Source organism: Akebia trifoliata, chromosome 8 (genome assembly GCF_017979445.1).
Source record: "Akebia trifoliata isolate Shusen 1 chromosome 8, ASM1797944v1, whole genome shotgun sequence".
Lineage (NCBI taxonomy): Eukaryota > Viridiplantae > Streptophyta > Magnoliopsida > Ranunculales > Lardizabalaceae > Akebia > Akebia trifoliata.
In genome coordinates this window covers 20131681-20273185 of record NC_141382.1, presented here as the reverse complement: position 1 = coordinate 20273185, position 141505 = coordinate 20131681, and the positions used below count along the sequence as shown (strand labels likewise).

Below are 141505 nucleotides of genomic sequence, written 5' to 3'. Positions count from 1 at the left end.
AATAGGGTATATGGCCATTTTTGAAAATCTTAAGAAAAAAAACGGCTAGTTCAGTAATTTTGGTAAAGTAATTAGCTGTTTTAGTACTCTTCATTACGTTTGATGTGTGCACAATTCAAGAACTTACATGGAATTATAGAACTACAGAGAGTTAAGACTCCTTTGTTTTGTACTTGTAGATGTCAACATGGTTTATCTACTCGAATCATTTTGAATTGGTCTATAGACACGACATAATCAAGTCCAAGTTGGGATGGATGTTTATTCTTACAGTTTTACCCAATTTGGGTAGAATCAGAGGCAGTAGGTTGTATTGGATGAACTTATGCATGGGTTTTCCCCAAGAATGGAATGGAACAAAATAAAGGCTAAATAAAACACATTGAGGCAGAAGCACTCACTCTCACGAGTAGTGACAAACAAAGATGACGCTTAATGTCCCTCCTGAGGTCCTTGGGAAGGTTACAAAGCAGATTCTCTTCATCAACCCCTCTTGTCTCTTGCCATTTGTATTGTTCATACTGCCTAATACGCTTCTTCAGATTGTCAGGGAGCAAACGATGAGACATCCACTGTTCTGCATCTCGTCGTTTTACCCTCATCTCTTCTAATCTAACAGTATTGGACTGGAGATACGTCTGTAACAGCACAAAAAACAACATTTAGATCATCAAATCTAGAATATAGAATAAAGAAGGCCTCACACTTGAATACCTATCAAAATAAATAAATAACTAGAATACAGACGGGAAAAGGCAGTATCATATTAATGGTGCTTCTGGGGCCAGTTTAGGGTAGAATCAGTCAGACGATCCTCACTTAGAAGCTCTTTTGGGATAAAATGTCAATCTGATTAGATGATCATGAACAACTGATAGACTTTTCTAGACCATTGTTTCTTGACCATCCAAAAGAAAGCAGATGACATGTATTTAGAATGATAAGGCTCATTTTTGGTTTAGAAAATCTCCATCTACATGGATGATAAGCATAGTGACAACGTTCGGATTTGATAATTATTCGGTGGAGTACAATTTGGATCAATCCGAAAAAGTTTCATAAAAAAATGGGATTTTATTTTTGGAATATACAAATGATGTTTTTGGGTTTCTCATCAAAGCCTATCATCTTCAACCTCCCTAGAACCACTATCTTGTTCTTGACATTTGATTATTGAAGAAAAAAAAATTAAAGGTGAAGGGTAAAAAAGTTACCATATTTCAATAAATTACAAAGTTATTCGTTGATTCCCAGAATTAATCTGCTAGTTCATCATTCAGAGAATTTTACTAGTTTTTGGAGGAAAAAAAACTGGAGAATTTTGTGACTGATAATAAGCATATAACTGTTATGGTGTAGGCCAATCAAACATTCTCACACATAAAAATAAGAAGTGAAGAGAATGAGAAATATGTTTTAGAAGTAACCTGCATGTTTCCAATGAGAAGGGCAAATAAGACCAAGCTAGAGATGGAAATTACGACCGCAAAGATAACCTCCCAAACATAAGTACTTGTCTCCAGGTTTTGACCAAGAGAACTGTAAACAGTACACACAAAAAAAAAAAAAAAAAATCACACATTAGCTCCAATTATGATATAATTGTTACAAGTATGTGAATCTGCAAATTGTATATCACCATTAACAAGAGACGAAATATAAGGTGCACATACATTTCATATACTTCCGAACCATTAGCCACTCTTATTCTAATCATCGTCATCATCATCATCTTTTACACCTTATTTTTCCCAAGTATTAGTGTCGGAAATATGAATCACATTTCGGCATTCAACTCCATCATTAGCAATATCTATAGTAAAGGAACATCTCTTTATAGCTCTTTTAACCATTCAAAAGAATGGATGCTTACCATCATCCAACAGGTCCCATCTCCTAGGTGGGATCCTCACGTAAGAGATCTCCCAGCGAGAAATTGACAGGAGAGGATGATCGTATCAATATTAACCAAGTTTGGCTTCGGCAATTATTCGGTGGGGGGTCAGTTCGGTTTATTTCGGATAAGATCAAAGAAAGTTTTGAAAAAAAAAATTGAGAAAAATTTGGGGATTATAAAATTTTACAATAGAGGTTGAAGATGAGTTTTTAGGAAAAAAATCAATCTTCTTATCTTAGAAATAAAAAATAAAAGAATGTTTAGTAAGATCTTGGAAGATGAACAATCAAAGTTGAAGACTAGTTTTTAGCAAAAAACAAGGTCCCAAAAACAAAGACCAATAAACCTTGACAAAGAATAAGAAGAAATGACAATTTGCCTGTTAATCGACGATTAATTAATAAGCAATTATCCTAATCGATTGGCTGAAATTTGTGACAATGATTGAAACCATCCATTATGTAGAGACCTTTGCTTGAATCAAAACCCATATTATGTCTAACCTATGTAACAAGGACACAGTACATGACTAGACATTGTCTCTAGTCATCCAATTTAATCTATCATTTGGCTTCTGAAATCTCTTAGATTGAACCCATCAAAAGGCAATTACCACCCTGCTTCTGTGCAAAGTACTCCATATAAGGTGTAGTACTACACAAAGAATGTCTCGTGTATCACATCAGGATTTCCTACTGTCACATTTTTTGCATGCTTCTAATAAATTTAGAGAGCTGTTATCGGCACCCCAACTTGTACTTATTACACCACAATTAAAAATAAAGAAACAAAGGCCCCATTTGATTCAGCTGCCTGAATTTGCTGTCAGAAGCTGAAACACTGAAAAGCTTGTTTGTTACAACTTTGCAAAAGTGTTGTGTTGTTTACTAAAATCTGGTAATTATTGTTTGATACAACTTCTGGAATCTGCTGTATTATGGTAAAATGACCAGAATACCCTTAAGGTTGATAGTGCACCCAGAATGCATAAAAAATTATCAGAATACCCTTTTAAATATATATAAATATAATAAATTTATATTAAAAATTTGTAAAAACAATTATTTTAATTTTAAAAAGTTTATAATTTTTTAAAAAATTATAAAAAATTTATAATTCTATAGAAATTTCAACGTCTCTTCTAAAAAATGGACATATGAAATTTTCCTGATAAACAAAATACCTGCATAATACGCAATCCAACATAATGCACCCAGAATGCATCAAAAATTACACCACATCACACACATTAATGAATTTACACCATGTGATACACCCATGCAACACCTTGGCAAACCTCACAGTGGAATAGGTAAGCCTATTATAGGAAGAAGAAAAAATTTGAAAAGAAGTGGAAAAGAGATACAACGAATAAACATATTAGGATTTCCTAATTTATATATTTCTAGAGTTTTACTTCGATTTTCTTTTATGTACATAACATGCATTATATCATCAAAAGAAACAGGAGGTCAAGAAGACCTACCATACTCCCTTAAACTCTTCAAATTTTTTGCACCAAAAACACATGAACCCAAGGATATAGATAATGAACTCATGAAGATCATACTCCTTACCCTAAAAAAGTCACCACTTCATTCATTCCAAATCACCTAACAGATAGAAAAATGAAGAGTGTATTCGGTAACTTGGGTCCACGTGATTCGAAGATTTACAATGCACATAAGAATGACGTTGAATTTGATGATTTTGATAGGATGATCAATTCATAGAAAAGATTCAAGAATGGTGGCAAGATATTTAGGTTGAGGGAAAGTGAGAGTCCAATTTAGGGAAAAATTGAAAGGGCTCAAGGAGAATCAAGATATGGAACAAAAATGCTTTTGGAAGAATTGATCATAAAAGAGAGTTATTGAAGACAATAAATACATTGGATTAAAAGAAGATACAATTGGTTTATCAGGGGAGGAAAAGATTCAAATAATCAATATTAAGGAACAATATCATCAAAACATTATCCTAGAATTTGGGATCCCCACAAAATTAAGGTGAAAAATGTTCCTCGGAGTCTTGAAAGCAATAAGTGAAAAACTAAATCCTACAACTTGAGAACTACAACATAAAGGTAAGACTAGATACCTAAAAAATATACCATATATCTCTAGAACATGGGTGATAGAGATCTATTCTCTACAACTTAATCCAACAAACTACTTTGCATTGACCATAAATCAGAATATTATGAATACTAATTAGGTTGTCCTACATGACACCAAATATCGTATGTGAGACAATATGGTGATAGTTCATAGAAAAAAAACACATAAGAACTTAGCAATGTTGGTTAGAGACCACAATCATGAACATACCACTTGCAACAATGACGCCATAGGCCCCTTACAAAGAAGTGATGGTAGAAATAAGGCCATGGCATCTTGTGAACGAGTACCAGCAATAGAAGGTCTAGAGCATTTGCATGAGTGGGTGAAAAAGGAACAAGGGCCAGACACCCTCATGAGCGAGTGATGGGGGAGCTAATGTGCCTTACGTATGAGGGTGGGAGCAACACTGAGTCTAAAGCAACCTCATTTCTTTTAACAAACTAATAGATCCTGAATACGAACTAGACCTTAGAAAATCGAAACTCCACTAGGAAAATATACCTTATAAAACAATCTTCAAATTACAACTTCAACCTAAGAAAACATTAATTGAAATTTAAAACAAAAGAAATTACAAAATCTGATTATAGGAAACCAAATTCCAATAACACCGAAGAGTTGTTGGTTCGAATGAGTGAGTGATTGAAAAGGTAAAGAGTCATGTCTGCGAAACTGACTTGTAAACCGATGTTAGCCGAGTCAAATATACCCATATTTGAATCCAAATCCAAAAGAAAAAAAAAACAACCTCTTATCCGAATTCAAAATCTATATTATATCTCAACATCTGAATTCAAATCAAATTAACTTATCAGATATCTGATTCCTTTGGAAGGTAAATTGGACTTGAAAAATCCTATTAATTGTGTACAATTCTTTGGTAATTTACAAAGGAATTGGTGTGGCATTAGTAAAAGTTGGTGTGGCAATATCAATTCTCTAAAAAAAATCCTAATCAGCGCATACAAGTCTCTATGAAATCTGTACCAAAAACTCTTCTACAAATACCCAACGTTTAATTATTTTTCCACATTTCCTAATTTTAACTCTTCGAAACATAACAAAAAAACAAAATTTATAAATCAGAAACTATTATAGAATCTCAATCAATTATTTGCTTCTCATTTTCTTGGATTGATAGGATTAGTTCAATTTTTTTTCGAAACAAAACGAAAACAGGTTGAAAATCACTAAATTTGAAGAATTTCTAAGTGCATTTCGACATCAATTTACAGAGAAACAAGATTAAGGAATCCAAATTGAGTTATAGATGAAGAAAAACAAACCTTATAAGTAAGAGTTTTAGTATTTTATTATCAGCAGAGTTGCTTGATCGACATTAAAGCTCGAAAATCAGTAGATCGAAAGCTCGAACTTCAGATCTAAGAATCTGAAAATAACAACAGTGGAGAGAGACTGCAGAGAAAAAGAGAGAGATTTATTATTTCCTCAATGTAAAAATAATTTTTCTCTAAATCTAGGGTTTAGTAATGGCAATTGGAAGATGGAGATCAATTGGTAGTTGGAGATCTGGAGCGTAAAGCAAAATCACAATTTTAAAACTCGTTCGTTGAGTTGATTCCACTCGATTGACGATTGGATTCCGAGAAGAAAATAAGAGAAGCAGAGAGAGGGAGAGATGTGCGAGAGAGAGAGAGAAGTGTGCGAGAGAGATAGAGAGGTGTGCGAGAGAGCTTCTGTGAGATGAGGTGTGAGAGATTTATGTCGAACGAGTGTGAGAGATTAGCTTCTGTCGAACGAGAGAATAGAGACAAGGGACAGGGGCAAAACCGTCAATTCATATGAACCGTTTATTCGGTGTTAAATTCTCCCGCAAACGCAAATAAAAAAGCACCTCATATGCGCTTCTCAAATTTACGTTTCAAAACGCAGTTCCAAAACGCAATTTCATAGCATAGTTATTTAGGGGGCGATTGATTGCGCTTCAAAACGCAATTTTACCGGTGTTTGCGTCAAAACGCGGCATTTTGAAGCTGAATCAAACGGACCGCAATTATTTGCGTTGTGCGTTTCCGAGTTTGCGTTACCAAATTGCGTTTATAAACACAAATGTGAAAAGCGGGTTTTCAGAGCTTCTTCAATTTGCGTTTGCGGGAGACGCGAATTACAGAAAAACGTCTCATGTGAAAAGACGATATTGCCCTTCGTTTTTTTTTAACTCATTTCTCTTCGTCTCTTCTTCGACAGAACCCTCTTCTTCGACAGAACTCTCACACAGCAACATCGTTCTCGACCGAACCCTCGGACACCGACGTCGTCGTCTTCTCCTAAAGTCTCTCCCTCTCTTTCTCTCTCTCTCTGTGCCATAGAAACCCTCGATTTGGTATGGGTGCTTCTCAATCATTCCACCCTTCGATTTCTACAGCCGACTGATCTCATTGAAGACAACGACCAGTCAACTGATTCATGGTGCCAATAGATTTCTCCGTTTCAATTGCGCTTCGATAATAGATATTCGAAATTGGGATTTTTTCTTCTACGAAGATGGGTCACTCAAACTTCTGGAATTCTCTTCCACAAAATTACGGTCCTGAATCTCGTGCCTGGTGAGACGATTTTGTTTCAGTTTCCGTCTCGGTTTGTTTAATTTATTTCGCTTTTTTATTTTTCTTGAATCCATGGATTATCGTCTCGTCTGGTTCTATTCTTGTTAAACCCTAGCACAAAATAGAATTTTTGTTCGATGATCTAACGCTCTGTTATTCTAACACTGAATTTGGGTTTTATTTTTATTTTTATTTTTTTTGTACTTCGCAAATTCTTATTTATGAATCAGTGCAACTCCCCAGTGAGACGATTTTGTTTCAGTTTTATTCTCCATCTGTATTTATTTAATATCTTTCACTTTTTTTAGTTCTCGAATCGATGAATTATCATCTCTTCTGGTTCTGTTCTTGTTATAAATCGATTCGAAAGATAAGGGAGTTATAAATTATAATTTTTTTTAAAATAAATTGTCTCGAATGTTTTCGGATATTCAATAATTTTATATATATATATATATATATATATATATATATTTGTTATAAATTGAATATAATGTTATTGGGTATTCGATAATCAAATTTATAAGGGGAGTTATCGATCTCCAACTCAACTCACCAAGATCCGAAATCCCAAATGAACAATAGACTCATATATTATCAGGTTTTAGTCCCCTCAATTTCAAGAGATAAATAGATTCATATATTTTTTAGGATTTTATAATGGATAAAAAAATCTTTTTTGATGCCCCAAAGAAAATGCTCCTCAAATATCTAAAGAAATAATGCATGTATTATTTTTTGTAGTTGGCCATTATGCGGGATGGTTCTATCTTCTCATTTAATTTACTTATGGTGTTACCTTGTACAGCATGCTAGGAATGAGAACTATGAAACTATGAACTTTTATTATATTTTTCTTTTGATGCGTATAAGAAATTTTTTTTATAAGACTTTCATTTATATTTGTTCCGCTAAAATATTGGAGCTGATAATGTTGTCTTATAGGGAAAGTAAGTATGACAACTATTGTATAGAGGACGATGATTTACATGTTGTAGTTTTGTATCTTTTTTTGGGGGTGAAACGTGTGATAAGTGCAATTCTTGGGGATAGTAAAGAGAGGGAGAGATGTGCGAGAGAGAGAGAAAAAAGTGTGCGAGAGAGCTTCTGTGAGATGAGGTGTGAGAGATTTATGTCGAACGAGTGTGAGAGATTAGCTTCTGTCGAACGAGAGAATAGAGACAAGGGACAGGGGCAAAACCGTCAATTCATATGAACCGTTTATTCGGTGATAAATTCTCCCGCAAACTCAAATAAAAAAGTGCCTCATATACGCTTCTCAAATTAACGTTTCAAAACGCAGTTCCAAAACGCAATTTCATAGCATAGTTATTTACCAAACGGTGATTTCCGACTGAAATGCAGATTTTCAACGCAAACGCACTGAGATCCGCGTTTTGAAGCAGAAACAAACACCACCTAAGTGAATGATTGAGACTAAGTAAAAGTTGGGGTGCCAATAGACTCTCTCTCTCTCTCTCTTTGCTTTCTATTTTCTTTTTTGGATTTAGGATTTTATATGATCCTAATCATAATTGTAAACAACTACTGAAATTGTTTGAAAGAGTGTTATAATGTTTTGTAATGTTGAGATTATAATTTGAGCCAAACCTTTGTAAATTGTAATGTTTGAAGAGTGTGTTTTAATCTTTAATTGGTGTGTAATAAATAATTTAAGAAATTGGGTTGTAATAAGTAAAAGTTGGGGTGCCAATAGGTGCTCTCTAAATTTAGAAGGAAAACAAAATTGACAGAATAATTTGCAGATTGCATCATGTATAAACTTGATGGGAATAACATACGGAAACTAATCGAAAATAGATCACGAAGAAAAACTTTGAGCATCTTATATGCACAAACCTCAAACTTCGGAGGCCCACCCACAAGCAATAGAAAAGCTTCCGTGGAAAATCTAGCATCAAGGTATATTCCAAAATCGAAGGGAGGGGAATCCGATTTGGTAATAGGACAGGGCTCATTTATAAATGCGAATATATTCTTCTTGCCGCCTACCACAGTATAAATCAGAAACTTTACATCTCCGTTCATATTCGTATAGGCATCTCGCCAACACATGTCTTCTCACTCGATCGAAAGCAAGTAAGTACCAGGAGGCTCCAAATATCTAGTAGGCCAAAACAGCTCACATAAGATGGATATATAGAAATAAAAGTTTTGTACCCTTCATGCTAACCTAGAATAACTGGAAAAGCAAGGATTGTAAAACAAATAATTCCCCAAAATTAATTTTCATAAAATGGTGTAATTATTTCCCTTAAGAAATGAATAGTACAAAGCATTTATGGGTCAAATTAATATGAAAGAACTACATTAATCTTCTTACTGTCAAAGAATCATATTATCCAATTCATCTGTTTTTCTTGTTTCAGCTGTGATTTAACTAATGTATTCCACATGCATGGCGTGTATGCATGATTATAATCTAAGTGTTATTTAAAGTATACCACAAAATAATTAAGAAAACAAACTTCAATAGATAGTAAGCAATTAATTTTATTAAAAAAGAAGTTTTAAATGAAATAAGAGAAGTAGTGGTAAAAGAGGTATGGGGGAGCTAGAGGTGAGAAAGGATTTCACCCCCTGCAACAAGAATTACAATACAAATGTTTTCCCATCTAATACAAAAATCATGAAATGTAAGGTCCTTGAACTCTGGAAGGATAGAAAACTAATAAAAGATCAGCCTTTTATAGCAAGCACGACTGCATCATTATTGTTCTAGATAGCCCAACACATGGCAAAAGGAATAAGAATCCATAGAACACCTACTAAATGATTGAAAGCACTAGTATTCCACCTGAGGAGAAGCTCAGTTGAACTCATTTGGATAATCCATGATTATCTAAGGATGCAAAGAATTCGCTCCAAATACTACTCAAAACAGTAATGAAGGAACAAATGATCAGCCTTCTCTACTTTTTCTACAAATGAGGCAAATGTTTGGAATTATCATCTTCCTACTAATCAAGTGATCCACCATTAGAATTTAATAAAGAACCGCTTGTCCACATAAAGGAAGGTACCTTGGATTGGACTCAAACACCACAACAAGATAGGTCGAGACTAAATTAATCGATGGATCCTGATTTTGAGAAGAGAAATGTCACTGAGAATTTTCCTTTTGACTCCCACTTCTGAATTCTCCTATCCCTTCATCATCAACTACTTGGCACCTCAAAAAATAAACAAATGTATGCCTAATAAAAATCACCAAAATATTTCTTGTCCATTTTGAAAAAAAAAATTAAAAATTGGTGATTTCTAAATTGTATAATTGTCCAAATTCTAAATTATTGGTACTTTTATATTTGAATGTTACCAATACGACATTTATCGCACTTGAATATACATCTATCACAGATGGCCATCCAACCTCAATGTCTAAGTAGTAGACTAAGAGTATGCACCTATGATATGTGTCACACACCAAACACAGAAGAAAAAAAGGTAAAATTAACTCATGAAAAGTGGCATTTCATTACAGAATAGTGCTATAAAGTAGTAATCAACTCTGTCGTTAGACAGAAGTAACAATCGAATAATTCAACTTACATGACTTGCAAGCATGTAAAGAAACAGATTGAAAGCAGCTCCAGTCCATGCTGTTTCAGTGATTATGCCAGTAGTTTTTGTGACTTCTTTGTACAGCGGATACATACGGAAAAGCCTTGGAAAAATACGACAACCTGCAACACGTTTTTTGTATTCTGTGCTTCGGAGCCTCTCAAAGCAGGGATGACAATCAAAATTACCACCTGTACAAATTAAATAATTATGGTTATATTTCCATTGACAGTCACCTCATAAAGCCATGTTTGAAGACTACAAAGAACAAAGTAAATTAATGATCAAAGAAAAAAAAAAAAAACAAAATAAATTTACTAGCAGTATTTAAAGGAATTCATCCAATTTTATCATTCTTAGGTATGCACCGGAAAGGGAGTTTTTTTCAAGCTTCAATGAATCAAATACATCAATATTGCTTTTAAATATAAGAAATACGTTTGGTTGGAATGGTGGAAGCAATCTCCAAGCCTATGCCACATAAACGGCGCATGTGAGAGGAGACGGGGAACAACATTTTGATGACATCTCTTCTTTCTGGGCGAAACAGAGGATATCTCGATTGGGAGAGAGAACGGGGAAATCCCATATGAAATAACATGTCTGACAAGTCGAACTATATGTCAATCCAAACTGCATCGTCATCTCTAGGAAGCCGAAAAGGTACTTTTGGAACACCAATAGGCATTAAAGGAAAGAAAAAAGGAGTGTAAGTATTATCATAGTCTAAATTCCTAGATATCCATCCTACTAGACAATCAGAAAAATATAAAATGGTCCCAAAACATGAGGCAGAAGAGAGGATATGAACAATCATCCAATCTGGCCAACTTCTTTTACTAGAAGATCCCAATGAATGAGGCCAATGTAACGAACATGCTGGGACCACAGATTGCTTCCAATCCACCAAACCCAATAGGGATGGAAACGGGGTGGGTTTGGGCCAGGTTTAGCTTAACCCGGTCCCATCCCCAATTAATTATGTTCACCCCGAACCTGCTCTGACCCTGAGTCGGGTTTAAATTTTTTAACCCATCCCTGCCCCTAATAGTATTTCTAAACCCCGACCCTGCTTTTTAACACAATTTTTTTTTCCTTTTTCTCAAGTAAATTGGGAAATCTCCAATTTTTTAATCAAAGCAAATCTTAATAAGATTTTAGAAGATGCACCCCAATTTTTACTTGTTACACCGTAGTTATAATGAAAAATGACTAAGATAAGTAAAAGATGGGGTGCCAACATAAACTCTCTTGCGTGGTAGGGTATATATATAAATTGGGGAGGGGTATATCAAAACCGTCCCCATCTTGAATCCAATTCGGTTTTTCATTTTCAATACCAAAAACACCCTGAAACAATTTAAAGGTGTGAAAACCCGACCTTATAGGGGTGGGCCGAGGCAAAATTGCCATCCCTACAACCTAACATGAGTGTTTCTCTTAAGTAAGGGAACCGGATTGAACATAAGGCTTCTGCGTATATCCATTCAATGCTAGTAGTTCTTCAGGTAAATAAAGAAGAGCTGCTATTGGCAGCCCAACTTTTATAAGTTACACCCCAATAAAAGTATAAAATACTAAATAGATGATTGAGAATAAGTAAGAGTTGGTGTGCCAATAGAAACTCTCTCTTTTTTTATTTCTTAAGATTTCTATTTGTTAGATTTAGGATCTTATATGGACCTAATCCTAATTGTAAGCAACTACTAAAGTAGTTTTCATTGTGATATTGCTTTTGTAATGTTGAAGTAATAACTTGAACCAAACTTTTCTAAAGTTTCAACTTTCAATGGTGTGTTTTAATCTTTTAAGTTTAAGTAGGGTATGATAAAAATAAATATTTTTTTTTTTAAGAAATTGGGCTGTAATACGTAAAAATTGGGGTGCCAATAGCAGCTCTCTAAATAAATTATATTGACTGCTGAAAGGGCTCCTTTAGCAGCTGTGGAAGCGGAAGAAGTACAAGAATGTGAACCAGAAAGTATCGTTTAGCTATTGCCCAAAGATCTTCATCCAAATACACGAGAAGAAGGGGCGATAAAACTGAAGGATGATATGAAGTATATAAAAGATATCACTGAAGGAACGCAGAACACAAGCTATGATATCCAACTTTCTATCCAGTCCAAGATATTTCTTCTCATCGTTGATCACTGGTGTATAAAAGAATAAAGGATCCAGGTTACATCGCAATGGAACTTTTGAGTGAGTCACCGATGCATCATTCGGAGAATGGAACCTTAATGATTTTCTAACACTTTTAATTCCTTCAGAGCCCCATTCAAAGCTTCTTTGAATCCTTTCCGAAAATGAGCTTATTGAATTCATTAGTTTTCCCGATTATAGTCCATCTCTTGTGGAATATTGCCTCTCAGAACTCGATGATCCCTCTGAGTTCCTGGTCTCAAACCTGAACAAAAAACATAGTCAATGTAATCAACTTAGTCTAATGTATTGCAACAATCAATTGAATTGATACCAACAAATCACAGATGAAAGTATAGCCAATCAAGGGGGACAACTTAAATATAGTTGGAGAAAATATTGTAAAATTGTTGAAAATGATCTATTGATGGATGGTTGCAGCAATCACCCAATTAGATCAATTTTGTCCAAAGTGATCTCCCAAGCCAAATTCATAGTATAATAACCCCATTTGCTGTCAATCTAATAGCATTCATAGCATCTATAGAAAACAAATGGGTGCTCATTGCAAAATACATTGGCTGCCTTGAATGAGCGTGTGAGAATTTTGATGACATTAAAAAATTATATTTTTTTTCTTTGTTTTTTAATTGGGTAATCTGGGATCAAAATTCAAAACTGTGACCTGAAAGGTTGCAGTACCCAATCAAGTTATGGGTTCAAGCCCTTTAATTTTATATAGATGAGATGATTTTTCTAGTCATTTGATGTAAAGATATGTTAACTCTTAAAGAAATGCTACATAGAAAGACTATCTCTTAGAATCTTGTATGGACATGAAATTGTCCTAGATGCTATAGTTTACATGCAGCCCAAGTGCCCAGTTATGCTTCAATCCAAATTGTAAATGGTGGGGCATAACCTAAAACCCATATTAATTGGGGTATCTGAACCTTCATTCAAAATGCGGAATATGAGCACGGCCTATAGAACTAAAAATGATGTCCTTGTGACATGAAAAAAGAAAGAAATAACAAAGATAACTAAACAATATGTTGGACAACTAGGATTCTGATGAAATTGAGATTGACCAAATCGTATGACTTCAAATATTGTCATCCAAGAGTCGACCTACCAAAAAAAAAATGATCTACATTAGTTCATATCTGACCATGCATATCTTATAATATTATGGAGAGAAGATTTGTGTCATGGATCGAGACAAATTTTTATTGAGAGGGTAGAACAGTCTTTTCAACCTTCATTATATTATATTGAATTTTTCTATTTTTCTAGGGGTATATTTTCAACCCTAATATAAATTATTATTAAAAAAAAATCCTAGGAATTATGTTAAATAACACACAATCTATGTTTTTCCTCCATTTTTTCTCCTTAATTTCTCTCATTTTTCTCTTCTTTTCTTTTGTAGTGTTACTTTCTACTAGGTATCAAAAACCTAGAAGATCCATAAAACAAAGAAAAACACAAGAGAGAAGCTTTTAAGATGTTGACATGAGTGGTCATTCAGATAGGCAATAATCCTAGGTTAAAAATACTAGGGTTAGCGGTCTTAATAGCATGGGAATTGTTGTCATTTTTCTGAAAATTTTCAACTTCATCTTGATGAGTTATTTTTCATTGATTGAGACAAATATGCACATTTTATCAAAGATGATTTGTAAAACACTCGAAGAAAAAAAAAAATCTTCTACGAAACAAAGTTAATATGCCAAATGGTTTTTTTTTATAAAAAGTTTTATAGTGGCTAGGCATCCCTCCCAGGAAGTTTTCTTCATTAAGAAAAGGGATAATAATAACACAAAAAAATTGAAGGAAAAAATGTGATCTTGGTTTATATTTCAACACTTACCGACAATTTTATCTTTTGCTATATGAAAAAATCAAGTTTTTATTGGAGTCAATACATGTTCTCAAATCTCAAGCAGTTCTAGAAGAGGCTTCATAGCATTTGTAGATTTTTTATGACAATGTTATCATGATCTAAAATGTTGTTTCAATTTTTTAGAAAATTGAAACAATACCGAAACAATACGAAACATCAAATTGACTTTTTAAAAAATTCTTTCATAGAAGACTGTGGTCAAGGGGCATATCATTAGTTTGAAAGCAGAGGGCTTTTCAAATATTTATAGAAATATGGGTCTTTTATCGATGAAAACCCAGCAACCTTCGTTAATTTCAGAAAAAAAAAAAAAAAAAAGAGGGGTGGGCATGAAGAAGAAGATGGCTGGGTTTTTACCATGAATCCTACGCAGTAAAATTAACTCCGGCAAATTGGCGATCTCACCCAGGTTCGCCTCTCTCTCTCTCTCTCTATCTCCTTCCTTCCTTCTTCTCTTCCACTTTCCTCCTTCTCTGTTTTTCAGAAAAAACTACCAAAACTTTGAATATTTTCAGTTTCAATCAACTTTCATGTCGGGATTTCGAAAAATCGAAAAGTTTCGTACGGAACATTACTGTACAAACCGAGATTTTAAACTATGAATGTTATGATGATGTGAACGGATCCACGTAGTTTGAATGTTTTCGAAGAAATTATGAGTTAGTATTAAGTGAGCTCATTAATATTCAAGTCACCATCTTGCAAATTTATTTGATTGATTTTGAATTTTTCTATAATTCTCAAACTGCAAGCTTTTTCGGTGCTTCGTAAGTAAGCAGATGACATATAGAATGCAATTAACATCATAGAGCAAACAATAAAAAAAAAAAAAACAATACTAGTAATAAATAAATAAATGAGCTCCTAATTAATTAGTACTTCTAAAGTTTACTGATAATTTTACCTTGTCGTGCAAGCAAACTTGTCACCGAAACCACATATAAGGGAACTCAAAATGGACAAAACAAATCAAACAAGAATCATTTAAGATTGAAATATCAGAAAAGCACCTGACAAACTTCCCTTCTCGGTAATTCATGACTTAAGTTTATTATTATTATTATTATTATTGATACAACGTCTGATATGGGAATAACCTTGGGGACCTCGAGAAGACAAAAAATTGTCCCTCGTTGTTTTAGATGAAGTAATTAGAAAGTGTTACTGCCATCCCTGAGAAAGACCAACTTTGGGTTAGAGCTCATTCCTTGTTTAAATGAAAAGTGGCTAGAAAAGATACTGCCCATAAAAAGGGCGCACAAGCACTAAATCTAAAATCAATATCGAAGATTTCAATTCTAGGCATGCTCAATTCTATAGCATGTAAATGTATTAAATTTTTAAAAACTATTCGACTTTAACACAAAGGATGATAAGATCATAACAACAAATAACTCTTTCAACAATGAGATATAATAATCATAATCGTACCATTTGTTAAGATGAGCAAAGGCACGGTGTTTCAACCATGTATATAACAAACCTTTTCACCATGTCTAAATAATTATCAACTTTTAAATTCAAGTTTACATGACCTGTGAAAAAAGTCCCAACATCTAAAAGAATTATGGGGTAGCACAAATCCATAAACAAAAAGGGAAATTGACCCTTTTTGAAAGAGATGTCTGGTTACCCCCATTGAATTTTTCGGGTTGAAAGATGAATTTGGGTGTTTTTTTCCAGAGAGTCTCAGATTGTTCAATACTAAAATCCATGACTTGTATTCCTGATTTAGGATTTCAAGTTAAGAATCCTACTGGTCTTTAGTGTTGAAACCAACAGCCTTATCATATTCACAAATCTTGAAACGATTTCAAACTCCAAAAAGCTAAAATTCCCAACAAACCTGAATTTCTAAATATAAACAAAAGAATATAAACTCAAAAAATCCTGATTTTTCATCTAAAATTATGGGAAATTTACAAAATTAAAATTTTTTTTTTTTCATGATCACTTAGCAATTCATCAAGTATTACAAAATTCAACACATCAAAAGATAAGCAGAACCAAATCAAATCAAGCAACAACAACAAAAAATACAAAATTTTATGACGAGGTCAAGCAAATTACTTAAAAGAGTTTCTGTAAATGTGCAGAAATCAAACATATATGAGAGAAACCACAACAAATCAAACAAACCAAAAAACTCAGAAATCAATCTCAAAGATGGAAACCTAACACCTCACCTACCCATCCATGGAGGTTCGAGGAAACTTCCAAAGGAACGACTGACTAGTCGTTCGTTTTGAACGAATGGAAGTACAGTCAAAGTCAAAGTGAAAGATATTATTTAAGACTTGTTCCAAATTCTGCTTCTTAGGATTTGGGAGGAAGAGATGATACGTGGCATAGTTTCAAAACTCGGTCAAGACCGAGATGTATTGTTTCAGTTGTCTCGATATCAGGGATGGATGAGACGGACAAACAAGTCAATTTTTTGGACGAGATTTATACCCCACGTTCATGTTGAACGAAACGTCTCGAACGTATCGAAAAAATTTGTTCAAGACAACTTGATATCTGGCCTGGACGAGACAAGATGCGAAACTGAGTTTTAAAATCATGGTACGTGGGCAGGATTTTTAGTGATTTGACTCCTAGTAGTTTGGCCTGGATCTCTTTAAAATTGGCACTTTACCTTTCCGCTATAGTAGAAGATCGAAATATCTCTTTATGTTGTCAAATTAATCTTGGGAGTTGACATCTAGACTTGAAATCTCCTCTGTAGTAGATTGTAGGGACAACCTTACACAAAACTTCTCATTAAAGCTTGCTTTGTCATTTTTATATGCATTTTCCTCCATGAAACTTCATTATTTTTCTCGTTCCTCCATTTTTACACCTTTAAGCTATTGATACATTGGTGGTCCTTCCATTTTTACACGATTAACATTAACGAAACTTCATTTTACGTAATGAATTTTTAGGAGTTGATATCTAGACTTGAAACTTCATTAATTTTCTTTCTCCTTCATTTTTACACCTTTAAGCTATTGGTATATTGGTCATCCCTCCATTTTTACGTAATAAAGCTGTTGGGAGTTGATATCTAGACCTGAAACCTCAATATTTTTCTCCCTCCATTTTTACACCTTTAAGCTACTAGTATATTGGTCGCCTCTCAATTTTTACACGATTAACATCAACGAAGCTCCATTTTTAAGTAATGAAGTTCCAGATAATACTTCTTATTTCTATTTTTAACGTAATGAACCTAGGTCCCTCATATACATAATGAAGCATTACAATTTTATTGGTTATGGTATTAGTTTTTACTTCCATTTTTAGTCCCTTTGTCTCATCTTCCTTATAGTAAAAAATATTTAAAAAAATAAACAAAGTTTACAATTTTATTATCTAAAACAAACGGCACTACCATGAAGAAGCTCCGCACGTTCATGAAACGATTTTACGCTTATCTTATTTTATTACTTAGTGTGTCAATTTAAATTTCTATACACGTTAGAACCCACTAATCTAACAAGCTTACTTTTCAGAAAATTTCTCTTATTTTATTACTTAGATGTGTCAACTTAAATTTCTGTACACGTCAGAACCTACAAGTTTGACAAGCTTACTATTAAGAAATTTTCTCTTATTTTATCTATGACTTAGAAGATGTGTCAACTTAAATTTTTGTACGTGTCAGAACACACCTGCTTGACAAGCTTACTATTAACCATCAAGGCGTCACGCCTTGATAGAGTGAATAATATCTATCAAGGCGTCACGCCTTGTTATGAGTGTGACTAGAATTTAATGTCTTTGACTAGAGTTTAATGCCTATTCTCTCGATATCTTATCAATTACCTATTCGCTAGATATCTTATCAAATAAAGTACTCTTTTCATAATTTTCTAGTAGAACTTAAATCTTTTGTTTACCCATATTTTCCTTTAGTAAAACTTCAAAGAGTAAAAAAAAAAAAAAAAAAAACAGAGTTCTGAGAGAGATCAAAAAATGTCACAAACAATGTTTAGAAATAAAAAATCCATCTTTCTATAAGTGAGTTCTTGGTAAGAATAGTTTCAGTATTGTGAGTCTGAATTTCATTTCACACCTTCTTCTTCTCTCTCTCTCTCTCTCTGAAGTTTGAACTTATGTTATAGATAGATGTGATAGTAAAATATTTTCTAAAACTTTTGTTTATCATTTATATCTGATTTTCCATTTTTTTTATCAAATAATTCCAAATAATTTTAAAAGGTTTCTGCCAGAAGCTAATGGCAATGCTATGTTGAAGTCAAATAGTGGTCTCACGTAGAGAATGGAGATAAACAATTATAAATTTGAGGATGGATGAAATTTTTTTTTTTTTAGACTATAATGTTTCTATTAAAAATATTTTAGCATTTACATAGAAAGGTGGCATAACATTTCATGTTAATTTTACGATAACAATGCATGAGTGTGGACTATGAGCCCATAAATGTGTCGGTGAAGTAGGACCTAGCTGCTGAAGATTGTATGAACTGTCTTTGGACATTTTACGTGTTTGAACTTTTTTATAAAAATTGTACGAACTTTTTTTATATGATGAATTCTTATTTAGTGTGAAAATTTTGTGAATATACTAAAGTTTATAAAGTTGTCATAAACTTTTTATGAATATTATTTTTGTCCTTTCTCATAGATTATACTTGGTAGTCTGTGGTTTTATCGTCATGTGATGTCTATTGGAGCGCCACGACATAATACCAATGTAGATGCGTGATTTTCAATTTCTGAAGATCACCTCTACGAGTATTTGGAGTCGCCACTATTTCTTTTTAGAAAATGGTATAATGATCACCCAGGGTGTATTTTTAGAAAAAGTGTCGTTTTGGTGTTTAGTGGCCTTCGTACGGATAAAACACCGCTCCACCTAAGATCTAGGCAAGCGATTCAATTAGAAATATGGGAAGGTGTTAAGCGCCTTTTTCTTTCCACCAATTGGTGGTGACCTCAAAAGTAACTTAGTCATTTCCGCATAAAACGAAATAGATGAAATAAAAGAGTCGACTGGTTGACAAGTTGTTCCCTAAGAAGAAATTTACTATCGACTTGGATTATAGGGATCATTTCATTGAAGAAGATGATCCTTATTGAAATCTAGCCTTAGGAACAACATATATATATATTGAAAAGTATTGACTAATGGTTGCGGACCCATTCTCATGGGTTGAGAATGACTCAAATACCGATTGCCTCAAAACGAGTTGAGTGAGGTGTGTGTAAAAAATGTTTTAAGGGTTTAAAACGATTTTCTTTTGAAGGTGGTTACAACTCCTATACTTTCAATTGAGTTGAAGTTCGATCTACCGGAGATAGGGAAAGGGAAACACTACATCTTAAAGACTTGCTAAAATAAATAAAAAGGAGAGGAGAGAAAGAAAATGATGATAGAGAAGGGAGAGAGGAGGGGAGTACAACGTTATTCTCAACCCTACCTTGAGACTTGGATCTTCATTTTCTTTCCTCGTTCCTTCTTTTCTTCTTATTGGGTCCTTAGTAGATTTATGAAAATATATTTTATAAGGTAAGGAAATAATGAGAGAAGATAAGAGTTGAGTAAAAGAGAATTGAGGGATTTTCTTTTTTTTTCTTTCTTAGACTTTGTGTTTTTGTTAAAAGGTGAGAGGGTATTTTTATGAGTAGGTGTAGACACCCCATTTTTGTACTCACCTGATTAATCAACTCGTCAACCCGATTGTGACGGTTCCCAATGATGGATGAATATTCCAATGTTTTTTATTTGTTACTAAATATGTTTTAGAAATTCAGATGAGGTATCTCAAGCAAACAGAATTTTAGAAACCATGCTACGTTAGGAAAATATGACCCAAAAATATAGAAATCATCATTTTCAGACAAAAAAGAAGTTTTACGAGAAAAATCACTAAAAAATTATCAAATTACCAAAATACCCCTAACATCAAAATATCTTTAGAGCCTATATTACGCTTAAGAAAATCCTTTCGAACACATAAAACAATAAATTAAAATCAAATAAACCATTTCGCCAATTTTCACAAAATTCAACAAAATTACGGAAATGCGCCTCATAGGGTCTATCATCATTTCATGCCAAAAATCTATAAGTGACACAAACCGATACTCTCATTGAATTCCTTACGAAAAACTGATTCCAAAATATTGAAAAACGACATCGAAACGCAAAAGCCCTTTGAGGGTAAAATGGTCATTTTCCAATCCTAAAAATTTAAAATTTTGAAATCAATAGTTAAAACATTAATTAACGTAAAGTGAAATCTTAATAAATTAAATTAAAATTTTTAAACAAATAAAATCAATCAATCAAGCCCACGGGCCAAATTTTAAGTGGTGGCCCACTTATTCATGTGGGGCCCACCTGATATTTATAAAAGACCCCTCCATCTGGGGTTCCAAAGAATTAAAGATATAATTAAGGGAGTTCTCCAAAAAACTTAAAAATATTCATTGTACGTAAGAATTAAAATCCTAATTCAAAACCCTAATTAATGTTATCTTAAAGAAACCTAGTCAAAATAAAAAACTCCCAAAAAAACTTTATAAATAGGAGCCTCCACAGTCCAATCTCGCACGTCATGAAAAATCCTAGGAAAGAAAGGCCAAAAACTCTCCCCAGTATTCCCAAAACTCTAAATCTGAAGCCCCAACTCCCTACCTAACACTCGAACCCCGTTTTTTACTCAAAAAACACTTAGAAACCTTCAAAATACCCAGAACATCTAGAAAATACTCAAATCTAGGGGGAAAGTATCTCATCTTAGAGATTGAAAGCGGATTTAAGGATGAAGAAAAAGTAGGAAAACTCACACGAGGATGTTCTCCGCCAGCTCTAAGGGAGCCAATTGTTGCAATTAGCCGGGTAAGTTAGGTTTTTATTTTATTTTTATTTTTTAAGGTCATTTTTAGCAATGTAATAATTTTTGGGAAAAGTAGAGACCGGCGTTTACCGGGCGGAATCGGTGCCTAACACCTTCCAATCCCGTAACGTGATCTCCGGACCCTTTCTTTCGTAGATTAGTACATTTTTCCGGTTTTGAATCATGTTTCGATTCCTAGACCATAAAACTAGGTGGCGACTCCCTAAAATAAAAAAATAAAAAAATAAACGGATTCACAACCCGCGGATCGAGGGCTCTTTCAGTGGTGATTCCACTGGGAATATTCTGAGGATCAAATTTGAAAAAATCCCAAATTTTGGTGCATTGCCAAATCGACCTAGTATTTTTTTATATTTTAATTTGTTTATTTGTTTAGTTTTATTTTTATTCTTTTGCCTTGATTGTGGATCATTTGTTTGGATTTTGGGTATGGTATTTTTTATTTCTTTTATGGTCCAATTGAGGGTCACTTTTAATAATCCTAAATAATTCAAGATTTCAAAAGGGTTAATAAATTGGGGATGGAATAATGATTGTTGAAGACGATGAGCTATGAATTGTTTTTTTTTTATAAATAAAATATTTTAATGTTACTGTGCGTGGTGTGCAGCTAGTAAAAAGTTTTTTTTTTTATTTTCAATCTGTGCGTGATAAAGGTATCAAAGAAAATGATTTTTTTTCTTTTTAAAAACAGGAACTTACAATTTGATCCGAAGTTTAAAATTCATCGCAACACACATAACACATTGCACAAGAAAAAAGAAACCATGAAGAATCAAGAAATTTCCAACACAAACAAATATCTCATAAAAAAATTAAAAAATACTCAAATCTTGCCAAATGTAGATCTCTCATTAGAAGAAAGAATCTCCTTCTTCCTTTAGTGCATTAATTGAGAGAAAATTTAAGATTTTCAGATTTACATCTTAGATTTATTTAGCTAAAAATGTAAAATCAAGAAGAAATCGAAACAAAAACAATTAATTGTTGAATAAACCTGTAATTAGGATTACGCTATAGAGGAATCGAAATAGACCGAGTGCACAATCTGCAGGGCGGATCGGAGGGCTTAATCAAGCACATTGCATTTGGAACTGCGCTTGAACGACCTGTTCCCAAAAATATCAATGAAGAACGATTATCATCTCTTGATTCGGATACCAAACACTCTCTGTTTTCGGTAAGAATGAGATAGAGAGAGTGATGATACCTCGGGTAGTCTCCTATTCAAGGTCGTCTCCTTCGTTTCATATCTCTAGGGTTTCTGAAATCAATCTAAATTTGACCTTTTAGTTGGTGTGTTACTTATCTTTGGAAATTTTGAGAATAAGGAGGACAAAATTGAAATGTAAAAATTCAGTCTCTTCTCTTCTCTTCCCTCCTCGACTCTCCACTTTGGGAGAGAACAAAATTCAGCACTTTTTCCTCTCTCTTCCCTCCATTTTTCTTCTCTTCTCTCCCTACTTAACAATCCAAACAAGAGAAAGGAAGAGAAAATAACATTTTTTCACTTCCCTTCCCTTCTCTTCTCTCAATCCAAAGTTAAAGTGGTTAGAAATTGTAAATCTTTGATTCAATAGTTCATGGAAGAAATCAACGTCACCACCACCACCAGAAACAAGAGGCGAATCCGAGATTTCTGGGATGAATCTGAATTAGGCTTGCCCGGAGCAAAACGAATGAGAGACGATCTCCTTGATATCCTTGTTGATTCCGAACTCAAACCCTTCTCAAATCTGAGGTCTTTTTGAACGCATCTCCATTCCCTCAGATTTTCTTGTATGTAACGGATTCAATGCCTTATGTTTCTTCTAGCACCAGACGTTGCTGTCATCTGATTAGCTTTTTCTTCAAGCCCAGATGTTTCTTTGAAGTCAGTCAGTAAATGTTTCTTCTTATACTTGAAATTTTGCCTCCGATTTGATTCCTCTTCAAGTTGTTACTTTCCGCTGGCAACTATTTGCCGTAGTGGTTCTCAGACTTGTGATTCGGCTCGATCAACAAATTACTCTTTTCCCAATCTTTCTCTGATTCAACCCGTTCAATCACATCCATCATCTCAATCGCCTTGCCTTTATCGAAATGATTCTCTAATGTAATTCAAAGGGTTTCCTTCAAGATGAAGGAAATCTGCTTAAACCCCAATCAGGAAGAACTATTGCAGATTCAAATTTTGCAAGAAACCTTTGTTTGCACAATGGGTCCTCTGTTTTTGCAGCTATTCATGACCAACCAAACACGTATTTGGACATACCTCTTACAGTTTTAACTTCTAGAATAGCGAAATGGCTTAATATCTACAGTGGAGTTTTGATGGTTAGGGTCTTACTGAGTTGGTTCCCCAACATTCCATAGGATCGTCAACCTTTGTGATCCGTATTCAAATCTTTTTTCGGAACATATTTCCTCCAATCTTTGATACCTTGGATGTTAGTCTTCTTCTTGCGTTTGTTGTTTTGGGAACTCTTGCTACAATTCTGAACAATGGGAGGAATTATTTGAACTCTGAAGCTTGAAAAGAAATGAAGAGATGAGATGGGATTTCTGTTGGGTTTTTGGTTGCCAGATGAGAGGTATAATCTGAGTGAGGGATTAGAAATTTCCCAATTCACGATTTTATTTTGTTTAATGTTTTTTGGAACAAATGTATTGGACGTGATTGATGAGAGAAGTACCAAAATTTCCTGATTTTGTTGGTTTACTTTCGTTAGTTACAATATATATATATATATATAATATATATATATATATTGAATAAATGTATGAGATTGAATTTCATATTGTTGTCATTATGATTCAAGTAAAAAAAAAAGTGTTATGAGTGTGTGTTGCTCGCAGCAACATATTAAAAAAAAAAGAATAATTTACCAAAATGATACACTATAACAATTAATTTCAAAAATGATAAATTTATCGTTTTTGGAATTAATTTATTTTATCAAAACAGTAGAAATAGTAAAAAGATAAATTTGTGTATCGAAAATACCCTTTTTTGTTTTAAGTATGCATTTACAATTATAATCTTCACAATAACTCAAAATCCAACAAAATTTTAACATTTACTCTCTTGGTCGACGGTAAAAATAAGGGAAAAATCTGAACTTCATCTTCTCCATCTCTCAAATCCATAAAATCTGAATTTGGATTTACTCGTCTTCTTCGTTGACATAAGGATCTTGTTTGACAGTACTTTATCTTCTCCATCTCTCAAATCCAAGTAAATCTTTGGATTGACTCTCTTGCTCCGCAATAAAAAGAGAAGGAAACTCTTCATCGATTGCACTTCATCTTCTCCAATCCTTAGTGTGAAACATTTTCATCTCCTTTCATCATTTGAGAGAGGGAAACTCTTGCTCTATTGACTATTGATCTCCTCTCTTAGGTAATTTGACTTTTTTACATATTTAAACCTAAATTTGTTTGGCTACTAGTTCAACTTCATTATTTTTTATTTTAGGATTATTTTTATATACATTTTGATTGATTAATAGTTGAACTAAATTCCATTTTGTTTAGGGTTAATTTTGCTCTTCTTACATATTAATTTTTTTTTTTTATTGATTAATAGCTCAATTAAATTTCTTATTGTATTTTTTTTAAGGCAGAATCAGAAACAAGAGTCATATTCTTTTTTATTTTATTTTTTCTGCAACCCATCGTCACTATTAATAACACCAAAGACATCATCGTTATTTTTTCTCACCGTCAGATTGATGTTTCAACCGACGAACAAGTTCGATTACAACCACAGAAACAATATTCAAAGTCGCAGCAAGCTTTGACTGCAATGTCTAATTCCGAAAGGAACTTAACTCTTGGCAAAATAAAAAATAAAAAAAATTGCATTTGATATGGCGACAAAAATCGCTCTATCTGTGTTAGAGGACTTCTTTTTTTTGTTTAGCTATTCTGAATTTGCAGGTTACTTCGAGGGTAACCAACCTCCTTAAACAAGATGTTCTGGAATCAAGATAATCCCTTCATAATCACATAATGTTTTTAAATACATTACTTCTTCTCCCCTTCTATAACTACCCACCTTCCCTACCACTAAGCACAAGGCTCTATCATACATTGACACCTGGACTAACTAAATGAACATGGACAACACCTTAACTACATTGACAGAACTAACAATAACTAAAATAAAATGGAATACTAACTACATGGACATCACATTAACTACATGGACAGAACATAGCTGAATAACTGAATTATAATGGATCAAACATGGGTTGACTGAATCGACTTATGTTGTTCCTGTATCCGACCCATTCTTATGCACCTAACATTCCCTCCCCCTTAGCACCAAGCTCGTCCTCGAGGTTGAGTTCAAGAAATTGAGTTTGTAACTTGTTGTAAGACTCCCAAGTGGCATCGTCAGCATCTAAACCATCCCATTGGATTAGCACTTCTATTATAGCATGGTGACCTCTTCTAACAATCCGACGATCCAGGATTCGCTGTGGTTTGGGCGTGAGGATACCTTCATTATCTGTTGCTGGTAGAGTTGTATGTACCTGGATGTTGTTCCCCACCTTTTTCTTTAGGCACGAAACATGGAATACTAGGTGGATTTTAACATCTTCAGGTAACTGCAAACGATATGCCACTAGTCCAATTTTTTCAAGAATCTGAAAGGGGCCAAAGTACTTTTGAGATAATTTGAGAATCTTCCTTATGGCCATTGTTTGTTGACAATACGGTTGGAGACGCAAAAAGACCCAATCGCCCACTTCAAAAGAGCGTTCAATGCGATGTTGGTCAGCCATTTGTTTCATCCGTTGTTGAGCCTCATATAGATTTTCCTTAAGGATCTGATTAATACAATTTCTGCTTTTTAACACTTGTTCTACAACTTCCACCTTAGTGGTTCCCTTGACATAGGATAATAAACGAGGGGGAGGAACTCCATATACCGCTTCATAAGGGGTGAGGCCTGTTACTAAATGGGTATTGGTATTGTACCAAAATTCAACTAAAGCTACCCAATTAAACCAGTCCTTAGGTTGACTGCTACAAAAACATCTTAAGTATTGCTCAAGACATTTATTAACAATTTCTGTTTGGCCGTTTTTTTGGGGATGGTATGCTGAACTTAAGCTGAGAGTAGTACCTTGTAATTTGAAAAATTCGATCCAAAAATTGCTAGTAAATGTGGGGTCTTGATCACTGACTATTGAAGTAGGCATTCCGTGAAGTTTAAAAACGTGGTCCATAAAAATCCTCACCACCATTGCTGATGTATAAGGATGTGATAATGGAATGAAGTGGGCATATTTGGAGAGACGATCCACCACTATCATGAGGGTATCTCTCCCGTGAGAACGAGGCAACCCTTCTACGAAATCCATTGAGATCTCAATCCAAATACGCGAAGGAATAGGAAGTGGCTGAAGTAGACCTACTAGAGAGACATTCTCGGTCTTGTGACGTTGACAACTTTCACACTCTCTTATGTGGTTGCGCACATCCCCATTCATGCCATCCCAATAAAAATCAGTTTTCACTCGATGATAGGTTTTGTGAAATCTGGAATGGCTTTGTAGACACCCTAATTTGAACGGGCCCATACTCGAAAGGGCCCAAAAATACAGATTTTCCAAATAAATGGGCCAACGGGACTCAAGGGCCCAAGTCATTGAAAAGTGACATTTTGATCAAATCAAGGCCCCTAAGACCTCCTAATGATTTGGGAGGCCCGCTAAGAGGATTCGGCCAACCCTCCACTTTCCCAATGTTCACCGCTCCGCTTCCAAAATCAAAAATGCCAAATTTTCGATAAAGTTCACCAACGGGCCGAAAAGCCCGATTTGCCAACACGTGGCATTTTGATTAATTCAATAATTTCAAAATCTCAAAAAAAAATGGATAAAACTAAAAATGTGAGACTTGGGACATCTATCACTTCCTCTACCCTCACCGCTCCATCGTCGAAACCAAAAAATACTTTAAGCCCATTCACGGCCCACTAATCTTCATCTCTCTAAATCAATCCTCTCACCTTACTTCCCTTAATCTAAACAGAACAACTCCACATAACCTAAACTCCAAAATATCTCCAACATACCCAATCCATCCAAAACAAACTCTAAACTCAACCCAATCCAGAAACTAAAACCATTCCATAACCCAAGCCCAATACACCAAAAGCCCACAAACCTTTATCCATAATCCAATTCACATCCAACCCATAATCCTAACCCACAAACCACTACCCACATCAACCAATCACCATATTGATAATCAAATATGACACATGTCATCTGATGAGTGTCTCCAAACACTCAATTATACGCACATTTTCTGGATATTTATCTTGATTTTTGTACCTATTTCTCTATATTAAGATAATAATCATGATAAGCCTCAAACCACCACGTTGCATGTTAATTAGGCTTAATTATATATAAATAAATTCATTTACTAGATAAATCTAATTACGTGTGTTTCTTGTGCAGAAAATCAACAATTTGGAATCAAAATTTCAAGGCAAAAGCATTTGGGCCCACTTTGGAATGCCCTCACACTTTGGAATGCCCTAATCCTTAACTCATATTCTCTTCTTTTGTCTTTTTGTGCAAAGAAAAGTGGAGGCTACTTTTAGACTCTTCTACACACATTTTTCTCTATAAATAGAGCCTTCATTTCTAGAGAAAGGATCCCATCTTGGTTCTCTTATCCAAGACTCCTTTAATCTAAGGTTCTTTGCCTATTCTCTTATTTTTTGTATTTTCATTTTCTAGTTATTTTCTTTTGGTTAACTAGTCTTGTAAGAAGTAGAAGAAGAAGAAGTTGTAATTTTCTCCATGAAATGAAGAAAAGTTCTTTCATCTCTTGTCTTCCCTCTCTTGCAATGACATTAGGCTAAGTTCCCCTCCATTGGAGAGTGGAAAAGCCTAGAGCAAGTTCTTGTGTTATTTCTAATTTTATGCCTTTCTTTTATTTAAAATGCTTATGAATTCTCTTTAAGTTTCTTGCACATTTTATTCTTAATATAGATACTTTATGCTTAGATTAGATCAAGATAAAGTATGCTTAAATTAGATAATTTGTAGTAAGAAGTTCTCAAGAAATTCTACTTTGTTTTTGTTCCTTTATTTCATTTTAATTGCAAAACTTTCCGATCTAAGGAGCTAACACCAAGCCCTTATGATTGAGTTATAAAAAGGCTAGAGACTAGAAATTGCTCATTAACATGTTTTAGGTAGATCCACCTCCAATGGTGTTTTAATTCATAAGTTTACTTGCTTTTAATTTCATTTACTTTAGTTTATTTTCTAGCAATTTTACATCTTCTTATAAGTTCAAAAATACAAAGAAAAACAGTTTTAATTCCTTTTAGTTAATTTGAATTTTATCTTCTTAGCTTAGCTCTATTCCTCCTTTCTCTTGGGTTCGATCCCCTACTTGCCCCACAAGTAAGGTAAAACTAAGATTATTATTAACTCCGGTGAGAAGAACAACGATAGTCTCATCAGAATTTTGGCGCCGCTGCCGGGGAAAGGTAAAGGTAGTAGTGTAAGTTTTGATTTAAAATTTTTTTTTTTTTTTCATTTTTATTTTATTTTCTTTTTTTCTTTTGGTTTCTTTCTATAAGTTCAAGTGTTCTTGAGATTTTAAGAGAGAAGAAAGAAGAAAAAAACATTGAAAAAAAAAAAAAGTCATTCTCGTTTTCTTTTTCACCCTTGACAGCAGAACTTAAACTGACTGTAACTTTCTACTCCGATCTCCGATTATCTATTAGTGTATATCGATTTGGGGTAGAACAAAATTTTCTATAAAATGTGACAAAGTCAGCAAGATAGCGGTAAGTCAGATTCTATTTTTGAGTCCATTTACTATCATTTCTGCTAACATTTCTGTTTTGCTTCTTGTAGGTGAACATTTTTTTTTTCTTCTTTTCTTTCAATTTCCTTTAATCTTTAGTTAGGTTTATTTTTCTGTTTTAGAAACTCTTGTATAGGATTTCTTGTAATTTTTATTAATTATCCAAGAAGGCTTGGATTGTAATAGACTAAGGAAGGACGACGGGTGGACAATACCGTCACGGCTCCTTAGGTTCGCACACCAAAATTGGAGTTGGTGGCCTAAGTCGACTCAAACCGTCTTCACCCCGTCTAGCACGGGAGGTAATCCCGAAACACCCACGCCTCTCTTTGCTAGTGGGTTACTCCTTGCCTTTGTATGTTATTTTTTCAATTTGCACACACTTGGAATAGTTAATTAGGTAGTAAAGAGCACCCCTCTCCTAGGGATGGCATGATAAGATAAGGATTGGAAGTCATTACCAATTCCTTGCTCTAATTAGGATAATCAATTCACTAGTCATCCAATCAAATTAATTAAAATCAATTAGACTTGACTATAGGGCCCACGAGCTCAATAGGAGAAATTCCGCTTCAAGTTGTGCCAATTGCGCTTCTTGGTCATTTTTGTATCTAGTAAGATCTTGCCCTTTGAGGGGATAGACTCAGTCTATTCAAGAAAGAAAGGTATTTAAGCGTGCTCTTGCTTATGCATTATGCGCCTCCTCCGATCTGGAGATCCGAATGATTCAAACTTGATTTCATAGAACCGAGTTGGAAGGCTAGTTGCGCTATTTCTACCCAGTTAGGAGCTGTCTAGCTTTAGGCAACCTATCTAGGTCCAGTCTTTTCTTTTCGTGATTGTTTGATCGACTGTGTGATTTGTATGCTTGGTAGACGTTCACAAAATAACGTGTTAGAACCATTTGATCCTGAGATCGAACGTACCATCAGTAGGATACGCAAGACACCATCAGTAGTTATGATGGGTGATCGAGAGCGAACTCTCAATGAGCTCTTCGCTCCAGCTTCCGCATCTCCTCCCACATGCATTGTTTTACCATTGAACAATGCACCTCAGTTTGAAATTAGGGCTGCCACCATCAATATGCTCCCTAAGTTCCACGGTTTAGAGCGTGAACAACCTTACACCCATCTTAATCGATTCTTGACTATATGTCAAACTTTTAGAAATCAGAATCTAGATGAGGAGAGTATCAAGCTTATTCTGTTCCCGTTATCCTTGGAAGACCACGCAGCTGCGTGGTTGAACTCCCTAACACCCAATTCCATATCTACCTGGGATGTTCTATCCAAGAAATTTATGGCCAAATTCTACCCCGTGGCCAAAACTGAGAAAATGAAGGACTCTATTAGAAATTTTAGAGCCCGTCCTGATGATGAATTTTCCCAAACTTGGGAAAGATTCAATGATTTATTGGTCAAATGCCCACACCATGGCATTGACAAAGCACAGTTGGTGCAAAGTTTTTATAGAGGATTAACAATGAATCAACGTACCTTAGTTGAGTCAATGCATAAGGGTCAGTTCATGAACCAGACTCCCAACCAAGCGTATGATTTCCTCGTAGAGTTAGCTGAGAGTGCTCAAAATTGGAGCACTAACCAAGAAGAATTTGATAGAGACGATCCGGTTAGGAAGACAGGCATGTATGAGATGAAGGCAGACCCTGATCTCAAAAATGTCATGTGTAGTCTAGTAGTGGGATGAATAATCTCACGAAGAAGTTAGATGCCTTTGCCATCTCAGCATCCAAACCTCACCTAGACCCTCGTACAATTTCGCAAGTGACTGTCGAACCGAGTTCTTTGTGTGTCATATGCGACGGCAACGACCATTTGGTCGAGTGTTGTCCCACCTTGCCTCAAATCAAAGCTGAACAAGCAAATGCGATTAATGGCTATAGTACTTTTAGGAAGCCAACTCCAAACTCTTTTAGCCAAACATATCACCCAGATAATAGGTTCCATCCTAATTTCTCATACAGACAGAATGAACCTATTCAATCTAGTGGTCCGTCAGGTTACAATAGGCGTTTTCCTAGGCAATCTGGTTCTTCCACAAACCAAGCCATTGTTCCTCAAGTCCCTTATCAACCCCAACAATCTACCGATTGCCATCATACCAGATCCCATGACCAATTACCAGCAGCCTGCCCAACAACAGTCGTCTTTAGAATCTATGATTGCCGAGTTGATGAGGCAGCAACAGCAGTTCATCCAAACTCAACAGCAAACCCATCAAAATCAAACTCAGATTAACCAGGTCACTGCGCAATCCATAGCTAAGATGGAAGTTCAGTTGGGGCAGTTAGCTCTTTCCTTGAGTGGGAGAGAGAAAGGTCAATTTCCTAGTCAAACTATCCCTAACCCTAGAGGTCAACCTTTGATTCCAAACGGATCAAAAGGTCAATACGAAGTAGGAAGCCATTCTGGAGCTCCACAAGACTCAGTCCAGGCTATCCACACCTTGCGTTCGGGAAAGAAGGTGGACAACAAGGTCCAACCTATTGACACGGGAGAAAAGGTCTTAGAAAAGGACAAAGTTCAAAAAGAAGCCATAGAGTCTCCAACAGAGAAGAAGAAAGATTTGGAAAATCCTCCTATCATTTTGCCAATTCCAAAAGCTCCATTTCCCCATCGCCTTAGAGATTCTAAAAAGGGTAAGCAGTTTGAGGGTGTCTTAGAAGTCTTCCAAAATGTGCATATCAATATCCCATTCCTAGATGCCATTAAGCAGATACCTTCTTATGCGAAATTCTTAAAGGATTTGACCACAGCTAAAAGGAAAACACCATTCCCTCGGGAAGCTATTATGGCAGCCCAAGCTTCGTCACTCATCCAACAAACGATTGCACCAAAATTTAAGGATCCTGGATGTCCGACAATTTCTATTCATATTGGAAATCAAGTGGTCGAAAAATGTCTCTTAGACTTAGGGGCCAGTGTGAACCTTTTACCATATTCGGTTTATAAACAATTAGGTTTGGGGGTTTTGAAACCCACAGATATCACGTTGAGTCTAGCTGATAGGTCCATAAAAATTCCAAAGGGTATAGTTGAGGACGTGATAGTTAAAGTCAAAGATTTCTATTTTCCTGTTGACTTTGTTGTCTTAGACACAGAGCCAGTCATCAATTCGAACAGTCATATTCCTATCATCTTAGGACGTCCATTCTTAGCCACGTCTGACGCAGTCATTCGTTGTAGAAACGGAATTATGACTTTAGCATTTGGGGATATGAAAGTGAAACTGAACGTCTTCCACAATTTCCAAGGAATTGATGTAGATGATGGTATGGAGGAAGTGAACATGATAGATACGCTAGTCAATCAAACGTATCAAGAATTAGGGTACTCTGATCCCCTAACGAAATGTTTGGCTCACTTTGGCCTTGACTTGGACGTAGAAGAGTCTATAAGCGAAGTCAATGCTTTGCTTGAATCCGTTCCACTCTTAGATTCTGTGCGGTGGCACGCAAAAGCTGAAAGTCTTCCTGTGCGCACATCCAATCTTGTTCCTTCTCATGTCGAGCCTCCAAAATTGGAACTCAAGTCTCTTCCAGAGACCTTGAGATATGCATTTCTTGGCAAGAATCAAACCTTGCCTGTGATCATTTCCTCTCACCTCAATGAAGTCCAAGAGGGAAAGTTGTTAGGAGTATTAAGGGAACATCAAGAAGCTATTGGTTGGAGCATAGCTGACATCAAGGGAATTAGTCCATCTGTGGTGATGCACCACATTCGTTTAGAGGATTTTGCTAAACCTTCCTTAGAACCTCAGAGACGACTAAATCCTGTCATGAAAGACGTGGTTCGGATGGAAGTGATGAAATTGCTAGATGCGGGTATTATCTATCCTATCTCTGACAGTCGTTGGGTGAGTCCTATACAAGTAGTTCCTAAGAAATCTGGTATCACTGTGGTAGTGAACCAAGACAATGAATTAATCCCCACTCGAGTCCAAAATGGATGGAGAGTGTGTATTGACTATAGGAAACTCAACTCGATGACTCCTAAGGATCATTTTCCCTTACCTTTCATTGATCAAATGTTAGAGCGTCTGGCAGGACATTCTTATTATTGCTTCTTAGATGGTTATTCCGGGTACAACCAGATACCTGTTGCTCCAATCGATCAAGAGAAAACAACGTTCACCTGTCCCTTTGGAACTTTCGCGTATCGTCGCATGCCTTTTGGATTATGCAATGCACCCGCTACTTTTCAACGGTGCATGATGAGTATATTTTCTGACATGCTAGAAAGATATCTCGAAGTGTTCATGGACGATTTTTCAATTTTCGGACCAAGTTTTGAGGAATGTCTCCATCACTTGACTTTGGTCCTTCAACGTTGCAAAGAGGTCAATCTAGTCCTCAATTGGGAAAAATGCCATTTCATGGTAACATCGGGGATTGTACTAGGGCACATTGTTTCTTCTAAAGGGATTGAGGTAGATAAGGCAAAGGTAGGTCTAATTGAAAAATTACCACCTCCTAGAACGGTCAAAGAAATTAGGTCATTCCTAGGCCATGCGGGTTTTTATCGTAGATTCATTAAAGATTTCGGGAAAATCTCGAAGCCTTTATGTGAGCTATTGGGAAAGGATGTTCCTTTCGACTTTTCAGAGTCATGTCTCTCTGCGTTCAACAAGCTCAAGTCCGAGTTAACCTCGGCACCCATTATTCAACCTCCAAACTGGAGCATTCCATTCGAAGTTATGTGCGACGCTTCAGATTATGCAATAGGCGCTGTTTTGGGTCAGCGAATTGAAAAACAACCTCATGTTATCCAATATGCTAGTAAAACCCTAAACGATGCTCAGCTTAATTACTCTACAACAGAGAAGGAAATGCTAGCAGTGGTCTATGCCATTGAAAAATTCCGCCCCTACCTCATAGGATCTAAAGTCGTGATCTACACAGACCACGCAGCATTGAAGTACCTTCTATCAAAGAAAGATGCTAAAGCAAGGTTAATCCGTTGGATTCTACTTCTACAAGAGTTTGATCTCGAGATCCGAGATAAAAAAGGGGCAGAAAATGTCGTAGCTGATCACTTGTCTAGGATAGTTAACAAGCCATCCGAGGAATCCTTACCCATCTCTGAATCCTTTCCCGATGAGCAACTTATGCAAATCTCTCAAGCCAATGTTCCATGGTATGCGGACATTGTCAACTACCTAGTTACAGGTCAATTCCCAATCGAAATGACTAGTCAAGAGAAACTTCGTCTTCTGTCAAAAACAAAATGGTATTTCTGGGATGAGCCATACTTATTTAAGTATTGTCCTGATCAAATCATTAGACGTTGTATTCCAACCTGTGAGCAAGTCAGTATCCTAGAGTTTTGCCATAATCATGCCTGCGGAGGGCACTTCAGTGGTAAGAAAACCGCCATGAAAATCCTACAATGCGGTTTTTTCTGGCCTAGTATTTTTCGTGATGCCCACGAGTTTAGCAAATCTTGTGATAGATGTCAGAGATTAGGAAAAATCTCTAAGAGAAATGAAATGCCTCAAAATCCTATACTGATCATCGAAATTTTTGACGTGTGGGGTATAGACTTCATGGGACCTTTTCCTATCTCCCAGGGTTATCAATACATCCTAGTTGCCGTTGACTATGTGTCAAAATGGGTCGAAGCTGTGGCATGTAGAACTAACGATCACAAGGTTGTGATAAAATTCATCAAGGAGACGATTTTTTCAAGATTTGGTACTCCGCGAGCTATCATAAGTGATGGTGGCTCGCATTTTTGCAACAAGATCTTTGCTGCGTTGATGAAGAAATACCTCATAACGCATAAGGTTGCCACACCTTACCACCCACAAACAAGTGGACAAGTGGAGATTTCTAACAGGGAAATAAAGACTATCTTAGAAAAAACAGTCAATCCTTCAAGGAAAGATTGGTCTTTGAGATTGAGTGATTCACTCTGGGCCTATAGGACTGCATTCAAGACACCCATAGGGATGTCTCCCTACCGGTTAGTTTTTGGCAAGGCCTGCCATCTCCCTGTAGAACTAGAACATCGTGCATATTGGGCGATCAAACGCCTCAACTTTGATTTTGATAAAGCCGGTGAGAAGCGAAAGTTACAACTAGACGAGTTAGAAGAGATTAGAAATGACTCGTATGATTGTGCCAAAAGGTACAAAGAGCGTACCAAATTCTTTCACGATAGGCACATTCTTAGGAGGAATTTCATTCCTAATCAAAAAGTTTTGTTGTATGATAATAGACTCCACCTTTTTCCTGGAAAACTTAAGTCTCGATGGACTGGCCCATATATTATCCAAACAGTTTACCCCCATGGTGCTGTTGAAGTCCTTAATCCTAAGGATGGATCCACTTTCAAAGTGAATGGCCAACGTCTCAAACCGTTTCTCGAGTATGTTCCGCAGGAGGAAGTTCTTTTTCTCGATGATCCCGTCTATCAAAATTAACTATGTTTTCGTCTAGCTAAAGACGTTAAATTTAGCGCTTTTGGGAGACAATCCATGCACTTCAAGGGACATTGTGTTAAATATCAACAGGACTATAAGGTCTTTCTCAGGTGCTATCTAACCCACTTCATTTCATTTTATCAATTTCAATTTTACCTTTGCATGTATATGTTGAAATATTGAGGACAATATAATATTTAAGTTTGGGGGTGTATGGGTTGGATTTCCACATATTATTTTCTTCTTTTTTTTTCTTTTTTTTTTTTTTTTTAAAAAAAAAAAAAAAATTTGAAAAATATTTGGTTGGCAACTTTGTTGTATTTTTCTCAAAGTCTTAGCTTGTATCTTTTAAGCACTTGGTGAAAATATTTAATCAGTCTTTCATTGGAAGCTATGATCTGGAGTCCCCATTTATGTTTCTCTTAGGCAAAAATTAGAGCAAAGTTATCTTTTGGTTTATAGTCACTTCTAATAAGGTTACCAAGAGTCTAGATTGTATTAAAAGAGCTTGTTACCTTCTTTCTACCTAGAGTTTAAGGAAAAACTAGGTTTGATGAACTTTGACTTCCTTGTTCAATTGGTTGGTTGATTAGAAGAAAAACAGAACTGGATTGTATACACCTTGTACAGCAACCATTGAATTAGACTGGGTACCTTGAAAAGGGCTGCCTACTTTTCTTAGAAAAATAGTGAAGAAGTAATATAAATATAAAAAAAAAAAAAAAAAAAAAAGTTAAAGATCCAAAAGTTTATGTAAAGTTTTAGTAGGGTGAAAGCCATCAAGTGTAAAAATGTGAGTATACTGGAATATCACAGATAAAGCCCCTTAGAGGTATTAAAGTGAATATCCACACTTCTCACTACCCCAGACAGGATGCTAAGTTTAGAATTAAACCCTAAGTTACTCCAGTTATTCTTGAGTAGTTAGAAGGTTGAAACTCATTTTGAGAAATCGAATCTCTTAAATTTCTAAGTTAGAATCACTATCGCTCAAAGGTCAATTTAAGTCTAAGTTTTGTCGTAGAGAAATAAGGGTTGGGACTCTATACCAAGCAGTACTTCTAATTGATTGACAAAATAAAAAAAAAAAAGACTTGTGCTTTTCAATATAAGTTTTGATTTTGACTATTTTTACTTCAAAGTTGTTTTCAAATTTTGTGGGTATATTTTCTGCAAACCCTCACGAGTCAAACTCGTCCACTAGGGGTAACCTAGCGGTTCAAGGGCTTGCTGCATTCGCTAAATGCAGTCGAGGTGCCTGCGAAAGTGGCAGTTTTATTTTCTAGGGACTAGAAAAAGGTAAGTTTGGGGGTGTGATGAGTGTCTCCAAACACTCAATTATACGCACATTTTCTGGATATTTATCTTGATTTTTGTACCTATTTCTCTATATTAAGATAATAATCATGATAAGCCTCAAACCACCACGTTGCATGTTAATTAGGCTTAATTATATATAAATAAATTCATTTACTAGATAAATCTAATTACGTGTGTTTCTTGTGCAGAAAATCAACAATTTGGAATCAAAATCTCAAGGCAAAAGCATTTGGGCCCACTTTGGAATGCCCTAACACTTTGGAATGCCCTAATCCTTAACTCATATTCTCCTCTTTTGTCTTTTTGTGCAAAGAAAAGTGGAGGCTACTTTTAGACTCTTCTACACACATTTTTCTCTATAAATAGAGCCTTCATTTCTAGAGAAAGGGTCCCATCTTGGTTCTCTTATCCAAGACTCCTTTAATCTAAGGCTCTTTGCCTATTCTCTTATTTTTTGTATTTTCATTTTCTAGTTATTTTCTTTTGGTTAACTAGTCTTGTAAGAAGTAGAAGAAGAAGAAGTTGTAATTTTCTCCATGAAATGAAGAAAAGTTCTTTCATCTCTTGTCTTCCCTCTCTTGCAATGACATTAGGCTAAGTTCCCCTCCATTGGAGAGTGGAAAAGCCTAGAGCAAGTTCTTGTGTTATTTCTAATTTTATGCCTTTCTTTTATTTAAAATGCTTATGAATTCTCTTTAAGTTTCTTGCACATTTTATTCTTAATATAGATACTTTATGCTTAGATTAGATCAAGATAAAGTATGCTTAAATTAGATAATTTGTAGTAAGAAGTTCTCAAGAAATTCTACTTTGTTTTTGTTCCTTTATTTCATTTTAATTGCAAAACTTTCCGATCTAAGGAGCTAACACCAAGCCCTTATGATTGAGTTATAAAAAGGCTAGAGACTAGAAATTGCTCATTAACATGTTTTAGGTAGATCCACCTCCAATGGTGTTTTAATTCATAAGTTTACTTGCTTTTAATTTCATTTACTTTAGTTTATTTTCTAGCAATTTTACATCTTCTTATAAGTTCAAAAATACAAAGAAAAACAGTTTTAATTCCTTTTAGTTAATTTGAATTTTATCTTCTTAGCTTAGCTCTATTCCTCCTTTCTCTTGGGTTCGATCCCCCTACTTGCCCCACAAGTAAGGTAAAACTAAGATTATTATTAACTCCGGTGAGAAGAACAACGATAGTCTCATCATCATCACCCCATCTCACCTCCCTCATCCAACTACATACCCCATTAATTTTCTTTAAACTTCATCTACCCACACATCAACCCATCACCTTTTCTCTCAAATCAAATACATCTACCCACACCCCTAACCTATACCTCCCCTAATCTACCCACATCAACCCATCACCTTTTCTCTAAAAAAATCTAATCTATCCACACTCCTAACCTATACTTCCCCCTAATCTACTATCATCATTCCTACAAAACCCACATCTACAACTAAACCTACACCCATCCTCTCAAGTCAAATACTCAACCTCTCCCATCAACCCATCTCAACCCTTAATTTCCACCCATTTTAACACATGGCATCATCTCCCACACCCTCCCAAAATATCATCAACCACCATCTTACACAACCCTTCTTTTAATTAAAATATCATCCCCTCAATTCACTTCACCAATTAATTACTCTCTTACACAATCCCATCCTCTCAACCACTCTCATTTATTTTATTCCATCTACTCCTCAACCCAAATAAGTTGAAAGATCCAACCCATTTGGGTTGTAAAACAACCCATTTACCCTTCTTACACAAATGCTCTTCAATCATCTTTAATGTACCCTCACCTTTCTCTTAAACCCCACACCATTCTACCACTTCTCTTCATTTTACCCCATTATATCCCTAAAACAACTCCTCAACATCTATAAATACCCTCATCTTCTTCCAAAAAAAACCCCCAACTTTCACTACAAAAATTCTCCCCCCAACTCTCACTACCAACCACTATTCCCAATTCTCACTACAAAAAAAAATACTACCAATTATCTCCCCCAAGTCTTACAAAAAAATATTATTATACTCCACTCATCTCTCTCATCATCTCTTCTCTACTCCTTCAATTACACAAAAAATAATATTTTCCTAAACTACTAAGGACCTTAGAAGACATTGAAGAAGAAGAAGAAAAGAAAGATTGAAGCTTCAAGGTAGGTGCAACAAAATATCCCCCTCTCTCTCTCTACCCTCTCCTCCTCCCTCTTCTATTATCCCCTCCTCTCTTTGTTTTATTTCAAATGGATTTAGGATGAATGGACCTCAAGGCAAATGATTCATTAGGATTATCTCATTCAATGAGATGATCCTATGATCGAGCCGAAAGTAAATCCCTTCTTAGGGTACAAATACACACACGTGGCACTTTGTTTTTATTCTTGTATTTTCAATCGAAACGATCGAGTTGAGTTGAGGTTACCATTATTTAGTGGGGAGAAAATGGTGCCTAACACCTTCCATTTTCTCCAACTAAACCGCTTACCCCGAATCTCAAAGATTTGATCCATACATTATCCATCGAGAGTCACTAAACGTCACAATATCACTTTTTCTAAAAATGCACATCGGGTGACCATTCACACCCACTTACAATATGAATGGTGGCGACTCCTAACCTTAGTAGATGTGGTCATCGTAATGACGAAGTCACGTATTTACAGCTTGGTCACTCCACTGGGATTCAAAGGCTCTACCCTCGTGTCAACTCGGTCATTTTGAAAAAAAAAATTTCAAAATGTTCTTATTTGCAAGCTAACATTATTTGTTGTATTTATTGTATTTATTTTTTAGGTAGGTTTCTTTTTATTTATTTACTCCCTTGAGTGAAAAAAAAATCGATTTTTACTTTATTTATCCGATTATATGTCTTTTTAAGCATGCATATCATCAAAAAACTGAAAAAAAAAAAAAAAAACATTTTGGCCCAAGCCAAAACCAGAGGCAATGTGCCTCAAAATGAATATAAAAAAAATTTAAAAAAAAATTCGTTTTCCTTTTTTTTGCCGAATGGACAGTCGAACTTAAACTGATTGTAACTTTCTCGTCCGATCTCCGATTAACTATTAGTTCATATCAATTTAGGGTAGAACAAAATTTTCTTTCAAATGTGACAAAATTAGCAACATTTTGTCAAGTCAGAATCGATTTTTGAGCTCTTTTACTATCGTTTTCGCTAGCATTTCTGTTTGACGTCTTGTCGGGATACAAAATGAGTAGAAAAAAATAGCATAAAATTTTTTTTTGGCCCAAGCCAAAAACCAGAGGCAATGTGCCTCAAAATGAGCACAAATTTTTTTTTTGCTAATCATGCTCCTTACGTCAGTCTTGAAAACTTTCCTCTTGGAATTTATTTTTGTTTCAAGTTTTAAAGCTTCAAAGATCAAACGGATCATTTTTTTAAAAAACTCAGGGCGTACCGCTCGCCACTTTTTGATTGATCAAAATGAAAATTCAAAGCGATCATCGATTGGACCATAAAAAAATAAAAAATAAAAAGAGAAGTCCTTTTGTTATTAGTTCATTCGTTAATAAAAATTGAAAAAAAAATGATGATGAAAAAAAAAATCGATTGGTTGATGCGTAACCATGAATGTGCTATCCTTGTGGACTGATTATTTAAAAGGCCATGGTCTCTATAAGTATATTTTAATGTGCCTACATGTGGATGTAATAGATTTTGTAGTCTTTGAGCTATGTGGCATCCATGTAGAAATGGTTTGATCTGGCCAACGGGCCACTCATCTGGAAAATGCCCCAGGCACACCCTATCCCATTTGCACACACTACTAGCACGTTTACGTTACTGCATTGCACGCTTGCATGTCCCTAATAGCCAACGTGGCACTAGTGCGTGGCCCGGTCTCCTCGGAGATACGATGTCATTCATGAAAACTACAACTCCAATCACGTACCGTAAGGTATATAAAATTGGGGCATCAATACCGTTTGATCGGGTGATTCTGAAAGGTATATTGATACACCCATGTTGGAGCAACCTGAGCCTTTGTCCTATTGTAAGCCGCACGGTCACATGTCCCGATTGTCAATGTAGTACTAGTACGTGGTCGGTCCCCTCGCGGGATGCGAAAATCATTTATGGAAGCTACAACTCTTGACTCGTACCCGTAGGTATATAAAAGATAATCCAAGTACATCAATTGCACTTCTTGGTCAAAACTAGTGCCTAAGCGAGATCCTGCCCCGCTGTACCCTACTGTACGAGGGGGATAGACTACGTCTATTCTAGACGAGAGGTATTTAAGTGGGCCCTTGCTCAGCATTATGCGTCACCTCTCAATTGGGGATCAAACTAGCTGTTTTTGGCTTCAGAGAAGTGAATTGAAGTTTTAGATTATCACCTATATGGTATATCAAATCAAGTCACCACGTACCGTCTGATTGAGTACGCTTGAGAGGTATATAGGTGTGCTTGGGAAAGGGTGGCCAGATAAAAATGCATTGCACGTAGTAAGCTTAGAGTCTAGAAACCTTCCCTGTAGGTCACGACTCGAACTTATCGTAGGTGTTCCCGGGTTGTTCATTGAGTGGAACCTGATGATTGATGTATGTGAATGATGAGATCAGAGTGTATGATTGTCCTCAAGGATCAAAATTTTAGTTTTTAGAAATTAAAATGGATGCACTAACCCAATAAAGAATCCATTTCTTGCAAAAATTCAATAATGACCCAGTCCATCTCGATCCAACGATCATGATAGGCCGGGCCATTTAAATCAAAATGGAAATCAAATTTTCAAAGAAGAAAAGTGGTTTACAAAAGAAAAATATTTTCCAGAAAGTATGTTTTCCAAAAGAAGTGTTTTCTAGGAAAAAATGTTTTCAAAAAAAAGAAAAGTGGTTTCAAGAAAGTGTTTTCCATAGGAACAAAAATTTTCAAAAAAAAAGTAATTTCACATGGACCTTGGAAATGTACTGAACTATTCTTTTGTGTCAACTCAAGATGCTAGCTACAGGCAATAACCCAATCGATCAGTTGGTCAAAACAACCATCACGGGGATGCACACCGTAGAGAAATTCAACTTTGCAAAATTCATATTGAGATGCGCCATGTACTTTCACGAGTTTGAGATAAATTGTAATCTTTTGCGCACTATAGCTAAGCGTTGGAACCCTTATATTCACATCTTCCACATTGGGCATATGCACTTGTGTCCTACTCATGAAGACTATTGTGACATCATGGGAATATCTACTTCAGGTCCTCTAGTCAGGCCTTCATTGAAGACAGGATATTCTGGTGACCTCGCCACAGGCCTAAACATTTTAAAAGAAGAAGTCAAGGCCTTAGTCCGCAGCGGGAGATTGGATTTAGTACCCTTATTGAGTCCATACCACTCCCGCAATCATCCCATCAATGTAAAACCAGAAGCCTGGCGAGCCACTAGAGACTATTGGTTATGTTTAGGGATCTTAGCCTAATACATACTTACCTCCAAAAGTGAGGGTCGAATTGTTCCTGAGTCTTTCATAGACATAGCTTCCCAGCTCTCCGGAAAAGCCAATCTTGTACCTCTCATTCTAGTTGAAACATTCTCAGGTTTGGATGCCATAAAAAATGGTGAGGGAAGGTATTTCAAAGGAAGTCCTCACTTACTTTATATGTGGCTTTGCGATCATCTTATGTGGACATTCCTTCAACCCTCGAGTATAGGCCAGAGTACTTTTCCAAGAAAAACATGTTAGTGCGTCACAACTCAGTCAAGGCTTGGAGCAAATGGTTAGATTCTCGCCTTGCCCATCATATTGGTTTGAGATGCCCTTGGTGGATGACGAACTACCATGTTTTAGGTACCCAAGGATCCTATTATGTCCGTTTGATTGGATTGGAGGAAACGTCTTTTTATCAACCTGCCTTAATCCTAGAATAGTACGGAGTACCTATAGAGTTTTCGCTATCTCAACACAAAGAATTCTTTCCTCTCGAACCATTGACTGAAAAGTTAGTACATCTCATTGAGAAGGCTTGGAACAAGCGCACCTTAGGATATCCAGATGGACCAGCAGAGTTCAAAGAGCTAGTCGTTAGAACAAGAGAAGCAAGCCTAATTGTCCTAGCAATCCTGATGACGATCAAAACAAATTCAAGCGTCCATGTAAAAGAATGTAAGACAGAGTTATTGAAAATTGTTATTCAAGGAAAATCTTATCTGTCAAGCAATTTTCAATAGTTCAATAAAATTTCTTTCAGTTTCTTTGTGGATAATCATTGCATAAACGAATTGTTTAATGGGTTGGTGTACAAAATTCAAAATGTAATCTTCTTTTTCAAAATGTCTTACCGACTCCGTGTCGATGCCAGCCCCGTGCTGATGAAATTTCTTTTTCAAAATACTTTACCGACTCCATGTCGTTGCCAGCCCCGTGCTGATGAAATTTTTTTTTCAAAATATTTTACCGACTCTTTTTCGATGCCAGATTCATGCTGATGTAATCGTTTTAAAATTTTACCGACTCCGTGTCGATGCCAGCTCCGTGCTGCTGAAATCCTTTTTAAATTTTATCTACTCCATGTCGATGCCAGCTTCGTGCTGATGAAATCCTTTTTAAATTTTATCGACTCCGTGTCGATGCCAGCTCCGTGCTGATGAAATCCTTTTTAAATTTTATCGACTCCGTGTCGATGCCAGCTCCGTGCTGATGAAATCCTTTTTAAATTTTACCGACTCCGTGTCGATGCCAGCTCTGTACTGATGAAATCGTCTTTAAATTTTACCGACTCCGTGTCGATGCCAGTTCCGGCTGATGTAATTCTTTTTCAAAATATTTTACCGACTCCGTGTCGATGATAGTTCTATGCTGATGTAATCATTTTTAAATTATACCGACTCCGTGTCGATGCCAGTTCCGTGCTGATGAAATCCTTTTTAAATTTTACCGACTCCGTGTCGATGCCAGCTCCGTACTGATGAAATCCTTTTTAAATTTTACCGACTCCATGTCGATGCCAGCTCTGTACTGATGAAATCGTCTTTAAATTTTACCGACTCCGTGTCGATGCCATCTCCGACTGATGTAATTCTTTTTCAAAATATTTTACCGACTCCGTGTCGATGACAGTTCTATGCTGATGTAATCATTTTTAAATTATACTGACTCTGTGTCGATGCCAACTCCGTGCTGATGTAATCATTTTTAATTTTACCGACTCCGTGTCGATGCCAGCCCCGTGCTGATGAAATTTCTTTTTCAAAATGTTTTACCAACTCCGTGTCGATGCCAGCTCCGGCTGATGTAATTCTTTTTCAAAATATTTTGCCAGTCCCGTGTTGATGTCAACTTCACGTTAATGTCGGCTCTGAGCCGAATAACTCTTTTCTTTAAAACTCGTTTACTTTAAAATAAATAACTTTACCCGACTTAATAAAACGTCATGCATTTTTCTTTTTGTAAACAAGATATTAATGTTTGGTCTTCTGTACCCAAAGGTGACCAAACGAAAGAAATATAAGCAACTAGAGGAACCTCCGTATTTTCTCAGATCTTCCACCATCATCATGAGTTCTTCCGAACCAGCACAACCCCCAGTAGTTGAAACGTTAGCTATCGATCCACAAATAGCAGCACTATTGAAAATAATTAAGAGGCAAGAAAAAATGGTAAGTGCCGTGTTAGCCAACGCCAGCATCATACAAGCCCAAACAATACAGCAACATGCATCCGGATCAAATCAGGACTTACCCGAACAACCTCCACAGGGACCACAGACCACCATGCCTCCTGTAGTGCCTAAATACCAAGGGCCCCCACTTTATATTCCATAGAATCGACCACCCCCTGTGGTCATTCATGATGACGAATGCGAATACAGGGCCACAGAGGCCAAAAGTGCAACAGATGAAAAATTAGCTCAGCAAATCGAGCATTTGCAAGAAGAAATGAGGAAAATGAAAGGCCTCAACACTATGAGCGGGACACGATTTAAGGACCTCTGCTTTTACCCAAATGCACAGTTGTCGGCCAAGTTCAAATGTCCGGAGTTTGAGAAGTACAATGGGGTGGGGTGTCTTCTGTCACATCTAAAACTATACTACGGATCCATGTGCCAATACGGCGAAGATAACAGGCTACTGGTGCAGTTGTTTCAAAGAAGCTTGACAGGGCCAGCACTCAAATGGTTTTTCGGATTGGACCATACGCTTATCAAAAGTTGGCAAGATTTGGCTGAAATGTTCTGGCATAATTATCGGTTTAACACAGATGTGGGTCTGGATCGAAATGATATGGCAAGATGACTAGAAAGCAAAAGGAGACGGTGAAAGAGTACACCCAGAGGTGGCGGGAGTCTGCCTCGCAAGTAAAGCTTGCAATGAATGAACAAGAGATAAACACCGCGTTCATCTCAACACTAGGGCATGTTTTTTATACTCATTTAGTTGGACACACTACAGGCACCTTCTCAAATTTAGTTCAAGTGGCAAACCGAGTCGAGGATGGGATCCGAACTGGTTTAATATTTGACTTCACAGCCTTAAGTACAGCAGCAGGGACCTCGGCACAGAAAAAGTTAGTGCCTTTTGTCAAAAAGAAAGAGAAAACTCTAGTCAACAATGTACAACCCAGCCAACCTCTTTTCATTCAGGTACCAGTTCAGAGGCCGCAGGCACCACAAGTCCCTTGGGCGCCAGTACCTCGAGCTGCTTGGGTTCCAGTACCGCAGAATCCCTTTCAGACAGTTCCTCTGCAACCATAACCAGCACCACAGTATGAGCAAAATCAACAAGCACGGCCCAACAGGGTAAACAGAGTATTCATCAGATTGCCTATCACGCTGACAGAATTACTTTCGCTCTTGCTTAGGGGAGAGTACCTCACAAAATGACCACCAAATCCAAAGGCTGCGAAAGGACCAGGGTATAACCCCAGCTTATTTTGTGAATTTCATATGGGTGCACCGGGATACTCTACAGATCAATGCTGGCAGCTCAAACATCAAGTACAAAATTTGATCGATAGGAAAGCCCTCATCCTGGATGGACCTGCCAACCCCCCCAACAACAGAATATCAATCAAAACCCCCTACCCACTCACAATGGAGAGGGGAGTGGACACAGGGTAAATGTTGTCTGTGGAGAACTCGACTTCAATCCCTCAGATTTAATAGCGCCTATCGGAGTAAAAATCAAGGTCCACTTAACAAAGGAATCAAAAGCACTTGCGGTTAAGACAGTCAACCACCACACAACAAACTCATCCCAAAATTCACTACCACCTCTCAGATTGTCTGACCTCACCATCTATCCCACTCATCAAAATACTACTACCCGACCACCTTTAGTTATATCTTACGAATCACCAAGCCATCAAAATTCGACTCGACCTCCTCTTGTTATACCCTACACACTATCAACTTCTCCGGGATCAACCCGACCCCCTTTCATATACCATACATTTCACCCTCACGTCCACCGCTCGTCCATCAACTCCTCTTATCATCACCACATCCAAATCATCACCACCACCCCTCATTCTCAGTGTAAAACCTGACCCACCTCCAATGACCATCCGCTCACCTAAACCATTCCCCTATAGCTCCAACCAAGCAATTCCTTGGAGCTACCAGATCACCATCACCACAACCACAGCTGTTGAAACCATGAAAAAAGTAATGGTGGCTGACATTGGCCATATGACAATGGCAGGGAGGTGCCAAAAGTTACTAGAAAAAGGGGTAAGCATCATGGAAGAAACAAAAGAAACAGTGAATGAGGAAAAAAGAAAGGAAAAGGGCAAGGGCAAGATAAACGAAGAGGGCAAAGAAGAGAAAACAGGGAAGGTGACTGACAAGGAAGCAGCAGACTTCATTAAACTCATTTGCAAGAGTGAGCACAATGTCTTAGATCAACTGAACAAACAGCCGGCTCAGATCAGCATCCTGGGTCTGTTACAAAAGTCAGAAGAACATCAAGAAGCATTGCTGAGAATTCTGGGAAAATTGCATGTACCTACAACTACTTCGCCAGCACAGTTAGAACAAACAGTGGGTCAAATCATGGCTCCCAACCCCATCGTCTTCACAGAAAGTGAGTTCGTGCCAGAGGGACGGGGGCACGTCGAGCCATTAAATATCATGGTCATGTGCAAGGGCATGATGGTTGCTAGGGTGTTAATCGATAATGGTTCAGCCCTCTATGTCTGTCCTCTCGAAATCTTTCGAAAACTTAATGCGGACTGGTCGCATGTTAAACCCAACAATAAGGTTGTCCGAGGTTTCGACAGCTCGAGAAGATACTCTCTAGGAGAGATAGATTTACCAATCATTATAGGACCCTGCACCTTCGAGGTAACATTCGAGGTCATGGAGATACCTACAACTTTCAACTTGCTGCTGGGCAGGCCATGGATTCATATTGCTGAGGCAGTACCTTCCTCTTTGCATCAAAGAGTCAAATTTATTATGGGGCAGAGGATGATATCTGTACTAGTAGAAAACTTGATTCCAGCTGGGAGAGCTCCGGACGTCCCCTTTATTGACATAGAGATGACGAAAGACAATGCGTTATATAATTCTTATCAGTTTGTTGTTGTTAACCACGTCGAAAAAAGGAAAGAGAAGGTGAAGGCAGAACTATCAAGGGCAAATCTGATGATTGGTCGGGTCCTAAAAAAGGCAGATTATCGACCCAGGCAAGGGTTAGAACCGGGAGGAAAAGGGAAAGCTACGCTAGTTGAAGCAAAGAAACATACTCCTTATTTTGATTTGGGATTCAGGCCCACGAAAAAAGATATTATGGAAATGAACGACAAAAAAAAAGGAACTCCGGTTAGCCAGAAAACAAAATCGTGAGCCTAATGTCTGGAATTTGGGCAGGATTCCTCATATCAGCGTCAGTTTCCCAAAATCACAAGTCAGACCCGATAGTCTTTCAGAACCACTGTCAACAAAGCTAGTCAGAAGGAAGAAAATAGTGAGTTTCAAACCCCAACATAGTCAAGAAGACTTAGTCCTTGAGTCCCAATCATCCTTCATAGAAGGCATTGATGTCTTATTCAATGGGGATTCCGATGAAAGTCTCTTAGAGACCGTTCTAGAATCCACAGAAAAAAATCACCCTTCCCCACTGGCATCGACTGGGCATCAGTCGTCATCCCACCAAGCTTGGGAGGGACTATGCCCCAATCTGACAACAATCAATCGAAGATCATGGTTATCTCCGAACTACCAACCAAATCATCCAACCAATCACTTACTCATCTCATTCGCCCCCTCAGAGAAGGGAAAGCTCTAAACAATTAGGAAGAATTCCCGTTATCCCTTGAGGCTGTTGAGGCCTAAAAAAAAAACGTCGTTAAATGAATCTAGTTTGCCCGAGGATCATAACGAGCCCTCGTCCTCGAGTAAAGATTGTTTTGAGGGCTCCCTATCTTTACTAATGAATTTGCATGATTGTTCGTCTTATTTCAGGTATTCAAAAAATAACAAAAAAGCAAATACACCTCAAAAAGCAAAAAAATCAAAAAAAATTCAAAAAATAAAAAAACTTTCAAAATTACAAAAAAATAGATATTTTTCAAAAATCAAAAAAAGAGTTTTCAAGGGATCTATCTCCATCAAATGAATACCCAGATAAAACAGAATTTTAAAGGGACGAGTATGATTTCGATCTTGAACTCGACTTTGACCTCATGGGAATCAAAGAAGAGTCTGAGAACGAAGTGGAGTTCCCACCCAAAGAAATCAAAGACTTGGTAGAACGTCACGAGAGAGGTGTTCAACCAAACATTGAGGATACAGATTCAATCAATCTTGGCACCGAAGAGGACCCACGAATCGTCAAGATCGGAGTCTTGTTAACGTCGCAACAAAAGGAAGAAATGGTCGAACTCTTACGAAACTATCAGGACGTTTTCGCATGGTCGTACAGGGATATGTCGGGATTGGACACAGATCTTGTTGTGCTCAAGCTACCAATTGCCTCCGGAAGCAAGCCGATCAAGCAGAAATTGAGAAGATTAAAGCCAGAACGGACCCTCAAGGTCAAGGACGAGGTCATGAAATAGTTCGAAGCCGGATTTCTTGCAGTCTTTACGTACCTTGAGTGGTTGGCTAATGTCGTGCCAGTACCCAAGAAAGATGGGAAGGTACGCATGTGTGTTGACTATCGGGACCTGAACAAGGCCAGTCCTAAGGATGATTTTCCACTTCCACACATCGACACTCTAGTCGATTGTACAGCAGGACACGACATGTTTTCGTTCATGGACGACTTTTCAAGCTATAACCAGATAAAAATGGCAGAAGAAGACTAGGAAAAGACTGTATTTATAACACCATGGGGTACTTTCCACTACAAAGTCATGCCATTCGGACTGAAGAACGTAGGGGTGACTTACCAACGGGCAATGACTGCACTATTCCACGATATGATCCACAAGGAAATAAAGGTCTATGTAGACGACATGATTGCTAAATCCGGCATTGAAGAAGATCATCTGGTGAATCTAAAGAAGTTCGACAGGCTGAGGAAGTACAGTTTAAGGCTAAATCCTGCAAAATGTGTATTCGGGGCAATATCAGGCAAACTACTGGGTTTCATCGTCAGCAGAAGAGGCATCGAGATAGATCCAGCAAAAATCAAGTATATCCTCGAGATGAAAGCACCCGTTTCAGAGAGAGATATTCGGGCATTCTTGGAGAGAATACAATATATTAGCCGTTTCATTGCTCAGCTTACGCCTATCTGTGAGCCAGTCTTCAAGCTACTCAGGAAAGACACACCGAAAAAGTGGAACGAAGACTGTCAGGAAGCATTCGATAAGATCAAGCAATATCTGCTCAATCCACCAGTCTTAGTCCCTCCTACTCCAGGGCGACCCCTACTTATCTCTCCCGTGAGAACGAGGCAACCCTTCTACGAAATCCATTGAGATCTCAATCCAAATACGCGAAGGAATAGGAAGTGGCTGAAGTAGACCTACTAGAGAGACATTCTCGGTCTTGTGACGTTGACAACTTTCACACTCTCTTATGTGGTTGCACACATCCCCATTTATGCCATCCCAATAAAAATCAGTTTTTACTCGATGATAGGTTTTGTGAAATTCGGAATGGCCTCTTATGGGGCTGTTGTGAAAGTGTTGTAAAACCTTGTCCTTCAATGATGAATTTGAGCTGAGATAAAACCTTCCATTGTAAAACAAGAGTCATTCGTGTTCGATGAACCTCGTAGGATCCAAAGTTCCTTACCGCAACTGACGAAACTTATCTTGAATGGCATGATTATTTTTGTGTTCCATTCTCAGCTCATCTAGCCATGTGACAACTGGTTTTGAGATAGCCATCAGTTCACCTTCTTCCTTTCTTCGAGATAGAGCATCAGCTACAGTGTTGAGTTTACCACTTCGGTATTCCACTAGAAAGTCATACCCAAGTAGTTTTGACACCCAGTGTTGCTGCGTAGGAGTTCCCACTCGCTGTTCCAAGAGGAATTTCATAATTTGATGGTTAGTTTTGACAATAAATCTGTGACCAAATAAGTAAGTTCTCCATTTTCGAACTGCTAACACTAGTGCCAACAATTCCTTCTCATAAGTAGAGAGGAAAAGGGATTTTCCTCTTAATGCTTGACTTTAAAAAGCAATGGGTCTTCCTCCTTGTGTAAGTACAACGCCAATTCCTGATCCGGAAGCATCACATTCAATATTAAATTGTTGATTGAAGTCCGGCAAAGAAAGGACCGGTGGATTGCTCATGGCTTGTTTTAACTTTTCAAAAGCTTCTATCGACTCAGGCGTCCAAGTAAATGAGTTCTTCTTCAGCATATTAGTAAGTGGTTGTGCAATTTTACCATAATACTTCACAAATTTACGATAATATCCGGTAAGCCCCAAGAATCTTCGCAGAGATTTAAGTGATTTAGGAAGTGGCCAATCGAGCATGCAAGAGATTTTGCTTGGATCAGCTGCTACTCCTTGCTCGGAGATCACATGGCCAAGATATTCGATTGAATCACAACCAAACCTGCACTTACTTTCTTTGGCAAACAACTTGTTTGTACGAACAATAGTTAAGACTGTGTAGAGGTGGTTCAAGTGATCATGCTAGGATTTACTATAAACCAGAATGTCATCAAAGAAAACTAGGACCAACATTCACAAATAGTTACGAAATACTTCAACCATGAGGCTTTGAAAAGTAGACGGCACGTTGGTCAATCCGAAAGGCATTACGAGAAATTTGTAGTGTCCTTCATGAGTTCGGAAGGTTGTCTTGTGTATGTCCTTTGGCTGCACCGTTATTTGATGATAACCCAAATGAAGGTCAAGCTTGGAGAAGACTTTCGCACCTTGCAACTCGTCCAAAATCTCATCAATGACAGGATTTGGAAATTTGTCCTTTCTTGATTCAAAGCTCTATAATCCACACAAAGTCTCCACATACCATCTTTCTTTCGAACTAACAAGATCGGTGATGAGAAAGGGCTTTGACTTGGACGCACCACTCCATTTGTCAACAATTCTTGGACTAGGCTTTCAATTTCATTTTTTTGATAGTGTGGATACCTATAAGGTCTCACACTAATCGGTTGTGTTCCTGACCGCAAGGGAATTTGATGATCGTGAGGACGTGAGGGTGGTAGGCTTTTTGGTTCAGCAAAAACATCTTGAAATTCTGCCAAGATGGTTTGGATTTGGGGATGTGCTGGTTCGGTGGTGAAAATTCTGGTAGCACTGTATATTTGTAACAAGTTGCAATTCCCTGTTGTACTGACTTTCTCAACATCTTTGCTACTCATAAATTCTAATTCCTTTGAGGTTTTACCCTTGAATTTGCACGTGTTCTCCCCCCATTTAAACTCCATCGTGAGTTGGGTGAAATCCCAAGTGATTGGGCCTAGCTTTTGTAGCCATTGTGCTTCTGAAACTACATCACATCCTCCTAATCCCAACAGATAGAAGTCTGTTGAAATTTGGACTTCTTGTAGGACCAACTTCACATTAAAACAACGACCTTGATAGGGTACCCGATCATCGTTTGCTACCAACACCTCAAACTGACCAGTTTTAATTACCGTTAGATTCGCCTTACGAGCAACGATGGGATCTAAGAAGTTATGAGTACTTCCTGAATCTACCAGCACCATGATGGGAACCTTCCCTACTCGACCTTTGACCCTCATAGTCTGTAGAGTTGATGTTCCTACGATGGCATGAAAGGAGATCTCAGGTGGAACAACTCGATCTTCGCGTCCTGCATCATTTTTATCATCAAAGCTTCTACTTTTTCAGAATTTTCTTCGGGCCAATTACCTTCCATGAGAAAAAGCTTTCGCACCTTGCATTTATGACCGAAAAAGAATTTTTCATCACAATTGTAGCATAGTCCCTTTTCTCGCCTCTCCTTGATTTCAATCAGTGTCAACCTTTTGATAGGTGGTGACTGGAAATTATTATTTCCATAGTTGCTGGTTGGAATGGTTCTAGCATTGTCTGGTTGAACATGTTGTCTACGAATCACGACTTTTTCTTCCTGCATGCGAGCTAGTCCGATGGCATCAGTGAGTGTTGTAGGTTTTAACATCTGAACACTCAGACGGATTTCTTCCTTCAGCCCTCCCACAAAACAACTCACCATGAAGGATTCATTAAGACCTTCAATTTTGTTTGCTAACTCCTCGAACTGAGTTTGATAGTGCTCAACTAAAGCGGTTTGACGCAGCTTTGATAATAATGTTGTGGGATTCTCATAATGGGATGGACCGAACCTTGTAAATAGAGCGTTTGCAAAATCTTCCCAACTAGGAACTGCTCCTGACCTTTCCATCCATCTGAACCATTGAAGAGCCTTGCCTTCCATATGGAAGGAAGCCATAAGTAACATTTGAGAAGCAGGGGTCTATTGATGAACAAAGAACTGTTCTGCTCTATACAACCAACCTGTAGGGTCGGTTCCATTGAACCGTGGAAAATCTAATCGTGTTGTTCGAGTTTGAATGGTGCGATCAAATTCCCCGAATGACACCCCATGATAGCGATCGATATATCTTCCATTCGAGCATCCTCCCGCCTCCTTACCGTGGCCATTAAAAGGATTCTCCATCTTCGAGTTCATGGCTGTCATCTGTTGTACTAATTCTTGCAATATTTTCCCATGGACTTCAGTAGTTTCCTTCAACAACGTAATTACCTCATCAAGCTTAGAATTCCTCGTTCCTTCAGCAATAGGGTAACCAACCTCCTTAAACAAGATGTTCTGGAATCAAGATAATCCCATCATAATCACAGAATATTTTTAAATACATTACTTCTTCTCCCCTTCTAAAACTACTCACCTTCCCTACGACTAAGCACAAGGCTCTATCATACATTGACACCTGGACTAACTAAAAGAACATGGACAGCACCTTAACTACATGGACAGAACTAACAATAACTGAAATAAAATGGAACACTAACTACATGGACAGCACATTAACTACATGGACAGAACATGGCTGAATAACTGAATTATAATGGATCAAACATGGGTTGACTGAATCGACTTATGTGGTTCCTGTATCCAACCCATTCTTATGCACGTAACAATCTGTAAATTGTGCCAGGTCTTCGAAAGAAATTACCATGGAGAGCGTTAATCGGACAAAAGAGAGAAAGAAGAAATAGATTTTTTTTATGAACTTTTCCAAGATTTGATCGATTTTAACAAAGCAATGAAAATCTTAACTAAGAATCGAACTGATCTTTCTAGATTTCATAATTAATTTCCTCTTCCAAGAACACAACACATTTTCTTTAAAAAAAACTAACAGATCTGAAGAGTTGAAGGAGATGAGTTCACCTATCGCTGTAAATCGTGCCAAATCTGGGTTGTAAAAACTTGATTACTCCTTGAAGACAACAACACCAAAAATTGGTTTAAACACTTTCAAATTTGATTTAAGGATGTGATCTTCAATGAGATCTGAGAGAAATCATTTTTTGAGTTAAAGAAAACCAAGGAGTTATCTATAGAACTCCCAACCGAATCGAAGCCCTTTCATTCCACAATACTAGCTTCAATGGATCCATCGATACTGCGATCGACCGACCGAGAGAGGTTAAAAGAGAGAGAGAGAGATGTGTTTGCCCCTTTCTTTGAACATATGGAGAAGAAGATAACATTAAAAGAAATCACTTTTTACTAGCACCACACCAAGCATATTAGTGTTGTTTTTTTTCGATTTTTCTTTTTTTTTTGTGATTTTTTTCTTAGAATTCTCTCATCATTATGAACAACATTAAAAAAAGACAATTTTTTTGTTTCTTAGCGCATTACTTACAGATAATTTATTTTCACAACTCGTCACTCATGCATAGTAACATGTTAAAAAAATTTCATCCAAAAATTTTCTAAAAAAAAAAAAAATCCATGACTCTCATCCCAACTACCATCACTCCATCCTCAATTCATATGTCACTTTGAATCTCTCATTATTTAAGGTCATCAAGAAGTGACCCTCAATTGGATAATAAAACAAAACAAAAATGCAATACCTAAAATTCAAACAAATGATCCATAATCAAGCCACAAAAAAAACATAATAAATCAAACTAAAGCTAGGTCGATTTGGCAATGCCCCAATATTTAGGATTTTTCGAGTTTGATCCTTAATTGTCCCCAGTAGAGTCGCCACTAAAAGCACCTTCGATCCGCGGGTTACGGATTCGTTTTTTTTTTTGAGTCGCCACCTAGTTTTTATGGTCTAGGAACCGAAATATTGACTTTAAATGGATAAGAAACACTAGCCTACAAAAAGAACAGGTTCGGGGAACACATTACGGGGTTGGAAAGTGTCAGACACCAACCCCGCCCAACAAATGCCGATCTCTACATTTTCCCAAAAAATATTACATTGCTAAAAAAACCTAAAATAAATAAAAATTACTTTTTACCTGAGTGATTGCGACAACTAGTTTCCTCAGAGTTGGCAGAGAGCGTCCTTGTATGAGTTTTCCTTTTTTATTCCGTCATTGGATTTGCTTTTGATCTCTAAGTTGAGGTATCCTCCCCTAGATCTAAGTACTTTTTAATTTTTTTTTAATGTTTTTTTTAAAGGTTTCTAGGTATTTTTGGAGGGTTTCTAGGTATTTTTTGAAGAAAATTTAGGGTTTGGATGTTAGGTAAGGAGTTAGAGCTTTAAATTTAGGATTTTGGGAAGGTTGGGGGGTGTTTCTGAATTTTTCCTAGGGTTTATTTTGACTTGCGAGATTGGGTTGTGAATGCTTCTATTTATAGAGTTTTTTTTATTTTAACTAGGTTTCTTTTAGATAAGGTGAATTAGGGTTTAATTAGGATTTTAAATTAGAGTTTTAATTCTTACGTACAATGAAAGAATATTTTTTTAAGTTTTTTTGGATAACACCCCTAATTATATTTTTAATTCTTTGGGCCCCCAGATGGAGGGTTCTTTTAATAAATACAGGTAGGCCCCCACTTAAATGGGCCACTACTTAAAATTTGGCTCGTGGGCTTAATTAATTGATTTTAATTGTTTAAAAATATTAATTCAATTTATTAAGATTTCACTTTATGTTAATTAATATTTTAATTATTAATTTTGAAATTTTAAATTTTTAAGATTGGAAAATTATCGTTTTGTCCCCAAAGAGGACTTTTGCGTTTCGAGGTCATTTTTCAATATTTTGAGATGTTTTGAAATCAGTTTTTTGTAAGGAATCTAATGGAAGTATCGGTTTGTGTCACTTATGGGTTTTTAGCGTGAAATGGTCGTGATCCTATGAGGGGTATTTTCGTAATTTGATTAAAATTTTGTGAAAATTGACGAAACAGTTTATTTAGTTTTAATATGCTGTTTTATGTGTTCGAAAGGATTTTCCTAAGTGTAATGTAGGATCTAGAGATGTTTTGATGTTAGGTGTATTTTGATAATTTGATCATTTTTTAATGATTTTTCTTTTAAAACTTTTTTTTATCTCAAAATGATGATTTCTATTTTTTTTTTTATATTTTCCTAGCGTAGCGTGGTTTTTAAAGTTTTACTTGCTTGAGATACCTCATCCGAATTTCTAAAACATATCTAGTAATAAATAAAAAACATTGAAATATTCATCCATCATTGGGAACCGTCACAATCGAGTTGACGAGTTGATTAATCAGGTGTATGCAAAAATGGGGTATCTACAGCTAAACACATTATCACGTGAAAATTTTCCTAGTTGGTAAACACATTATCGCATGATGTACATAATTAGTTCCCACTTCAATAAACTTATCATCACATGTAAGGAATTTTCAAATTGATACAAAAATCACATCTGTAGAATTTTCAAATTGGTAGAAAAAAAAATCACATGTGTTGAATTTTCTAATTGATACAAAGTCCTTATGTATAAATATTTTCTGAATTGGTGAGGATTCACATGTATCAATGATTTTTAAATTATTAAAAATTTACATGCATAAAATGATTTACAAATTGGTAAGAATTCACATCTATAAAATTATTTTCAAATTGATAAACTATATATGCTCATAAATAAATTACCAAATTTGTGAACATACCACATGTATAAAATTCCCAAATCGGTTAAAATCCCAAATTAGATCTATCAAATATCGTCATGAACATTAATATTATCAAATCAAATAAATCATTATAGACATGAATATTATCAAATTAACCAAAACACATAAACATGAATATGATTAAATTGATCAAACCATCATGAACGAATAGTATCAAATCAATCAAATCACATAAGCATGAATATTCTTAAATCAACGGGATCATCTCAAATATAAACATTATCAAATTGAACAAATCATATAAACATGAACATTATGAAATCAATGAGGAGGCTCAAAAAAATAAATTAAAATATGGAAATCATAAAAAAGGTAAGTTCGACGTGCTTGTGTGTACTTAAGTGGCTATAAGGAGGCATCTTATTTGATCATGTGATCAAATGTAATTATACCTCATGGTATCAAAACTTATACAAAACAAATACTTATTGTTTGAAGTAGGACTGACAATGGATTGGTTCGGTATCGGATTAGTACCAAACCATTATCGATTAAAAAAATTTACATTGCGATCCAAATTTGATCCAATTTGATTGTGCTAATGAATTGGTGAGCCGAATCTAATCCGATTAATATCACATTCAACCCAACCCAATCCGATCCGGATACCCCCAACTTTATTTTTTATTTTTATTTTTTAAGGAAATTTTACTTTGGGAAAAAATACGGGTTTGGGAGAAATACTAGGGTTTGAGAGAGAAGGACTTGGGGAGATAGAAGTGGAGCTTCACCTTTACTTTCTCTTCATTAGACTCATCTTTGAATTTATGAAATTGGGCCTCGAAATCACGATCAACATCACATCTACATAGCGATTTACAACTTTTGTCTTCTAGCTTGGCCATAGGTAATCAACAATGAGTTCTCGGTTGATACGTGCATAAATTGTATGGGATTAGAGTAGTTTAATATAGTACGTATGATGTATTTGATATATTCTAGGGGTCATTTAGGTTTGTTAGGAAACGTGGGTAAGTTGTTGTGTTAGGAGACTTGGGTTGTTGAGTTGTGGTAAGTTAGAGTCATAGGATCATATTAGTTGTATTAGTTGTAGAAGTGTAAGTGGTTGAGTCATATTAGGAGTAGTCATGTATTTAAATTTCTAGTAGAATATCTAATGAAAGAATCATCTAAGATTTTATCCAACTTCATGAGAAGTATTTTGGAGGATTTGGTTTCACTCAAAGTGAATCACATGTTTCTTATTTTCTTATTTATTTTTCAAGATATACAAGAGAAAGAGTACACTTATTAATTTGGTATCAGAGCCAAATAAGACCATGTCTGACCCTAGAATTTCTCTACACAACACTAAGATCGAGGCCCTCAAGGAAACTTCTGCAGAACATAATGAAATGCTTAAGGAAATCCTACAACAAGTTTCTACCCTTGATATCAAATTTGATCATATTTCAATGAACTCCCAAACTAAATGAGGCGAATGATCCAATGGACGCCAAGGTCAAGTTAATGTAGTCAGTGAATCATCTCAAGTTGATTCGTTTGGCTCCATACAAGGCCGAACTATTCGACTTGACTTCCCTTGGTTTGAAGATGGGAACCCATTCAGATGGGTCTCTCTAGTTGAACAATTATTTTCTTACCATCAAATACTATTACAGCAAAAACTCAGTCTAGCTTTATTCTACTTAAAATTGAGTCTTTTTTATGGTGCTTTTGGTTGGAGAAATCTAAAGGCATTCTTACTTGGTCAAATTTTGTAGGTGCTCTTCATGCTTGATTTGGAACAATTGAGTTTGAGGATTATGCGTATGCTCTTGTAAAATCAGGTTAAACTACTACTATGCGGGATTATCAATCTTAGTTCGAGAAGCTCACAAATTGGATTGAAAGTCTCAATAAATCATTTCTCGTCAATTATTTTATGTGGATTAAAAGACGAGGTTATGATAGATATCCAAATGTTTCATCCTACCACACTCACTGTTGTCATTGGATTAGCTTGCTTATAACAAGAAAAATTGAATGTTGACCTGAGGCAAGCTGGTATGAAAATGAATGAGAGCATGCTCTCAACTAATTTACACACAACCAAGGCATTAATGAGTGTCAATTATGGATAGATGAGAGTGGTGGATATAGCCATCCTGACCATCGTTGTAAAACAAAGACTTTATTTCTAATTGAAGGTGGTTGGACAAAGGAGAGAACGTAGCCAAATTGTTGCAATTGATTTGAATGTTAACCTTGAGGACTAGGTTCATCCAAGGGGGGTTGATTGATACATGCATAAATTGTATGGGATGGGAGTAATTTAGTAGGATGCATCTGATGTATTTGATTTATTCTAGGAGCCATTTAGGTTTATTATGAAATGTGTTAAATTGTTGTGTTTAGAGATGTAGATTGTTGAGTTGTTAATTACTAATTTGTTGTAAGTTAGAGTCATAAGATCGTGTAGGTTGTGTTAGTTGTTGAAGTGTAAATGGTTGAGTCACACTAGGAGTAGTCATGTATTTAAATTTCCCGTAGAACTTCTAATGAAAGAATCATCTAAGATTTCATCCAACTTCGTGAGAAGTACTTTGGAGGATTTGGTTGTTCTTGAAGTGAACCACACGTTTATTATTTTTTTGTCAAGATAAAATAGAGAAGGAGTGCACGTATTAATATGAAATCAAAGATTATAGTTCTCCCACACATTTGGTTCAATTTCATCCTTAACTTCCACATCTACTCCATCCTCTTGGGAAGAAACCCTAGGTGACATTGAATACAATGGGTTTTGGGAAGAAACCCTAGATGAGGTTGAATATTATGGGTTTTGACTTTCTAAAAATAAATTAAATACATTGGGTTTTCGGAAAAAACTCTAAATGTTCTCTCTCAAGCAGCACAACGGATTAGAGTTTGGAAGAAAACCTAAATTTTTGAAAAGATTCACGGTGGATTGGGTTGGGAAGAAACCCTAGATTTAGAGAAAAGTGAAAATATTTTATATAAAGAGATAATTGGATGGGTTTGAGGTTAATCTAAAATAGAATCTTAAACTGATTCGAAATTTTATCGATTCTTTAACATTCAATCCAAATATGATTTTTTAATCAGATATGAGATTAATATCAGATCATTGCCAACCTAGCTCGAAGGGTTAAACATACAAATGGAATTTTGAGAGGGGTGTTTGTGGGGACAAAAACATAGGGCAATCTGTCAAGGGTAGGGACAAAGTCCATCCAATTTGGACACCTTAAAATGCCTCAGGGTAAAGTTATTGAACCATGATAATATGACGCTCCCCTCTATGATTATGCATATTGTGAGGCAAATGAGTGATGGTTGGGCATCATATTATCATGAGCTAAGTTGTTAAATGAGTCATGATGAATGCATGTCGTAAATCATACGCGATCTGCACACAATTGACGTGGCAAGGACAAGTAACCAGGGATATTTTTCATCATATACTCATGGAAAAAAAGATCTGTGGTTATGTGCCCTTGTGTAACAGCCATGTACTCTAACACCTAGAGTTTAGGTGTTGCTCACCCTGGAATCACCCGAGAGCATCTATGTAACATTATGTAAGGCTCACTATGAAACCATGTCAGCTCTGTGCCGGGGCATATCTGTTAGCTTAGTGGTATTTCTGTAATAAGGGACTATGATCGACCTCCACTTTTGATGTTTCCTTTTGGAAATCTAGGAAAGGAATATTAGCATCCTTGTAGGAAGAGTGTCTAGTGCTTCCCAATCCTCGGCCTACACCCACGTTGACTGAAGCCCTCAAGCCAAGCTGCGTGGAAGTCCCGTAGTGTCATAGGATCATCTATTGCTTGTAACACACCTTTATGCTTTTATAACGTGTTACACCGTGTAATCTCAATATTATATCAACAAAGTCGCCTCCGAACTTTGCCTCGTGTTGTCTCGTTTACTTGTTTGCTAACTACGTTTGTGGTGTATGATCATTTTACAGGCTTGCAAGTGGATTAGCACCCCCCTTGCGCCGCACAACCTCGCTTCGAAAGAACACAGCCGTGACAATATCAGAGCACAGTTGAGCTCAGTTGTTAGAGCACAGTTGGTAGCCAAACCACGTTGGTTCCAAGTTCACATTGGTTTCAATCCCAAGCTCTTCTCCCAGTTTCCATTTAGTTCACCCAAATAATGGCAATAGAAGAGAAAAGTACCGCAGACCAACCCACTCCAAACATACCACCACCATGTATAAACAAGGAACGTATTGAGGTACTCGAAGAAAAGATGACCATGCAATCCGACCTCATTGATGGAATTACACAACTAGATGGTCGCCAAAACACGCTAGAAGAAAAATTTGTGACCCTTAGAGCTAGAGTAGTTGACCTCGAGGAAGATACCCGAGGATCCCTAGCCAATTTATATGAACAAATTACAGAGCTCACTACAAAGGTAGGTTTCCTGGTCTGAGCCGTTAGTAATGATCGGCCTACTAGTAGTGATGTTTTTCCCTCGCACCTGCGAGTTCCCGAGCCACACACTTTCAATGGTATTCGTGATGTGAAAGAGCTTGAAAATTTCCTGTTCGATATGGAGTTCGTCCGGATTCAGAAGAGGTAAAGGTAACAACCGCTTCTATGTATCTTGTAGGTAACGCCAAACTATGGTGGCGAACAAAGTACACTAAGATGGAAAGTGGCCAATGTTCCATCGATACATGGGAAGACCTCAAAAGGGAGTTGAAGAATCAGTTCCTACCCGAGAATGTGGAGTTCATTGCCCACCGAAAGTTGAGGCAACTCTATTAGACAGTTACCGTGCACGATTATGTCAAGCAGTTTTTCGCCTTGATGCTCAATATCCGTGACATGTTAGAGAAAGACAAATTGTTCTCATTTACAAAAGGGCTCAAGCCTTGGGTTCAGATAGAACTACAGAGGCAACATGTGCAAGATCTCATGACTGCTATTGCAACAGCTGAGCGGTTGACGGATTATTCTCCCATGGATGGGAGCAGAAAGAAGGTACACCCTCAGTCGAAGGGGTATTCTCCACAACGTGAACGCACCAATAGGTCTTCCAAAAGTAAAAAATGAAGGATCTAGACACAGTCCAAGTAAGAGATCCCAACGGGATTCCTCTCCTTCAAAGAACACAGGTACCCGGTCTGCCAATCACCACAACAAGATTCTGTGTTACTTGCGTGGTGGTCCCCATATGACATTCAAGTACCAGCAGAAAAGTAAGTTGAACGCACTGTTAGCTTCCTATAGTGACCTTAGTCACGAGAGCACAAGTGAGCAAGAGGATGATGACTCTTTTCACATGGGAGCAATGCACCTTTTGAATGTACTTATGGAAACCTCTGAGACTCCGAAGATCCGTCAACGTAAGGATCTTATGTATATTGACATAGAGATTGGTGGTAAGACTACCCAAGCAATAGTTGATACAGGAGCTATGCATAGCTTCATTGCCCCTACATAGGCGAAACGCCTTAATATTCGGCTAGAGAAAGATTCAATCCGTATGAAAGCTGTTAACTCCGAAGCCACTCCTATATAAGGGTCGGCCAAGTCTGTGGCCGGGTCGACCAAGTCTGTGGCCGTGAAGATAGGCACATAAAAGGATAAACTTGATTTACTAGCAGTTCCACTCTATAAATTCAGAGTCATCATTGGGCTGGACTTTTTACGACAGAATAGGACCATACCAATGCCATTCACCTATACATTGGGCATGCTAGGTGAATGTCCAAGCTTCATTCCCATCTCTACAGGTAAAGAATAAGGAAAGATGATTTTAGCCCTTCAACTGAAGAAAAGGTTGAAGAAACGTGAGCAAATGTACATTGCTACTTTACGAGTTGAGCCTGATGATCATGACCATAATTTAACTCCCCTATTGGTAAAGCAGGTATTGATAGAATTTGATAACGTGATGTCGAATAAGCTTCCAAAGGCCCTACCGCCACGTATGCCGATTGATCATCAAATCGAACTAGTACCTGGTGCCAAGCTTCCTACAAAGGGGCCATACAAGATGAGTCCTCCAGAACTAGCCAAGCTATGCAAGCAACTTGATGGACTTATGGAGTCTAGATTTATTAGACCTTCGAAGGCACATAATGGGGCGCCTGTTTTGTTCTAGAAGAAACATGATGAGTCATTGTGACTTTGTGTAGACTACCGAGCGTTGAACAAGGTTACCGTCAAGAATAAGTATCATATCCCACTGATTGCTGATTTGTTTGATCAACTTGGGGCAGCCAAGTATTTTTTCAAGTTGGATTTGAGATCAAGTTACTATCAAGTACGGGTTGCAGAAGAAGATGGGCCGAAAACTACTTGTTCTACCAGGTATGGTGCTTATGAGTTTTTAGTCATGCCTTTCGGCATTACTAATGCACTTGCTACATTTTGCACCTTAATGAACAACCTCTTCAGATAAAACCTCAACAAGTTTGTTGTGGTATATCTTGACGATATTGTGGTGTATAGTTTTACTTTTGAAGAACACGTTCAACATTTATGCAAGGTATTCCAAGTGCTTCGCGACAATCAGTTATAAGTCAAGCTAGAGAAGTGTTCATTTGCTCAAGAACAGATTATGTTTCTTGGTCACGTTGTGGGTAATGGATAGATCCGGATGGACATGGAGAAAGTACGAGCTATTGATGAATGGAAAACCCCCTCTACCGTCACAAAACTCAAGTCATTCCTTGGTCTTGTGAACTACTACCGATGTTTCGTCCAAAGGTATTCCAAAAGGGTCGCACTTCTCACAGACCTGTTGAAGAAAGATAACACTTGGTCTTGGTCGGACAAGTGTCATGAAGCGTTTGAAAACCTCAAACCTGCTATTATGCAAGACCCTGTCTTAGCTCTACCTGACATCACCAAGCCGTTTGAAGTTCAGATAGATGCATCTGACTTTGCTATTGGAGGAGTATTGTTACAAGATGGACATCCGCTTGCTTATGAAAGTCGGAAGCTCAATGATGCTGAGAGATGTTATACCGCCCAAGATAAAAAGTTGTTAACCGTCATCCATTGCTTGAGAGTTTGGAGATATTATTTGCCAGGATCACAAGTTCAGGTGAAGATTGATAATGTGGTCGTGAGCCATTTCCTAACTCAGAAGAAGTTGACCCCAAAACAGGCTTGTTGGCAAGAGTTCCTCGCAGAGTTTGACTTGGTCTTGGATTACAAGCCAGGAAAGAACAATAGCATGACCGATGCCCTAAGTCGCAAAATAGAACTAGCAACACTTTAGTGACAAGTTTCTCAAGTTACCAGCATTTTACAGTAAAGAATTCAGAATGGTTTGAACTGTGATCCCTAAGCGAAGGCCATACTGTATATGATGCAGAAGGGGAAAGCACGCCGTTTTTGACTTCGGGATGGGTTGTTATATACCACCAAGAGCTACATGTATGTTCTATGTGCAGACAGGTTAAGACGAGAACCAATGAGAGAGTGTCACGACACTCCATGGGTTGGCCATCCAGGATGGCGCTGCACATTAGCTCTTTTGAGCAATGATACTACTGGCCGAACATTCGAGATGATGTGTTAGATTATGTGAGGACCTGCCTCATTTGCCAGCAAGACAAGTTCGAGCGGGACAAACCTATCGAGCTGCTGGAACCACTTCCAGTCCCTCAAAGGTCTTGAGAAAGTGTTTCTATGGACTTTGTCTCAAGTTTGCCGAAAGTTGTAGAGTATAGTTCCATCATAGTGATTGTGGATCGTTTATCCAAATATGCTACATTTATCCCGACATTAACATATTGCTCAATAGAGGAAACAACATACTTATTCCTCAAGCATATCATCAAGTATTGGGGTGTGCCCAAGAACATCGTCAACGATAGGGGTTCAAGATTTACAGGGAGATTCTGGACCGAATTGTTCAGATTACTTGGGTTTCAGCTTGACTTTTCGACCAGTGGATATCCTCAAACAGATAGGCAAACTGAAAGATTTAATGCCATGTTGGATGAGTATCTAAGGCATTTTGTCACTGCCAACTAAAATGATTGGGTGAATCTTCTTGATGTCGCACAGTTTTGTTTCAACCGTCATGAGAGCTCTTTTTCCAACAAGCGTCCTTTTGAACTTATCATTGGCCAACTCCTCATACTATTGTTTCAGGCTATCAGGGACAATGTCCAAGAGCGTACAGGTTTGCAAAGCTTTGGCAAGACAATAATGAAATTGCCAGATCTTACCTTGAAAAAGCGTCGAAGTGGATGAAGAAATGGGCTGATGGACATCGTCGACCAGATCGTTTCAAAGTTGGTGACTTAGTACTATTCAAGACAGATCAGTTGAGAAGGTTCAACCGAGTTCAACGAGCACATAGAGGCCTACTACAGTGTTATGAAGGTCCAATGCTCAACCTCTCTTGAGTCGGCAAGGTCTTCTACAAGCTGAAGTTATCGCACTGGTTACACAACATCCACCTTGTCTTCTATGCCAGTTGTCTCAAGCCATTCCATGCAGATCCAGCGCGTAGCATTCCAACATGTACACCTTCTCATTCAGCAATCCAACAAAAACGTGTTGTTAACAAAGTTCTCGCAGAGCGTCAAGTTAACAGTAGTTCAAGCAAACAGTAACACATGGAGTACTTCGTCACATGGAAGAACATGCTAGAATATGAAGTTACTTGGGAAAGTGTAGAGAACCTACAACCTTTTAAGTAGAAGATTGAAGAGTTTGTTAGGGACAATGCGACGAGGATGTCTGTAGAATAGGTAAGGGAGACTGTAACGGCCATGTACTCTGACACCTAGAGTTTAAGTGTACATCACCTTGGAGTCACTCGAGAGTATCTATGTAACATTATGTAAGGTTTACTATGAAGCCATGTCAGTCACGTGCTAGGGCATATCTGTTAACTTAGTGGCATTTTTGTAATAAGGGAGTATGATCGGCCTCCACTTTTGATATTTCTTTCTGAAAACCTAGGAAAGGAATATTAACATCCTTGTAGGAAGGGTGTCTAGTACTTCCCAATCCCCGGCCTACACCCATGTTAACTAAAGCCTTCGAGCTAAGCTACGTGAAAGTCTTGCAATGTCATAGGATTATCTATTACTTGTAACAGACCTTTATGTTTTTATAACGTATTACACCGTGTAATCTCAATATTATATCAACAAAGTTACCTCCGGACTTTGGCTCGTGTTGTTTCGTTTATTTATTTGCTAGTTACGTTTGTGGTGTATAATCTTTTTATAGGCTTGTAAGTGGATTAACATTTCTTTGCGCCGCATGACCTCGCTTCGAAAGAACACACCTATGACACCTTGGTAATTCGTATTTCGCACCCACTCTTATCTAGGTATCCAAAACAAATAGCAAAAATCGATGCGTGGATCTAATATAAAGCTTTTAAATTTTGTCCTTTTTCCGTTTCAAAAGTGATTCCAATCGACTCCAGAGTCCAGAGTCCCCCTAAAAAAATGTATTGGTAGCGAACGAAGAAACCGGTTACGGAATGGAACCGAACAAGCGATGGTCTTTAAAGCAGAGGAGTTTAAGAACTACAATTTGCTCCCTCGATTCCAATCTTCTCTCAACGATTTTCGCATCTCTCGACATTTTCGATCTCGTCCGCTGCTCTTCCGTCTGCAAATTCTGGTTCGTCTTACTCACTTAAAAATTCAACTCGAGTCGAATGTATCTTTTCCATCTTCATTTTCTAATCTCAAAACCCCAATAAAAAATTCTACTTTTTCTTTTCTAATTGTATATGTATATGCATGAGAGAATCATAACTCATACGATATATATAAAAGTATCAAATACTTTATAGTTCGTACACAATGGTTGTCATCGAATTGGTAGTGAGGAAGAAATTGCTGTTATTCGGGTATATTAGATGATTTGAAATTGAAGTACAATTTACATAACTCCTGGTTTATAATTTGGGATTCTTTTTGATAAGCACAAAATTTTTTAGATCAATGAACCCCAAAATGCAAAAGATGACTTCCTGAAGAGATTTTTCATTCTTCCATTCCTTTCCTTCCAAACGTCCCAGAAAATAGCAAAAGGAGCAACAAGGTTCCAAAGAAACCTCTAACTGACAATTTTGAGGACTTCCAGCTTTGAAATACACGGAGAATTTTGTATTCTTATGTGGATTTTGGTGACGCGAAGGTTGACATTATAAATTATACTCATGGATACCCATGTATAAAAAAAAATTATACACCTGGTTTTCAAACTCGGTATTCCGTTTTGTCTCGTCCCCCACTGATACTAAGTTTATTGAGCTGATTCATCTTCTCGGATGAGATAAAGCATTTAACTCTATTTATAGTTATTTATTAATATATATTTACTTTCAAAAGATTATAATTTTTTGTTTATAAAATGAGGATGTTCAGTTCACAAAATCACATTTTTATTCAGAAATTAAATATTTAAATCCTTTAAATATAATTAGATTATCAAAAATAATTTTTTTTTGTTTGACTAGGATGAGTTTTATGTACTCGTCCGAGATTTTCAAAATATCGGACTAGTTATCTCGGTTCTCAAACAAGACACCAAACGGGATAAAGCACCATGTAAATCTCTACTTGTTCTTGAATGAGCCATCTAGGTCTTTGACGAGATTTAAAACCATAATTATACTTGAGCATTAATATATCATCCACATAAATTAAGCGAGTGTCAATGGTGCAATATGATTATGATTATACTTGAACATAGCCAAACTAAGATAAAAGGGAGCTGTCGACAATCTAATAGAAACGCACTGATAAGGAGTTTATTGAAATGTGGGGAAGATTGAAGTGGATCAATTCCAAATTGGACTCATTTAATTAAACCTGGGTTCCTTATGGTTGCTTAGAAAAAAAATAATGAAACAACTTTTTTGCGTGGGTGAGTTGCCTCATTTTCTGTTGGATTTCTTTCGACGAGGGGTACCAATTTGTGCTTTGAATCTAAATCTTGAAATTTAAATTCTATAGGCAGTTCATCTGTTCATTGGTGTTTTCTGGGATCATAGAAATTATCCAAAAGAGTTCCCTTCTAAATTCTGCTGCTTTTTGTGTGACCTGGGTTTGTTTTTTTCTGTTTAAAGAAAAGATTCTTTGAAAGATTTTATCAGTGTAACCATATAAAGCTTTGGTTAAGCTTGCTTCAGCCCATAGAGTGTTTGGTGTGGTTGACTTATGGTTTATTAAGTGGGAATTAGATTGGGTTAAGCCAAACTGGTTGTGTTTATTGGCTTCTTTGCACAAATCCCATGGAGGCATGGGGTTTTGTGATCATTAGATTAAGTCTAAATGGTGTTGAACTTCCACATTATGTTAAAATGGAAGCCACTTTTGTCCTTTAGATGAACCACTTGTGGGTTAACATCATATTCTAGACGATGCATTTGATTACAAGAGGCCCCTTCAATTACTGAACCTACTTGAATTGGTTTTGATGCAATCTGTCTGGGTTATCTATTGTCATATTTTCTAGATGAAAATTGCACTAGGTCCAAGCTTAATATGATCCGTTGCTGTAAGGTATCGCTTATATTTTTGGTAACATTCTATGTCATAATGGTAGGATATACTTTCTAATACTTGTTCAGTTCAATATTAATGAATCATAATATGATGTATGGATAAGTTGGTTTACTTTCTAGTTAACTTTCCAATATGTGATACACTTTCTAATACTTGTTCAGTTCAATATTAAAAAACGTCCTAATATGAGTCATTGCCTTCCCTCTTATAAACTTGCTTGTATTTTACCAAGTTATTGGATAACTTTATGGTGCTATGGTGCTTTTTTCTTTCATATGCTTATTTAAATTTTTTTTACTCATTTTTATTTTAAGCATAAATAGTATAAATATATAGTATGTGCATGCGGATGGTTTTGTAGTATATACATGAAGATAGCTGGGCTCCTTGAAGGCTTCAGGTCACACACCTCATATTTGTTTCAGACATTAAAAAATGTATCATATAATTGCTAAATAGATTACTACCTGTATAAAACTCCATAATCATTTGGTACCTAGACAAGGTTGCAAGAATTTAACTTAGAAAGATTTCTAAGACCAGTCCTGAATATACCTAATACTTTATCATCATTACCCACATGTCCTTACACCATCTATGTGGGGTTGGCTACACTAATCAGGTTTTTCCATGCCATTCTGTAGATGGTGCAAAATGAGGAGAGGGCATTTAAGCCATTTCATTTTCATTTTGCCAATAAATAATAAATTAGGGCAACAAAGAGAACGGGGGCTTTTTCTAACCCTAATTTGATATCTCTCTCTATCTCTTTTTTTCCTTTTTATGGAACCCTTCCTCTTCCTGGAGGTTTTTCCCCTTGGACTGGGGTAGCCACCATCTTTCCCCAACCTTGATGATCATCATGATCACCATCTAAAACCTTATCCACCATTTTCTCCATTTACATTTTAGCGATTCTGCTGGGGAATGCGACTTGATTCTTGGCATTCCAACCCTTATGAACCATACACATACAACATCTACTTTGGATCCAACTACTCCATTGCTGAACTGAATCTGTGTTGCTCTCCCATTAGTTATGGTGCTACTTGTTCCTATAATAGAAGCTCAAAGAAATTCCATGCTTTGGGTGTCGTTGAAAGTATGCAAATTCATTGAAATGCATGACTCAACCGCTAGCAGCAGCCATTGATGCGTTCTGACCTGGTCTATTCAATTGAGAATTTGCAGAAATGTGAAGAAACTCAGGTAGTTGCATGGGGAGATCACAAAGACAGGCTTCAACGAAACTCCCTCTACTTTAACCAAGCTTATTGCAGTTTGTGCTAAAATCACTTTTCTTGAAAGCTTGAATTACGCAAGAAAGGCTTTTGAACTCTTTCTCAAAGATGGGATGATGGATTATTTCTTGTTCATGTGGAGTCTTTGATTAGAGGTTACTCTTCTGCTGGAATCGATAATGAAGCCATCTTACTTTTTGTCTGGATGGTGACCGAATGAGTCGAACCTAGGTCACTTTACTTTCCTTTTTGTTCTAAGCACCTGTTCTATGATCACAGAATTTGGGGAGGGAAATCAAGCCTGTGGTTCTGTAATCAAGATGGGTTTAGATGCTGACTACTTTATACATAATTCTTTAATTTGTTTTACTCAGAATGTGAGATGGATTCTGCTTGATGGGTTTTTCATGAAATGCTTGAGAGAAATGTTGTATTGTGGACAAGCCTGATATGTGGTTACAACACTAGTAGGGATTTTCCAAGAAAAAAAAGCAGTTTGTTGATGTTTCTTATCAGAAGCAAGTTGTGTTGGTGTAAAGCCACTGTTATCAGTAAGCATCAAGTCCTCCTTCCCTACTTGCACAAGCACTGTGCATGCCTCTAGGTTCCCCCTAATAGCAGCCCAATGGAGAGGGGTATAACCTTCTTTATCTTGTTGTCCCCTATAGGCATCCAGAAATAAAAAAGAGACTTGTAAAATCAGCAGAACCTTTTATAAGCAGCCCAATGTAAATAGCTTCTTCCATCATTGTCCGGCACATTCGGATCAACATTCCATTTTGTAACAATAAGTTAAAGGGCTTGCTGTTTTTCGTATGAAATGTTGCACTGGGTTTGATTCCTGATAGGATTACAATGATGGCCATATTCTCATCCTGTGCAGAATTAGACAATCTGGGTTTTGGAAGGTAGTTCCCACTGTTGCGTTCTATGGAATGGATTGGATGGTTGGGATTTTGTGAATGATTTAGTCATCAACATGTTCATGAAATGTGGAGAGCCAGAGATTGCTTGCAGACTTTTAAGATATCATGTTGAAACAAGACCGTGGTCCCTTGGAATATAATACTTGCAGGCTTGGTAAATAACAATGATGTGGGATCTGTCCGTACAGTTTTTAATGCAATGCCAGAGAGGAATCTGGTGTCATGGAATGCCATGATTGGTGCTTTGGTACATGAGAGCTAGATCGAGGAAGCAATTGAGCTTTTTTGAATGATGCAAAATGAGGGTGTTAAGGCATACAAAGTAAAAACGGTGAGCGTGGCTTATGCTTGTGGGAACTTGGGTGCTCTCGACCTCACGAAGTGGATGCCCCCAAAGTTCAATTAATCAACTGAATCACAATAGTACTTTTGTTCTTTGGCTATGGGCACACTTAATGAGAGAAGTACATGGCTTCATCAAGCACAAAAGCTGACTCAATATGCTTATTTATGCTTTCTGTATGTAATCACACCCGTTCACAGGGTCAAGCTATTTGTTTTCCTTAATTATATGGCAATGGGTCTGGTTGTTGCCTTAACTGATTGGAAAGGGTAGAAAAACGTTAACAATGAGGATCTGGGTGACGTTGATGCTTCTATAAAGGATGTCGCCTAGCGTGATGTTTCCCTAGAGCGATGCCAATGACCCCCAACGCAATTTTGCCCCAGTGCGATGACAATGTCGCCCAGCGTGATTCCACCCCAATGCTATTCCGCTTCCGGGCGATGCCAATGTCGCTCAACGCGATTCCTCCTCCATGCGATACCACCCTAGTGCGATGCCAATGTTTCTCAGCGCAATTCCGCCCTAGTGCGATTTTTCCTCCGGGTGCTACTGCCCTAGTGCGAATGTGCGATTACACTTCCGAGTGCTAACCACTCTAGTGCGATGCTAGCCTTTTCAATTGCTTTGTTTGCATCATTTACTTGTGTGCCTCCATGATTTGCACCAAAGATTACCTACTGTAGAAGTTGTCATAACTTCTACGCCCTGTAGGGGGCTAAATGTATATGGTGCAAAATGAGGAGAGGGCATTTAAGTCGTTTCATTTCCCTTTTGCCTATAAATAATAAATTAGGACAACAAAGAGAATGGGGCTTTTTCTAACCCTAATTTGATCTCTTTCTCTCTTTCCTTTTTTATTTAACCTTTCCTTCCTGGAGGTTTTTCCCCTTGGTCTGGGGTAGCCACCATCTTCCCCCTACCTTGATGATCATCATGATCACCATCTAAAACGTTATCTACCATTTGCCTCATTTACACATTCTATCTCACGTTTCAACTTTAGTTGAAGCATGCTTCAAAACTTTTATCTATGTTCCTTGGCCTTACCTTTGTCCTCTTAGATCCTTTAATTTGCAACATTTTGCTTCTTATCGGTGTCGTCAGTGGTCTTCATTCTGCCTGGCCTAACCATCTCACTCGATTCTTCTTTATATTACCACCTCATTTGGACACTCCTAGGATTCTTGAGATGCACTAATTTCGTATTTTGTCTTTTGTAATCTTTTCACTCATGCATATTAACATCTTTATCTCAACAATCACTCATTCTATTTGCATTTTGATTCTTGAATTTCCAACACTTTGCTTCCTTAATCATAGCTGGTCCAAACATTTTGCTTGAGCTTCATCTGTGTATGTTGTTGGTCACAAAGCATTACAGAGGCACTTCACTACTTCATCCATTCATATCTACTTGTTCGACTATCTTCATCCTCAACCTGCAAAATCTCCTCTAATATAAAGAAAAATCACCTATAATTGACCCGGGATGCTGTCTTATGTCTCCTTTCTAAGCTCTCTTGAAATTCTCCTAAACATCAACTAATAAAGATGGCACGCCTTTTACACACTCTTGGTTAAATGAGACCTTTGAGCCCCAGTTTGACCCATGCATGGAGCCATGATGGATTGATGCTGTCAAACCTGGCTATGTTAAATAGCTTATTTTAGAGTTGTTTTGTGGAAGGCTGCCACTGTCAAGCTTTTACCCTTGCGCTACCTTTCTCAAGTCCAAATGTAGTAGGATGGTTTATGTTAGGTTGGCAGCCAATGTAAAACTTGCTGCAAATCTCTTCATGTGAATTGTTTCTAAGAATTGAATGGTGAAGCATGACTGATAGTCCCGACCCCAATAATTGGGTAATGATGAATGGTGTTGATGGTGGGGTGGTGTTTTGTGGGCTAGTTATTTTGGCTTTTTGGCTAAAAGTGAGCCTACTGGTTTACATTTGGAATCTACTAATTGATTGCATGCTTCATAAATTATAAATTCTTGATAAGATTTGGAAAATATGGATTATAAAGATTTATGGATTGTTGTTCCCATGTCCTAGGTTCAAATCCCCTTGAACCCAACTTCATTTGCTAACCACTAACACACACACACACACACACACACACACACACACACACACACACACACACACACATATATATATATATAATAAGGTATGTATAATGTGAATAATGCACTAAGAGGGCCATCGAAATCCACGCTGCATTATGCTCATCTGAGGTGTCAACACTCAAATGTGTTGCATGGATTACCATGAACCTCAAGGCCTTGTATGCCTTACGTGTATTGGTATGCTATAAAAGCCCATAATAGCTCTAATTCAAACTTGCCTATTACGATCTAATTTATTATTAAAAATATCTGATACTTTATCTTCACATGTTAAGTAAGGTTAGAAACCTGTCCTTTGAATAGCCATTCCAAAATTCCGACGATGAGTAACTCCTTCAACATACTGGGAATTGATTTCACTCGCCTTGTGTATCTTTTTTATTTGATTGCCAGCACTCAAAAATATTTGTTTATGATCTTTTTCTTCCCAGGCATAATGTCATCCATACATCTAATTCATTAAAAGTGCAATATTGCAAGCAAGAACAGGATTTTCCAGGCCTTTCTGATGTGTCTTCTAGCTTGGGGACATCATTGAAGTTGTATCTAGAGGAGTTCGCAATAAAGCAGCATAGATTATCCTTACAGAATGGTTCTGTTTGTATTGATCAATGGAATGGCCACTTTGTTAGGTAAGTGACCTTTAATGTAAACCTTTTATTATACATTCCTTTTTTCTTATGAGCGCCTTGTAGGAAAAGACAACAAAACATGTCCACACTAACGTGCTAAACAAATGTAGCTGAAATACCTGAAGCCTCTCTGAAATAGTTGTAATTAAGAAAAAAAATGGAGGTGGAGTAGTTCTTATATGGTTGGCATACTGTTTTACTGGAGTAGTCATATTACTTGTTTTAAGTTATGACAGACAGAATTTTAGAGTGTAAGATTTTATGCGGAGAGAGTATAGAACAATTTTGGAGAACTTTCTAAGGATTTTAAAGGGAATGGAGGCAAACTTACTTTTTTTTTTTACAGTATTTTTATTTACATAATTTTCATTTCACATTTAAGAAGTTATTATGGTCATTGTGGAGGGATAAAACGTCTCCCTTCCGGATCGTCCATTTGCACCATCAACGTGCATCCCGAGGTGGACACTTGGCATCATTTGAAAAGAATTCTATCTTATTAAGGAATTTATGCAATAATTAATTTGAGTAAGGGATAATATAGTTAATTGTAACTTAATTAGGGTTAGAACTCTTTTTAGGGTTTTTCTATTTAAAGGCCTTGAGGCAAATGTAAAGATGGAGGAAAAAGAGAGGGGAAGAAGGTAGAGAAAAAGAGGGGAGGTGAGGAGGCCATGTAATCGTGAGATTTATAGTGAAACGGTTCCCCGAGCCCGTGGACATAGGCACGTTTGCCGAACCACGTAAAAAATCTTTGTCTTCTCTATTTTTTTTTAATGTTATTTTTATTATTTTGTGGATTGAATGATGAAATCGTGATCGAGATCTATTTATCACAAAATCTACCTCTACAATTGGTGCCGTCTGTGGGAATGAATCAGGAATATTCGCGAAAACTACGTTGGTGAGATTGAATTGAAGAAGCCATGTTTAGCTATTGGGACCTCTATTAGGAATTGGGAGTATCACCTAGAGGAACTTGTCATTGATTTATGATTTTTTATTTAATTTTGCCGAGGAAGGAAGGGAGAGGAATTTTAAAGGGCTGCTGTAGAATCGTGTGTGAGGGGGAGTCCATATGTGCGTTAGTGATAGTAGAGAGAGAGAGAGAGACCTTTTGTGGAGCTTCAATGGTGGATAACCAGATAGCGAAGGCTTTCCCTGTAAAATCAAGACTAAAACCCATATCAAAGAAACCTTTATCATCTTTAGAATCGAAGTACTGGAGATCCTTCAAAACTACCCAAATCTCCAACCTCATCTACCCCATAACCCATATCGAATTCTCTCCATCATCTCCACCATCTCCATTTGACTTCGCTGCGACCTTCTCTGCTTCTGTAACTCTCCACAACTTCCAAGTACTGGTCAAGAGGCGTAGTCTGTAACCAATTTTATGTGCACAAACCTAGAGATTACATCTATAATGGCGATTTGTCAATACTTGGATCTGCGTAGAAGGATGGTATTAGTGGTAGCAGTTCGGCACCAAGGCAAGAGTTAAAATCAGCTAGTCTTGGGAGCCGCAATGACTATGGTATTATTGGGGTTGGTAGTGGTTAGGTCTACAATGGCGATTGCACGATTACAGTGTGCTAATGTGGAAAGTGGTTTTAGACCACTAGAAAGGGTGGTCAAGGGATCCATAAGGGTGAAGGGTATGTTGGGTTATTAGGTCTATTTAACGTTTAAACCAACATATGTACATAGGAGGGGCCCACATTAAAAAAGAGTTTAGTATTCTCAAAGGCTACAAGCGTAGGCATGGTATGGTGTAATGTATGTTATGGATTTGGTATGGTCCTATGGTAAACAGGAGACATGTATGGTGTTGAAGGGTGAGAAGGAAAATAGGGGATTTACATTGCCAGGTCAAATAATGATATGGCAAGGTTTATATGCCATGCATTACTTGTAGCAGGGAAGCAACATTGATATAAAAATATACATCCAAGTTTGAACCATCTCATCATAAGCAATGGGGGTTAAATGTCTGTTAAAGTCATGAAGCATTGAACTTCAAATATTCATCAAGGCACATGTGTACATGTTGCAACTAGGACCAATACTTTGGCTCCAAATCAAATGGATAAGGTACAGTGAGGTAAGTTTTATAACTTTTTCAAATTATAATTGGATTCTATCTTCAATAGGTTGGGAGCTCATTCCGTGCCCAACTCAATTGAGTCTAAGGACTCCATTGAGTTAAAAGGTTCAATTTATTACACTGTTTTCTGACTCATTAACTAAAAGAAAAATTTGGGGGCTAATTCTATGCCTAACTCGGTTGAGTTTACAGACTCCGTTGAGTTAAGTAATTCAATTTATAATCCGTTGTTGTATGTTTGGGGGCTTAGTTCAAGCTCGTAATAAGGTCCCATGTGACCTAGTTTGTTACATGAGGTAGCTCGATTTAAAAGTAGTATGGGGGCTAATCTCGTACCCAACTTGACTAAGTTGAGGGACTCCGTTGAGGTAAGAGGTTTAGCCCATTATTTTAACCCACCGAGATAAAAGGACTATATTCTATGAACTTTGTGATTTCTGTTTGTTTAAGTTTTTCAGGTCAATTCAGCAAATTGTTATAAGGTGAGAAGGTCGATTCCTTTTGGACCCGAGCATCACTCTATGAGGTGAGTGATGCGAAAACCAAATAAGGTCGGTTTCTCTTGGACCTGAGCATCATTTTATGAGGTGAGTAGTGCGAAAATCCAATAAGGTCAATTCCTCCTAGACCTGAGCATCACTCTACGAGGTGAGTGATGCGAAAACCAAATAAGTCGGTTCCTCTTGGACTTAAGCATCACTCTATGAGGTGAGTGATGCGAAAAACAAATAAGGTCGGTTCCTCTTGGACTTGAGCATCACTTTATGAGGTGAGTGATGCGAAAACCAAGTAAGGTGAGAAGGTCGGTTCCTCTTGGACCCGAGCATCAATCTATGAGGTGAGTGATGTAAAAATCAAATAAGGCAAGAAGGTCGGTTCTATGTGAACCGAACTTCACTCTAAGGGGAGTGAAGCAAATTTTTACAAGGCAAGGGCAGCTACGGTTATTCTATTATTTATCAAAGTCTTGGATTGTTTTGGGATCCAAGCTCGATTTGAGATTTCGGTCGGTTATTTTATTTATTAAAGTCTTGGATCGTTTTAGGATCTAAGCCTGATCTGGGACTTTGGTCGGTTATTCTATTATTTATCTAAGTCTTGGATCATTTTGGGATCCAAGCCCAATTTGGGATTTTGGTCGGTTCTTCTATCATTTATCAAAGTTTTGGCTCATTAAGGAAATCAAGTTCAGCGCGGTCAAGTCTATTATTGAAACATCTACTTATTATGGGAGTTCAACCAAGTTGAATAGCAAGTTTGCAAAAAATAAGCTCGAGGGATCAAGAATCATGCCAGTTCAAAAATCAAAGATGATGCTCAATCAGGTCAGACGTATTTCTCAAGGGTAGATCTTGATACATCAATCTCCACTTTTGAGAGGGATAAAATTGTCTCCCATCCGGATTGTCCATTTGCACTATCAATGCGCATCACGAGGTGAACATGTGGCATCATTTGAAGAGAATTCTATCTTATTAAGAAAGAATGCCAATTTAAGAGGATTCTTCTCCTTTTTATGTAATAATTAATTTGGGTAAGGGGTAATATGGTTAATTGTAACTTAATTAGGGTAATAACTCTTTTTAGGATTTTTCTATTTAAAGGCCTTGAGTTCATTGTAAAGATGGAGGAAGAAGAGAGGGGAAGAAGGTAGAGAAAGAGATGGGAGGTGAGGAGGCCATGTAATTGTGAGATTTATAGTGAAACGGCTCCCTGAGCCCATGGACATAGGCACATTTGTTGAACCACGTAAAATTTTTTTGTCTTCTCTATTTTTTTTTTATTTTTTATATACTCTTTTTATTATTTTGTGGATTGAATAATGAAATCGTGATCGAGGTCAATTTATCACAAAATCGACCTCTACAGTCATTGTTCCTTCAAATGGTATTATTGCTAATGCAAACTTTATCCAGGCTTTGCAGTACAAATCTCTTTCTTTTATGTAAATCAAAGCATTGTATTCTTCTTACTTGGATAATCAGTTTCAAAGCTACAGTATAAAAGAAAAAAATTGGGCATCTTTCTATTCACCGATCATATTCCCACAACAGGATTATAATTTGCTTATTCACTTGAAGAATATCTCAATTGTTATTTATTTATTTGAGAAGTTTGCATTTTATTGAAAGAGAGGGTGCAAGAAGGTGAACTAGTATATATATATAATAATTTTTTTTGGTATTTGTAAAGAATTTATTAATAACCAATCAAAGATTGGAGCTTGAGAAGATCGACATGACAACAAAATATCGAAGAGGTACAAAAATTTACCAGTTTGGTATTAATATTTCATTGAACGAAAGGGTGCAGGAAGGCAAATTGCGGATAGATACGGTCTATGCTGTTATCTTAATGTAGGAGATATCCTCCTTTTACCTCATTGTCCAAGTTTGTTAGATGTCTCCAAATGGATAACTGCGCATTCCAATTTGCAAAGACTAACTACATTTTGTGGCCTAAGTTGATAATGTAAAGTATTTACATGTTTGGCCTTGCGATTCTAAGAGTAGAGTTAATCACAAGGAGGTTGTGAAATGTGATCTGTTTGAAAAGTATTTAGAATTCTTTCTTCTTTCCTTTCAACATATTCCTGCCTCTAGCTAAATGGTAAAGGCATGAGGAGAGTTGATCCCATGCCCTAGGTTCCAAATCACGTTGAACTCATGTTGAACCCACCTATCCATAGAAGATGTCATAATTTTGTATTTAGTTTTGTTCGATTTCTTCATTGATGTCATTGTTTTAACGTTGCTTCTTCTTAGACGGTTTGTTGATATGTTATACCTTTTTATTTTATTTTGTATTTTTCCAGTTTCATTTTCTGAATCTATGTGCAGTTCCATTTCATTCCATTGGTTTAATGGGATTTACATATTGTTAGTTTCACATGCATGCAAATATACATTTAGACATGGATTTAGTATGGAGTAGTGTTAAAAGCACCCCAGTTATTACCAGAGGCACCCTACACCATAGCCAATTTTTTTGTCTCACATGGGTTAAAAATTTAGGAATGGGCTGATTTTTGGTGAGGAGGATCTATATGGTGAGGAGATCACCCTCAACAAAAATCAACCCATTCCTAAACTTCCAACCCAACCAAATCTGGTTTACAGAAAAAATGGACGATTTACAGTTCTTCAACTTGTTTTGATGGGGTTAGAAGTTTTGGAATGGGCTGATTTTTGGTGAGGATGATCTCCTCACCATAGAGATCATCATCACCAAAAATCAGCTCATTTCGAAACTTTTAACTCATATAAGACGAAACAATTTGGCTATGGAGTGGTATGTGGTGCCCTTGGTAATACTTGGGGTGCCTTTGACACTACCCTTTAATATGAAGTACCCATTAGCTTCACCAAATAGGTCTTCTGAATATGTGTAGATCGTTCTGTTGTAGTCTCTTTGCTAACTTGCTAACTTCATTTGTATTTAGGGTTGATCAGTGCCGAATGAAGATGGGCTTGATTCTTAGTGGCGTTGGGGATAAGGTATATGAGTTTTTTTGAAGACTGAACATATTAATCTTTGACATTCTTTTCAAGGAATTATTACTCTTATTTTTGTTGTGGATTTTTCTGAGGGATTATAGGACAATTTTCTTTCTTTATTACTCATCAAATATAGATACAACAGCATCCAAGAACTTGGAAAGGGAACTATGACATATCTATCGTTGTGTTGTTTGCTTTGGTCATGTAATCTATGCCTCATGCCTAATCAGGAGTAAATACATTAGCCTTGGTTTAGGTGGTTTGGAGTAAATACGTTAGCCTTGGTTTAGCTTAACTCATCATGCTAAAATTGTGCAAACACTTCCTTGGATTGCCAAATGTTTGGTCTTGTAGATATTATTATTATTTATTTATTTTGGATGGGTTAGCTGGACTTCAATCCATGACTTCAAAGTTGCATTGCAGTAGTCAACCGACTGAGCTACAGGTCAAAGTCCATGTAGTTCATATTATCCTTATAATTTTAATTTTTATCTTAGATGATAAGGTCTAATTTTTATTTTTGTCGGGAGTCTTTATGTTCTTTGTAAAGGTCCTTTTATATCCCTTTCCTTGTGGTTGGTCATCTCGACCTCCTTCTAATTAATTGTTTATTTATCGTGTTTTTTTAATATCTTAGACGATCAATTTTTTTGGCCCCCCTATTGTGATTGCATGATGTTCACTTCATTCAACTAAACTTTGGTGCCAGGTCATGCGTATTTGGTCATTGGGAAGCTACAAATGTTTAGAAGAATATCCCGTTCCAGATATAGCTCCTTTAGCTGATTTTGATTTTGATGAGAACAAGGTAAAACTAGGACTGGAATTTTTATGTTGTTGGTGCTTCATAATGATTTGATGCTTGATTGCAGTTTCATATATAATTGCATATAATACACTTAAATTAACTTGTTTAGACAACCATTCCACTAGTATCCATAGAGTCATCTAGATTGATTAGTCGATGTGTAGGCATGGTGATACTTGCATGTTCAATATTAATTGTAGATGACTTTAAAAGTTCATATAAAGTCAACCACAAATCAGATCAGGGTGATCCAACCCAACTTAAAGAGGTATTTTCGTCTACTTTCTAACCTTACATTTACATAATACATTTAGAGTAGAGTAGCAGGTTGGTAATTTACATTTTTACTTATCTGTTCCATTCTTACAATTAACACTCATATAGATAGAAAGAACAACCACCACCAAAATCTCATTCCCAAGCATTAAACAGAGAAATAAATTGCATATTTAGACCAAGATACTTCCCAACTTCATGCATCAAGAGCAATAGAAGATTTGAAGAAAATGTTGTAGAGCTCGACCTCATGATTATTGTTTGAAGTTCCTAAGACGTACTTGAGGCATTTTGGGTTCTTGAGGCGAGGCATGAGCCTCAATTATTTTTAAAGAAAAAAATCTTAAAAAATATATATCAAGTATAATAAATTAAAAAAAAAATATAAAACTATAAAGTAATTAAAGAACAAAAATAAAAACAAGTAAACACCATCAAACCTCAAATAAACATTAAACAATAAAAAGTAGGCAAGTAGTAATGTAATATGGTACCTATGTATCATCTCTCATGAGTCATACCTCTTGACTACATTTTAACTTTTTAACCAAGTAACAACTAGTCTAGGCCTAGCAACATTTTTTTTAGTACCCGCAAATGGACCATCTCTTAGCTTCAACACGCATTCCGTTACTCTCTTGCTCTCTCTTCGTAAAACAATACAAACTTAAATTAAAACAAAGTTTTTTTGTTTTAGCTGAACAAGAGAAAGAGCTTCGACAATTGGTTTTGATGAAGAAAAATATAGCAGTTTCTTTCTGAAGAGAGTTGTAGTAGTTTGTGGATCAGTACACATCAAACCCTTCGATTCTCAACCCTTAATAGAGAGAGAGAAAGAGAGAGAGAGAGAGAGAGAGAGAGAGAGAGAGAGAGAGAGAGAGAGAGAGACTTGTTCCTTGTAATGGCTTAAACATTTCGTGTAAAGGCTTAAACATTTTGTTGATTATTGCATGTATTGAATCACAATTGATATCGATGGGAGTAGATGATGAGAGTTGAGACAGAGGAATACCGAATTTGGTTGCATATTAGATGTGTGAGGAAAAGAACAGTTGAAACTCGAGAATGAGACATTAAAAATGAGTTGAGGGTAGTAGTTGATGTGGTATTCTCTAACGTGGCATCACTAAAGGAAAAAATAATGGGCAGACAAAAATTGAGTTTCAATCCTCTTTGTATATGGTTGAGGATATATATATATCAGATCGAATATAGTAAAAATGGATCTGAAACTTGCACTCTGATACAAAGCTATAACATCCCAAATTTTGGATGTCCACAATTCGACTTGAATAACCAAAGTCGATCTGTTACGTGAAACCCGACTGTCGATAAATGAGAAAAAAGCTGAAGAAATGTATATTTGTCAGAAATTCAAGGGCAATTTTGACCATAAAAGACAATTGTTCAAGTTTTTGAAAAAAATCTATGATTTTTAATGACTTTGATGTAAAACCATGTTTCAATACAATATTATTAAAACCATGCGCGTTTGAAACCGTTTATTGAGTCAAATCCATTTATTTAAAATCCAAAAGATATGGTGAAAAACGAACCCATTTCAATGACAGTTTCTTAAAATGTACTTTTCTTTGATGAAAGATAGGCTTGTCATATCTTCTTGGAAAGATAATTTTCGAAGGAAAAAAATGGTGTAGATTTCACAAGATTGTTTTTAAGAAATTTTTTTAGGTCAAAATCAAGTATAACAGAGCATGTTGTCCTTTAAATTTCAGATACGTTGCGACTTGGTAAAATGATTGTTGCAATCAAACCCCTTGGAATTTTGAAAATCCGTAAGTTGTACTATAAACTAGCCAGAATGGCTACACTTTACGTGTTTTACACGTCTAATTTTCACTTCAACTATGAGAATGAATGGCTGAAATTGTATGTTGTACGTTTATCTGACCAGGATTATAGCAGCAGGGTGAGGATGTATTTAGGTGGTGGATTTTTATTGGTTTTATTGTCTTGTTAACTTCTTGGTTAGGTCATCTCGAACCTCTTTGAGTTAGCTTTTAAGTTCTTATATCGTTTTATTTTGTTAATGAAATCTTCTATACTTAAAAATGTAGAGCATGAGGATTGTCTCTTACCTTAGTTTGCGAATATTACTTATTATTCTTTTTCTCCTTTGTGAACAATGATGCATGTCTTGTAGTGCACCTTCTCGTGTACTGCTTAATTATAATGCTAATCTCAGTTGCAACTTTCATCGCGGACTATCATTATGAGTTGGTTTCAGTTGTATTGAAAGTTTCTGCTACAGATTATACATTTTCACAATCCATTTCTTCTCAATATAATGGACCGACAAGTGATAAGCTGATATAGTTTGATCTGGTCTTGTGCTCTATCATTAACTAATAAGTTTTCTTTCTTAAGGTTTACATTTGCACATTTTTCTTTTTTGACGAGGTTGATACCTATGAGTTAACTATAAATATTCTATCTTTAAGAACATTTTGATTCCTCTGATTGTCTTCTTGTAGATTGTTGGTCTGTTGGGAACTCATTTATGCATCTGGAGGCGTCATGGAAAACAAAGTACATTTTCCTCATGTGAAGGCACATTTTCAAGGGGCTTATGTATGCGGTGTGTACCCACATTCTCAAACTGTCCTAGGTGAAAACTTACTAGTATCACTTATAAAGAAAATGAACCAAATGTCTGTTTTGTTTGGTCAAGTTCACTTTTGGTATATGTAGGATACATACATTATGAAGCAAAACAACAATCCAACAGGTATGTATGAATGATAGGGGATGGACAATAGCATGGAATTCATGGTCTTCTTGTGCAAGACTTTTGACTAGCATATCATCGATATAAACTCAACTTCGCAAATACTTCCCCAGATCCGAACATGGTCTTCCCGAGCAAGACTTTTGACTAGCATAACATTGATATAAACTTCTACATTTTTTCTGATCAAATCATGAAATTTTTTGTTAACTAACCTTTGGTAGGTAGCTCCTTCATTCTTTAGGCCAAAGGGCATGACCTTATAGCAGTATAGACCTTGCTCCGTGATGAATGCTATTCTCTTCTGATTGTCTTCCACCAGAAGAATTGTATAAGAATAATTGTCAAGTTTCTCAAGGAGAGCTTGCCAAGATATATATACTAATCAAAGTGAATGGACATAAATGCCCTTATAAAGAGAAGGATAAAAAATTAGGAAAATAAAATAAAGTAAAGACATATTTCCCAATACTCCGTTCAAGCTGGAGAAAATATATCAACTAAGTCCAGCTTGACAATATGAGAGTTAGTGACAGATGGACCAATAGACTTCGTAAGCGTGTCAACAAGCTGATCTGATACAAATACTGTCTGAAGAGCACCAGATCAAATTTTCTCCTTGAGAAAGTGAACATCAACCTCAATATGCTTGGTTCTCTCGTGTAAAATAGAGTCAGAAGCAAGTATAATAACGGACTTGTTGTCGTAAAACAATGTGGACTAGCCAGAAATATGAAATCCCAGCTCCGTCCGTAAAGATCGAAACCAAATAAGCTCACATGTGCCAAGGGCCATAGCTCGATATTCAATTTCAATAGAAGAATGAGAAACCACACTCTATTTCTTTCTTTTCCAAGAGATCACATTACCACCATGGAAGGTACAGAAACCAGAAGTAGATCTTTTATCCATAATAGAACCAACATAATCAACATCAATGAAGCAAGACAAATGTAGTTGAGCAGTGGACAAATAAAAGAGTCTAAGACCAAGACGCGACTTTAAGTAATGAAGAATATGATAAACAACATCAAGATGAGAAGTGCGTGGAGCATGCATGAACTGATTGACCAAATTGATCACAAAAGTCAAATTTGATTTGGTGAGAGTCAGATAAATCAGATGGTATAAGAGTCATTGATAGGAAGAAGAATCGGATAATAGATCACCAGATTCAGCATGAAGATGATTCTGATCCATATGAGAGGAAGCAAGACGACAACCAAACATACTAGTGTTCTGAAGAAGATCTAGTGTGTATTTGCGCTGAGAACCTAAGTCCTAAACTTCGAAAGCACGATCCAATAATTTTTTTACCTTTGTCAATCCATTAGTATCATTTCTAGTAAGGATAATATCTACATAAACCAGAACAATGGTACACCGATCATCTAATCCTTGACGAAAAAAACATGTATGATTTGATTGGCATCTGGAGAATCTCATAAATAAAACGACCTTAGAAAAGTGTTGAAATCAGGTTCGTGAAGACTGCTTCAGCCCATACAAAGCTTTGAGAAGGCGACATACCTTGCCATAATACTCCCCCTGAAGACGAAATCTAGGAGGGGAGTCCATATAGATAATCTTAGACAGATCATCATTCAAAAATGCATTCTTCACATCTAGTAGGTGAAGAGGCTACGAGTGACATGTAATCAAAGAAATAAGGAGGTGAATAGTAGAAAGTTTTGTTACAGAGGCAAATGTAGTACTAAAATCCTTGCTTGGAGTCTGCGTAAATCCTTTAGCAACTAGGTGGGCATTGTATCGATCAACGGTGCCATCTGCAAGATACTTGACATTGACAACCCATTGACAACTAACAGTTCGCTCCCAAGAGGGAAATGAATATAAGTTCCCAAGTATGATTCTTCTTCAAGGTATCCATCTCAGTAGTCATGGCGGTAGTCCACTGAGGGTCTTGTAAAGTCTCTAAAATAGATTGAGGAACTTGAATAGAAGTAGTGGTAGTAAGGTATGCCTGATAAGGAGAGAGACCCTGATACGAAACAAACTGGGTAATAGGGTGATCAGTAACATACCCCCGCTTACCTTTGCGAATTGCAATAGGTAAGTGAAAGTTAGAAACAAAAGGAATAGGAGCATGGGTAGGAGAGAATATACCTAAGTCCAAGGAAGAGGTTGGCAAGGTTGAAGATGGGCAAGGGCGACGAGAATAAACTTGAAGCGTTGGCAAAGATGGGAGAAGATCGGAAAATGCAGCACTATAGGAGAAGATTCCTACAAAGGCAAAGAGTTCTGCAAAGAAGATGTGGCCTGAAAGTAAGGAATATTTAAAAAATAAAGTGACATCAAGAGAATGTATGACATGATGAGAAATAGGATCATAACATCGATACCCCTTAGACATAGAGGAGTAATCCAAGAAAACACACTGAATGACTTTGTTATTTAATTTCGTGTGATGAGGGGTATTGTCCTAAACAAAACAAGTGCACTCAAAACTCCGGGTATAATAGGAAAGAGGGTGCTATCAGGGTGAACATGAAGAGACATTTGTCCCCCTAAGGTGTGACTCTGAACACGATTAAGAAGAAAAACATCAATGAGGACTGTCATGTTCTAATATAACTTAGGAACATTCATTCCTCGAAAAAGGTATCAGACAATATTCATAAGGTGGCGGCTCTTACGTCTCGCCACCCCGTTCTACTCAAGAGTGGAGGGACAGGTCAACTGGTGAAGCATACCATTCTCATGTAGGTAAGTGCGAATCCCATCAGAAATATATTTCCCTTTATTATCTGACTGAATAACTTTTACAATGATGTTGTACTGCTGTGTTTGAATCATTTTAACAAAATTGACAAAAATAGGAAGTACTTCATATCGAGATCGCATCAAATAGACCCAAGCACAACGAGAATAGTCATCAATGAATGTAACATAATATTGGTTACCAGTAAAAGTAGTAATAGGGGAAGGCTCCCACACATCAGAATGAACTAGATCAAACACAGTATTAAACCGATGCATACGAGGAATATAAAAAGTACGAGTATGTTGGAAAGCCTACACATAGAGCACTGGAACTTATGTCCAGTACAAGAATTTTTTAAAGCAGGGAATAAAGAAAATAAGTGTTGAAAATTAGCGTGTCCTTAGCATGCTACAAATCTAAAGACTGAGAAGAAAAAGTGACTCCCAAAGGAGGGAAGGACAGAAGCCAGGACAGCAGTATGCGGAGATCTAAGCAGGTACAACCCATCCCGCTCATATAGCTTGGCAAAAATCCTCTTTGAAGTCAGGTCCTGAAAAATATAGTGAGTAGGAAAAAAGGTCACTGAGCAATTTAGATATTTGGTAATAGTATTTACAGACAAAAGGTTAAGGGATAGCTGAGGAAAATGAAGCACAAGGTCAAGAGAAATATTAGAGGATAAAGGGATGGTACCCTTGCTGTGTATAGGTGTAAGTGACCCATCAACAATACGAACCTCCCTATGAGTAACAAGAAAGGTAGATGAAGTAAAATGGCTAGGCTCACCGATCATGTGATTAGAGGTACTAGAATCAATAACCCATGTCAAGGGAGTAGGACTTGACTGGGTGCCATGAAATGCAGAAGATATACTTGGGGGCGTGGTGATTGAGGTCATACTTGAAGATGATCGAGTATGAGCATGAATTTGATCACGAACAATAATGACAATCTGGGTCTGAAGCTACCGCAGATCAATAGTGCCAGGAGAAGCAGGGGGGTCAGTGGTAGGAACCTGTGATGAGTCTATAGCGGCAGTACGAACATAATGCTATACAGGAATGACAGTAGATCGCAACAAGTGAGGATAAAGTTGAAAACATTGGGCCTTCTCATGGCCAATTTTCCCACAATGACTGCTAATAAGACTACTCCTTTGACCACGAGGACGACCCCTACGGCCATGACTCAGATCCTTAGGTGCGAGAATCAGAAAAGGCCGAATTGGCTACTAGGCCATTTGCTATGTCGGTAGAGCAGACAGAACACCAGAAGCCTGAGACCAAGACTGAAAATTTCGACTATGATGTGATGCCATTACTCACAAAGGCAAAATGATGAAGATAATAGCAATAATCAAATGTAGAAAGACAACAATTTGATGAAGATAATAGTGTAGGATCACATCACCATACACTTAAAGTGCGAGAACTGAGGGATCACTAAAAATCTGGAGTAAAGGAAAAATGACAGCAGCCTCAAAACAGAAATAGTTGAGATTTTTCATAGAATTGAAGAACTAAGCAAGTAGATGGAGCTTTGGTTTGAAGGGAGGTCTTGCGATCATCTAAGGAGCTAAAAAGAAATCAACACAATCGCAATCACATGAGTGCACAGCAACACTAATCGCAGCCCACAATATCAAAGCGGCCCGCAACAATAGGCAGCAAGGCCCTAATTGCAGAATAGTCCAGCCAACGGCATGGAACTAATTGCACAAAAAATTGGCAGCCCTATCATAGGGAACCAATCACGTAGAAACACCTCTATCATATTATGCGATTGGGGTCAAAAAAAAAAAAAAGAACCCCCCCGAAGGGGAGACCTTCCAACAAAGACTACTTGCTAGGGTTTGGTCTTAAAGACTAAATGGCTTGGTGAAAGGAGAAGAGAAGAGAGAGGATAGGGAGGTGGCGAAGGAGAAACCCTAAGTAAGAGCAAACGATGGATCCTCTAGGGTTCTGATACCAAGAAGAATTGTAGAAGAATAATTGTCAAGTCTCTCAAGGAGAGCTTGCCAAGATATATATACTAATCAAGGTGAATGGACATATATGCCCTTACAAAGAGAAGAATAAAAAACTTGGAAAATAAAATAAAGTAAAGACGTATTTCCTTGAATACCCATCCATCAAGGATAGTATAGTATCTCGTGCCCCACCGTATCTTCTAGTTGATCAATCCTAGGCATATGGAAGATGTCCTTAGGATGGTTCAAGTTGGTGAAGTTACTACAAACTCCCACTTTCGCATTCTTTACAGAAACATGACTATGTTGGCAAACCATTCGGGATACTGGACTTCCTGGATGAGCCCAACTTCATGTAACTTTCTCACTTCTTCATTTACACACACTCTCAATACGGGAGTCAGTCTTCTAGGCTTCTGCTTCACCGGCTTTTCCTCTTTCTTGACATTCAACTGGTGACACATCAATTTTGGGCTTACCTCCGACATGTCTTTGAAAAACCAAGAAAAAACATCTCGATTCCTTTCTAAACATTCTATGGACAAACTCTCTTTTCCCTTCAATTGAACTCTATATAGACTTTCTTACTGGTTCGACCTTGAGTAAACAGCTTGCGAGTTTTCTACCTTGACCTCCAACTCTTGTTCGGGTCTAGCCTTCTGTAATTTCTCTTGGCGGTGATTTTGAGCCTTCTAGCATATGTGTGCTGTTGCCTACTCTCTTCTGATCTCCCACGGTTTGATCTTGGTAGGAAATTTGATTATTTAGTGGTAAGTGGACAGGATGACCTTCATCTCGTGCATCCACCTCCTCCCAAGGATTTTGTAGGTCAATATCACATCTATTATAGTGAATCTTGTCATCAGCGTGACTTGTTTTGACTGGTAGAACAATCTCCTCTATGGGTTGGGCTGTCGAACCATCAAACCTTATCAAGGGCATTCAAGCAATGCTGAGTACTTCAAGACCAAAACCCATCTGATCAAAGGCCTCAACGTAGAGAATATCTACCAAACTCCTACTAGCTATCAAGATTTGTTGTAATCACCAGTGCATGTTAGTGCGAGCAGACTACTCCATCCAAATCCTGATTTGAGAAGGAAAAAACTTAGTGCCTTACCTCCGGAGCATCCGCAGGTCCTAACCTTGTGGACAACATTTCTTCCAAATGAGCGTTCTTCCTCATTTTTGCTTCGTGTTCTTTTCTTGCCTCTTGACGACACTCATCAATTTGCTCATAAATTATGTTGATGACAACATCCATCCACTCTTCCATGTGAGCCATTTCCCTAGGAGGTGATTGTTGATCAACTCTGTTCCTTTGTCCCTCAGTTGTTGTTGACGTCGAATCCTAATAGTAATTTTTGGAAAATACTTGGTTAATGAATAAAGCTCTACTAAGCTCTTATATAAAAATAAGAGAACAATTACAAATATGCCCTACATTTACATTACACACACCAAACTATACAACCCACAAACATTATACACTCACCAACACTCCCCCTCAAGCTGGAACATATACATTAAACATGCCCAGTTTGATAGAAATATCATGAAAAATAGCAGGCTCGATAGTTTTAGTGAAGATATCTGCAAGTTGATAAAAAGATGAGACATGTTGAAGACTTATGAGCCATAAAAGATTCTCTTTAACTAAGTGCATATCTATTGCAATATGTTTGGTCCTCTCATGAAGAATTGAGTCAGACGCAATTTTCTGAGCTTCTTTATTATCACAATAAAGATGCAATGAACCGCTAATGGGAAATCCTAATTCAGAAATGAAAGAACGAAGCTATAAAATCTCACATGTTCCATGATCTATGGCTCGGTACTCAGCCTCAACACTTGAGCGAGCAACAACATGTTGTTTATTACTTTTCCATGAAACTAGATTTCCTCCAAGAAATGCACAATATCTAGAAGTGGAGCAACGATCAGTGGTTGCTCTTGCCCAATCAACACCAGTATATCTAGATATATGAAGATGGCCATGAGAATTTTACTTAAGTCTACGACTAGGATTAGACTTTAGGTATCGAAGAATGCGATGGACAACAACCAGATGAGAAGTACGGGGAGCATGTATGAACTGGCTCACCAAGCTAACAACAAATGAAATATCTGGTCGAGTGATGGTGAGATAAATTAGATGACCCACAAGACGTTGGTACTTTTGAGGATTATAAATAAGATCACCACCACTTTCATGAAGCGGATGCTTAGAATCCATCTGTGATGACGAAGTAGGTTTACACCCAAGCATACCAGTATTACTAAGAAGATACAGCTTATTTCCTTTGAGAAAGAAATATTCCTTTTTTGTTTCGAGCAAGTTGAAGGCCAAGAAAGTGCTTCAGACTGCCTAAATCTTTAACTTCAAAAATACGACCAGGCTCACCCTTCACATGAGAGATAAATGAAGAGTTGTTTCCAATAAGGATTATATTGTCCACATAGACCAATAAAATTGTACATCTAGTTGAATGGGAATTGGTAAAAACGGTATGGTCGGAATGACACCTTCGAAAACCCATACTAATTATCACTTCATTGAAGCAGTGGAACCAAGCACGAGGCGATTGCTTCAAACCATATATAGATTTTTGAAGACAACAAACCTTCTTAGAAGTCTCCCCCTAAAACAGGAAGCCAAGACAGGGGTCCATATAGACTTCTTCTATCAGATGCCCAAGAAAGGCATTCTACACATCTAACTGATACATAGGCTAACTTTGATTAGTAGCAAGGGAAATTAAAACATGAACATATGTCAATTTGGCCACAGGACCAAAGGTGGCATCACTGAGTAAAACCTTGTGCAACAAGACGAGCCTTGTATCGAGCTACAATGCCATTTGAGTTGTGTTTCACAGCAAAGACCCAACGACATCCATCGGTGTGCTTCCTTGGTGGAAGAGAGACCATGTCCCATGTATGATTATGCTTTAATGCATTCATTTTCTCGACCATCGCGACTTTCCACTCAGGATGAAGAAGTGCAACGTGAATAGTTTGAGGAATCGACACGGTATCAACATCAGAAAGGAAAGCTCGGTAAGGAGACACAGCCTGATTACACACATACTTGAGTAATAGGGTAAGGACTAGAAACACACTTACGAACCCCTTTTGCGAAGAGCAATAGGCAAATTAAAGTCAAAAGAATTAGTAGGAATAATAGTAGTATCAAGTAAAAAAGGCGGTAGAGATAAAGGACCTAGATTACTAGGTGGAGCATCATGCGAAGAAGATGAAGGTTGCAGTGTGAGAGAAGAGGGAGCACGAGATCGCCGATGAACATATGTGAGATACTTGCATTCTTGCAAAGTAGGGTCAGAGAAAATGACCGGAATAGGTAAAGGACGTGGTGATACGGGAACCAGTGTATAACTATCAGGAGAAAAATAAGGAACATGTTAAAAAAAGGTGACATCCATCAAAGTGAAGAAACTCTAACTTTGGGGATCATAGTACCAATATCCCTTTGACACCCCCAAATAGCCAATGAAAATACAATGGATAGCTATATCATCCAATTTTTTCAACTAGGATGATGATTTTGAACAAAACAGGTACAACAAAAAACTCGAGGCTCAATGAAAAAAAGGGAATCTTGTGGACGAAGAGAGTGAAAAGGAGTATGACCCCTAAGATCCTGGTAGTGCGATTAATCAAGAAGCATGAAGTAAGCAGCGCCATGGACCAATATGATTTCAGTATGTGCATACCACATAACAAAGAGTGGGTCACACCAAGAAGATGTCTATTTTTACATTTGGCAACGCCATTTTGTTGTGGCGTATATGGACAAGAAAAATGTACTACCATGTTGCTCGAGATAGTGAAAAAATGTGTGAGAGGTGTATTCGCCATCATTATCAGAATGGAGAGATTTGAGAAGAACACCATATTAGGTGTGCACCATAATGTGAAATTCTTGGAATTTAGAAAAAGCCTCATCTTTAGACTTCAAAGGATAAACCCATGTGAGGCGAGTACAATCATCAAATATACCCTAAATATAAGAGAACAATTACAAATATACCCTACATTTGCATTACACACATCAAACTATACAACTCACAAACACTATGCACACACTAACACTTTTTTCTTCCCATACATACTCCTTCAAGTATCTATTTTATACCAAATCCTGGATTTCCCTCAAAGCTCTGCATTTGTTGGTTCTATAGGCTCTAACCTTGTGGTAAGCGCAATATTCCCCTCATGAACTTTCCTCCTCCCTTAGAAGAGGTTTTGGCCACTTGAAGAATATTTCATTTGCTATCCTTGGGAGACGAGATTTTTAGATAGACCCTATCTCTCTCACTGATCCTTTCTTGGCTTCTTCGTCTCTTTCTGAGGCTTTTCCTTCTGCGTTCAATTCCTTTATTTTTGAGTTGTACTTCTTTTGGTAATTGAGACGACATTCACGTCAATTGTCGCTCGGGATGCCTGACTCCTAGCATGGACAATAATTGAAGCACCAACATCTGTCTAAAATGGAGGAGACACTCTACAAGATCTTTGCTCCCATTGAACATCGCAAACCATGGTGGAATGAATTTTTTGGGGGCTTAGTAGAAAAGATTTCCTCACTGAATGGAGAATTCCCTATTTCTTTCATAGCTAGAGTAGCCACATAATCATTTGTGTTTCCTTTATTCAAAGCCCACTTTTCCATGAGGATCACCTCTGTTACCTCTTCTTTCATCTATCTCAGTTGCTTTTCCTTCCCTACCTGTGCCATACTTGTTACTTTCGTCTTCTCTAATGAAATTGACTCTTCTAATTGTTTGTGAGGTAGATTCACACCTTGTTGTCGTTGTTCGGGTTCGTCTCTTTGAGCCATTGACTCGTCTACATGCCTTTTCAAGCCTATGTTTTCCTTTATTACTTCATCCAATTTCTTTTGCAAATCATGTTGATGTTGCAACATCTCCAGCCAATTGGCCATGAATTTCTTATGGGACAATCAAATGTTTCTCCATCAGCATAGCTGGTTGTTCTAATGGGACTTCTTCCCTTTTTGGTTGAATGTTACCTTGTGGGAGATCGTTCGGCTGAATTTGCTAGTTTGTCTCTTGTTATCTCGTTCTGATTTGAACCTATCGCACCATTATTGCTTGATTGATTTTTAGAAAGAAAAAGATCAGAATCTTTCTTCTAAATTCCCACAGATGGCGCCAAAGATGTGGGCTGTCACCACCTTGAGATTCATAGCACCACCAGATTAGACTTGCCAGAAGACTTTTACGAGCACTGGTGTGGTATTTGCCTAAGAGCGTTCAATTCTTAAGTTAAATTCCCAACAATTATTCAAGCAAATTCAATTCATCGTAATTCCTATAAATAGAATTTCTTTTACCTTATATTTATACCTTCATGGTTTCCTCATTGCTTTGGATTTCTTCCCCTTTTTTTCCTCCTTTTCCAATTCAACTTCCTTCTATTTTGATAAGATATCACCCAATCCCTGGATCGTCTTCGAGATTCTAAGGATTTAAGGTCAATTAACTAGTTTTCCTTGATTCCCGAACACACCAAGGAAGGGGAGTAGCTTTCCCTTCCCTTGGTTTATCGTTCGAGAGCCATAGCTTTGACATGGGATCTTTTTATTATCTACCCTTCCCAACTTATCCCCCAAGTCTCACTTTCCTTCACTTCTGTGTGAATATCTCTAGCATACCTCTAGGGATATTCTCAATTCCTTCTTTGATGTGTTATTTACTCATAAATTCATGTAATATTATTTGATCCCGAATACATATGTTTCACATGTTCTCAGATTTCTTTAGCAATATCTAGAGTAGAAACATAAAATTGGTGCTAATATGAGGCTACATACTATTCCACATCTAAGTAACAATTTGAGCATCCTCCTACTCCCACATATCAAGAGATTTTTCATTAAATGAATTTGGTTTATCCTTAATTAGATGGCTTTGTTTTCTTTTGGCCTTCATAAAACCTTCTACTGCCTTTGACCACTAAATATAATTGCTTCCATTCAGGCAAATGGAAGTCATTTGGGTCCCTAACAAATATGTAGATATCCCCAAGATAGTTTTCTGCTCCATGGTGAAACAACTAATTACCCAAAAATCAACAAAATACATTAAAAAATATGAGAAATATTTTTGATCAAATCAAGACAATGCACAAAGTTAACTGATGAAATCTCAAAGCTTGGAGAACCTTTCAGACAAGATTGCAACACCCAAAGGGAAATCGACAAGCTGGGATGAGCCTACAGATGAAATCACAATCCCCAAAAAACCCTAGGTGAAATCGCAGGCCTCCTATAGTGGTATCTGATGAAATCACAAGCCCCATGGAACTCTTCTCGGTAAGACGTGTGCGACTTGGATGGCAAAAACACTTGATCTGAAACTTATTCACTACATAACACCACAAATAAGTAGGAATACCTGATGAAAACCCCTCGGATTTGTGATCACATTAGGTATGCTCACCAACCACTGTGTCTACTATCCTCCAAACCTAGGATTTAACTAAAATTGTGATTACAGGTAGAAATCTGTAGAAGTATTTGTCCTCATCCACTAGTTGTATCGTTTCTTGTAATTGATTTTCCTGTAACTTTTTCAAATTATATGTAGTCAATCGCTTGAAGATTGCATTGGGAAGTCTTCAGCTTGAAGAAACATATCGAAGCCAAACTTGTTGAAAATCAAACTTAAATAGGTTGAAAAGAAGAATGAAGGACCAATCAAGATCATCACAGACGAAAAGGAAAATAAAAAAAATGTTAGTGTGTGTGTGTGTTTGTCCCTTCTTGGTCAATCGACCCATGTACAATCGACCGAACCTAAAACTCTTAGACCTCTCCATTCTTCTCATTTGGGCGATCGAACCTGAAAGTTGGGTACCTTCATTTCTGCTCATTTGGGCGACCGAATCCGAAACTCGTGAACCTCCTCTTTTGCTCACTTGGGCGACCAAGACTGTTAGGTCTATTGAACCCGAAAGTCTTAGAGCTATTGAGTTTGTTGACTCGGTCGACCCAGACTCTTGGTTGGCCTAGCACTCAAATCCCAATTCGTGTGATTTTTTTTGTTTCAATGATCATTTTATTTGAGAAAGATTTGGTCTTTGGTTGTTTTTGAAATTGATGACTCTTTCAAGAGGCTATCCATAGTTTTAGGGTCTCTTTAAACTCTATTCTCCTTTCTATTCTATCAATAGGAGAGATCTATCAGAGAAGTTCATCAACAAAAGACACAATTAGATCTTAGTTAAGCTCTTGAGTTTTTCCGTCATCCTTTCTTCTTTGATTTATTTTCTAGTAGTACTTTTAGTTAGAGAGAGAGTTGTATTTTATTTCTATTTTTAGGGAAATTTCTTGTAGTGAAGTTTCATAACGGTTTGAGTGGAAGTCCCAGGCATAATGCCGCCGTGGTGTGCTTGCTTTTCTGTGTAAGCAACTGTAATCTGAAAGCATTGAATAGAAAGACATCAACTCAAGTTATTGAGCTTTCCGAGAGTGGAGTAGGGACTGAGCTCACTGAACCACTATAAATCTGTGCCTCTTGTGTGGTTTGATTTTCTCTAAACTCTACTTTATTTATGATTTTAGCAAATCTAATTGGTTGTATGTTATGATTGCTTGTTTTGTTCATCAAGTGTCTTGATAATCAAAAAGTGGTAGAAAACTTATTCACTCCTCCCTCTAAGTGTTCTTTATTGTTATTTCAATTGGTATCAGAGCATAGGTTACACCCATTTAGGGCTTAACATCCCTGGTGTGATCTTAATGTAATGAGTATGGCTATGAGAGGGGAAGGTGGCTCAGTCTCTTGACCACCATATTTTGATGGAACTCATTATGTGCATGAGAAAGTTTGTAAATTTTTCTCAACGCACTTGATGAAAATACTTGGAATGCTGTGATAGAGGGATGGAATGAACCCATGACACTCACTCTAGTTAATGATGTATCTACCCCTATTAAAAAGAAAAGATATGAGTGGACTATTAGTGAACGTGAAATGTACAAGGTTAACTATAAGGGTTTGAGTGGTTTATCTCATAATGAATTTAATCGCATTGTTTCATATGAATCTGCTAAACAAGTTTCAGATCTCTTAGAGTTTACATATGAAGGAACTTCAAATGTTAAGAAATTGAAACTTCAAATGTTAACTACTAAATTTGAATCCATGAAAATGGATGAAAATAAATCATTTATGGATTTCTACACTAAATTGAATGAAATTGTCACTTTTATGTGGGGTTTAGGAGAATCAGTTCCAAATGCTAAGATTGTTAGAAAAATATTTAGATCTCTTCTTGAACATTTTTATCCTAAAATTATTGCAATAAAAGAAAGTAAGGATGTTGATCAAATCGAAGTAGAAGAATTGGTAGGACCTATGCGAACTTATGGATTAAATTATCATCCTACTAATAAGAAGAAGAATATTGCTTTTAAAACTTCTAATAATGCTACTAAAGATCAAGAAGATGTTGAAATTGAAAAAGATTCTGATGAAGAAGTTGCCTTAATGTCTAAACAATTCTTAAAATTTTATAAGGTTAAAAAAAATATTAAACAAAGAAAAGTCTTCAAAAAATCTGATAATAGATTTGAAAAATATAAGGAAAAAGATAATTCGAAAGAGAAGATTAATGAAGAAATTCAATGATATGTTTGCAAGGGTTTTGGTCATATCTCTAGTGACTATGCTAATATATGTTAGAAAAATAAAAACAAAGCTATGACAGCTACTTGGGATGATGATATAGATAATTCATCAAAAGAGTCGGAATATTCGAGTGAAAATGAAGAATCTAATTCTTTAAGTGCCTTAATGACGATTGCAACAATGATAAAGATTTTGTTCAAATTATAGTGGAAGAAGAAATAAAAGAAGAAGATGAAAACACCGATTGCATTTTTGAAGCTTACGATTTGTTATATAATCAGGAAGGCTAAAATGGAAAGTGAACTTAAATTAGATTTGAAGAAATTGATGAATGAAAATTCAAAACTATTAATTGAAAATTCTGACTTTCAATATTTGACTAAAGAAAACTTAAAGCTAAGGTTTGACTGCAATGAAATTGGTGAAAAATTAAGACTCTGTGGGATCACGTTAAAAGAAAAAGATAACAAGATCAAAGAACTTTCAAAATTGAATCAGATTCTAAATGAAGAGATCATACAAGCTGAAGTAAAAATTCAAAGACTTGAAGTAAAACAAAAAATTGGTGAGTTTACTCAAAGTTCTGAAACTCTTGATACATTGCTTAGTATGGGAAAACCATTTGGAGATAAAAGAAGCTTAATATATGTTCAAAATAATTCTCTACCGTCAACGTCCAAAACTGTATTTGTCAAAGCTAAATCTCCACTTAGACAATCTAATTTTTATCAAAAACCATCAAACTATTCTCAACATGTAATGAGGTAAAAACTTGTGAGTATTTGTCATTATTGTGGAATTACAGGTCATATGCAATTTGAATGTAAAAAGAAAATAAATGATCTCAGAATTCAAAGAGAATTTTTTTGAAAAATAGAGAAATGCATCGAAGAATAGGAAAATTGAACAGAAAGTCAAGAATGATAAGAGAAGAAACTCAAAAGCTTATTCACAAGAATCCAACAAGAAAAATACCTCCTAAAAGAAATGAACCGCATTTTGATTCTAAAAAATGAGTTCTCCACCATTCTTACTATGATTCCAAGAAACTCTTGGTGTGATTCCAACGTTTTATATTTTCTATCATCTTCTCATCTTTCCATTTTTTTTTAATTGTTTCTTGATTTTCTTGAAATCTTGAATTCTAAGAGTTTTGAAACTTGATTTCTTGATATCCATTTCATTTTACCCTTAATCCTTCCTCATTTTCTTTAACCCTTATTTCATTAATCTCATTTCCAAAACTACCCTATACTCTATTTACCAAACCCTTTTTTCTAAAGAAAAAAAAAATCATAATTTTTCAACCCCTATTCCTATTGTCGCCCAAATCCTTACCCAATCTCTAAACTAAATTTCTTAACCTCTGTTTTCCTCTTTTTCCTTCATTGTCTTGCTAAGTCCATCTCCCATCAATGCGACTGCTAATTTGTGTTGCCTAAACCTAGGCTCTGATACCAAATTTCATGTAGGATGGTAAGGGAAGAAGAGGAAAATAGAGGTTAAGGAATTTGGTTTAGAGATTTGGGCTACAATATAAAAATGGTGAAAAATTATGATTTTTTTTCTTTAGAGAAAGGGTTTGGTAATAGAGAATAGGGTAGATTGGAAAAAAGATTAATGAAATAAGGGTTAAAGAAAATGGTGAAGAATTAAAGGGTAAAATAAAATGGGTTTTAAGAAATCAAGATTCAAGACTTTCAGATTTCAAGAAAATCTAGAAACAATAAAAAAATGGAAAGATTATAGAAAAGATAAAACCTTGGAATCACACCAAGGGTTTCTTGGAATCAAACCAAGAATAGTGGAGAACTCACTTCACTCCATAAAAGAAACTCATTCTTTATTCATCAAAATTCTTCGTTAAAAAAAACCTAATATGGTCTATATATAAAGAAAATAAAGTCAAAAATCCTAATCAAACTAAAATACTAAATAAATAACCTAATTTCGTAACTTTCTCTCTCCTAGTTTTTCAACCTTAATAAACTTAAATAAAAGACACTAAAGTTACTAAATTGCCCCTAAATATTATACTAAGATCATAAGCCAATAAAACATCATAATAAGTCCAAAAAACATAAAATTAAAGTCCTAAAACAAAAATCTAAATAAAAACTAAAATCTACTCTTCAAGTTTTAATGTCCCCATCGCATACTCTAGTAGTCAATAAAGGAAAACAACTGGAAAGATGGAATAATGACATGAAGAAACAAACAATATATACCTACGATTCTAAGAGAAGAGAAAACATAGAGGAGATTTTTTTTTTCCAAAAATAATTTATTAGTTCACATTTTGAAGTTGAAAATCTGAATCCAACTTACAAATTCATCAAAAATCAAATGAAACTGAGCCACATTCATAGTCATACTTCCAACTCTCCAACTTTTAGTCTCTCAAACAAAAAACATTACTTAAAAGTGTGGGAATGGGGACGGGCTAGGCCCCTGGCTGAATGTGGTAATGTGCACTTATTTGGAATCTTTAGATCAAGGTCCACTACCAAGGAATGCTAGCAATTTGGAGGCTCATTTGTTGGTGTCTAATAGAGCAAGCCTAAAAATTAAAAAGGACTGACGGATTTTATAACGCTATAAAATTCTCAAGAGAAGAATCAAACTTGGGAGGCCATCAGACGAGGTTCAACTCTCCATCTCCTATGTGTTAGATTTGTGTGAGAGTTGGATGCAAGATTCTGATACTAGTTGGTTTAGAGTCTTGGGTGGATGCTATGGTTGATGGGCCCCTAGGACATTTGGGCTTTGAATCGGCAGGGGGAAGTGGTTGATCTATTGTCATGTGGGTCGATAAGACTTTTAGAATGGTTGAGTTAGGCGGGGTTCAGGACATTTCAGGTTTTGAAACCTTTAGAGGGGTGCCTCCAGAACATTCACTCTCGATTGTGCAGTAGGAGCTTTCGCATACCCATTGCCTAGATCATCTTGGTTCTTTCGCGTATGACCAAATGTCTTAGGTAGGTGATGTTTCAAGGCGTGGAGGTTGTATGTTGATGACTTCTTTGGTGAAGCTGTGTGTCACAGAAAGAGAAATCTGTTTCTTTTCATTGTAGGGTGGTGTATCGGAGGTGTGGGTTCCTTGGATGTGTTTAGCAAACTTGGGGTAACTTGTTTGGGATCAGAATAACACTGACAACAAATGATAAGTGGTTGATTTGGGGGTGAGAGAGATCGAATTCAGTCCAGACATGAGTTTTTGGTGGTAATCTCTCAACTTAGGAAAAAAGAGAATCCTCAGGTTTGAATATCGAGGGGATGCTGTGGAGTTCTCAGACACGCAGGTGAGTGAATCCAAGGAAATCGGCTTTTGGCCTTTTGCGTTGAATGATGTGGAGTTGTCGCAAGGGGCAATGACGCTTATGATACTTTGTTGTACTTATCTGAGAATTCCTGATGAAAATGCTTGAATCTGGCCTAAGAGTGGGAATGATAGTAAGGTAGGAAATGTCTCCCAACTAATGTTTAATGTGGCGATGAAGTTGTCTATTGGAATTCAATTATGTATGCAGAAAGTTGTGGGGCAATAGCCTCTCCATGGTGGTGGATCGTCTTGTCGTTTGGCAAGGATTATGACACTGAAAGAAAGGTTTGTAGCTGAGTTTTCTAAGCTGAAGATCATGAGACCCTTCACCTCTTCTGATACGAATGTTAAGGAGAAAATGAAGAAGGAAGTTCGAGAATTAAAAAGATCAGTGCAGAATTTTCCAATCAAGTCTTTAGACAGGAAGAGGGACGGTAGGCGCTCATCAAATCTTAATGTCGATTAAGATACTTTCTTGGAATGTAAGGGGCCTTAATATGACCTCCAAGATAGTAGCGGTCAGAGCCATTATTTCTTAGCAAAAGCCAAAGATTGTGGCTTTGCAAGAGTCAAAGTTAGAGAAGGTGGACAAGAAGCTTGTTAGGGATTTATGGGGGATTCGTGATATTGGTTGGTGTGCTCCTCCATCTTGGGGAGCTTCGGGGGGTATCATCTTATTCTTGGATAGGAAGTCGGTGATGGTGGAGGAGAGTCTTATTGGGGCTTTTTCAATTTCAGTTTTTTGCAGGTTAGCGAGTGATGATTTTACTTGGGTCTTTTCTGGGGTCTATGGACCAAATTGAGATAATGAACAAAATGAGTTTTGGGAGGAGTTAAATGACACGAGAGCTTATTGGGATAAACCTTGGGTCGTAAGAGGGGACTTTAATTCATCAAATTTTCGTTTGAGAAGTTAGGGGGTTCGAGAATCACTGCTAGAATACGTAAGTTCACAAATTTTTTTGATTGGAATGAGCTGATTGATCTACCGTTTTGCGGAGCTAATTTTATGTGGTCGAACAACCTGGATGCACCCAACCTCATTAGATTGGACCGATTTCTTATAACGCCTTGCTAGGAGAAGTATTTTGGGGGGTTGGTGCAAGATAAAATTCCAAATCTTGTCTCGAATCATTCTCTTATTTCCTTGGAGGCAAGGGATATGAGGAGGCGCCCGACTCCATTTAGATTAAAAAGTATGTGGTTATCACACTCTCATTTTGGAGATTTGATACATTCTTGGTGGAATGAACTATCATTTGTTGGTTGGCAGGCCGGGGACAGTGTTGAGGTTGGAATTGAAAGCTATCAAGGATAAGTTGAAGATATGAATAAGGAAACGTTTGGGTGTTTAAATGCTAAGAAGAAGATTGTTTTGTTGGAAATTCAAGAGCATAATGGTAAGGAGGAGTTGGGTTTATTGAGTGCGGATGAGAGAGCAAGGTAAGTGAACCTTAAAGCCGAGTTTCAAAAGATTGTTGCTATGGATGAAATTTTCTGGAAATAGAAGTCTCTGGAGTCCATTGGTTGAAGGAGGGTGTTAGAAATACCAGTTTTTTTCATTGGATAGCCAATTTCCATAATCGAGTTAATTTTATTTCGAAGCTTAAAGTCAATAAATCATGGAGAGTAAGCGAAGAGGAGGTTTGTAATGGGGGTTGTATAGTTTTACGAGAGGTTGTACTCTGATGATTGTGTGTATAGACCTACACTTGATCACTTGCCTTTTTATAGTATTTCTCACGATCAAATGAGGTGGTTAGAGAGGTCGTTTGAGGAAGACGAAGTGCAGGGGAGGGGGGGGGGGGCGGATGGCTTATGACAAAGCCCTGGGACCGGATGGATTCTCTTTGGGTTTCTTTAAAGTTTATTGGGAGTCGGTAAAGAGGATGTTTTGGTGACTTTGGATGATTTTTATGGGGAGGGTTTTTTGGATTTGGGTTCAAACTAAACTTTTCTTGCTTTGGTTCCAAAGATTATGGGAGCAGAAGATATTTCGGATCTTAGACCAATTAGCTTGGTCAATTTGGTGTACATGATTATCTCCAAACTTTTGGCGTCTAGGATAAAAGTAGTGCTTGGTAACATCATTGGTACAACTCAAGGAGTGTTTGTGGCAGGGCGTTAGATTCTTGATGATGTGCTTATAGCAAATGAATGCATCGACTCGCAGAAAATTGAAAGTTCCGGGGTTTGTATGTAAAATTGACTTGGAGAAGGCTTACGATCATGTGAATTGGAACCTTATGACGTATTTGTTGAGAAGAATGGGTTTTGTTGACAAGTGGGTTTGGTGAATGATGAAATGTATTTCAACACCGAACTTTTCGATGAGTTACGAAAAGGAGACCCCCTGTTTCCCTTTTTATCTGTGACTATCATGGAAGCCTTAGGGAGGAGGATGTCCAATGCAATGGATATTGGTGAGCTATTGGGGCATAAAGTCGGGACACATGGCCACTTGATCTTGTATCTTTATTTTGCAGATGATACCTTGATCTTCTTGGATTACTCTCTGAGGAAATTGAGTTCTTTGAGTAACATTTTTGGGTGTTTTGAGGTAGTTTCTGTCATTCTTGTAAATCTTTGTAAGAGTAGCGGTGGCATCCATTGGGTTCCAAGTAGGAGTTATTTCCTCAACTTATTTGGGTCTTCCTCTGGGGGTGGGCTATACAAGTAAGGAAATTTGGGATCCTTTGCTTGAAAGGGTAAGGAAGAGGTAAAGTAGGTGGAAGGCCAAGTTTTTTTCGAAGGGGGGTAAAATTACTCTTATCAAAAGCACGTTGGCTAGTATCGCTAACTATCTTCTTTTGTTGTTTTCTTTGCCTAGGAGTATTGAATTGCAGTTAGAGAGAATTTGTCGGGATTTTTTTTTGGCATGATAAGGATGGTAATAAGAGACACCATTGGGTGTGTTGGAAAATGTTTTTGCCTAAGAGGAATGGTGGTTTGTGCTTCAAAAATTTTAAATCAATGAGCTCGGTTTTGTTGGGAAAGTGGCTATGGAGGTTTGGAGAAGAAGGTGAGTCTTTGGAGGAGTGTGATAGTGGAAAATTTTGGGGTTAGTGCGAATGGGTGGGAAAGTGGGCCGGTTAGAGATTCGTATGGTTGTGGGGCTTGGAAAGGAATTTTGAGAAGTCTTCATTTTTTCAAGAAAAGGGTCAAATTCAAGATTGGGAATGGGAATAAGGTGAGGTTGTGGGAGGATTGGTGGTGTCGAGATGGTCCACTTAAAGATCTTTTTTATTTGTCTTTGAGAAAAGGTCTAGTCATCTCTCTTTTTAGGGACATTGGGAATGCGAACATCAATTGGATGGCTTTAGAAGGGCTTTTACTAATTGGGAGTTGGAAAAATTGGGAAGCTTAATCTATTTGGTGGAGAATTATCATATGGACACTACTTTGGAGGATCGAAGAATTTGGGGTGGAGCTAGAGATGGGAGGTTTTCTGTCAAATTTATGTACCACACCTTACTTCCAAGGAGCTTGCTGACCTTCCCCCATTCGTTGGTGTGGGGTGGTAAGGTGCCTTGTAAGATTTCAGCCTTTATTTGGTTGGCGGCATTAGGGAGATTACCTACCTTAGTCCAATTAATTGGAAGAGCTTCATTTCTCTGAATCAGTGTTGTTTGTGTTATTTGACGGCGGAGAATTTGTATCATCTTTTCATTCACTGTCGGATGGCTTCTCAGATTTGGGCTCATTTCTTATCTCTCTTTTGCATTGTGGGTTGTTTGCCCTACTCGGTCAAATTGCTATTGGAATTGTGGCTAACTTGGGGAGGCTCCTTTTCCTTATTGAGATGGATTCTTTGGTACTGACTCCATTTGCAATTTGTTGGGGTATTTGGAAAGAAAGGAATAGTTGTGTCTTTGAGGGGAAGGAGTCTGAGTCGAAAGACGTGGTCTTATCGATTTTGGGCATGATATTCGCTTGGAACAAACTTTACAAGGAATTCAAAGGAGTTTTTTTTTAAGACTTTATTGGTAGATGGGATAGGCTTTGTAATTTGGCGTTGGAGTAGTTTGTTTGGTGTTTTGATTTTCACTTTGATAAATTTGGGGGTCCAATTCAAAACCAATTGGTAATGAGTGGAAAGGCCTAGCAGCCTAAAAGGAGAGAAACAAGGCATTTTGTGTCAGATGTGGGACCAAACTCAACACTCATCGACACGTGTGGGCCGGACTAGGCCAAAACACGTGGAGATATGAACTGGGTGACGTGGAGGAAAGAAAGGCCCGCTCTGATACCATGATAAATTTGAGGGTTCAACTCAAAACCAATTGTCAATGAGTGGAGAGGCCCAGGAGATTATAAGGAGAGAGACAAGGCAGTTTGTGTCCTATGTGGGACTAAACTCAACACTCTTCTTTTCTTTTGTTGTGCTCTTTTTGTTCTCTTGTTTGGGTTGGTCTTCTCGATCCCCCTTTTTTCCATCTCTTTTTAATAAATTTATCTTTATTGATCAAAATATATATATATAGGATCAGGATCCGTGTACACATATATCTACTCATATATCTACAACATGTTTTGTCCTATGTGGGTTAAAAGTTTCGGATTGAGCTGATTTTTGGCGAGGAAGATCTCTATGACGAGGAGATCATCCTCGCCAAAAATCAGCTCAATCTGAAACTTTTAACCTCGTCCAAAGTGGTTTACAAAAAATGGACGGTCCACAATTCTTCAACTCATAAATATGGGGTTAGAAGTTTTAGAATTAGCTGATTTTTGGTGAGGATGATCTCCTCGTCATAGAGATCATCTTCACCAAAAACCAGCTCAATCCGAAACTTTTAGCCCACATAGGATGAAACACGTTGTAGATATATGAGTAGATATATATAGGATGAAGAAGAGCCTTATATGGGTGGCGTTTGGAGCTTAAAAATAGCCAAACGTTCGGAGTCATAGAGATCACCCTCACAAAAAATCAGCCTATTCCAAAACTCCTAACCTCATCAAAAGTGGTTTACAAAGTTCGAACGGTCCACGATTCTTCAACTTGTAAACTAGGGTTAGAAGTTTCGGAATAAGCTGATTTTTGATGTGGATGATCTCTTCACCATAGAGACCATCCTCACAAAAAATCAGCCCATTCTGAAACTTCTAACCCCTATTTTGAAAAATGCTTGGCACAATGTTTGGCTCTCTTTAGGGCCTCCGAATGCTTCCCTATATATATATATATATATATATATATATATATATATATATATATATATATATATAGGGTCACGTTCAAGGGCCAACTTTTTGGCAAAACATTTTCAAAACATGAGTTAGAAGTTTTGGAATGGGCTGATTTTTGGTGAGGATGATCTCTACGATGAGGAGATCATCCTCACCAAAAATCAGCCCATTCCAAAACTTCTAACCCATGTTTACAAGTTGAAAAATCGTGGACCGTCCATTTTTTGTAAACTATTTTTGATGGGGTTAGAAGTTTTGGAATGAGCTGATTTTTGGTGAGGATGATCTCCTCACCGTAGAGATCATCCTCACCAAAAATCAGCCCATTCCAAAACTTCTAACTCATGTTTTGAAAAATGTTTTGCCAAAAAGTTGGCCATTGAACGCCACCCATATATATATATATATATATATATATATATATATATGTATAAAATATGTTAGGCCTTGTAGAGATTAGGACAAAAACAAAGAGATTTATCATTGCTCGTCTCACGATGTCTTCATGATTTTGCCTACTTGCTCTTTAAAATATCTGACTAGGAAGCTTTCACCTTTGTTCATTCGTAACCGAATTTTGGTTAGATCCCTATTCACATTTTTCGAGGTTCTATTTCTATTATCAACCATTCAAATGTATTTTGATTTGCAATGAATCTGATAATCTACTATTTGAGTGTTTTCGATTATGTTTTTTCAACAATGATTTGCTTCCTGTTCTGGTCATTTTTAAGTTATTGGTTTTATTGCAGCTATATAGATCCAGAGGCTGTGGTTGGATGTGAGGATGGGGCAGCTCGTGTATTTGATATGTATAGTAAGAAGTGCTCTCAAATAATTAGGTATGTGTCGAGAGTGTATGCTGCCTTTCGATTTCCAAATTTCTCTTTTTTCTTCAGATAGACCAAATATCAGTAGTTTCGATTAATATCATTACGAAATATGTCAGTGACAAAAATGTACTTCTAGTTTGTTTTGGGATTAATTCTCTTATTACTATATCATCTTGTGATTCCTAGTATTACTATTTTGAGAGAATTATAATTGACTCTCCCTCCTAGAGAGCTTAAGTCGATGGAGATACCTAGATCAAGTGCGACCCATTCCATATAGATTATCATTGGAAATTTTCTGAAAAGAAGTATCTAAACTAGGTTAATTGGTTAGTTTGATTTGAAATACATAGATTAAGGTGAGATACGATTAGGATGGACCTAATTGTGTCTCGAGATTTTGTTTTAAATGGGGGTCCTATAAAGCACGATTACTTTAAGCGGTAAGTTGATAGGAATTTCAGTCACAATAGGATCAGTTTATTGTCAGTTTTATATAGGAGTTAGAGCTGAAAAAGCAAGAAAGTACAAGAAGAAAGGTTGGCTTGTGTGTGTGAGAAATAGAAATTGATTTTAGGGGGTACTTTTGTCAAGGTGAGCTCAACGTTTTCCTAGTTCCAAGAATGCCACTTGGGGCCGTTTCCCTTTTTTTGGCACTAGAAGTCATTTCGTAGCATGATACGACATGCTAGGGAACTTGCCCTTGCAATGCCACGACAATGTTCTTTAGAGTGTCGGCACTTGGCACCTAAAAAATGGCATGTTAGGTCAAAAAGAGAAGAATTTTTTTTAGAGATTTAAAGAAATTTTCTAAAATAAGAAAGATATTTCTTCATAGTAAATCTGCAATTGAAAATCCTAATTAACAACATCAACATGGATCACATTTTTAGGGAAACAAATTTTTGCATAGATTTTCACCTACTGTGATTTGAAAGAGGACTTTTTCTACAAGCAACTTGCTGCAAGTCTTGATTCCTAGCTTGAAAAGAACAAGAAGTCAATTGAGTCTTCCTTCAAATTCAAAGATGGAGCTAAGCTTGCTCCGATTAACCTTACGTAAACGTTTGATGTATCGATTCACCATGGATTGCCTTGCCTTTGACCCTTATACCCCTAAATAAACTAGTTGGAATCACATTAATTAGAATAGAAAACATTGTTGAGAGATTTATTTCATAATTCAATCAATTTATCTACTTCTAAAGCCCATATGATGCATTCAAGGACTTCCAATTGACAACTTGATATGGTCATAGGCTTCCTTTAAATTAATCTTGCAAACAGTGTCTAGGATGCCTGATTGCAATCTCATATTGGTGTACTTGTTTGCTATCAGAACATCAAACAATATTTAACAGCCTTTGGCAAAACACCTTACTCTGGCCCCTAACAAAACTGGGATGACCACCTTCAGACTCAATAACATCTTACAAATGATCTTATATGTAGCACCAACCGAACTAATTGGCCTAAGCTTCAAGATATCCTCAACCCCCAACTTCTTATGAATCAAGGCATCAAAACTGCTATTGGAGAACTTGTCAAGGTAAGCCCCCTCTTGTAGCTCCTTCGCTACCAGCTTCAATAGTGATTTTCACTGAAATATATACAAAATGAACTATTTTTATTTTTTTATTTTTTTTGGCATTGTGGAAATGGAAATATTTCAGTGTATTTCATAGAAATTGTTTGGAAGTAATACTATGATATATTACACATGAGTGTGCTTTTTTAGTTCTGTCATATAAACTACAGTAGTAAGATTACATGCCTCCATTTATAATATATTTCCATCTTGCTCTATTTATTAAAATAATTCATTGCTGATTTTCTTTGACCTTAATTTTCTTGTTCAGGTAGAAATACGTAGGACAAGTTCTTTATCCTAGTTTTTATTTTTACCAACCATCTTGATTATTGTTTGTTTTATACTTGTATTTTTTTTTATCTTGTAGGATGCATGCAGTGCCGATCACATGTTTGGCTTTGACAGAGGACCAACTGATTCTCAGTGGGTCCTCTCTTGGTAGCATTAAAGTGGCAAGTCTGCTCTCTGATAAACCGGTAGCTTTGTTAAAGTCATTTGGTTCCACAGGTTATCTTATATGCTTTTCCTCATATGGAATGCATAGGGTCATTTGATGAATGTTATAATTGTCTTACTTTTAATTTCATTGTTATACTTGCCACATTTAGTCAATGATGTCCATAAAATGTCGACCATCTGTCATTCATACCATGGGATTGCTTGGTTTTTGGTCGAACTCACTGTTGACCACAAATTTCACTACATTGAGACACACAAAATAAGATGACCTGATTTCTGATGAAAAGATGGTATTGATCTCAGTGCATTCGCTCAATTGAGTGATTTTCTCTGATTAACTGTCAAATACAATAATATGGTGATGTGTAGCATTCTTCTCTCTGGGCTTCGTGCTTGATTAACTGAAAATGTTTTCTTGACTTTTGGAGGATTTTCAGGCTTGATCTCCTCCAGAGGCCTTTGTAGATACTTGTTATCAAGCATAAGAGTGTATGATTGTTTTTTTTTTTTTTGTTGCTAAATTGGCAATATTTGTATTGGGTGAAAAAAGCTTACAAGGGGCCAAAGTTAAGAGATAGATTGAAAATTCGGTAAAGCAAGTCTATCACCCATTAGATTTTTCTTAGCTAGCAAGGGTAAGCTACTGAAATTTGAACATGTTAACGATGTACCACTTCTAACTAGGGGTGTCAATGGGTACCCAATTGCCCAATGTACTCGAGACCAATTAATCGGTTTTGGGTCCACTATGAGAGACCCAATTAATTTTTGGGTCGGTTATGGGTAGGAATTTTAAGGACCCATTAAGAATCGGGTCTCCATCGGGTACCCATTGGGTACTCGGCAAGGGAGTCTGCCACATAATTTCTTTCGCTCCAAGTATGCTGAATTCTCGACAAAATAATTGAGAGTTTTTTCTTGATTGTCATCAGATAAGGATCCAACTTCCAAGGAAGAGCTGCTCCCTTTAAACCTTCAACTATCTAGATGGAATCAAGTTCTATGATAATCCTCCCATGGGAAGGGAGAAGGGTGTCTAGAGAATGATCGAGAGCTAGGCACTCTTACAATAAAAACATCGGAAGAAGGCTTTAAATCTTCGAAAATTGCCGCATTCCTTGCTAACCAAATATACCAAACAACAACCCAAGGGATCATGTGTGCCATAGTATTGAATTTAGATTTCCTTGCTTGACCCCATTGACATAATTTTTGGATGGTTAGATAGCTACAAATCGAATAAGAAAGATGAATGCTTAAATAATTCCAAATCTCCAAGGCGAAAGTTCACTTGAAGAAAAAATTCTTGATTGATTCTTCATCCTTTTCACAACAAGGACACCGTGAGGTTAGACTAACGGACCATTTCTTGTGACTTAAATCCACTAGAATGACATTATGTGATAGCTTCTTGGAGAATGTCTTCATCTTTGTTCGGATCCCAAGGTTCCAAAAGGTCGACCATGTTGGGTGGATCAGATCTTTAGAACGAATAGACTCCCAAGGCGAATTTGTGGAGAACTTGCTTGAGAAGGGACCTCCTTCCACACAAGCTTTTTAGAGGTACCCATTTGAAGATTTGAATAAAGAATCTCATGAATAGCTGAAGGATCATCTACCGAACTTCTTATCCAATCTTCAACCCAAGCACCATTACGCCACACCTCTCTTATTTTAATTTATTTATTTGCATTTGGAAAGGTCACAAGAGGACCATCTCCTCTCCAATTGTTAAGAAAAAGAGAAGTACTTTCACCAAAATGAATGAGAGTTTGAGCTGGAAATTGTATGGTGCATAAGTTTCCTAATGTCATTCCAAATTTTAGAGTCACCAACACAAGAACCTGCTGTCCACCAATCACCGTCCTTAACATACTTGTTTCTCAAAAAATCCACCCATTGGCCCTTCTTCGAAAGAAGTCTCCAACAGATTTTAGTCATACTTGCCTTGTGAATGTCAGTAAGAGATCTAATGCCCAGACTCTTCTATTTACAAGCCTTCTTCCATGAGAATAGATGATGTTTTTGAGCACCATCATTTTCCTCCCAGAAAAATTTCGCAAAACAAGCTTCCAACTTCAAATGACTTCTGAGATTGACCAATGAAGAGTCTTTGATCTTTTGAGATTGCTTGTTGCTCCAGCTTCAAATGACTTCATCTAGCACTCCATTTCATATTCCAGTTGTGATGCAAGGTTGTGCCAAGGATGCAGGTCTAGTACTTTGAAGCTTATGGTTTAGGCTTAGGATTGGAAATAATTTCTTAGAAAACTAGGGTTCCTAAGGTCTTAGGGTTTGGAGAAGATGACTAAGGGTTGAGTATGTAAGTGGCGGCCCAAATTCTCCAATGGCTTAAGCAAGAAACCCTAAGGAGGAAGCTTACTATTTATAAAATTTTTGATAGAATGGACAAGTTCGGTCAGCTAGTCGAGCTCTGGCGCCAAGTTTTGAAAACTTAGCTTCGGTTAGTTGAGGGGTTCGTTGACTAACCGAGAAAGGGTCCTTGGTTAGCCGAAGCCGACTGATGTACCAAACAATTGAAAAACCCAGTTTTTGGAATCTGACCGAAGAGTCTTCGGTTAGCCTAGGCAATGCTTTGGGTAGCCTAAAAGCCGCTTCAGGTAGTTGTAGCTAACTAATATATATTAAAAGTTTGTGAAACACAGGTTCTGAAAATCTAACTGAAGGTAACCTTTGGTTAGTTGAACAAAGTTCTTCGGTAGTTGAGGCTAACCAAGAAGGTAACCGAAGGAACAACTACAATTTTCCAATGAAGCAAATTCTTCAGAGAAGTTTAACCTACCGAGGGCTTCCAAAGTCACTTCGAATGAGTCCAAGGGAGGTCTTAGGGAAGGGCAAGGTTGACACAATCTCAAATTTTTCTGTGAAGCACGCAAAGTCGGCTGCGAGAGGAGCAATGCGATGTAGAAGTGCAAACCAGCTCTCATTCAAATTGGTTACAAACTTGACAATAGAAACTTTGGAATTGACACTAAGCGAGTTACTCCTCGGTCATCATTGTTGTAGTTGTCATCACCCCTCTGATGAAGGTATGACTCTAAGATGGAAACGTGATAGATATAGATCCAAATGATTTCTTTCTAGACTGGTAAATCAGAATTGGAGTTCGAGTTGTCCTCTACAACCATCTGCCGTTGCATGTGCCATTTTTGTGATGCGCTTCTTTGAGTGCTAATGGAAGAGGCTCAACCAACTAAGAGCCACCAATTTTTTTTGTCCTAGTCCGCGTCAGAAGATGTTTGTGACTAACAATAAGATGAGAACAAAAGCTGGAGGAAGTGACTTTCTTAGCTTTCTTCGCGGAAGTAACTGCAACAATGTTGGCGTTGAGAAAACTCATTAGTGTTCTTGTTGGTGCTTTTGCAGTTGACTAAAAGATGACACTTAGATTGTCCCACCAGTAGGGAGGGATGTACATTCAAGTCCACCTGAACCAAACCAAATTTTTGGGCTCGGTTCGTTTTCGAATTTACATTAAAATGTAAAACCATATAACCAAACTGAATCCAAATTTTTTCGGGTTTGGCACTGGTTTGATTCTTTAAACTAAATTTTTTTTGAAAAAACCCCTTTAAAAAGTAGTTTATTTATTTATTATTTAAGTATTATTACCTCATCCTATATACTATTTAAGTATTTATGACCCTTCTTTTCTGATTGGTAACTATCTATTACTATAAAATAGTTACGTGGCCAATTGTAGAAACTATAATGATAGAAAGAACTTCTTTTATGATGGTTAATTATTTTTATTACCAAAATAAGTACTTTCTTGCCAATTTATAAAATATAAAGATGGATGTATAAACTATAAAGATAAAAAAGAAAAGTATTCAAAACATCCTTACGTTTTAAACTTTGGTTGGGTAATAGGTATGGGTTCCGTTTTTTATTTCGGTCCAGTTTCACACCCTCAAGATCAAAATCGAGTCAAACCAACTCGGTTACGATTTGGGTCGGATCTAGGTCGGTCCTTATTTTTTGTTCAAGTTTTTGATTTTTGGGTTTTTGTACCCCCTTGCCCACCAGTCGTGTCAGAAATTTGTCAACAACAAATTTCTTGATCTACCATGAGATGTGCGAAATAAAATGAAAAATGGTTTTATTGATTCTTGATAAAAAAAATTTGGTATAGCTATTAGTGTAGTTGCACAATGGAGTGATATGCTCTGATTAATAGTTAAATAGAGGAATATGGTGACATGTTGATGCAGGACGATGATGGAAAAAGGGGGAAAATAAAGGGGTTAGGGAATTCTTGTTAGGGATTTGGGCTAGGATAGGATAAACCCAAAAGTAAAATAGTGTTTTTTTGCAATTACGATAGAATAGATGTAGGATAAATGAAAAGAGTTACAGGTTAAGGTTCGTAGGGTAAGGAAATGATTAAAGGTTAAGATTTGGAAAAGAGATTAATGAAATAAGGGTTAAAGAAAATAGGGAAGATTGGGTAAAATAAAATGGGTTTCAAGAGATCAAGATTCAAGACTTCAAGAATTCAATAATCAAGAATCAAGAAAATCGAGAAAAGATGATTCTTAATGGATTCAAGAATTTAAGATTTCAAGATTTCAAGAAAATCAAGAAAAAAATAATAATAAAAAAGAAAAATAAATATTAGAAGAAAAAAATGTTATATTCTCACTCTAAAATGGCCTCACACCACAACCATTGTTAGGAATATCAAGCTCAAGTTTTCTTTTTATTCATCATTCTTCATTAAAAAAACCTAATACAATCTATATAAAGAAAATAAATCTAAGAGTTCTAATCAAACTAAAACACCAAATAAATAATCTAATTTTCGTAACTTTCTCTCTTAATTTTTCAACCTTGATAAACTTAAATAAACGACAATCTAATATTACTAAACTGCCCCTAAATAGTAAACTAAATCATGGGCCAATACAACATCAAAATAAGTCCAAAAAATATATAATTAAAACCCTAAAACAGAAATCTAAATAAAAACTAAAATCTACTCTTCAAGATTTTCTTTTCTCCGGGCATCGTGTTTATCGGCTGAGAATGTGGTTTTGCTTTCAAAGAAGAGCTTGGAGGCTTGATTTTCTATAGAAACTTTATTTAAATTTTCTTTTCTCTAGGCTTCACACTTGATGAGTTGAGAAGGCTTCTTTAATTCTTGATAAGGGTTTGTAAACTTGATTGTCTCTTAATGATATGTTGCCTTTAGAGAAGGACTTGTGTGCTTGTTATTCTTTGGAGGTAAAGTCCAAGTCTTCTTGAGAGTAATGATTTAGGGATCCCTTCCAAATGGCTTAGGCTTTAGTATTTATAGGCTCAGAGTGGAAGTGTATTACCAATTATGCCTATTAACTTAATGGACTCCAGTTAATTGGTTTTAAGGTCAATTTTGTCCAATTCCAACTTTTGTGGTTTCATGGACTCTAGGTGGGCCAAACTCATTTATTTGGGTGTAGAACCCAATATTTAGTGTGGAACACTTGGACTTGTTTGGATCATGGGCTTCATCTATGAAAACCCAAATTCAAGCCTTAAAAGTGCCTAATCCCAACTAGTGGGCCCAATTTAGATGTGAAGTTCCGCTTATGGCTTCTAGGAACTTTCTTGTGATTTATGAATGTTGCAGGGTCCTTCCTATGTTTTGATGCTTACACTCACAGCGAAGGTTAAGATGGAGGAAACAATAATATGAAGAATTGGAAGAAAGGAGAAGAAAGTAAGAGAGAATATGAGGAGGGTTGTATTGGTCAGGTACTCTTGTTTGGTCGATTAATTGAATTATTTGCAATGACAAAAAGGTATCCCTAAACTAGTGAAAGAAAAACTAGTGTTTTATTGTATAATAATATATTAATGTGGCCATATATAGGGCGACTTCGTTCTTTATTTATAAACCCTGAAGTAAGCCCATTTATTTATTGTCATCTAAAATCGAGCCCAAGTCCAATCCATTTTAGTCCGTGGTTGCAGTGATCAGCTGGCTTAACCCATGTACACTTGCATTTCTTTTAACCATTGCATGAGTTTTGATTTTTTTACTAGCAAGTATTCTAGTATAATATATTACTATTGGGTTGTATTATCTCTTTTGTGTTACTGTTAAGAGTTTCATTCGGTATTGTAGATTAGAGTGGATACCTAAAAGTGATTGACAAATAGTAGATCTGTTCATATGCCATTCCACTATGGTGGATTAAAATTATATTCTTGGGATAGTTGTAATATCGGACAATACTTCCTTTTAAGATTGTTATTATGCTTCTTGTACAACATGCCATCATGAAGTGTTCATTGTTTTTCAGATAGATCTTTCTTTATAGATGATGGAAGACATTTTAAATTCCAGTAAATATTAAGAATTATGTTGCAAATTGATTTACAACTTTTTTTTATCAGGCATTAGGAGCTTATGTTTTAATCCAGGCTCATATTTAGTATTTGCTGGATCAACTGCTGGATTTATGCATTGTTGGGACTTAAGGTGAGAAGATCCAACTCACACTATGCCAAGGGATGTTGAGGTGTATTTCAACCTCCCAAAACAGGGGAATTTTATAATCAGCGAAAGGGCTAACTTTTCAGGGAGATTTTCAACCTTCAATGAAATATGCATTCTTCAAAGAAAATGATTTCTTAATTTACTGGAAGTGAGGATTATATTGGGAAATTTATTGTTGATACTTCAGAAAATGATAAAACAAGTATGAAAACACACAAGCTTTCAAACTGTAATTAACCATCATGTTTTGTCGTGTAACAAAGACTTTAACTGCTCGTGTGTGAGGGATCTGTAGGTTAGGTTCATTGAAAGCGAAGAGATTCAAAAGACTAGGATTTGAGGTAGCTTCACACCTATAGGGACACTTAAATTAATGCAAGAAATTACTTCAGATAGGATTGAATAGAGGAAATTCAATTAGCAGAAACTAGATATTTTGGATCAGGCTTTAATGATGATAGTTTAATGGTTGAGGCATTGCCATTCTATTTGTATTCTTCATTTGCTCGTTTATCTAGGGTATTTTATCCATTTTATTACTGTAATGAAAATGAATGTATGGATGACATGTCACAAAAAATGGCGTTTTTTTTTTTAAAACACAAAAAACACATTTAAAATGCATTTTGTATCTGTGGTGATTAAAATGATAACAAGAGCACATTTTTTTGAAATTCATGCAAATCCCATTTAATAAAAAAAAACGCATTTTTAACATTTTAATCATGTTATTTTTTTTCACACTTTCTTCAAAAAAAAAAAAAAAAAAAATGAACACTTTTACTTTGTGGTCTTATAGTTCTTTGTGATTTGGTTCATGAATGTTGTTTAATGTAAAATTTATAGGATTCGAAAAATTCATTAATGTAGAAATATGGGATTTGATGATAATATTTTGATGTCATATTTTTTAATTTTTTCAATAGTCTGTTATTTTGAACAAAAGATATGTTGATTTGATTTTTTTAGCGTTATAACATCTATAATTATGTGTAAAAGCATGTTATATTGCATAGTTATTCAATAGTGTGTTTTCTTGCTCAAAGATATTGAAGACTTCGAATAAATGTCTAATGTTTTATATAGACACATAATTTGTAATATATTTTTTTATGGGTTATGTTTTATTGTTTTGTTCCCTTCTTTTTATTTTCCTCGTTTGTCCTCATTTTTTTCTAAGTTTTCCCTTGTCGTTTTAAACCCATACTCCGACTTTGTGGCTAAGGATCGTGTAACTGGGGACATAGGTGAAACATAGATTATGCAAATGGAGATTAAGGATTAAGGATGGGATATTTTTTTGATGGGTAAGCTGCACTTGAATCCACGATCTTAGTTTCTTTGCAATGTGTCAAACCAACTGAGCTATTAGTCTAAGCCCCAAGGATGAGAATATTTCTGCTCATCAAGCCTCACTCTTGAAGCCAACGATTATCTGCTCGACTTTGCATTATCAGCTTTGTATTGCAACCATGAACAATGCCGAAGTGTTGTCAGCATAAAAAAAGTGAACTTTTAAAGTTTGTAGTTATGATTTTGCTTATGTGAAAGCTTGACTAATTGATTTTTATTGAACTTTAGAAAAACACTTTCTTTACTAAGGAACATAAGTTTCTTGACTGCAAATCTATGCGGCATCCAAAAATATGATTGGATGACACATGGATGTGGATCACAAAATTTGAAGTACTTTAAAAAAAATATTCAAAAGAATAATTTTCACCATTAGATTTATTTTTAAATTTGGGATTTTGGTGACCGTCCATTTTCAAACCCTTTGATCAAGTAAAACAAGTATTATTTTGTTTTCTTTATTTATTTTTAAATGTGATCTACACCATGAACTCTAGAGAGCTGAGGTGTTATTTTGGCCAACTTGGCAGTCCCAGGCCCCCATGACCCTTGGTAAGATTTGAAGTCACAGTAGCCTCACTCTAAACTTTATGTATATTTAAGGCTTTTAAGAGGTCTCCTCAAGTGTAGTGAAATTCATTCCATGTCTTGTCTCCATACATATTTAATTATTAGATCTGTGGTTTATGATGGGTTATTTCTATTGAAGATCGATACCAACTATCTACATAAATAGTTATAACCATAGGAAAATTTATTCATAACTACTCTTTTTTTCTTAGAATGGAAGAATTTTTTTGTTTTTTTTTCCTTAAATAAAAATTGTGTGATAAAATATCTTGGTTTATTGAGATTGTTTATGTCAGTTTGTTACTAAGGGGTGTATAACTATTGCCTACATATGAATTCTCTGTAGTTTTTATTTCTACCTAGCTACATTTATCATCAAGAGAAATCATATATGTCACTATTATCATAATTTTCATTTTTTTTTCTAATAATTCTGTTTGCCTTACCATTCAGGAGAATGAAACCTCTATGGGAGAAGCGGATCAGTCCTAACGTCATCTACTCTGTGCAACATTTGCGAAATGACACTTCATCGTTAGTTGTTGGTGGGATAGATGGTGTGTTACGTATTTTGAATCAGAACTCAGGTGAGCTTCTTTCAAGCTATGTGATAGATGATGAACATACTGTGGGAGCAGTTTCCTCCTCTAAGAACAAAAACAGTTACAACGGTGTCATTGAAAAGAAGAAAGCCAGAAGGCTCTCAGAAGACACTGTCATAGACAGCATTCCAAGAAGCTTACGGCCTCCCATCTCATGTTTGGCTGTCGGAATGAACAAGGTTGTCACCACCCACAACAGCAAGTTTATCAGGTTGTGGAAATTCAACAAATAAAACATTCACTTTTTATTTACTCAAACTTAACTAATGGTCATGAATGATGGGTTATTAATAACAGCAGATTCTTATCATCTTAGTTTAATTTGCTTTTGGAGTGACTGATTCTTATCATCTTAGTTTGCTTTGATAATTTTACCTCAAAAGTTTAGGTTCGATTAGGGCTTAGGGAAAGGATAAATTCTCTCATTGGAATCTTAACTCCAAGGATCTTTAGATAGGTTTCGGATATAGATCAGTAGGTCATATATCTTTTTAGCCTAAAATTTCTTTAGGGTATCCTAGTTAAATTGTGTGGACATCTGCCTCAAAACTTTAAATTTCTTTTATAGAAGAAGACCATAAAAAAACAAAATTTTTTTTTGTTTATTTTATTCTTATATTTACGTAATTATTAAAAATTACAATAACTTTATTACTTAATTATTTTTTGTACTTGTTTCTAAATGATGATGCTTATTCTAACTTTTGAAGGTACATAACATGCATTTTTCTAATTAACTTATAAGAATATTTAGTACGTCTTAGAGATTCTCCAATTGGTCTCTAAAACTCTAAATAGAGGGGGAGACATCCAAACCTAACTCCAATCGGTCTTTATTTTATAAACCCCCTCTATTCTATATTGTTGTTCACATCTCCAAATATAGAAATCTGGAAAAGCCACTTTTTATATCAATAAAACTGAAAAATCCATGTTATACCAAAATTGAGCTATTGATTGCTGTAAATTGAAGAGAGAGAGAGAGAGAGAGAGAGAGCTTATTTATGACTTTGCAAATATCAATGAAAACACATTTGGTCTTGTTGTTAAAACTTAAAAAGCTTTTCTTACAGAATCACTACTATGCATCATGCTTTTGCTTATTTCACTCGTCACAACCCCAACTTATTCATTTTTTTCTTTCTTAGGTTTTTGATATTTAATGGAATCACCCATGGGATGATCCTATTGAATGTTGCATGCATGCAAATGAAAAGATACTGAGTTTGAGCTTATTTTGTTGGCATATTATTTAATTTAAATATCAAAATCTCATTCAATCCAATTGGTTGTGGACTTGTGGTGCATTTATTTCTTGTACTAATTTAGAAATATTTAATCTTTTTGTAGTTTAGGATGTTTTTCAAGTCTAATACCTATTCAGTTCTAACTTGTAAAATATTCATATATATAAGGTTAAGAGATGATCATGATTGGAAGTTATCATTAATTTGGTTGAGATCTCAGTTGACAAAGTTGAGGGGGATAAGTTTCCTAAGGTTCCCCAATAACATGGAGTGGATAAAAGAGTCATTTATAAAATTAATATTTAATAATTAAATAATTAATTATAAAATAAGTGACGGTAGAAAAATCAATTTGCTTATTAAGAAGGCAAAGGATATGAGAGCAACTATTGGTAACCAACTTTTACTTAGTACACACCAATTAGAATAAAAAAAAAAAAGTCTATGGAGGAGTAGTAAAAATTGAGGTGCAAGTAAAAACTCTCTTATCTTTTTCTATTTTTTACATTTAGGATTTCATGTGGACCTAATCCTAATTGTAAAGAACTGTTGAAGTTGTTTGAATGTGTGCTTTGTAATGTTGAAATAATAACTTGAAATGAAATTTTATAATGTTTGAATGGTGTGTTTTAATCTTTATTTTTGGGGTGGTTAATTATTTACGAAATTGGGGTGTAGTAAGTAAAAATTGGGGTTCCAATAGCAGCTCTCTTATTTATTTTTATTGGGTAAATTACCATTTCATGAGTTGAATATGATGAAATTCTGATTCTGGATCGCAAGATATTCACTCACTGCCAAATTTCTGAAGGAACTCTCCGCCACAATCAACAATCTAACACATTCAAAGAGGTAATCTTTCTAACTTTTTTAAGGTTTAGGATTTTGCAATATAATTTTTTTAGTATATTATAGACTTGCTTTTATTGTGTGGGATTTGTGCCTAACACCTTCTAATTCCGTAACCTAATCTCGGGACTCGATGTCTTTGTAGATCTTTGTCATTTTTTGAGTCAATTTTGGTTCCTAGACGTAGAACTAGGTAACGATTCCATCAAATCTCAAACCAAGGGTTCCCAAAACCCAAAAGTGGAACCACTCTCGCAGATTGGGGCACTTTTAGTGATGACCATTAAGGATCAAATTTCAAAGTCCCAAACATTGATCATTGCAAATTTGACTTAAAATTTGTTGGTATTTTTTAATCTTTTATCTTATGCATGTTGGTAAAGCCCGTTTGTTAAGTGTTTGATTTAATTTTTTTAAGTTCTTGAATTTTGGCAAAAAGGTTTTGGGTCCATTTTTTATTTTTGTGTGTACTTAAGTTTGTTATTTTATCCCAACAATCGATTTTTTTTAGGTTCAAAAGAAAGGAAGACAATTTAAAAAAAAAAAATTAATTAAATTAAATCAATCGAAGGTTTTTGGGAGAACTCTATCACATATGATAATAGATGGAGTTCTTTGACTAGTGGTTCTTGTAAAACAAGAAATACAAAAAATCGGGATTCCATGACAACAACAAAAAAAAAATGAAAAATGAAAATAATTTTTTTTTTTAGTTTTTCAAAAAGAAAATGTTTTAGTTGATTTTCAAAAAAAAAAAAAAAAAAAAAAAAAAAAAAACAAAAACTTGTTGATCTGGAAAATGGTTTGTGATGATAGGTTGATTACATGTATCTTGTATTTGATTATCCATGACATATTGATTGCTTTGTTAACATGGTTGGCCTACAGGCCCATTTATTTGGAAAACACCCTAGACGGATTACGAGATAATCATGTTTAATTTTCTTAGATTATCCTTATAGGAATGCGGGAATCACTTGCGAAAGTTACAAATCCAATCTCGTACCTATATGATATATCAAACTGGCACATCAATACTGTCAGATCAGATAAAATGGAAAGATATAGACATACTAAGGCTGGAGTGATTTGAGCCTTTTTTCTAATTTAAGCCACATGATTACATGTCCCGAATGCCAATGTAGTATCAGCATAATGACTTAATCTCCTTGTGGGAATGCGAGTACCACTTGCTAAAGTTACAACCCCAATCACGTACTTATACGATATATCAAACCGAGTCATTAGTACCGTTTGATTTGGAGAAATCAAAATGCATATTGGGGTACTTGGGGTAGGGTCGTCGAAGAAAATCCGTATACCATATAATGAACCTAAAGTTTTGACTAGTGCGGTCCTATAGTGTAGATATCCCATTTTGCACTCGCCTAATTTAACAACTCGTTACCCTGGCTGCTGTGGATTCTTAGTAATGAGTAAAGAATAATGGAGAACTCAATAGCTTGTGCAAGTCCTTTCGATCTCTTTCCAATTTCCTCTTTGAATTTTCAAATCCTTGATCCTCATTTAAACACTCCTTTGATCGGTCCAAGCACCTTCCCTCATCATAGAAATTAAGCACACTTTGGTTCACATTACACAAAACTTCTAAATACACTAAGACATCACATTGTGCTAGGAAAACATGATTTGGAGAGTTAGAAATAATCATTTTAGGATTAAAACAAGCTTTCCGTCAAAATTGAGACAAAAGGGATCCCTAACACACGAACCACAATTAGAGACCACGACTGTCACGCCCCCTCTGGGAACACGACCTGCCATGTATCATCTCTAATAAGATTACGTCAAGAACTGCACATGACCCGTTTACTTCTAGGTATTCTAATCAACAACTTCAAATATCCAAGCATAACAGTTCTATTAAAATGTTTAGCTCAGAGTGGCAGTCCAAAGTCTAGATGACTATCCAAACCGCTTGAATCCCATGCGAGCATCGATGAAGCTACGCCAAAAACTCCTTTTTAACTCTTCTGGACGCTGAAGCATCTCCGAGCAGAGTGGAAATCACAGTGCATATGCATGTGTTGGTAAATACTTCAGAACCGACAAAGGCCCAAACTTTAAGTTTATTCCATCCTTCAAAGCAGAATGACGTTCTCTTTCTATATAAGTGTTGTAAGAGTAACAAACTGTGAGTGAGGATGATGTGTTTATTTGTTTATGCAAGAGGATCTGAGGCCCAAAGATATTATTCTTTACCTTGATTTTTTTATTTACTCACCACTCTCTACCGGTCCTAGCCCTAGTCATGAGTCTCTAAGAATTGCTGCTCGAGAATTGATTAAAAATGGCCAGTTCAATGATTCCCAGACCTTCAACCTGGGAAAAGCTGCATCTTTAGAATGCAAACTAACAGTCTACATTGATGACAGGTCCAATGATGAAGAAGATTGCAAAGTGATTTCCATGGTTTTTTTTACTTCGTTCCCTTAAGAGCCAAGAGCACCTGAAAACTTGATGACACAGCCGCATGATGTGCAAGATAAACTGATGTATATCCAACTAGAGAAATTTGTCAAACCGTACGGTAAAATTTTCAAGCTTCAACAGTTTATTGAATCCAAAGTCAAATCACCGTACCGGAAAGCATTGGTAATGGAGCAATACGGATTACAGAGTCACATCGTCTGTCTCATATTGCGTTATCAGGTGGCCTCTTTTACAATTAATAAAGATTGTGAAGAGGACATGGCACCATTAGGTATGGTTCGAGCTGCATTGGCACGATTACAAGAAGAATACAAAGCAACATAAGCGAAAGTGCAATAAGAGGTGGAACATCTTCGCGAGCAGGAGAGAAAAATTGCCCAGGCAATAACAATTATGGAAATTGCGGCGATGGACATTTGGGAGCAGAAGCTAACTCTAGTCCTCAAGGTTGAGCGCATATGATGCCTCATATTTTTAATAAATATCTCAATAAAATATGTAGGTCAATTGCTAGGAACATTTTTTTTAAGTCAGAATTTGAAAAATTCAATTACACCATTAGATCTACAACGAAAATTTAACCAAAATAGACTATAAATTTACGTAAATCGAAATTCGGGATATAGACTTACTAATGTAAGAAAATAATTATATTAATGACCGTTATGTCCCTAGGACGTTATAAATACTAAACCTGGGAAAAATTTACAGATTCTTTTGTTCTTATGCACTTTTCTTTTCTAAGAGACACCCTAGACAGAAACACTAGTCTCCTTCCACTTTTCACCTTCTGACTCAATTATAAGTCAAGGTTCGTCGTAGGAGAAGAAAACGTTCGTCTCATCATTAACTTTGAGGGGATATGAAAAGTTAAGACTTTCAATCACTCCAGAGAGGAAAACTTCACAAATAACCAGATTTCTATGTTCTTTGAGGATTGTTTGGCTCAGATCTAGGTAGGGAATTTTTTAATCTTTCTAATAGTTGTAATTTTTGTGCATCGTAATTTTTCAATCAAAAAATCTAATATGCTATTAAATATTAAGAAAAAAATATTATTTTTTTGAAGAATCATGATCGATTTTATTGTTTGATGATGTAGCGTTAAACCTACGTTTTAAAAATTGTTTTTTATTTGGATACAAGAAAATTTGAAATCTAAAATTTTAGAAAAATCGCAACTTGGTAGAAACCTTTGTTTCTGGAAAAGGTTTTGTTGATGCCACTGCTTGTTCTTCACAGTGCCACCGACAGATCCATCGATGCCACCGACAAAAATAGATTTTTGTCTTAAAAATTATTTGTGTTTTCGACCCTTTTTGGTCATTTTCTTCAATACAAGTTGAGAATGTAATTTTTAGCGTTTGAATTTGTCGAAAACTTCTATTTTAATTTTTTTTGAAGCAATTTAGAATTTTTATTGAAATATTGAAAACAAAGTATTTTGAATCATTGAAAAGTTCGAGGGATCACATTGTAAATGTGATATCCTATGAAAGAGAGTATGGGCTCTCATTGTTGTGTGTGGGGATGAGTGGATATCCATGCTTAATGTTTATTTTCGGTTATCGCGAGGTGATGTCGCATGCTTATTTACGATTCTACTATCGCGAGGCGATGTGTTCTGTTGTTTATTTTATCGGGTTGGTTCGTTGTATGGTAGGAAACTATCCATTCCACACACTTATATGTTTTATTTTCCAATTATTTTTTCAAAATGAAAAATACTTATACATAGTTATTTTGGGATTCGTTAAAGAACTTGTTAAAGCCTTAAGGGATAGTTTGTCATATCATGTTTGAAGTGACATACTACCCTAGGATAGATAGTTGTGATGGTAAACTCCAATGTAGTTTGGTATGCATATGGGAATAACATCACAATTGAGATTCGGGATGTTCCTCTTTATCTTTACTAGTGAACTATATAGGATGTAGCGGTAGTTTGTAGAAGTGTAGAGACGTTATATAGAACCATATGTTTGCCTGATAAACTTAGATGAAGATATCTAGTCAATGATCATTATCAATCTAGATTATTTGAATGTATTGACACTTTATGAAAAGACTTGTACCTTATGATCACAATCAATGACCAACTTAAGCCAGATAAATAGTCACCAATTGTGGTACTCGACCATAAAAGCAGGACCTAACGATGGGGTTCCACATCGGTAAAGTTTGGAACATATTTGGATCTTGAATGGGAGGTATTCATGTCACGCCCCCTCGTGGGACACCATTTGACACGTCATTTCTAGGTAAAATGTAATATAAAAACGACACATGACCATTATGGGATAATTCAAATCTTAACTAAAGTAGATTAAATCTTCAAACAAGTATATCAAAATCATTAGAGTGTAGCTTTGAAAGATTTATATATAGATATAGGGTGGCGTTCGAAGGCCCTAAAGAGAGCCAAACATTGTGGCAAATATTTTTTCAATGTATGGGTTAGAGGTTTTAGAATGGACTTTTTTTTTTTGTGAGGATGATCTCTATGATGAAGAGATCCTTACTAGAAATCAGCCCATTTCGAAACTTCTAACCTCACCAAAAGTCGTTTATAAAAATCGGACGGTCCACAATTCTTCAACATATAAACTAGGATTAGAAGTTTTAGAATGAGCTGATTTTTGGTGGGGATGATTTCTTCATCATAGAGATCATCTTCACAAAAACTTCTAACCCTATTAAAAAAATTGTTTGGCATAATGTTTGGCTCTCTTTAGGGCTTTCAAACGCTTCCCCTACATACATGGTGAAACTCTAAAAGTATAAGTACATTTAGTACTCTAAAGGAAAGATCTAAGATTTACAAAACTCCAAAAATAAATCCCTAAAAAGTCCCCAACCTTACAAATCTACATATCTAGTATACTACTAATACTTTACAGTAATCCAGTTCTTGAGATTTACATTAATCGACCCATTTTCCTGGGCTTCTACTGATACCATACAAACATAACCAACCAAAATCTCATTATTTAGCAGCAACTTGAAACATTTTCTCGTAAAGTCTTCTAATGCATTTATCCAGACCATCATTTTGTTCACATTTGGATATTACAAATCCTGCACTAAGGTGTAAAATGGAGTACCAATAAGTTACCTAGTAGAATATGATCACAATATGTTTGTAGAATCAACGAGTAATCAGGCTAAAATCATAACTCACAGATTCAATATCAATGTAGTTTTTAGATATATATATGTAGGAAAATTTCATCACAATTTGGTGTGGGTTGTCAATTAATTTGAGTAATTATATAATACTTACACAACTACCATAACTGGTTATAAAATTCATCAATACAATCTATCCTGACCATCTAACACCCTTATGTTATAGACTGTAATTTTCTTCAAAATCTTTCGAAATTCCCATCATTTCTTTTTTTCCTACCTTCCATATTTACAACTTGTAGGTTATAAATCAAATTCCTCGGTTAAAATTTCTAGGTTTTTAGATTCAAAATTCTCAAGAAACCAAATATATCCATAAGAGACGAAGCTAATAAATACTTATTACTAGAAATCCAGTATTCACATTGTTGGGAATCAAAAATATGGGCTTTATGGATGAAAAATGTCTTCGAATGTGAGAGCATGAAGAGAAGGCTAGAAGAACTGGGTCATGTTTCAATAATAGAAATATCCATGAACGACGTTTATCCTAATGAACTTTTATTCTCAACACTGATAGAGCTATGGAATCCTGATACACATACATTCATATTGGCTGGCAATGAATTCACTTTCACGATTGAAGATGCGGTAAGGCTAGCAAGACTGCTGGTGAGGAAAGATGTAGTATGTTCCTAAAGATGAACTTGATGATGTCGAGATTAGGAAAATGGATATGGATGAAAGACATGAGAAGATTGGCTGGAAGTATTACAAACGACGAAAAGTTCTACATAAGTCGATGGAGGGAGAAATATAGCGGATATTTTTATGAAGAAATCCACTTCTATCATTCCTGGTATACTACTTTACAGTATTTGTTGCACCGGCTATGTTGTACAGATGCATAAGTACAACCATTTCCTAAATTTTTGTGAGAGTGATAGCGGGGAAGGATGTGTGTCTGGCAAGTCTTTTAGTTGCTCAATTATGTCAAGGGCTGGACAATTATCATCATGACCTAATAACACAAGAAGTTGCAATAGTAAATAGAGCATAAGTGAAAGTAGAGCTGAATAATCTTGGTGGTCCATTCTAGGTTTTGCAGATATGGGCATATTAAAGATTCAAATCCCTGGCTCCTGAGAAAAAACCAACAATAACATCGGGAAATATCTATATAGCATATTGCTATAATATGCAAAAACCTCGGATGCAGAACAATCTGTTCTATGTAAGGGAATTGTGTACATCCCCACAGATCACATTGAGACCGTATAAGGGAAATGAGAACAAACCATAGTTGTTGGGATATCCACTGACTGACTGTATGCATATAGGATCATAACACCAGAAGTTAGATGCTACAACACCATTAGTAGCATACAATCCACATAGGGTGACAAGCCAATTTAGGTATGATCAAGATGTATCCATTCAGTGGTTTCCAAAAAACTTCAAATCTATAAATAATGCTATCTGATATTTCCTTACAATCCCTCTTAGCAGAAGTCATTAGGTGGCAGAAGGAAATATAGAAGACGAGATGACAAAAGCATATATAGTATACTATGCTCAACATGTGAAGACAAGATGTCCAACTGTTACTCAAATATACCAAGCATTACAAGGAACCCAAAGAATCTAGCCATGTGTAAATCCAAGAGGAAACCATAATATATGGTTAAATTGGCTTGAAGAAGGATAGTATGTGTCATTATAATATTTACAAGGTAGTGGGTTTGATGTAACTGTTACTAGGAAAATGTGAGAAACGTTGATACTAATTAACCCAATCGTACAATCACTAATAAAAATTGAGGAAGAAGAGGAAAGTGCTAGAAAAGGGAAAAAAATTATGGTGGAAGAAGGGGAAATAAAAAGAGAAATCGGGGGCAAAAAGGGTAGAAAAAGAAAAACTTCAACTGCAAGGCCAAGAAAAAGGTCAACAGTAAAGAGAAAACAAAAAGAAAAGACACCAACTCCAGAATCCTCATTAGAGAGGAAACAAAAATGAACCAAAAGAAAGAATGAACTAGCACAGCTAAGAGATGAAACAATTGATGAAAGTAAGTAACAAGAACCCTAAATTTGATTAAAAGAAATTCCTCAATTTGATCTATCAGTATCTTTTGGTATAAGGCTAATGATGCTTTAGTTCTTGTTACTTTGGGAACCAAACTAGATAGGAAATCACAATTCTAGTTGGCATAAGTAGAAGAAATAGGTTAATCAAAACAAGAGAATCCAATGGCCTACAATTACATGTAATCAAAATAATAGGTAAATCCTCTCTTTTAGTTGAAAAAGAAATGAGAAGTTAAGAATAAATGAGGTATTTATTCCATATGACGAAGAAGAAAGGATTTTAATAGGAATTCGATTATTGTTTCAATAAGTATGAAGAGAAAATGGTCAAAATAAGAAGTATTTGGTAAAAAGCACATCAAAATCTACACACAACACAATATTGAGTATCTTTTTGTTAAAGAAAGTGAAAAAAGGCACAGAAAAATCTCAATATTGCTAAGTTATGTAAAATAGATTTGCAAAACCCTTATTTTACTAACTGAAGAAAAATCAATGTTAAATGGAGTTTCAAAAAATAAAGAAATTGAAAAGGCTGATGATGTGGAAAGTACACCAGTTTGTGGGGAAGAAAATGAAGGAGATAACATTGAAGAAGCAAATCCCAATAATAAAATGGAAGAGGCAAATGTTGACAACGAAGAAGAAGGAGATCATGATGTCAACATTGTTGAAGAAACAACTACCAGCATGGAAATATAAGAAGAAAGGGAAAATAATGAAGCTATTACACAAGAGAGAGCTTCCAATCCTGAAGTAGAGAAATAAAAAGAAGATGATGAGAAAGGCTTGACGAAATAGTGATAGATGAATAACATACCAGAAAAAAATGATGTAGCGACATCAGAAGGAAGTGAAAAGAAATCAAAAGAAGAAGATGTAGATGAAGAACATACTAGAAAAAAATGATGTAGCGACATTAGAAGGAAGTGAAAAGAAATCAAAAGAAGAAGAAGATGATGATGAAAATGAAGAAACATGGACATAAGTGATGTCTAAGGAGGGACAAGATGTTGGTAAGTAAAATGAAAATCTCATGAATTATGCATGCAATATCATCATGATTGATTAATGAATAATACTAATGGTAGCAACTGTATAGAAGAAGAACCAATAAGCATACAAGACTCATCCAATGTTGGCACATCAAGAGTAGAAAGCTATGAAGGTAAAGATTCATTCAGTTTGATGCCTTTATGTGAAAAAATCTTAAACAGAAAAGGACAAGAAAACCAAGCAAAGTGAAACAATGACGCAATAGGCAGGATCAAGATGAGTTGGTAGAAATAGAAGCACAAAATGTTAATAGGGTAAGTAGACTTAAAAAAAAGGTATGACCAAGAAAATAATATACCCGTAAGATAAATCCTATAACTTAACTTGACTGCCTCGCACTATTTTGATGTTTGTGGAACAAGAAATAACCATTATAATACATTTTCCTGTAGTAATAATTACTCAAGGAATGCCAGCAACTCCAACTGTAAGTAGAATCTGTTTATGTAAAGTGGTATGAACAATGAGATTCTGTATTTTGCCAGTGATAACGTGTTCTCATGTCTTCTATAGGAAGAACCTAAAGTTGATGATATACTAAGGGGCTTAGAATTTGTCAATCATTTGCCACCTTTTTTTTGGATTGGAATATGAGACTCTAAGGACTGTCATCTAAGATTTCAAGGATTTGATCAACAATGGCTTGTCTGATGATCTGTCGGCATTTAATTTTTGTAAATTTGTAACTATTGGACAAGAACCCACGATATACATTGACGATGGTCCAATGAAGAAGGTTGCAAAGTGGTATCTATGGTTCTTCACTGCATTTCCTGTAAAATCCTGATTTTTGATTCGTATCTCGAGGAAATAAATAATGAAATTTTGAGAAAATCCTAAAAGTGGGACTTAGGGGTAAAACTTTAGGATGTTTCTGATCATTTTTAATGGAATCTGACCTCACCATTAGATTCAAAATGATCGAAAAACATACTTTAGACTGTAAGCACACTTAAATGCGAGTTCGAATATAAAAATTGTAAAATCCTCGATTATTGAGTCGGACTAAGCTAAAATAGTGACTTTTTGCTAAAGAAAGAATTATTAAGATTTGATCAGATCATTAGGTTCGTAATGAAAAATTATTGAATATGGACTATTTATTTGTCATTTTTGAAGACCAAAAAGTTGAATTATCGTCAAAAATAAAAACGACATCAATTTTAGAGGTCACTTTAGGTTAAAAATGTAAATTTTTGTTAGAGACAGAATTTGCAGAAATTGACTATACCATTAGATTCAGAATGAAAAATTAGGCGAAATAGAGTTTCATTTATCAATTTTGGAGTCCAAATAGTCAAATTAATCTCGATCAAAACAATTGGCAAAATACCGATTTTGTCCCAAAATTTTATATAAATAAAATTTTAATTTTTTTTTCTTTTCACTTCGTCTTTTCCAACCCGTTCAACAGCAACCCATTTAAAAAATATTTATTTTTTTCTTCGATTTTCCACCTCAAATTCCTCGTAAACGGCTCGTCGTCGACTATCGACGCAAAAGGGAGAAACGTCCGCAGCCTTGACATCTATAAAACCCACCCAAATTCCTTCTGTTTTCTCGTCTTTTTCACCCCGTATCATCAAAAATTAGTCGTACGTATATACGGGAATTTCGAAACTTCGACCTCGGATTTCATCCGTTTCGGGGTCAAACTATCCTCCGTCACAGAAGGGAGAAAGGACGACGACATCGAGATTTTCAAAACCACCAGGCCTATTTCAAAAATCAACCATCTCGAAGTACGTATTACATCAATTTTTGTGTCATTCACCTCGATTTTCGTGCATGTGCTTCAATTTCTTTGTCAAGAGATTGTAAGGAACTCTCAATTTCTATTAGTAATCTTGCATTTAGGATTTTATAAAAAACTTTGTCGATGTATTTCCAAAATATAGAATTCTTTTGTTATTTCAAAATTCACGTCAGAAATTGCATGTTTGATATGTTTAATTGTATTTTTTTAACAAATTATATGTAGGTAGGGTATTTTAATGGGTTATTTTCATCAGTTGGGTCTTATGCACTGCTCAGACCCCGTTTTGATATAAAATTTGTATTCTTTTTCAATATTATTGATAAAAATAAATTCTATAGTTGAAAAATATGATTTAATATTCAATGAACTCATATTGAGTTGATGAATATCAGAAAATGTATACGTTATTTTAAAGATTGAAAACTGTTAAAATCGAAAAAAAGGAAAAAATGGTATGAAATAATAAAATGTCAGAATCACACCCGAGGGGTGATGTCTGCATTTTACATTGTTGTGTGGTGTGTAGGTTGGTGAACAAATATACAGGGATAACGCTACTGGTTGCATGTTTATTTAAATTTTTGTTAGCGTGAGGCACTGTTTACTTTTCCGTTATGTTATTTATTTTAGGCTGATTGGCCACACTTGCATGGTAGGAAACTGGATATCCATTCTCAACCTTTTATTGTTAATTTTTCTTTTATTTTTAAATGAAAATAATATATATGTAGCTACTTTGTGAATTGTTAAAGAGTGTGAATGCCTGAAGGGATAGTACGTCATATCATCCGGAATGGTGTACTATCCTAGGATGCACGGTAGGGACCACCAAGCTCATACGTAGTATGGGACACGTATGAGAGTGGAGTCACAACTGGAATCCGAGATATTCCTCTCTATCTTTACCAGTGAACTTGTAATGTAAAGGTAGTTGTATATGAATGGTTTGTATATTTGGGAATCACATGCACGCTTGATAGGCATAGACGAAGATGATTAGTTAGTGATCACTAACAATCTATAGTAGTCGAAACGTTTTGACACATCGAAAAGAGACCCATTGCTTACGGTCACGTAAACGACCAGTCTGAGCTGGATAAATGGTCAACCAAACGTGGTAAATGCAGCGATCGACCACAAAATCAAGAACTAAAAGTCAGAGAAGAATTACAACATCATGTCCCGACTGGGAGCGATCCAGTCATGAATCCCAACTCTCTAATTTCAATACTCCACCATAGTATATTATGTATCTGTTGCCTTACTTTGATATATAAAATGAAATGCATGTTTAATATTTCTATATGATCAATTAGATTTGTATAAAAAAAGAATGTTATATTGAGTACTGTTGATTGATGCAATGTCAGTTTTAAAATGTTTAGTTGCTCATCCCTGGCTATATGTACCAGTTAATCATAATTTCTTTTGTAAAATTTTGTATATTGTAAAATGATTCAGTACATTTATTCGTTCATATTAGGAGAGGTTATTGGCAGAAATTATTTTCTTCCTTACTGGGTAACCATTGTTACTGGGTAACTATTATTACTCACCCTTTCCTTCTCCATTTTTTTAGTTTCAGATCTGAAACTTGGCGAGACAGGTATAGAGCATGAGTGAGAATCATCTGGTGGGTCAGATAGACAGTCAGAGTTCGTCACTTGGTGAACATTGGGGTTATAGTCCCTAGTGGTGTCGATTGTCCAAAAGTAATAGATTTTGTTCTAAGTGTTAGGACTTTTGTTAGAGTGAGAAATATTTGTATAAGACTGTATTCTGGTTATTCTTCCGCACTCTGATCTTTCGTACGGTATTAGATGTATATAGGCTTCCGCTAGTATTATATTTTGTATGTATATATGCAAGATTGTATGTTGTTTATTAGGTGCAGGTTGAATTGCCTTGGAATGCTAACATAAACAGAGGAGACCATGCCGAAATTTTGAGGTGCCACTTAGTACCTCAATATCTGACATGGGGATTTGTGTTAGCATTCGGCTGGACGCCACAGATGGTATCAAAGCATAATATTAGATCCGTATGGGATACAGATCTGTAGTGTTTTAGAGAATTGGTTGATATCACAAATATTATATCGATAATAATAGAGTGTCAGTACGAATTGGGTATCCGAGCTCATTAGTAGTTCTGTATTCGAATTACGAGTTCTTCCGTGTCTAAAAGTTTATAGAGCCTTGTAAGCCTAAGATTGGATTCTAAGTTTATTCTTTAGTAATGGAAATGGAGTCCATTACTAGGTTTCAAGCTATGATAGTAATTCATAGTTATGTAAGAGCGGTTTTGACCTTATTTTGATAAGTGCCTTGTTATAGATAAACACAAGCGAGAGGAGTAGACGAGGCAAAGGCCGAAACGCAATAGAGACGAGATAAGTTCTGGATCAGACTACTGACCCGATAACACAGTTAATGTTATTCATGGAACAGATGGCCAAGTCTCATGTCAAGTTCAGAGAGAAAATATGAATAATATAACCACCACCATCTCGAAGTCAAATGGAAGGAAGACAATTAGTTTTTAATAAGAGACAAATAATTATGAAACTAGCTAGCAAATTCATATGAAAAATAACAATAAGTGGGGAGTGATATTATAGACATACCAACTCAATGGATGGAAGAATTTCATAAGAAACAATAAGATATACTACTGAATCCATTGAAAGAAAAAGTTGTGGTATGTTATGAGTGTGGCAAATCGGGACATAAATGAAAGCCATGTTCGGGTCAACATTAGTTGATTAAGGATGTGTGATTCTGAAAGATGCTAGACAAACCAATATATGAAACAATAAGGCCACCATATTTTAATAAAGTTGATAACATATTCGTGCCATCCCAAACAGACAAGACTAGCGATCAAAAGTGAGAGATGGTGCAAGACTTACCACGATTGCAAGGCACACCATTAAATATAAGAAATGAGGAAGCGCTGGACTTCTTCGCAAGATGCAAATACTATTCCACCTTAGGGACTACTATCCCATGTCGTACCTTTGAAGAATAAGAGAATTCCCCAGTCCAAAAGACAAGTTACTTTAGGGATGTAATTGTAAAATTTTCAACGATTACGTCTATCGAGATTTGGGGACTTTTCCAATCTAGTTGAGGTCAATAACTGGTTTTGAAGACTTGAGAGATTTTGAGTGTCACGTAGTACCCAAGAAATCAGTGGATGACGGTGACTACATTCTAGTTAGACGGGGATGCCAGTCATTAGTAACGTTTGAGAGGAATATATTGGGAGATGGATCGTTTGAGTGGGAAGAATTCGAGAGGATATTTGTTGATAGATTTATATTTGAGATTGCTCGAGAAATCAAGCACTAGGAGTTTTTGAGATTAGTGCAGGGTAATCTATCGATTATAGACCATGATATGATGTTCACTAGGTTGTCACGATATGCGCTCGAGCTTATCCTTACAGATTTGCAGAAGGCCCGTATATTATTTAGAAGACTATAACCCTACCTAAGGGCCAAGAGGTCGATGATTGAGACTACCGATTATAGAGATGCGGTAAATCGAGCTTAAAGGATAAAATGAGAGGAGATAGAGTTACAGACCTCCAGGGGGAAAATGAGTTGACCTTAGACTTCTTTTCCTCCCAGATCAGATCAGGGCAAGAGATCGATGTATTCGAAGCCAATCTCCTCCGGATCAGTGTATCCATAATATAGAACTCTTTCACTATCAAGTTGTAAAGTTCCCCAATCGTCGAGTTATAGAGCAGCTGGAACTCCAATGATGCCAATAGGGCAAAAGGAACCAACAAGGCAGGCTCAGGAAGTTCTAAGATTAATAAAAACAACTATGATGGATGCATGAGAACAAAAATTCCAATTGGCCATAGAGGCTAGAAAATTGCAAGATGATTTGGAAAAGATTAATAATCAACTGAATAAGATCGAAGACGACACAACTATGTTGGACACCAAAATAGAGATTAATAGAAAATGGTGCACCAGAAAAAATGTTGAAGGGTAAAATATTTAGAGTAGACTGAGTCAACAACGATTAAACGATAAGAAGAGTAAACAAGTCAAATTGTCAACTAAGCCACGGGGTGTCATACTAAGGACGAAGTCAAAAACTTAACCTTCAATAGATCGAACGTCACATATATGACTGATCTTTGAGGAATCGAGGAGAGCGCAAATCACAAAATCATAGACACGTGTACGCTTTTAGTATCTTCACAATGGTTTAAGCAATTAGGTTTACACTTGCCAAGAAATGGATTTTGGTCGTTAAAGATAAGATAGAGAGGGAGCTGGCATATGTGGAAGTAATGGAAAGTAGTTAAAAATCACCTAATGTGGATTCGACGCATTCATACAAATATTTACAACAAACAAGAAGTGGGTCAAACCAATAGGACAACACCAAAAGGTATCAATAGCCAGATGGTGCTAACGTAGACCCATCTCTCGCCTTGTAATACTTTGCCAGTTGGCGGAAGAATATTGGTAAAAGTCCCTATAAATAGAGGGAGACCTTATCCATTCATTTTGAGTAACCAACATTTTGGTACTGGACCAGATGTCACTTCTTTTAACAGTATGAGAATGTCACGAAGCCGTACACAGGTAGATCAAGAATGAGAACTACTGGTTGCAGAAGCTGCACTACAAGGAACAACGCTCAAATAGTGAACCCACTCGAAGCCAAGAATGACATCTTACGCAGTCTCGCAAAGAAAAATCGTGATATCTTCTCGGAGTTACAATTGATAAACCCATCTTCTTCTCCTATGAACCAGGGGGTTGAATCACCTGAAAGATCTATTGCGAGAGCACAGTTTATGGAGCTATTTCCTAGAATCTAAAGGGAATACTTGGTATTAGGGAGAGCAGCAACTTCCAGTGCACTAGAACAATTTGTTGCAATGGGAGAACTTTTTATATGGTTTACAAAAGAGAGCACTAAGTGTTCCTATAAACTGCACCCATCCTATTTCGGTGAGATCCAACAAAAACCCTACGCCAAAGGTTACACAATGCCCACCTTTGTAGCCTATAATGGGTGGGGTAATGCTAAAGAACACGCAACTAGATTTCTAGAGGCGATAGGTGAACATGAAACTAACCATGAATTATGTCTTCAGGAGTTTTCTAAATCACTCATGGGGTGCATTTACACATGGTCCAATAGTTTGTCTGCCTGATCGGTGACCTTGTGGTGATGCGTGGTAAAACTATTTCATGGGAAATTCTTTTTGTAGAAGAGCAAGTCATTGTAGTAGGCCTAAGTAAGATGTGGCAAGAGGAATGTGAGGACTTATGTGCTTTCGTCAAAAGGTTCTGACACGCCGTCATGGATTGTCATGAGGCTTTGACATCTACATTAGTGGGATCATTCCGATGTACATAACGCATCTAGAAAACTTGTGAATATCCGCCTTCACCAAATTACATGATGCTGCTAAGAAATATGTCGTCATGGGACCTCTAGTCTCCAACAAAATTGAGAGGGGGCGAAGTTGGGGAGGTGAAAGCTTGCTCGAGAAGGGAATATAGCGACGATAAGTAAAAAACCCAAAAAAAATGAGAAATTGGGATCCGGGTTTGAAAGATCCGGAGGACGAGACTTTAAGTAACCATACAATACTCATGAAAAGCTGCCTAATTTCCCATGCAGCATAGAAGATGTTGAAGAATAGTTAAAAGCCTAGATTAATGATAATGCGATACACCTGCCTCCCCCATGGAGAGAACCTTCATGATGTGAGGAGTCGCATGTGCGTTCTTGTCACTATCATCGAATGGTTGGATACCCAACTAGAAAATACAATGATCTCAAATGTATATTTGCCAAAAAATAGCTAATGAAGAACTTCTAATCCTTGAAAAGATTGATGGTATTTATGACATGCGAAGGGGAAAGAAAGCAATTAGAGTGGCATTGACTCATGACCGAAGAAAAACACTGAAAAATGGTTGTGACTAGTGTGATGAGATTTTCTTACATAAATATCTACAAACTACTTTGATGTTGAGCCCGTAAGTTATGATTTTAATATGATTACACATTCATTTTACAAACAAATTGTGATCCTATTCTACTGGGCTACATACTTGTTACTCATGCATTATACACCTCAGTGTAGGATTTGTTTTGCCTAATCCAGTTCAAATGTGGATAAAATACAATCTGAGTAGATGCGTTAGTGGACTTTGCGAGAGATGTTTTGAGTCATTGATAGCTAATGAAATCGTGGTCGGTTATGTCTGTATGGTATCAGTAGAAGCCCAGTAGGATGATGCTTAATGTAAATCTCAGGATGTGGATTACTGTTGAGTATTAGTAGTATACTAGATATGTAGGTTTGAAGAGTTGGGGATACTTTTTGGGGATTTTCTGTTGGAGTTTTTGTAAATCCTGGGATGTTTCTTTTTTGTACACTTAATGTATATATACTTTTGGAGATTCACAATGTAAGTATCTATAAATCTTTTAAAGTGGCTGAAAGCGCCTTCGATCCGCGGGGTACGCGGATCTGCTTTTGACCTTTGAGGTTTGGGAGTCGCCACCTAGTTATTACGGTCTAGGAACCTAACTTTAACTCTAAAAGGCAAATAAACTAATCTACGAAAGAAAAATACGGGTCCGGGGATCACGTTTCGGGGTTGGAAGGTGTTAGGCACCAACCCCACCCGACAAATGCCAGTCTTTACTAATTCCCAAATAAAACTACATTGCTAACAAGACCTAAATAATAATAAAAAAAATAAAAATACTCACCTTTTCCGAGTTTGTTCCCTTAGATCTGATAAAATCTTTCTTTGTACCGTACTCCTTGCTTCGTTCTATCTCCGGATCTGATTTTTGATCTCCGAGGCAAGGTATCTCTTTCTTGGATCTGGATTCTTTGAATTTGTTATGGATTTTGGGGTGTTTTTGAAGGGTTTCTAGGTGTTTTTCAAGCTAAAATTGAAGCATGAGTGTTAGGTAAGGAGTTGGGACTTCAAAATTAGGATTTTGGGAAGGTTGTAGAGGCTTCTTGACCTACTTTTTCTAGGATTTTTTCTTTGATACGAAAATGGGGTGTGGAGGCTCCTATTTATAAAGTTTTTTAGAAGAATTAGGATTTGATTAGGGTTTCTTTTAGGATTTTAATTAGGGTTTTGACTTTGGTCTTATGAGATTGACTTAGTCTTTAGGGTTTTAATTTATGGTTTTGACTTTAGTCTTATGAGATTGACTTGATTAGTTTAGATTATGGTTTTGACTTTAGTCTTATGAGATTGACTTGATTAGTTTAGATTAGGGTTTTGATTTAGGATTTTGACTTTAGTCTTATGAGATTGACTTTAATACTTTGACTTTAGTCTTTCTTGGTTGGCTTTTAATATCTTGACTTTAGCCTTACTTGATTGACTTTAAGATTGAATTTAGTCTTACTTGATTGACTTTAATTTTTGGAGAACCCCCTTTTATTATATCTTTAATTTTTTGGGCCCTCAGAAGGAGGGGTCCTTGAATAAATATCCTAGCAACCATCAACAATTTTGTCTGAAAGCCTGATTGGTCGATTTTTTAGTTAAAATTTTAAATTAATTTTATTAATGTTTCACTTTACATTATTTAATGGTTTATTTATTAATTTCAAAATTTTTAATTATTAAAATTGTAAAATTACCATTTTACCCTCGGAGAGGATTTTTTACGTTTTAAGTCGTTTTTTAATGTTCTAGGATGTTTTGTAATCAGTTTTTCGTAAGGAATTTGATGGGAATGTTGGTTTTTGTCATTTATGAAGTTTTTTGTATGAAATGGTCGTAAAATTTATGAGGGGTATTTTCGTAATTTCGTCAAATTCTGTGAAAATTGGCGAAATGATTTATTTGGTTTTGATTTGTTATTTTATGTGTTTGAATGAGTTTTTCTAAGCGTAACGTAGGCTCTAAAGATGTTTTAAGGTCAGGGGTATTTTGGTAATTTGGTCATTTTTTAGTGATTTTTATCGTAAAGCTTCTTTTTGTCTGTAAGATGATGATTTCTATGTTTCTGGGGTCATGTTTTCCTAGCTTAGCGTGATCTAAGTTTTGTCAGTTCGAGATACCTCATCCGGATTTTTGAAACATATCTGGTAACAAAATCAAGTATTGGAATAAACATCTATCATTGGGAACCGTTGCGATCAGGTTGACGAGTTGATTAATCAGGCGAGTGCAAAAATGGGGTGTCTACAGTGGCACTATGATGATTTTGGTATACTAGGTTTGGAGAAGTTGTCTATTTTAGTTAATTTTTAACTACCCCATAATTGGGTTATGTGTCGTTGCTATAATACATTTTACCAGGAAATGACATATTTGGTCATGTCCTAGGAAGGGACGTGACAGATTGGTATCAGAACGCCAATTATTACATCTGGAATGGGACACATATTAGAAATATGACGCAATATATTATTAGGATAAGATAAATGATAGTAAATTGTTTGGAGAAAATTACGAAATCAATAGGACAACTCTTTTGGCAATCAATTTATGATTGAGTTTTGGAATATTTTTATAATCATAGAAAACTTTTTGAAGACATACGATGAAATCTAATAAAATATTTCTTGTGATATAGGAAATGACTAGGACTAAGAAGACAACCCAAAAGATTAGTATCTTTAGGATTACCCGGGAGAGAGCCCTAATTATACAAATGCCATCCCCATCAACAACCCATACCAATACTAAACCTATAGAAAATTCATCAGATTCATGAAAGGGATATACAGAGACAATAGACTCCCGTCAGGGGTTTCACCCGGTTGTGTGTGATCCTCGACTTAACAAGTCAAGTCCAAGTAGGCCAGTACCTATAAAAAATCTGGGAATTCGTGGGACGAGATAGGCTCGAGTATACCAGTTGCTAGGGAAGTTTCGACAGATCCACGTGGATCGGCTCACTGATAGATAAGGGAAAAATATAGATAAAAGTGGAGTAACCCTCGGATGATAGTGGAGGTGGCGAGATACCCAAGGGAACATGAGGTGACTAGTAGGCCTAAAGAAGTTTGGCTTTTAGAGCTGATAGATGGAGAAAATTTTGGAGATAATATTAGTTCAGCAGAAAACTCATATGCTGAGTCAAATTAGTACTTAGAAGATAATCAATGACATGTTATATTGTGAGCAATGTAAATATATAAGAAAATGTAAAAAGGTGATGAGCATCAAAGGGTGTATAAATTAGTTGGCATTATCGGAGTAGGAATGAGATGGGTTGGGAAACATCTCAAATTCTGTTATATAAGGAATCATATCCCGTATGTTTGTACAAACTCCATTTGAAGAATTTGAAGTGTTTTAAGTTTATACATTTGATTTAATCTTTAAAGTTTAATTTAAATTAGGTTAGTTCTAGAATCTAGAGAATTATGTGAAGTGATTCATGCAATAGATATATCGAATACTACAACAATAGAAAAACTTAAATCAAACATGTAATCATATAATCTCAAGTAAACCCAATATTTACAATCAAAATGGTACAAGTGACCCGTAGTACATATTAGATATTTGGATATAACAAGAAATCCAAAAATATCCAAGATATACAAAAGAAAGGACTTCCTACCTAAAATTCGTCTACTATAAACCTATAGTCCGAGAGATATACAAAACTAACTGCCATAAACAAAAAAATCCAACTCAACCTATGCTACCTGCAAACACCATGTGTAAAACTACCAAGAATCCCCCAAAGTCACTACTACTAGTAGGGTGAGCTATGTCATCACCTCGACAGCTCGTGGCGTGAACTAAGTTGCAAAGATAGCACTGTATCTTCTGCAACCTTGACTCAGTGCTAGCTGCATGGCTTTGAAAATCTTGGTGAAGTTGTTGCTTCTGTTGCTCTAACATTGTAAATCGTGACTCCAAATAAAATGTTGGAGCTAGAGGAACACCCTATGGAGCTAGTTTTGGAACAAAAGGAGCCTCAAGTGGATCATGAACTGGTAGAACTGTAAGGGCACCAAGAACCTCTAAATGCATTTTCTTCAGGTTATCATGACCCCAGGTCTCCTCCATCATAGTAGGCTTAGTACCTGTTGGAAACTCGAAACACATAGCCAAACTGCTCACTATGTGACCAAAGCCTAGTCTTCATATCTTAGCTCCCCTAGTGACAATTGAGATAATGTGCTCCATAACGAGTATAGGAAATCAGAGATCCTCACCTTGTGAAATTCGATAGATGATGTCCATCATTCTGGATGTGAGTTGGGTAGTGTTACCTTGTCTCAGATAAACATTTTTCATGATCAGGACGTCAACATCAGGAAGTGCTTCGGCCAGTATAGTATATGTGTAGTAACATGATGAATAAGATGAGTTTGGACCTTGTAGTTAGTAACATTGTAAGGATGGCAATGCTAAACAATGTTGCAGATCGAAACATAAAATGAGCACACTTGACTTTCGCGAACTTTACCCTCTCCTTGGAGTATAGGACCCCATCCAACATGATGTAAAATAGTGTCTACCCCAAAAGCGTGAATAATGGAAGGATCGTAATTACGTTCCAATATCACCTCATATTTGGTAGGAACTTGTTTTTGATCGATGCAAGCCTTTAAAGATTGGGTTGGAGTCCAACCTTAGTCATCAAGGCTACTCGCCTCTTCATTGGCATCGTTGTCTTCTTTCGAAGAAGAAAGAACCAGGGGAAGAGCCCAAGATGGTGAAGCTTATGTTGGTTGGTGAGATAGAGTTCCCCTCCTAGGAATTTTTTGCTTTTCCATGAGAAGGAAATGTATAAATAAGGATAATAAAAAGAGAATGAACCCAAGAAACATCATGGTAGGAGAATATGGGAGTTTGAAAAAGAGGGGACCATAAAGAAAAGGAAAGGAGGAGAGAAAATGAAAAGATAGAGGAAAAGTGAGAAAAAAATTAGATTCATGCCCTAAGTATCGTCTGTTCAATGACAACACACAATACTTGCAATGCCATCGTAATAGTGCAATTTTTAACAAGATTAGACGATGGCACACGGTGGAACTGAAAAGGTCCCATTATTGTTAGAAAATTTTACAAAAAAAATTATAAAGAGAAGATGATTTCCTTCGCATACATAGAATGACTAGAGAAAATTTAAAAGAGAAATGAAAAAAAGAGCTAAAATTTTGAGGATGAAATTTTCTTTTAGGAGGGAAAAATGTGACAATCTGAACATAACACTATTTATCTCAAGGAAATTATCAATAAAAATATGTGAGATCAAATAAATTAAAAGTAATGAATTAAGCAATCTACAAGATCAGGAGAGTTGTTAACAATAATATTGACCAAGTATCGTCGAAAGTTGATGAAAAAAAAATATAGGTGGGAATACGTCATAAAGACATGTGATATAAGGAGTCAGAGTTTTGACAAATGGATATTGCCATTAGATAAATCTTGGAAAGTTATTCAAGATAGATTATTCGCATATTGAAATCCGATGAGAATTATACCCGATCAAAGGACTTGAACTCTTAGTTTTTCAGAAAAAGTCTTGTAGGTCAATCTAGTTGACTAAGTCAAGGATTGAAATTGAGGATAAATACACAGGTGGCAGACCCCACAATTTACTTATGTAAATAATTAGCATTAAATTAAGTTAATTAAAATTAGAATAACTAATCAAGATTAGTAAGATGTAATCACGAGTCTAGATGACTCATTAGTGTTAGTGTGTCACGCCCCGAAATCCCAACACGAATCCCTATGATTCATCAGTCAGAATCTCGAGGTATGAGGTAATCAATCACACAACCTGATAAAACATTCACAAATACTAATACTTTAGGAAAGAAAATATACGCAGCGGAATAAACATTTGACTAACATCTATACGAGAGTCTAGAGTAAGCGGAAGAAATCGACAAACACTGATATAAGTCATGATTCTCAATCTCATAATACATAAGGTTACAGAAATTTCTAAACTAACATGTTTCTTATCTATAAGCAAAAAAAGCTAGGATCTTCTACTAGTCCTCAAAGACATGGCGGCGGCAAGACATCAATCTGATCTTCCTCGGGGACCTTCTCAAAAAACTCCTCAAATAAATGCTCCTCAAGAGCTGAATAATCTGAAATGTGAAGGATAAAGTGAGTAACAAGGGAATGTTACTCAGCAGGATGAACGTCGTTCTAACAATGAGTCATACATGCACGAGTAATCATCAGAACAATTAAATGATGCAAGTTTTCATAATGTAATATACGATAAATGTCTAAGCATACTCAGTAAACAATTATAATAACTTTAATCTATCATTTTCAATCATTTAAAGTAGCATATGCATTTTTTAAATGAAAACATCTATCAATCATTACAAAATAAGGAAAAGATACATAATAAGAACACGGTGGTGTAATTGATAAGAGAGCAGAGGAACATGTTGATATAACTGCCTCGGCTATGACTTTCTTGCCCCTACTGGACCCCCTCGTGAAGACGAGCCAGATGTAATAAAGATATCATCTCCAGAGCCCCAACCCTTTCAATGTTTTCCTGACGATCTCGAAAAAGACCTTGAAGATATGTCAATCTTCGTTCTAATCGTCCAATCCCAGTAAAGTTGAACGACTCCAATGTCGAGGGGCGGGATATGCACCAGTTCCCATTTTAGGACAAAGAGA

At 36.4% G+C, this 141505-nt stretch overlaps 1 protein-coding gene and 1 pseudogene across 6 annotated transcripts in view; one reads left to right on the top strand and one right to left on the bottom strand.

Annotated features, from left to right (window-relative positions):
• The window catches only part of LOC147396355 (cyclic nucleotide-gated ion channel 1-like), a 15078-nt pseudogene extending 4218 nt beyond the window's left edge, over nt 1-10860 (bottom strand). The window contains exons 1-5 of the transcript XR_015180457.1: nt 10807-10860; nt 10161-10363; nt 8448-8712; nt 1428-1539; nt 402-638 (exon numbers count right to left, since the gene is read on the bottom strand). The product of XR_015180457.1 is annotated as a cyclic nucleotide-gated ion channel 1-like (transcript). The remainder of the gene's footprint in view (nt 1-401; nt 639-1427; nt 1540-8447; nt 8713-10160; nt 10364-10806) is intronic.
• Nucleotides 10861-65477: 54617 nt separating this feature from the next.
• Nucleotides 65478-121450, top strand: LOC147396354 (F-box family protein with WD40/YVTN repeat doamin). 5 transcript variants are annotated; one of them, XM_086450016.1, is made up of 11 exons: nt 65481-65854; nt 72822-73022; nt 78572-78626; nt 79342-79440; nt 82212-82345; nt 105105-105194; nt 107144-107283; nt 113638-113722; nt 116117-116476; nt 118296-118364; nt 120758-121440. In XM_086450016.1, exons 1-11 carry the CDS (start codon nt 65712-65714, stop codon nt 120816-120818), a joined length of 1437 nt encoding a protein of 478 aa, XP_086306142.1. In that variant the 5' UTR covers nt 65481-65711; the 3' UTR covers nt 120819-121440. The 5 variants fall into 5 exon arrangements, with proteins under 5 accessions (XP_086306146.1, XP_086306142.1, XP_086306143.1 ...); XM_086450017.1 differs by having other exon boundaries at nt 65483-65854; nt 82212-82315; nt 120758-121435; XM_086450018.1 differs by lacking the exon at nt 65481-65854 and adding an exon at nt 68941-70435 and having other exon boundaries at nt 120758-121449.
• The last annotated feature ends 20055 nt before the right edge of the window (nt 121451-141505 follow it).

What these genes read in the sequence shown, in the direction of transcription:
- LOC147396354 (XM_086450016.1), top strand. Translation starts at nt 65,712, where the DNA reads ATGGAACCGAACAAGCGATGGTCTTTAAAGCAGAGGAGTTTAAGAACT. An exon ending in AAGTGCTCTCAAATAATTAG is followed by an intron (nt 105,195 to 107,143) that starts GTATGTGTCGAG and finishes TTTATCTTGTAG; the next exon opens with GATGCATGCAGTGCCGATCA. An exon ending in CACAACAGCAAGTTTATCAG is followed by an intron (nt 116,477 to 118,295) that starts GTTGTGGAAATT and finishes CTGGATCGCAAG; the next exon opens with ATATTCACTCACTGCCAAAT.